We start from the raw sequence: 121,896 nt of genomic DNA on the forward strand, positions 1-121,896 counted from the left end.
TTTAATTTTGTGTTCTTAAGTGGCAGAACTGGCATCCTTCCCAAATTCGGTAGCGTTGGGAGTGTTCCCTCTCTCCACCACTGAAGAGACAAAGTGCCCTGTTGTTACTTCCTTCCTTTAAGCAGAGGTTCAGGAAGGATGGAAGGAGTGATGCAATTCTGCAAACTTCAGGCTTAATACCTGCAGGTCAGGATCACTGTTCAGGGTGATGGTGATGTGTATAAGAAATTGAACACCAGCTTTGCTAAATGATAACGTTTTTCCTGTGGCAGTTGTATTTTTCTACAGTGGTCATTAATATCTAAAGCAAATAATTATTTAGGTTTTATTTTTACTTTTCACAGGGTGAAAAAGTTTAAAGAATCTCTTTTCCTTACTAGCCCAATCTCCCACTTTCCTACTCTGAAATTGTCTGGCTCACCAGCCAACAAATTCTGCTCTCCCTCCATCCACACATAGTTCCATAAAAGACAAATTAAAATAATTAAACATTGCTTACATGAGTAAAAGGTGGCAAGATTGGACACCAACCACACAGTATGGATAACTGGGGGTCAGATTCCTCTGATAAAAGATCAAGGGCATATTCCTACAAAGCCTGAATGAAAAGTTCAAGCAAATCAAATAAAGAATTTTTCTCAGAGAGCTATTTGCATGAACATGACAAGACACTTTCAATGACAATGATACTGTGTTTGCCTCCTGGAATTAAAAAATTACTTTATATTCTACAGAATCTTGCTATAACTTCTCATTTTTCTTTGTAACCAAAGCCACCTAATTTTCAAGAGATGCTTAATAACATATGCACAGACAGATGCTTAATAACATATGCACAAATCTAGCTCTGAGAGCCCTGAAAACCCTGGTATATTTAATCCATAAGATCTCACATGGTGGACACAGACTTTATATCTTCCTGAACTGTATAGTCTTTCTTTACATTTTAGTCTTGTGCAGAAACACCTCCTCCATCATCAGGCAGCTACATTACACTTTACACTTTATGGACTAATCTTTATTCACAACCCTTTTTTGTTAGAAATCTCATTTCTTCAGGAAAGCTATCAAGTAAGGAAGTTCCTCAGCATTCTGACTGCCCCTCCCATACATGTTTTACACACTTTTAACAATGCTAACAGACCAAGGGCACTCAGTTCCAGGGAGCTGGTGTAGGGAAGCATTATCCCCTCATCCATTAGCCACCCCAAGCAGAACCAAGCCTTGGGGTTTACATTTAAGAAAAATCCCAGCCACTGAGCAGCCACTGCTAAAGCAACCTATAAATGACACGTAACCTCTTCAAAGCATGAACTGTGAATATAAAAGCCCAAAGGAATAAGTGACTTTTTAGAAAAATCATTACCCACCTAGTGATTAAGTTTTACCAGCTAGGGGTAAGTGGTGATCACTCCAAGACTGATTTATGCCACCTCAGAATCCACCTTTGGTATGTTCTGTGCTGTTAACAGCATTCATATTTTTACATTTTAAATGCCTTGGGGGACTGGGTGGTGTTCTCTGAGCTTTACATGTGATAGGACAGTGATAGAACTGGAATAGCAAATAAAGATAAGAAAAATTAGTAGAACAGCTATGCTTAGGTTTGTTTTCCACATTAAATTAGACTCATCAACAAGAAATATGACAGCAGAAATCAATCCTTATCCAACAGGAGAACTTAAGAATTCATTAATTAGGTTAGATCTAACCTGTAGAATTTAAGCAAAGAAAAGAGCATTGCAGTAAACACTGCAGGAGTATTCAAACCACAAGTCTTCACACTTTTCATCAAATCCAGCTTTATAGAATACAATTAACAAAAAATTACTTTCTTATTGGATATCTAAAAGCCCTCTAGAACTGGCAGAATGAGAACTAGGATTTATGTAAGCCTTCCTATGTTTATTAAGTTGGTGAGAAAGCGAACCCAAGAAATTTAATGCAAAGAGCCTTCAATAATTAATTTCTCATGATGACTTTATAAACACTGAATATTCAGCACCTAGAAGTCAATTTGCTGCTTCGAATGCCAGTTATTTCCAGGTTTGCCAAACTGTACAAGCTCTTTTAGTGACAGTTTATATTTCAGGGTGCAAAACCAGTCCCTTTTGTGCATGCTAATGTGCTGGTACTGACAAAAGCAATCTGGTAACACTGACTCTGAATTACACAAGTTCGACAGTGAGGAACAGCATTGACAAGAGTGGTTAAAAGGAAGTACAACTCAAATAATCATTTTCACTCGAGTTGTGAATCCCAGGGAGACAGTCCCATTACAGCACAACAAATCCAACAAAAATATGTAGGAAACAGGGACTGGGTAACCTTTTGAACTGGTTTTAACCAGCTGTCTCCCTAACGAGCATGCCTCAAGAAATGTGAAGAATTCTCATGCTTGACTTGTCACCCTATGGACAGAAAGACTTCTCTGCAATTTTCTTTTGAATTATTAAAATAGAAAACATAAACCAAAACAAGCCACAAAGTGTTAATCATCTAGTGGGAAATCTGCTGCAAATGTATGTAATACAGGCAATTAAATTTTTATGCTAAGATACATACACAAAAGTCAGATGAAACTGTTTCTATAGTTTACTCCCACAGAGGTGTCTTGCAAATCTGATGATGAAATATTTTAAGGAGAAAGGCAATATGCTCTTGGATGACCCTGCTTGGCAGGAAAGTTGGACCAGATGAGCCACTGTGGTCCCTTTCACCCTTACCCATTCTGTAATCCTCTGTAGGAAGTCCTGATTAGTTTGGTGGTGAACAGGCTTAAGGCAATATATAGAAAATATTAATTTTATATAAACATTTACATAAATACACACATGTCAAATTATGTTTTTTATCGTCCATGTGTTGGGTATATCTTAAGCTTAATAAGAGCCAAGGTTGCAGAAGACAACAGTAAATGGTTTAATTGCTTTTGCTTTATGTAAAGTTGTCCTTCTTCTTGGGCAACTTACTGCTAAAACATGCTGAACTCTACTAGTTCTGTATTGAAGAGTTGAATAAAGTTCACCTAACACTCTACTGTCAGATCTTGCTAATACAATCAAGAGGCTGTGCAAAGATTATTCAGTAATAATTCAGTTTTAGATATTCTGAACATGATGCTTTAAATCTCTGTTGAAGCAGGGAGAGTCTGGAAAGTATTCTTGACAATGCTTTGGATTAAATTTTCAGTCATTCCAGCAACCCAGGAAGACTGCATAAGAAGCAGCTGAGGACCTGTGCATACACGTGTTAATACTGCATAAAAGATATCTTGTGAAGATGTATATTGTTTTCAAACCTTGGAAAACAGAGATCTACTGTAAGATGATGTACAAAATTAAATGCAAAGTTAAAAGCTCTGCAAACTATTTACAGTGATAACAAGAAACATGCAACAATGAAGTAGTCACCTAAGTACTTTTGAAGAAACTACCAAGACCATTGCTCATGGAAACCAAAATACAATCTTTATTGACTTGAGCATCACCAAAAGAAGCATATAAAGACATAATTTTATTACTTGTTTTCCTATTGAATTAGCATATATAAATATTGAAAAATAATATCAGAAGAGTAATACACTTAACCATAGTGACCAAGGGGAACAATGTAAAAAGTATTCATTGCAAGTTCTATACCCCAGCAAGAGAATAATTGTCATCTCTGTTCAGCTTCTACTCAGAAATAAAGATTGATTAGATGAGATAAATTTTTCCACAAATAACATACTTTGTGGATTTTTCTGGATTATGATGATAGTAATCTACACAGTAAGTGGTCTCCTTTAGCAGTTAAAGCTGACTAAAAATCAGCTGCACTGACATATGTTACAAATAAGACCATTATTATTTGTCTCGGTTGAGTGTCAAGCCTAATATCGTTAAAAAAAAGACGTTTCACCTGTGATTTACAGTTTTGTTACCCAAAAGTCTAGGACCACTCTTTCTCAATGCCAGTTATGGATGCAATTTGTAGCTTGAACATATAAGACTCTGAAGTTTTGGGTTTTTTGAGTGCAGAATAAAAGTCCAAATTTAAAAGTGATTTCGGTAAAATCCTCTTCATTCACTACATTAAAGAAACAGAGGCAGTATTTCACCTAGGGCCCACAGCATCCTTAACCCAGCCCTTCCAGGAGCAAAGCACTCTGTCTCACTTCTCATGGAGAATGCTGCAGACTGTGGACTTGATCCTCTCTTCCTTTCCATCCTCTGATAGAGCTGTGTCTGCCTGAGAGCCAAAGACTTATCTTTTAAAAATATGTTTCTAAGAGCTGCAGAATGCAGTGTCAGCCAGCAGCAGTAATGCTTGGGTGAAACCTCCAAATTCCTTGTGGGGGGCTTCATTTGGGGTACACACATAGGTGTAATTAACAAGTCTCTACAGTCTTCATCTTTTGAATTATGAAACACCACAGACACCATTAGCTCTATTAACACCAGTGCACTTGCTAGCTATTTTGTATTATCCCCAAAGCTGGTAGCATTTACTATCAATAGCTGTAGGATTCATGAAGACCTGAAAAAAATAGCTGCAGTTCTGCTCAGGAGCTACAGCCCTTTACAGGTGCAAAACCTTTGTAAATCAATTTGAAGGTACCAAGGGACCATGTAATTGAAGCTAAAGGTAATAATTCCTTGGATGAAGGAGGCCAGAGGGACAACTTTGCAAAAATAAGGCAAATACTTAAGAACTGTAACTGTTGCTCTATGTTAGTTATTAGACAAATAAATCCTTTTCCTGTCAATAAAGATCTAAAATGAGCTCATTATTACCTATCAACAAATGAAGATGTTCTGTTGAGATTCAAAAGCAAAAGACCTTTCAGCTTTTATGCCCCAAAACTATTCCTGGCAGGTAAAGCAAGTGGAAGAGCATCATTGTGAGATGAACTGTGACTAAGTCTAAGAGTCATTCAGCTTCTATCACAGCATCTGCAGTCTTCAGAAAGATTTTGGCAAAAACCCTTTATCAGAGGCTCCTAAGGAAATGAAATTTTCTATTGATACCTAATGTTCAGAAATTAATGATGGCATACACAATCACTTGCCACAACACATGGAAGTTGCTGGTCTTCCAGGGCATCTGGGCTGTGACCTGACAAAAAGCAATAGGGACAGATAGGGAGTTTGCAAACAAAAGATTTGCTTTGTAAAACCACAATTACACAAGCTCACTCAAGATGGTGCACTCAGTATGAGTGATTACAGTTCAGAGCCTTTGCTGCGCTGCTAGCTGATTTTCATTTGAGTGAGAGGCTGAAATCACAGAGCAGATGAGGTTGAAAGAGACCTCTGGAGACCAAGCAGTCCAACACTCCTGCCGGCAAGGTCAGCTACAGCAGCTTGGTCTTAGCCTGTATTCAGCTGGGCTTTTATATCTCTAAGGAGATCTCCACAGTCTCTGTGGTCACTGTTTTACCTTGCTCACAGATAAAAAGTTATTTAGATTTTGAGGTGGAATCTCCTGTGATCAAGCTGGTGTCCATTGCCTTTTGTCCTGCCACTGGGCACCACTAAGAAAAGTCTGGCTCCTTCTTTTTTGCCCAACCCACATCGGGTATTTTCAGATGGAGAGATACACACAAGATCCTTTCTCCAGGCTGAAGACTGCCAGCTCTTCCAGAGGCTTTGTACAATAGATGCTCCAGTCCCTCGGTCACCTTTGTGGCCCTTCACTGGTTTCACTGCAGTTCATCCACATTCCTTTCACACTAGGTCACTCATATCTGGATCCTGCATTCCATGTGTGTCTGACCAGTGAAGAGGAGAAGGATCACCACCTCAACTTGCTGACAACACACCTCCTCTCACCAGAATATTGTTGGCCTTTTTTTCTGCAAGGGTCCACTGCTGGTTCATCCATCTTGGTGCCATCCAGGACCCTCAGATGCCACTCTCCAAAGCTGTGCTCCAGCCACAGCCCATCGTAGTGCCTGGGGCCATTCTTCCTCACATACAGGACTTTGTGTTTGCTTTTGCTGAACATCATGGTGTTCCTGACAGCCTATTTCTCCAGCCCCTTTCAGTGGCAGCCTAACCATTAGCTGCACAGAATCCTCTCTCTCTGCTCCTGATCCTTTTGCAAGTTTCCCGAGGTTATGAATGTTTCCTCCCTCAGTTTTGGGCTGCTGTCTTCCTTCCCGTCTTGTTCTTAAAGCAATCCTCCCTAGGCTGGCCAACCTGGGCAAAGATGCTCTTGCCTCACGTGGTCACACTTGAAGCCTTGCAGGGCTCAGCTGGCTGTACAGCTGGGGTGAAAGTTCTGGGGGCTGGACAAACTTTCATGGTGCCACTGCAAGAGCGCAGAGCTGAGCGCGCAGCACGCAGCCGGGCGTAGGGTCACAGCTGCCATGGGACAGGCACAGCACTCCAACAGTCAGTGCAGCAACCATAATGTTTTGGTGGTGGTGATTAAAGAAAACTAAGTCAGATCTTATAATTAAGTTTGCAGGTTTTGTTTTTCTTTTCAGTTTTATTTTCTTTAACTAGACAGAAACTAGCACAGACGATAGAGGCAATAACATCCTAAGTCATTAGAGAATCAGAGCAGGCATGGATTTCTAGGCATCACACAAGCAATATCTGTGACGGCTGGGCATAGTTTCTCAATTCAAAATAATTTTTCAATAACACCTTCAGACTCATTTGCCGGCTTGAGACACCAAACTTTCTATATACACACTTAAAACATTGACTCATTTGGCCTGTCTGAGACTAATGGTTCATTACACCAGCAGGTTCTGAGTGTACTGCATCCTCTCTGTCTTCAGAGAAAAAACCAGCAACAGCCTGAGCATGCCAAGAGGCCATTGATCTGAAGAAATACACTAAAAGATGCCTTTGATTAGCCCAATACTTTGGGGTTCCTATTTTAACCAAGCACAGATTGCAACCTGAAGAAAAAAAGTTGTGAAAACTGACATTAAAACCAGTAAGCCAAAAACCAGAGAGAAAGGAAACAAAGGGGTTCCGCAGAAAACAGCAGCTGGAAGTAAAGCAGTGCCCAAAAACAAAGGCGAGAAATAGAAGAAATGCTGGATGAACAAGAAGTACTGTACAGAACAAACAATAGAGATGTTCCAGAAAACTCAGATGAATTCCCCAGGCTAATGCAAGTACAAGGTATAAAGCAAATTATCAGATGCCAGAATTGCAAATGCAATTGTAGAGTATTTAACAGCACATTTTCTTAAAAAAAAAAAAAGAAAAAATCAAGAGAACAAATTAAAAAATATTAAAATTACACAAAATAAAAGCATAAAAACTGATTCCAAATACTTTTTCTGACTAAATAAATATTTATTTAATAAATAAAATTTGAGTCATGAAAAATGTGACATGAGATATATTTGTTTTACACTTAGGTATATTTGCAAAATGAACACATAAGGTTTTTATCTTTGCTTAAAAGCCCATTGTGCTGGTGGTTGAATCCCAGGTCCATAACCCACTGTGGTCCTGTAACAAATGATGACAGCAGTTAATATCTCAGCTCTGCTGGCACTGTCACTACTACTGGCATTATGTCCCCAAGGTCTTTATGCATACCTACAATACTTATATTCCTTTATAATCTTCAAGTACAGTTTTAGACTGCATCATCTGCCAAAATCAGGTTCTGAGGCTCCTTATAGATCTCTTCATATGAGCTCTACGTATGAATGAGCCAGTTAACTCAAAGGTAAAGTGGTATCTTTTAAGGAGATTTACTGTGAGTGGAGATGCATCGCTATTTCTCACTGTCAGCCTGAAAAGAGCTTAGTGTTGGTATCAAGGATACAAATAAAATGCAAAGTGGTTTTCATTGACAGCAAAAAGCTAAACCTGTGTGGCTCACGTTAAAAATGCAAAGCACATTTTAGAGTGCAGTGGGTACTTAAAAGAAAAAAAAGAAGAGAAATATCATTTTCCCAAGGCATGTTACACAAATTTAGTCTAGAATAATGCTACATGTCAGACACAGCCATGCTTTTGCCCCTGAATTTTAATGCTGCCTTTTCTTTCTTCTGTCTTACCCTACCAGGGGCCATTCTCTTTTGAAAACCACTTCTCTCTTACAGATTGCTTCTGCTACCTTGTCACACCCCCTCCTGCCTCCATCTGCCACTGCCTCCTCATGGGCCATCACTTCTCGCTGATTTCCGCCTGGGGAAGAGGAAAAACAAAACCCCAAAGGAGCTCTACTTTGCATCCTACCTCTAATAATGCCATAGCTCTCCAGACAGAAACAGGGATATGCGTACATCTAAAAGATTGTCTCCAAATAAAATGAGTCAAACACAGCTCAGGATCACTCTCTCTGCACAGATGAAGGAGGGTGAAAAAGCAAGATTTCCTTCTGGTTCTCCTGTAGATCCCAGATGCCATGGTGGGGAACAAAAAGGCTGCTGCAGTTTTCAATAGCCCTCTGTCAGAGCTGGCACCCTGCCAGCCTGTGCCAGACACCGGCTGCTGAGCCCACCAGGATGTGGGGCTGCAGCAGAAAGGCCCAAGGAAACGGAAAATGAAGAAAAGGCCATCAGGGCTGGAGACAAGGAGCAAGACAGACAGCAGAGAAACAGATATTCAGGGCAGTGGGTCAGGGGCAAAGTGGAGAAAGGGAAAGACAGCAAGATCTGGAAGTACTGCGATGCACTTTCTCCCAGGGCAGGCTCCCCAGCATTTCCATTCATTTCCCATACCTCACTTTTAACTCCTAAAAGGCTTGTTTTACAGCAGTCATAGTGACTTCCTTTTGGGTTGCATTTTGCTGATTAAATTCCTCAAAACTTTTGCTTCCTCCAGATCCCACTTTGCTTCTCAGTCTCTACTCTGTAGCAGCATCACAAGGGAGAAAATTTCATCTCATTCCTGGAAGTTTTCAGCGACTGAAAAAATCATACATGGAACTATGGAGGAGAGCAAAAAAAATTCCCAGCCAAACACCAACTTTGTTAGAACTGTCTTTTCTCAAAATGCAGCAAGACATCTCCTGAAGAAAACTATCCCTCACATACTCCAATTTATAGAAAAAACTGTCAGCTCACTGGACTGCTGTCCAGACAGGGCTCTGAAAATGTATTCTGAAAACACATATGTTCCCTGGAAAACACAAGAAAACTTTAAAACAAAGCAAGTTAATAATCCTAATACACTTTTATTACACCTTCTGATAAAACTTTCAGATTATTCAGACCAGAATTTATTTGCAAGTAACTAAAAAGGCATTCAAATCCAGAGCTTCAGTAGGCTATGCTCTCTCTCCCTTCTCCAAGTTTTATCCCTGCTATATATATAGCCGGTGCCCTGCTGCTGTGCATGCCCGGGAGGCTCCCAGCCTGCTCCCTGCTCCCAGAGAAGGCTGCCCTGGAGCACCGCGTACTCCCGCAGGCATTAGCATAATCTCATTTAAGGCACGGAACGCTGGGGCCATGCTCTGCACCAGGGAAGAATTTCTGGAGCAAGGCAGAGGGAGCAGCGGGCATTTTGTCACCCTGGAAAGGCAAGGCTGTCCTGCTCTGACAGCCACTGCCTGCAGCTATCTCCTCCCTTCCCTTTTAAGTTGCCATGTGCGTGTAACCACAGCGGCAAAAATGCCCTTCCTCCCGTTTCTAACCAGAACTAGAGGCAGAGGTACAGCCATGCATCCTGCTCTCTCCATCCCAGCTGCCCATCTCCAGCAGAGAGGGGGGAGCACCCTGCTGGATGGGAGCACCACGAGTAGGCAGGCTCAGTTTCCAAAGGCCTGCTTCCAAATAACCGTGCCATTTACCCACTCTCTTTGCTGAGGCAGCAGAACGTGGGACGTGCACTTCTTACAGAGGCCCGAGCTCACTTCTGGCGGACAATAAATCAAGCTGAACAAGCACCAAGACATCAAATTGTAAACTGAACCAGCTGAGCTGGGGCACCTTTTTGTGCTCCTAACAAACCTCTGTACTGGAAGCAGCCCAACAGACAGAGAAAATTAACTCTCACAACACAACATCCGAATCCAAACAACACACACAAGAAAAATATAAGAATTACAGTTCAACAATCATTCTCTATTCCCATTGCAAAATAGGTCCAGGACGGCTGCAGTAGAACAAGAGATAAATTGCAAGAGAAATATGAGGACACATGCTTCACCCTCAAGACTATTTTCTCATTAGTACATAATATTTCAATTCCATTTAAGATCCTCATTTTTATGGTACTAGATAATTTGATTAATTTGAAATTAATCTAAAATAACTTCTGCTGAAATACTCTTCAATGTAATGCTTTACCTCTTGATTAAACATTGTTCAGTAAAGAACTTGATAACGTGGCATCATTGAGCATGCTGTACTAGAAATCTGGTTAAAATAATTAAGGGTTTTTTTTATTATTTCATTTTCAGAAAACTTGAAAGGATCCCAAAGTCAAAAATTAAAATACTGCATGAGATTGTTGAGTAGGCTTGTTCTTGTCCATCAAATGCAAAATAAGACACCTGTATAGAAACCATGTTTTCCTGGCTGTGCAACCCCAGCAAACTGCTCCTTCCCATTTCCCCCAGCCTGCTCACACTCCACAAGCAAGACACAGTTTGTCCACAGGATCTTTCCTCTTCTCTTGTTCTGAATGTTATGCTTTGCTCTTTGAGGAGACACCTTTGCATCAGATCCCGGATGAATTATCTGTTTCCTGCTGGAAGGGATATGTTACATTTTTACCCCAAGACTGGGCTGGCAGTGACGGAAAGAGGAGGCTCCTGAAGTCCATCCTCAGACCCACTGCTGGAGAACAGTGCTCATCACTCACAGGCAGAAGTCAGCACAAACAAAGGGCTGTTTGTACAGCATCTCCCATCAGCCCTCCCTCCCTCCTCTCATCCCAGCTCTAGCTCTCTCTGGGTACATCTCAAAAGATACAGCTGCCAAGAAAGTGGAAGGGAGCAAACCAGAAGATTAAGGTAGGTTTTGTTCCTGCAATTATCCCTGTCTACCTGCTCCTTCTAGTTACAGATTACAGAATTAGAAATACATATGGGAACATGCAGAAGAAGATTTGGGAGAAGCTGTTATATTGCAGGCAGGAGGTACCATTCAAGACTGTTGCATGGCTGAGATCCAGATCAAAATAATTCTTTTACTATCTTGCTTTTCTTCAAGGTTGGATACTCCATATGAACATCTGAAGTCGCTAAATATACTATATTGCCTTCCAGTGCTCAATATAATATGGAGAGAGGTGTCTTCACAATGAATTGCTGTCTTAAAGAAAACTAATTGGGGTTTCGTGAGAACTCAGTTTCTGGAAAGAATCATGGTATTGATGACAATTACAAAGCAGTAATTCACGGAATTCATCCTCAGTGGAATAGCTGCTGTCCTTACAGTGCACCAACTGTTCAAGAAAAATAGATTCAACAAATTTTTTTAATGGAAAAAATTTTTCACAATATTATCATTTATGCAGTTCTTGTGTAATGATTTTTTAGTAATGCACTAATAAACCTAACTCTCAAGCACTAACACCTAAATACTAAATACTCTGCATTTTACAGGTGGTTGTGAAAGGCAAACTTGACAAATAAATAAATACTAAAATACATTTCATTTTGAATAAGTGAAACAATTTTAATATATATATGCTTTTGAAGTGCAACTTGTTAACCTGGCACATGCCACTGGACAAACTGGAAAAGAACATACACCAGAAGTGTACCCATTAATGTATTTCTTGTTTTCAACATTAGGCAACTAGAAATGCAACCTATTTAAGGGGAAAAGGAGGATATATTTAATGAAGGTTTGATATTTTTAATGGTTGATGGACCAACATAAAAATATTTCTGTTTTCCCAATCACGCAGGATTTCTAGAAGTGCCAAAATACACATTTTGTGCCATTTCTCAGTTTTCTCTCTTTCTGACACCTGAGCTCCTACTGATACTGTGTGACCTTTAAAGGACATCACTTCTCATGAACTATTACCCTGCTGTTCTTGGACAAGGAGGCTGAGACTTGGGGTTTTCTCTTCAGTCTGATTACCTCTGCATCTAGCGGATCCAAAGATTAGATGGTGCCAAATTGCCTGGCAAGATAATTCAAACACTTTCAGCTGAACAAGCAGAGACAGCACTAATTCTGACTCATCATGCATATTCCCAAACTAACCATTTTCCTTTAGGAAAAGCTCCAAATTATTTCAAAGCACTCGTATTCCCAGGTGCATTTGGTGTTAAACCTTACTTACATCATGTCAAAATAATCAAAATAATTAACTGAAAAAGAATTTTTGCAAATGCAAGGAGCTCATTTTTGGTATTTTTAGATGGCTTTACTCCTGCTAGAATTTGAAATTATAAAATCTTGATAGAGCAAGCTGGTCAGGCTTAGCATGCCTGCCATTGCTATCTTCTCAGAAGGCTTTATAAAATAAAGAACTGTAAGGGGATTCTTGCTGGCAATGAATGAGTCTCTGAGCCACATTAGTGATTGGATTTGTTCATCACATTTTCCTGACTTGTTTTATGAGAAAAGCCTATCTTCTGTGCTATGCAACAGCAGACAATGCCTTTGACACTCATTTTGAAATAAACATGCACATACTAGCTCTGTTCTTTACCCAGGCAATCCTTTGACACTCCAACATCTGTTCAACAGCACTCAGGAAAAGAAGCTGCAGCAGTTTGTCAGAGAGAGATGCTGCATCTGAAAGGTCTGCATCGATCCTGTGCAGGGAGCTGATGGAACACTGCAGCTCCCTGGCAATCTTTCATCTGCAAATGGGGCCTGTTCTCCCCCAGGAAATAAATACCTGTTTGAAGAAAGGTCTTTTGAAAAAAAGTTTCTATTTCGTTTTGATCTACAAAAAAACCCCCAACAAACCCAGAGGAAATATTTAAGCAGAAACAAAATTATAATAGTGTTTTCTGAATAATAACAATGTTTATCATTGGTAAAATGACTAACTGGTCAGAGGAGCTGTCTATCCATAGCTCTCCAGCATGCTGACTTAGCTAATACTGATTTTGGCACCCACCCACAGAAACCCTCCTGATGACACACTACAGCAATATCCTATTATTTTTATTAAATGGCAAGTAGTGAGTTACAGAATCACCTTTAAAACTGTAGGTTGTGATTTTCAAATCTAGCAATTTGACAGTGTATAGAGAATGCAACTATTTTCAGGATGAATGTGCCTATTTTTCAGGAAGTGATTTCCTACAAATTTTGAGGAGGTAGACAGCTGGCAACGGAGTCAAATGAGCATTTCAGTAGAACTCCAGGTAGGGAAAGATCACCTGAATTATTAGAAATTAAAAAAAAAGTTCATGAAAGCAAGGTATCATGAATGCCTCATCCTCAGTAGAAGAGTACAGAATAATCCAGTCATAAGAAACAAAGGCATAAACCCCCTGCTTCCTAATTTTCTCTTTCATGGAAATTTTCTTCCATTAAATACTTAAATAATTAAGCCAAACTATTTGAACAGAAGATTAAATTTTACTCCCTGACACTGGCATTTATCTAGGTATAGTATCAACAAATTTTTTCCCTTTAAGTATTAGACTTCTCTGAGCAGAACCCTCATAACTAAAGTGTTTATACTCCTACAAAATAAAACCATGAATATAATAATACAGATTCTACACTCAAGTCTAAAAAACACCAGGCAATGTTTACTTTATTTGAGTAGTAGTTTTGAGGGCTAAAACTAATAAAGACAATATGTTATTCAATACTGCACTCTGAGGTAATTAAAAATAGATCCCCAAGGCTCCATTACTAGTAGTTTATAGGAGTCTTCTACTAAGAGTTCCCATACAACTAAAAGGAATTATTCAATGAATTTTGCTTCTACAACAGAAGCCAAGAAAAACCCCAGAAGAGCTTATTCTCACTTCACTCATGTTCTTTAATATATTGGCCACTTTTTAATGTTTTATTTTGCTACTGATGTTCAAAAAAACCCCCAAGTTTAAATATAAAAGTAAATAACCAAAAAGCTTTGAGATGTTGCATTTTATCCCTAATATGTACTAAATTTCCAGATTTTCTTACATGGCATTTTACTCATTGGCTGAAGAAATGGAAGATAAGATAGCTATAGTGGCAAGAAAACTACCTGAGAAAAATGACTAAAAAATACTGTAGATTTATATATTTAAAATTTTACAGTTTGTTTTTCAAGGGTGATTTCAAGATTTTTTACAAAGTAATTCATATTATAGTCACATCTACAGCTGGCATACCTCATGTTTTTTCTCATCTAGATAATACCTCTACCATCTTAACTTTACCTTTGATAGTCTTTGATTAGATATTGTCTTATGCTTTGTTATTTTTGGGTTAGTCCATTCTAATCTTCAGTCCCACAATGAAGACCAGGGTGGCCCATAATGTCGTGTCACGGCATCAATTCCAGAGTGCCAACAAGATGAAGAACAGCAAAGTCTTCCTTAAGTCTTACACAAGAAAAATGAGTATAGAGGGAGAGTGCTGGGCAGAGCTGATCATTCTTTATTTTAATTTTCTGAGCGGAATTCCACGTTTAAATTCAATTAAGATAATAGATCCATTTTGTTTGAGCATGAGGAAAGGTAAAAAACCCACTCTCCTAATACAATTAAAAACTCAGCTGAAACATTGTTCAAAAGTCTAATTTAAAAGTGAGTCCAAGTTCAAGAATCCAAAGCTTTGTGGCATGGTCAGACTCTGCAAAGCAGCACAGAACAGCAGAGCTCACATTAAACAAAACAATGGAAAGCCTAGTGGCCAGCAGGAGAGTTTTGCAAGGGATAATTTATCCCACCTTTTAAAAAGCCAGTTAAACCACAATGACCTCCAGTAGCAAGACTCAACTAAGCAGTCTGCAGTACTAAAAAAACCCAATAAAGAAGATTCTCCCTAATGCTGTATCATACCAGAGGCCAGGACAGCAGCACGTGGCAGCGCTGCAGACACTGCTTAACACCTCAGTTTCCCATGACACAGGATTCAATCAGCAAGCAGTTTTTCCACAACTCTGATGGGGAAGGATACTATTTATTTTATGTGAGTGACTCTTGTTTTGACAGGCAAAGTGGCCAGAGAGGCAAGGACACACATCCAGACATTTCCCCCTGGTTTGGTAGCAATCGATACAATCACTTGCATCGCCAAAAAAACACAGCCAGCTCAAAGCAATTTTCTCAAGGTGAGAGGCCAAAGAAACAACCAAATAGCCAGCATCAGAAGCCTCAATTGGCAATGAAAGGATTCCCAAGGTTGTACAGAAAGTAATGAATATCAATTCTGCTGCAATATTATTTACCTCCTAGGAGAAAACACTCTCCAGCACTCAGGCTCAAATGACCGAAACTTCACAGGAAAGAAAAACGCAAGGCAGGAAGGAAATGAGGGAAAGAGCCCTGTTCTGCAGCAACACCGTGTCACATACCTGTTTCTCTTTAGCACCCTGCTGCGGGAAGCTTGGCAAACATGAAGATGCTCTGGGTGCTGCTGCTGCTGCTGAGCTCCCTGCCGGGCACCCCCGCAGTGCCTGCCCAGCGCCCTTCCTGCTACAAGCGGTCCCTCCACGAGCACAGCTGCCACAGCATCCCCGCGGGCGGGGACAGCCTCCGGCACGTCCAGGATGCTCTGCCACACCACTTCTGGGAAGGGAAGGGCTGTGAGGTGATCTGTTACTGCAACTTGAATGAATTGCTCTGCTGCCCAAAGTAAGATGATACTCATTTCATGTAAACTCGTATAGTTCTTCACAACTGCCCGTTATATTTCCATCATTTTTACTTCCATCAGTTTCCATACACGGAATAGGCTATCATTTTAAAGCAATTCCTCACTCCAGATGGTTTGAAGTGATATCAAGATATAGCCAATTTTCTGTTACTGTCAGTTTTGAGGATTTGTTTTTCAGGGGCTCACCTAGGACTTGCTTAGTATATTTTGTAAACCTCCCTCTTCTATTAACAGGGACGTCAGCATTTGAATCACCCAACTTTTGACTCCTCTGTTTGATCCAAACTAAGAATAACTATATCAAACACTTATTCTGAGCATTTTACAATGAAGAAGTTTTCAGGACCACAAAAAACCCCCTATTTGGTTCCTGTTCCATGGAAGAGAACTCTATTGCTATTCTACAGTGCATGCACATAAGTCAGTTGAACAAGTAATTCTGTGAAAATAGCTGTCAAAAGCAGAAAAAAACAAAGGAGGGGTGCAGGGGTTCACATATACTTGTATAAGGCAAGGCAAAGATTGAGCCCAGGAACACCAACACCTCCCTGGCTCCCTTGCACTGCTGACAAAGTTGAACAGTGCAGTTCTCACTGAACTTTGGTTTTTGTTGTTGTCATATAGAAAGGACACAGTTGAGTTAAATAAACACCATCAGCCCATACTGGTTTTAGGCAATAAAATGTATTAAGAGGTATTATTTAATTCAGCTTGTCAGCAACATCTTTTCTTCAGTAAATTTGGATTAGAAATATCAACAGTTCAAAACTTACTAATACTTCAGAGGCACCAAAATGTGATGGCATTATATAGGCAAGCAAAAATGATTTTTTTTTATGTGTGCTCCTCTTAACATTCATTTCTCAAGTCCCCTAAAATCCAATAAAGGCAACTTTCCAGCACTCCTGTAGGGGACCCGAGTTGAACCAAGCGGGAAAGACTTCTAAAGCTAAAAACTTCAAACTGAGAGCAGGGTTTAAGTAAGATTTTCATCTTTCACTTTCCCTAAAACAAGATATGGTGTCCTCATCCTGAAGCACACTTTGGGTCTCTAGCTTCAACCTTTGAGCAACATAAGCCTCTTCCTTTGATACAAATACAGAAGAAAATACTCCTTCCATCACCCTGAGGTACACAGGACCTGCTTTGCATCTGTGCTCTCAGGACAAACTGCACTAAAACAGCATGCGTGCACATGCCAAAGTCCTTCATTTTGATAAAATAACCTATTTGGTAAATTTATTTTCTCAAAGTTAAAATACCAGGGTGGAGTTCTGCCACCCATTCAGCCAATGGAGATTTGGCCATTGCTCCCACAGCAGGCTAGCAGAGGTAGAAATGCAGGATCTTCATCCAGACCTGCAGTTGCATTTGCATTGCTGGAAGGACATCCCACAAACACAGTAATCCCACATACATGATGATACATGCTAAAAAATATCCACAGTGGGAAATGCATGTCATAATAAAGCTCTAATAAACCAATGATCTAATTGTTTAAACATGTGATCCTATCTTTCAGGGATATTTTCTTTGGACCAAAGATATCTTTTGTGATCCCCTGCAACAGTCAGTGATTCAAGTCTGCAAGTGAAGATAACAGACATCATTCTACGACCATGTAATAATGTTTTCAAGGGTAAAATAAAACTACCACCAACAAAAAAAACTTCTTTCTAATCACAAGCCACTGCCTTAATTTACACTGTAAAAAGAATTTCCTTTCTCTACCTTTATGGAATATCAAATACCTAAGTTTTCTTTTCAAATCCGGTAGCTGACCTAACTTCCATAAAGCCATTTCCATGGTTTAACGGAATGTACAAGCTCTTAATGTATCCTAATATTGCATACTCCAGCAAAAAGCATAACTCTTCTTACTCAGCACAATATCCTTAGTCTGGACAAAGAAACTTCAAGCCTAAGCCTTCATGTTGTGAGGAACATGACTCTCAGAGGAACTTATGGCAGAGCAGCTTCCTATTCCATTACTGCCATCACACTTTCAATGCCATTTTAAGCTGAAGCCACTCAATCCCTGGCACTTCTGAAGAAAAGCTCCCATGCTCTATTTAGGCATCTTAAAATACATGCACATACAAAAGGCCTATATTTCCATATTTGAAAGTATTTCACTGGAATAAAAAAAAAAAAGTAAAAATGTACATTAACAGTACTAAAGCACACTTGGGTCTTATGTCTTACTGGTCACCTGCCTTGACTGTGCAATCTCTAAACCCTTAAATTGCTTAATCTTAGCAGTGAGCATTTAAAAATACTAGAACAACAGATTTTTTTTATTCAAGCTTTGTTTGAAATACAGTACTCCAAAGTAAGTTAAAATGCTTGGCTTTTTTAGGCTAGCCCTGTAAGGCAATAGCTACAGAAAACACAGAGATAATCATCTTAATATTTAAGAGGTATTGTGATCTATGAGATAGATACAGGGACATAAATTTTGACCATTTTTCTGTTATATGGCAATCTGTATTGGCAGGCGTTGAGAGGTGACCACATAATTTTAAGCAGAATCACCTGAACAAGCCAAGCTTACAGGCAGCAAGCCTGACTTGCTGCTTTACACCTATAAACTTTTTATCTATCAAGCCAATTCCATGGAAAGTGTGCAGTACTGAAGGAACTGTGCAGTCCTCTCTACTCAAAAAATGCACTGTTCACCCAATAATCTTACACATTGGCCCAAACTGCCACCACCAGTTTACCATGCTTCCTTCATGTGTCAGTATAAAATATCACCATGACTGTTCTTCTTCTTGTTAGTAAACAAGGGTTGGATACTGGGGGAGAGGGTGATTATACACAGCCAATAATAAATGTTTCAAGTAAATCTGTGTGTACTATTTTTGCCCTAAGGACTGTTTAACAGTTTGTGTCACCAGGCTTTTTAAGCCTTGCTTGTATAATTATTTAAGCAGAGTAATTTGGGCTTCCTGCCAGATAATCAATTCATAGTAAAATAAACCCCATAACTCTGGCAACCCAGTGAAAATATCCAAAGTCAGTGCTCTGCAAGAAAACCCAAACCTATGGTATGTGCTCATGTGTAAAGTCCTCTACAAGCTTCTAGAGCAGGTAAACTTCTGTTGTTTGTGCCATCTAGTTTCAACATGAATCACATTTCATATGCCTGGCATTCACAGCTTTATAAAACAGCTGTAGCAAAAAAAAGGTAAGGCAGATACAAGGCTGCATAGTAAAGTTGGTGGCTTGCAGTTAAATTTCTTCCAAGACTCCTGGAAAATCCACAATTCACAACTTTGCCACTTTCCACATGCAACCAGATAGGGTCACTTAAGTTACCGCTTTAAAACTGACAAATAGAAACTTGCTTTTGTTTCTTTCCCTACTCTCCTTCCTCATACAACTTCATCTGCAGGTCCTGCCAGGCCTAGGTGAGAACATTCAACCCTGTCATGCACTCAGAAAAAAACTGTATCCTTTGGTTGTCCTATCCATGACTAGGTTCCCTGCTTTTTATGCAATTTGCACTTTGAAGGTAAGAAGCTTGAATGTGTTCAAAGGACATTTAGGAAACAAACTGGCAGTCCCTGTAGTGAAATGGCCATGAAAATATATCTTCAAAGGAGCACCAATTTCAGCTGTCACTAGCTAGATATCACTGTCTTGAACTTAGGCCAGCACTGCAGAACTGTATTGTGGAAATAGATAAAGCAGTACAAGTAAAAGAAATCATACCATTGGGAAAGCAGCCAGTTTGAGGTTAGGGTTTATCATCATTCAGTTCTATGCAAGCCTCACAGGTCAAAAAAAGCCAAATGAAGCATCTTAGTTGTAGTGATGCCAGTAGAGTAGTAATTTTCAAAAAAACTCAAAAGATTAACATCAAGCAGATTAGATCACAGACATATTGCTTTCTTATTTTTCCCAAATTAAGGAAAAGCTTATAAACATGTGATAAGGTTGGGAGTTGCAATGAATGCTAACTGAACAAGCTGAAGCCACGTCTTCCTCAGCTTTAAGATGAAAACTATTTTCCCTCAGCTGTTTATTTGTCCTATGTGCACAGCTTTAAGCAGAAAGAAATAATTTTCCATACACAACACATTTAGACTGGCACAATAGTTGCAATACAAGAAGTCATTCATAATACCATCTTCAACATCAGAATTTTCTAAGACAGTCAATTAAAAGCCTAAGTATTGCTGGATATTAGTCTCCATAAGCTACCATGAGTTCTGGGTTTATTGAGAGGGGGTTATTCCTTTCAGACAGGCCTGAGCTAATCCATGCCATGAAAAAGAAGCAGTGTGCCTGTTAGAAGGGGCTGTATTGACCCCACACAGGCTCAACTCTCATTCTCCAATTAAGTTCTTAGCAGCAGTCCATGCAGACAAATGGAGAAGTCAGCAGGTAAAGGATTTCTCACTGAGTCAAAGGACTTCTCAGCACAGTAAGCTGCAGCAGTCTCTTCATCTGTACTTACAGCTTTGAAATCCAAGAGCTGCATTTTTTTCCATTTTAATACAGGAGCAGGAAAGCCTCAGTGCTCGGAAGCACGTATCTCAGCAATGACACAGTGAATAAACAAATCAGAAAATCTTCCAATTCTTGTTTCCAAAGGGAAAAAAACCAAGTGCTACTCAGCCATTTCTGCCCAGCTAAGAACAGAACTGGCACTTAAAGCCTTTTACCTTAGGAAAAAGAACCTATTGCCAAGTCTGCTACAGCTTTTTTTTTTAAAGGCATTGCATCATAAGCACTTGAGGTACACTTATAAATATATCCTTGGCACGTTTCAATTGAAAAATATTTTAATATTATTACATAGTTCATTAAAGCTTAACTATTATGTACAAGTATCATAGAATCACAGAATATGCTGAGCTGGATGGGAGCTGGCAGGATCAAGCCCAACTCATGAAAATTACAGACACACCCATTTGAGCAACAATATCAGTGATATTTATTTAAAATACTTTTGCTGAGGAAATTTGTTTCATAAGAGATGGTTTTCAAACAAATCAGCAAGGTTATGAAAAATAAAACAGACAAACTCTCTCAGGAGAAAAAGTTACAAAGAAAGCTTTTGCATATCAACAAAACCTCAGTCTTTTCATTTGCAGCCTGAGTCTCAGTCCCAACCTTTTCTGTCTAATGAATCCCACTATCCATCTTTAGATCTGGTTTGTTCTTGTCATTCTTCACTGAGTAGATGAAGTATGTTAAGGTGTCCTTTTCATTCACTGGAATTGTCCTAAAGTGGCAGCCAATTATCTATAAAGGAAGAACGCAAGGAAATTAAATAATCACTCTTACATGCAAAAACTGAAGATTCATATTTAAATGTACTACATTCAAGTTTAAAAGACTGATTAAGAAGCTTACAAAACAGGAAATTTTGCCTCTCTTCAGAGGTCTTCAGTAGTCATAAAAAGGTAAACAGGAACTATTTTACTGATAACTGTGAACTAAATGTAGCAGATTGTACCCCTAATTTCCAAAGTAAAAAGTTGAGAATTTTTTCAGGGGAAAAACCCCTCAAAGCTATTAGAACAATCATGGGACTACCATTATATTTGTTTAGTTAGAGCTTGAATATAACAGGTAATGACTACAGAGTACCAACAGTGAAAGCACAATTATGAGAGGCTACTGCTCTCCACTCAACTTGGGAGGTGGTGTCTGCATCAAATCACATACAGAAACATTTAACACAACACAAGAATTACCATAAAATTATAACTGAACATTCAGCTCTTCAAAACAAAGCTATGAAAATTCACCATGCTGTAACCACTGAAATATAACAATCTGTAAGCAGTTCTTGAATCACTTGTCATTTCAGCAGTCTTTCCCTTCATCAAAATAAACACCAGCTTTAAAAGAAAGTTGCAAAATATTGTAACTGAATCTGTTCTCTGGCTCTTTGCCAGACTGGTAGATTAAAAGGATGAAGTGAAAAACATGGGACTGCTCACTTAAGCACCACAGGATATGTGTGGGATAAATGGATAAATGTTCAGCCCAACTAAAAAATTAAGAAACTTGCTAAACTGTGCCCCAAAAGCATTCACAGAGAAGCAATTGACACAGTACTTCGAAGTGAACTTTCAGTAACAGCTAGAGCAGCATCTATGGTATGTTAGAACAGATTACAGGGAATCAAATGTACTGGGTATTAAGGAAGCTCTGTGGCTATGGCTCACAAATACCTGCAGGTCAGCCAAATCAAGCATGTGGCAGAACCTGCATGCACGCCATGCAGCACTGCAATAACCCACTGCAAGTATCCTATGAGATGTACCTAAAGCAGACCCTGTGAAACACCAGTTGTGCAGAACAAAAACTGCCTGTGCTTTTTCAATTCACAATCCCTCTAATTCAAGAGCTAACCTAGATATAAGAAAATGGAAGACTGATTTTGCATTCTCACACTTAGAGGCAGCAGGGCTATTCCTTTAGAGTTCAGCCTTGAAATCACCCATACCTTTAAGAGCCTTGTTTTTAATCCACACAGATTAAGGAGAGATGAAAACAGTGCCTGCACTTAAATACAGCTGAATCTATCACTACACAAAAGTGAAAAATCAGTAGCTACATCTTCCTGTTAAGATCGCCAGCTCTTCCACTTATTTACATCAATATGCTGTGACTGCACCTTTGCAGCACTAAAGAACTCCTTTAAAATTGCACTCATGTGAAGCAAAGATGCTAACATACAGCTGTACTGACATGCAGCTTCAGCACTTTTGGAAAGAGTAAATTCCATATAATTCAAATTTTCTGACAGCAGATTCCAGTGGTTTTAACAGAATTAATTATCAACAGAAGCATGTTTTTTTCAGGCTTCTGTACTTTACATATACAGAAACCTATGTTTGCAGTAACTAGCTTTTTAAAGCAAAGTCTGAACCTCACCAGAACTTCACTGACAGCTCTCAGTTTCTAGTTCTTTTCAGCAGGACATTTCAGGCAAAGCTGTGATTGATGCACAGACAGAATAAATACATGATTCCATGACATTCAGAGGCATGAAGATCATCTTACTGCTCCAGCTCAACACTGTGTTTACAAGCAGCATACACTCCTTTTGGAAGTTAAGAGTCCCTCCTCTGGAAAGAGCTTTTACTTTTGATTTACTTGGCTCAGGAGCTGCAGCCAATGAAGGAAGCTAGATAAGCAGCTCCCTTTTGTTCTCCTAAAATCCAGATTATATAGGCACTTTATGCAAGGATCACAGTGCATAGAAAACCACATGCCACAGCAAGATGCATTTTCTATTATGGGAAACACTCATACATACTTCAACAAGCTGTGCTTTGTTAAGTCCCGGTCTGGTCTGTAGCTTGAAGTGTCTTTTGTACCTTCGAAGTGTGTTTACTTGTAACTGATATAAATCAACCTAGAAGAAAAGAGGGGGAAGGGGAAGAAAACAATCTAATATAACTGAAAAAAATTCAGTCATTAATAGTTCGCCTCACTAAAGCATTTTGGAAACTCACAGATACACAAGTGTAAACAGTCAGCTCAGCAGATGTCATTTTGACAAAAAACAAACCTTCCAGCAGAAAGGAAAATAGCCCAGCTCAGTGTAAGAGTGTTTTGTTGTTACTGAGCAAGCCTCTACCTCCCTTTAGCTGTGGACATTATTTTCAATTCACTATTGTACTTGCATCCATTCTAGATTTTTTGTTTGCTTCCCAGTTCCAGCACAATAACACAAGCCCAATAGCAACTTTTATATAACATCTATAAAGATGCTGATCCAAAGGAGGATTAGCATCTATACTGTATATTCAGCCATCATATCATAACCCTATACTGTAATTCCAGCCATTAAATCTTATGTAGATTACATACAAGACACCATGCACCAGGAAAGACATCTGCACCATGACAGAGCACATATTAGAATCATGACAGAGTCTACAGCACAAGCATTCTTGGCTTGAGGTGAGGAAAGAAAACAACTGCTCTTGCTCTCCAAATGTATCCCTGCTACACAAGCAATATGCAGGATTTATGTGCATGGGCATAAACGTCCAAAATTCTTTCTCAATGTCATTCAACAGTTGAGAGAATAATACAAAGTCCTCTCAGGGATACAAATACACAGCCTTAATCCAGTACTCTGTCAGTTTTGAATCCTATGTACTCTGATCAGTCACTTCTCCCAGCAACAGCTTACCCTTCCCATCCTCCCTGACAACCTAAGAGAGCTTAATCAGATGACTGAGTGGGAGAGCAAGCTCAGAAAGCAGGCTGAGTGAGAAATTCTATTAGGTCAGTTGCAATTACAGAAGTATTCTCCAAATTCACTGCATTAAAGATTGATGAAGGCATTCACTTTTGCTTTAAATTCATTTAACAGCATCACTGCAGAACTCTTAGAACAGCAGTGCTACTGCACACTTGGTAACCTGGCCAGACCTGAAGTGAGGCCACCTTGCATGATAAAGGATGATATCCCTTGGTGTTTCTAAAGTTTACATAAAATTACACTTCCCAAGCCACAGTGGGAAAGCCACCCTTGCAGCACCATGCAAAGGAGGAGCAGCAGCTTTTCACTAAGCCCCAGAAGCTGCAGGATTCCTCCTGTAGGAATCATTTCCAACCAGTAAAGATGGTAACGACTGAGATGGAGCAGGAGAGCCTTACAACTCTTCAGAAGAATGATACTCTTCTCCTTAGCAAACTGGGTAATAATTGAAAATGAAGGTGGTCGAGGGCAAACAAGTATCTAAGGCATACAGGAATTACAAGGAATGAACACACTACCCTGGTCCAAACAGCCAGCTGACCCTCCTCAAAAACAGTTCCCAATTTTCTTTTTTGTAATACTACTGTTAAGGGAAAAAAAGCTTGTTTTTTTGTTCTGGAGATATCCATCAGTTGTGACATGTTTTATAATCCTGGCATAAGAAAACAAAACAGGCTTTCAGGAGAGCTGCAATTACACTGTGTCAGAGAGTTACCTGAAGTCACTCACAGCACTAGCTTCAGACAGAACTTTCCAAGAAACAATCCCAGATATTTAACAGACAGACAACACCACCCACCATCAAAGTACTTGCAATCTCCTAAAATCCTCTTAGCCAGAGCCTTCAGACTGGTGCCTTGTGCCTAAAGGCACAGATTCCTGCACAAAGTTTCCTGCTTACTTGCTGTTATCTGCAGATGCTGACCATAAGGATGCCATTAAATTAACACTTACAGAGCAATTTCTGAAGAATGTTTTAACAATCCCTCTCAGAAGGGACCACGTAGGCATAACAGCCTCTGCTCAGAATTAACACACTGTGGAGCACCTGCTAAGCAACGTTGTAGCAAAAATAACCCAGAGCATGTGTAAGAAAAAGAGAGCCTTATGTTCAAGACCGACCCATTATACTGTGAAAAAAGTTGAACGCTTTAGTTCCCTTATTTTAATGGGTCAAATTTCACTGATGTGCAGTGGAGAAAACAGGTTGAAAAGGCACTGCATTTCTCTACTCCACTCCTTCATAGCAGAGCACCCCAAATGGCTCTTCCTCCCACAGTGGGGCAGAAGCAAAGCTGCCATCATTAAACTCTCATCTTTAAAGTGACTAGGGTAATGGAGTAATTACCAAGAACCATCTGCAATACATTTAGCACAAAAGGGACAGGACAGAGAAGCATTTATATCCCAAGCACTATGTGCAATTCCCTTCAGGTTGTCAGCTCCTGCAAAACATAAGAGCTCAATAGTATGTGGCAAAGCTCTAAGGAGGAAGCTGAACACGGTAGATTTCCGAGAGAACCATCAGACACTTAAAAATAGAGATCCTTGTTCATTGTACTCTGCACCATTTAATCAGAAAACATGCCACAAAATTCAGTTAAATTCCGTTATATTAAGAACAGTGCGAATCAAGGATCTTCCCTTTCCCACATGTAAGGTAAGCTGTAAAAGAGGGAGAGTGGTGTTGGTGCAGACTCGGTGTCATTAAGAAGCTTAACACAGTAACTCGAAAAAACCCAAACAACTGTTTAGCTACCTCTGGAGTGTCGATGTCTTGCACTGGTGAGTCACCATCATCGTCGCTGCCTTTCCTCTTTCTTCTATTTCTCACACTCTGAATTAAATTTTTGTGGAAGTCACAAATGTACAGATGTCTTGCCTAGAAGAATAAAACGGCATCTTTCAATCAAACCACGGAGTGCTATCTCCCAGACTAGAATGCACGAAGACAGACAACCCTTAAGCACACTTACAGCTACATTAACTGGGTTGAGGAAGCTTTTCTACTGGCTGCTTCTGAACAGAGAGCGTGCTACGCTGCAGCTCCCTGCCAGCGGCTGGGCCCCGAGCTGGCCGCGCTGCTGCAATGGGCCCATGCAGCAGTGCCAGGCTGTGGAGCCACGCAGCACAGCCCTCCCTCCCTCCGGCCGCGCATCGCACCGCGGGGCCGGGCAGCACGCAAACAAAAAACAAGCTCTCAGCTTTCTCTGCAGGGCTGAAAGACAGCTCTCATTTCCCCAGCTATATCCTCCCCTCCTTATTTTACTTCCGCTGCCCGGCGTGGTCACGCAACACACTTATTTTTACTTTCTTTCTTTTTAACAAGTTTCCCTTTCGTGGGGATCTGCACGCTTTGGGAGATCTCGGCCCGTACTAGCCCGGAATCCCTAGGTCCGCGTGTTTTCAGGGCAAATGAGAGCACGGGGCAGCGTTAGGGACAGGCTGCACAGCCGGGCCGGGGTCTCTCGGGGCGCACGCAGCGCCGGCCCGGGCGCAGGGCGCTCTCCCCGGCCGCCCCACGTCGCAGCCCGCCTTGCCCTCCCCTCCCGCGGCACCCGGCGAGGGCGGGAGCTCTCGCGGCTCCCGGGCAACCCAGCCCGCAGGAAGGCGGCCGGCCCCCGCCCCGCCCGGCCGTGCCGAGCCGCGCAGCGCGGGGCCCGATGGCTGCCGAGCGGAAGATAAAGCGGCACGGGAGGAGACGTGCGGCGCTGCAACACGAGGCGGGGCGGCGAGCGCGGCCCTCGCCAGCAACACAGACAAACTAGCGCGCCGAGAGCCATGCAGGCTGCGCTCCGCTCCAGCCAGCAGCGGCGCTTCCCGGCCACGCTCACCCCGCTCCGGCTACAGCGGGGCACACGCAGTCAATGCCCGGGCTCTTGGGGCTAGAGGGGACCCGAGGAGCAGGGAGGAAAGGCGGGCACTGCCCCCCGCCCGGAGGGACTTTCAGCCAGCGCTCCTGCCGCGCCAGCCAAACTCGGCCGTGCTACGGAAAAGAGCTGGGAAGGGGGAACGAACACTTCGCCGCAGCCAAACAACCCTCCTTCCCCACTAAACTTGATTAAAAGTCCCCCAGCCAACTAAGACACAGATGCAGCGACCTACCGGCCGCTTTTGTCCGCCCGCCCCGCCGGCTGCCCTGGCGCGTCCTCCCCTCGCGGACTTACGCTCTTGTCCAGCTCGATCTTCACCTTCTTCTGCGAAATGCTCTTCTGGATGCGCTTGCTGAAGCTGGCGTTGCCAGCGGCGCGGCCGCATCGCTCCCCCTCCTCCCGCAGGCAGCACAGCTGCCCGGCCCCGGGGCCGCCCGCGCACCCGCCGCCCGCCGAGCCCGCGGCGGCGGCCGGACCCAGCCCCGGCGGCGCTGGCGGCGGCGGCACCTCCACGGCGGAGCCCGCATTGCTCACCACCGCCGCGGCGGCGGGGTCTGCCCCGCGCTGGGCCACCTCCTCGGGGGCGAAGCCGTTCATACCCGGCGCCACCGCCGCGGCCGGCGAGATCCCGCCCCGCACCAAACTTCCCCGGCGAGGCGCCGCGGCCCGGCGGGGGGCTCCCCGCTCCCTGCCTGCCTCCCTTCAGTGGCGGCGCCGGGGCGCAAGTCCGCCCTGAAGGACAGTCAGCCCACGCGTCGCGGGAAGGACTCTCCCCTCCAGCAGCCGCCGGCAGAGCCCCGCGACTACCGGAGCAGCGGCGGCAGAGCCCCGCGGGCCGCCCCACTTCCTCCTTCCCCCCCTGTCATGTGGAGACTCTTCAGCTGTTTCCTATGTAACAACAGCAACCTGCCGCCCCGCCCCGCCCCGCCCGCCCGCCGCGCATGCCGGCTGCCGCGCGCGGCCCCACGGGAAGCGCAGTTCCTGCCCCGGCCGGCGCGGCTGCAGCGCGGCCCCGGCATCGCCGGGTGCCAGGACACGCTGCGGCAGGCGCTGCTTTTTCCCGCGCCGCGCTCCGCTCCCTCTCCCTCCCGTCTGGAGGCTGGGCCCGCTGCAAAGCCCCGTGCGTCAACCTCTCTTTCGCCTCTCCCCGCGCCTCCCCGGCGGCTCCGCCGTGGGATGTCAAAGGGCGGCCCCGGAGGGTGTCGCGGGTCGGAGCTGCCGCCGGCACGGCTGAGCGCGTACCCGCGCTCCCAGCGACGCGGGGCCGGCGGCCTCCGCCGCCTCCTGCCGGCTCTCGGCGGAGCCTCGCTGTGCCGCAGCGGCTGCCCCTGTTCACTTGTTCTCGCTCTAGCGTTTTAGCCGCAGCCGGCACTGCTCGGGCTGCTCGTTCCGGACCGTCTGTCTCCTGCCTTCCCTCTCGGCCTCTTCCTTCCCTGCCTCGCTGCCGCCTTTCTCTCCCACTGACTGTCGGCCATGGCCGGCAGCGGCTCCCGCCGCCCGGAGAGGACGGGCGGGCTCTGTGCGGGGCTCTTGCCCCTCCGCTGCGGGAGGCAGCTCCCCGGCAGCCGCAGCGCAGCCGCCGGCTGTGCGTCTCTCGGCACAAAACAAACGGAGCTCCGGCCTTTGTTAGAGCTGATTTTACAGCACACGTAGTCAGGGCTCCGTCCTGCGTTCCTGTGGCAAAGCCCTCTGAAAACAAAGGCGGCTTACAGTGCGAGTTTCCAGTTTTGTCATTTAAAAGGACTTTTTGTTAGTAAAGGTGACTGTAACAACAGAAAAGCCTTGAGAATGCAGAATTATTTTCGCTAATGATGAACCAGGACCTTGCTGTGCACACGACTAGGTAAAATAGACACACTGAGAATAGCTGACAAAAGCAGGTATTTTTAGTTTTGAGGCTTTACAAAGCTACATAAGAGATGCATTGGCATTAAATCATTTAACAATTCAGCTGTTGACAGCAGAGTGGCAAAAGCAGCAAGCTCTGATCTACTGTCCTTTCAAGCACATTCAAAGGAGGCACAAGGAAGGGAGAGGTTTTGCTTTTTCCCTTTGAACTACCGCAAATATTCCTTTAAATCTTAGAAGCGGCATCTGAGCTGAGCGTGCTCAAAGCGCAATGATTTAATCGCTGAAATATTTGACCGTATCGCTTGCTGTGCATTTCCAACTTGAAGAAGGAGAGAAGTAGCAGGGAGGCTGGTGTATAATTCAAGGAGACACAGATCCTGCGTAAGCCAAAGTTCTGCCTGAGCCGGGAACACGATTATAGAGCAGTTTCAGTTTGTGCTGCAGATGGCTCCTTAATCTGATTGCGTAACCTGGTATTAGAGAATAAGGGTCGGTCCCACAGCCGCAGCTGAAAGAAGGATACAGTAACTGAAGCTGCACTGAGCTAAAGTCACAGTAGTTATTCACGGGGCACGTTTCAGAGATTAGCGACGGGAATTGGAGGAGAGTTGGAAAAAATACTGAGCTCTGCTTTGTTATCAGCCAAGCTGAAGACTGTATAACACCTAGGCTATTTCCACGCTCCACTGCTGAGCAATCTCAGGCAGCAAAGGTTTAACTCACTTTTTTAGTTTCTTGTGATTTCAAACTTTCGAAAACGAATAATGTTAAGATAAAAAAGAACAAAACCCCCAATAACAATCATAGCAAACGTTAAAATCTGGGAAAAGTGGGACAAGGGTGAGTTCCAGGAATTCTTCAGTGGAAATCTGAGTCATGAATAGCAATTTCTAGACTCTTGGACTATGTCTTTTGAGGTCCTTTTGTTTTTTGGTTGGTTTTTTTTTTTCAGATGGATTTGACGTTACTGTGAGCATAAAATATGTCTGTCTGCTGTTGTTTGCTTTGATGGAAAGATCACTTGTGCATTTTAAATGTTTCTGATCCTCTTTGTACAGTTTGGGAGCAGTTAAAAGCCTGATTATGTTACCCAGCCATGGTTGCCAAGTTGCTAATTTATAAGCGTAATTTCAAATAAAGTAGTATCATAGTTTCATGATTAGGTCACGATAAGAGAGTCATGGGACTTAGAAAGATGGTTCTGTTTCTGCTGTAAGCTGCTCATTTTCACACCTGTGCCCTGTGCCTCTTTGTGCCCATAAAAACATTGCTGTGGCTGCACAGCAAACTCTGTTGGGTTACAGCTAGGCTAGCAACAAGAAAAATCATGTGGATTTAATCCTGATCTGGTTTACCACTCAGTTGCAGGATGCCCCAGTAGGAGGGCACAACTGTGACTGGGGATGACCACCTCATTTGGTATGAACGTTTGCTTACAGTAACAAAGAAATTGCGTCACTTTTAATCTTGCATCACATGTGGGATGAAAAATACAAAGAGCTGCAGCTACATGGGCTTATCAGACAGTATGAAGCTTACTTACTACAAAATGGATTTGCAAACTTTCATGAAGCTTGGGCTACATGAAATAAAAAGAAAAATCATTGTGGAGTATGTTGTCTAAAATTACAAATTTTTAACATAAACTCTAGTACTGGGTACCGTAAGTATTCAGATAGAAATAAAGCATGTATGGGGACATATTTTAAATGAACAAAAAAACATGCAGCATTGCAATCATACACTGATTAAACTTCAAAAATTACATCAGTTCAAAGGAAACAGCAGCTCCAAACCAACTACCCTGTACATGACATGTCACTAGTACTCAGAGCAGAACTGAGTAGTACAGAAGGCAGCAGTAATTTTTATCCCTTGGGGGTGCCAAGAACACAGCATGGATGACTTGTAAGTGACATGCAGAAAGAGCAGGAGCTACAGCATCCCAAAAAGTCTGGATTCACAACTCCAAGGCTCTGAAGTCAGCGGGAGTCAGTGGCCCCTCCTGGCACCGAGGCAGGCCAGGCACAGGTGGGAGCCCAGCAGCTTGTTCTTCTCTGAGATGCCATATGTCCCAGCTCCTGTTAGCTTTTGATTGATGTGTTTTGTAATTTGAGAGAGAAGAATGATAATCAGATGCATCACCTTGGATATATTGCAAGTGCATTGCAAACACATTGCTGGTGATCACTCCTGGAAGAAGAATGTGGCTCTTGCAACTTTGTATGCATTTCCATGGCAAAAAGTTCAGCTGGGGAGGATGATTCCCTTCCCCAGCAGGTACCATTCACTTGAAGTGCAAGGGTACATTCGTGCACTTGTGTTCAGCACCTGAAATTATCCTGTTAGCAAAAGGAATAATAAGGAAATCTATTGGTATACATTTATCTCAGCAAATACACATTTTATTTGTTATGTATTATAACTACTTCAGTGAAAAAAGATTCCTTTAGAACACTTCAAAAATTCTGCAAATTCCACAACACACCCTGGTCATTTCAATAAAAAAGCAACCTACTTGATAAGCAAGCATTCATAGGCTGTGATAAAGAACAGAGACCAAATCTCTCCTTACCAGAAACAAGTGCTATCTTTTTCATTTTCTTTTTTTCTGATTTTTTAAATATCTTATTTTCTTTTCCCACTCCAGCACCACCTAACCTGCTACTGCCTGTTGCTCTGCTTCTAATTTATTGTCCAAATCTATTAAAGCATATATCCAAAGCATAGGAATATTGGAACTTGCCTACAGACTGTATTTTTTTTTACTTCTTTACATGTTTTAGGCTAGGATAGTTAAAGTATAATTTCAGATAATTAACAAAACCTAATCTGTATTAGTGCACGTAGACCTTATTGTATATAGTTCAAGAAGTACAGTAATAGAAAAAAGAATCATAACTTTAACCAGAATTATCTCCAGGTCTGAATCCAGCTGAAGCCAGCCTTTCTTTTATATGCATTCAGCCTTGTACAAGAAACTCAAGATGTATGAAAAAGTATCCATAACAAAGGCTTTTATTTAAAGATTTAAAGCAGTAAAGAAGGTCCAAAACTACACATTTTAAGAATAATTTAGGATTAAAACTGTTAAACCCATGTATCGTAAAAGCTTTAAAGTTTTGTAATTCACTCCCCTTAATGGTTTGTGCAAATTCTCTTTCATAGTAAGCCATTAGTTACAGGAAGCATGGGAAGATCTTCTGGTAGAAGGCATCATTCTTATGTGCAAAAATAATGTTATGTTCTTTGTTAAATGTACTTGACAAATTATTTGTTAGTGAACTTAAACAATGAAGGATGTGTTAAGAGAGGGAGCTCAAGTACAATGACCACACAGAAGCAAAGAAGCCAAGCTTTGCCTTAGGTACCTCTCAGTTTCAACACCCCTCCTCCTCCTCAGAAGCCTCCACTCAACCCAAGCGCCTCTATCTGCTTGTTTCACAGTCACTGATCTCCTGTTCATCCAGGTTGCTTTGATTAACATTTTGTTTCACATTATATGAGATTGCAGTTAGAAAGAGACTCTATTAAATCATCACTCATGCTCTTCAGAAATATAAAGCAGCTATCTGAAACATATTGTGGAAAAGTATCACCCCCAGAGGTTTTGTGTAATGCAATAAATGTTTAACTACTTGTAATTGACTAATGTAGTATATTGCTTAAGAATTATTTTTCAATCCTTTGAAACGAAATAAAAAACGTGCTCAGATTTTTTCCCCTGTAAGATAAACTGTCATATCTTTTCAGTAAATTTTGCTCATCTCTAATGCACTCTTGATACCACAAAAAGCACTGTACATACTGCACATACTGTACTCTGTGCTACAGTCTTGCATTTTGTGAGCTACTGTTTTCTTACTATAGGAGTTCAGATTTGACAATGGCTTTGACCTCTTGCTTTGTATAACACATACTACACCATCTTCAGATTTCAGGTTTTGTCAGAGGCTTTTCAGATTTTCTTCAGTTTTTGTCAGAGGATCCTAGAGTCTACAGGGCTCTGTTACACCATCATATCTTCTTCCGATACATATTCATTTTACAGAAAGGAAAATGGGAAAGTTCTGCAGCCTTAAGAGCCTCTTTGAGTGCCCTTGTCTTTGCAGTACAGTTATAACCATCTCTAGGTCTGACTTAGTTCTAGTTGAATTTAACAGCTGGTTTTAAGTGCCTCTTGGGAGCAGGTGAACACTTCTTCACCAAACCATCAGTTAGATACTTGGATTCCCTCAGTAGAAACAGTCTGACGCTAATGCAGACACTTTCACAAAAATAAAATTAATAAAATTCCACATGCTTTTGGGGTTTAAATGTTTTCCTGACCTCCTGCAGAGCTCCTTCTGGATAAAAGCTACAGATAGGGTTATATTCCAACAAACTCAACCTCCCCTGTTACTGTAAAGTTCTTTAGCAGTATAGAGTAAGGTATGCAATGGGGTGCTGTAAGGAAATGATACATTTATATCACCAGCTGCTGGAAAATCCCATGGGAACCATGACTAAAAATGAGACTGATGATTCAATCAACAATTTCAAAACTTCATGAGTGCTTTCTTTCTAGTCTCAGATCACCTATGTATCCTGTGGTCATTTCTATGAGACATATCACAGCACTAGTTGCCAGAAGTAACAGAATAAATTATTCTCCCAACAATGTCTACATTAACAATGATGCATGACCAACACTTGAGACCCATTTAAGTTTAATAAGATCCATTGAAATTAATTTAAGCTTTTCCACTATCTGGATGCAAGACAAAGACCAGTATGTTGATGAATATCATAGTGCTTATGAGGTGCTTGGTTGTTGCCAGCCAAACCTGCTCATCTCTGCTGGCTCCTTCCTCTCGCAGCCCACGACACACCACCTTGTCAGCTCCCACTATTCTCTCTCCCAGAAGACTTTAGAGCTGCAGTGACACAGGAAACAGATTCTACTGTCAAGTTCAGCCTCATTTTAAATTTCTAGCCCACATGATCACAGAAGGAAACAATTCCTTAGACTGGACAAAAGTACATACAGCATTCTGGTTTGTCAATATTTGTAAGTCACCATGGGTTGACAGGGACTTCATTCTGGCAGCAGCAAGCTCCAGCAGCTACTGTCAAACATCACTATTCAGAAGCTGGACTGTGACTACAACCTCTTTGGATCTCCTCACTGGATGTCACACCTCCAGGGCCAGATGCAGTCCAACCCTTTGTCTTACATCTTAGAAGGAGAAAAAAAGTTCTCAAACTATGCTCTCCAACTCACAAAAGACAGAACAATTTTATTGGCAATTAAATTTCATTTCTTAAGAGTAAGTTGTGTATATGTTTCAGGCAAAGTACCAATGTTTACCAACACTGGAAGAGTTTGGAGGTGGGAAGAGAAGAATAGAAAGTTTTTTTACCCATTTAAACCATATTCTTCCTGTAAATAAGGGCTATCCACATTTTAGAGCCCCTCTAAGCTGCCTAGGAAACTATCCACTATATAAAGACAAATTGCTGCTTTCTTCTCACACCTGTAAAAAGGGATTAGCAGTATAGCAAACCAAAGAAATTTTTAGATATCTTGAGGGGAAAATGTTGCATGAGTATTACTTTGAATGTAAACAAGAAAGTGAGTGGAAGCCAGGTGAATAGAAAAGCAAAAACAGGTTTTACAAAGTTAAAAGCTTGTAAATCCAATGCAAAAAAAAAAAAGTTACTGACAAATTAAGACTGAAATAGTTCAGGTAACAATTACTGTGATCAGGAATTGCTATTGTTCCTGATATTATCTGTGTTAGTACCAGAAGAGATTTGCTGTGTTTATTTCTTAACATATGACTGCTGCAGTTTCAGCCTTTGCTCTGCAGCTGTCCCAGATAGTGTCTCCTGCAGGCTGTCTTTGTTTTAAGTACTGGGTACACAGCACAAAGTCAAAACAAGCTCTGAGCTTTCAGACTAACCCAGGCTGGTGTAACTAACGCAGCTGCATTTGCCTATGAGCTGCTTAACTGGTTATGCAGGCTTTACAGTGGCCCACATAATAAAACCCTAATGTTTAAAGGGTAAATATATTTCATTTTTAGAACATACATATTATTTACGTGTTCTACAACACCAATAAAAAAAAAAACCAACCTGGGGAACTTCTAACACACTGTCTTAAATGTAATTCTTTAAGATACTGACAGAAATACCAGTTTTGTAAATGTTTAGGCAGCAGCAGTTATGTGTGTTTTTATCAAAGTACAAGAAAATAACTCCTTATAACTGGTACACTACAACAAAATAAGTTTTGTGTTGAACTTAGATAAGCAGTAGCTTAAATAGTTTTGATTTTTGCTTTTCATCCTAAAGGTCTCACCATATATCTAGTGAGAGATGCTCAAAAAAAAAAAAGCCTAAAACATTGTTGCCGTCTGTAGACTTTGTAACTCGCGTTAAAAGGGTTTTCAAAGCAGTGACCTACTTAAATATTTTTTGTGTCTTGAATTTTAATCTTTTTTTCTGAAACAAAGAAACCTGCTGATTAAAGCTAAATTTGCTTTCTTTCAACATCTTCCATTGCTATTAGTGAAGTTTGGTCTGATTAAGCAGTTTTACCTCACATTCATTATTCATCCACTGATTTTTCAGGCCCGGAAAAAGAAATTGCCTATCAGTCTAGAGTGATAGCTTTCCAAAGCAGAATTTTACTGCCATTGGGCTACATTCAGGCATATTCCATACAGGAATTTGGCTAGTAGGAGATATTCTGAGAAGTGACAGCAGACCTTCCTTATCCAACTCACTGAATTAAAACTGACAGCATCACTACATAAACACACCAGAATGCAAGTTTGGTCAGAGCTAAGGTCATGCAACTGTAGTTTGCAATCTCCTCAGCTGAACAGTATCTGCTGTAATGGATCCGCTGATGATTTAATTCAAATAAAAGGCCTTTGTTCCTTTCTTCCCTTGCTTTGTCCACACTGACACGACTATCCAGAAAAGCTCTAGAAGCAGCCCACAGAAGCCAAGAGATACAGTATGACAGAAAGCAGTATCACTCCAATCACACATTTTTGTTTTCCGTGACATACTTTTCTTTAAATCCATTTCTCAGCTCCGTAACCTGGTCTCGCCCATCTGGTCTTTTCTCTACCTTCTATCCAGCATTTCTAGCCTCATTGCTTATCTCTCCTCTCTTGCAGTTTACTGAAGATTAAGCCAAGTTAACAATAGCACCCCAAATTGTGGGGCAGATTAGAAACTCAGAAGGGCTCAAAGCCAGGGAGCTATAAAACCAAAGAGTCATTTCATGAGCAGAATTATTCACACTGAAGTAACTCCAAGTCCCGGAGTTTATGCTTCTTCCCCACAACTGTCATGCACATGTGGTTAATAAATTAACCACGCGTACCGACCAAAGTCAATACTGCATAGATCACTGCTTTAGAAGAGTAACAGTGACTGAATCCCTGGAGACACAAATTGTGTTTTTGTCTGAAAAGGAACAGCATGGAACAATGACAAATAGTGACAGCTTATTGTGGAAGAAGAGAAGTGCTTTTCTAGGCACGAGGGTGCTGGGAGGAAGGCACAGCTTTGGGAATGACAAGTTCCTAACATCAGCATTCTTCTGTGGTGGGGCTTTCAGCATTGGCACTGCTGTGGGAAGCTTCCAGTATCATGTTCAAGCATGGAAAATTCTCAATACTGCCTTCCTTGTTGGAGGACAGACAGATGTTACTTTGGTTTCTCATGTGCCCTGTGTTGTATGAGACAGCATAATGTAACACACTGTGGGTCTACCAAAGTGTACAAAAGCTTTATTTTCCAGGTAAGAAAATTTAAAGACCCTAATTTCTTTCTTAAAACATTTGATTAAATAATTTGAAAGGCAGATCTCATTTTTTCCCATAGCAATAATTACACTTTCTCACCCCACCTGCTTTTCCACAATAATTTTCTTCATATTCTTAGAGCAGATATAAAAACAGATGCAACAGTGGAAGCCTTACTGCAATTACATCACAAAATTTCCAAAGAGTGTTCCAAAGTAATTTTTTTCCATGAACGTGCTATATTCATGTTAAAAGAGTGAAAATGTTAATAAAACTTACCTGAAACCTTTTCCCCCCACCTCCCCTCCAATAACTGTCAGAGAGGTCTAGGTCAGTCTGGCACACAAGGAATGCTTTTACACCACAGATACCAATGGCTCTACTACGATTTGCTCACACCAGTACTGTAAAATTCTATCATCTTTTACAAAATTGCTTTATGAACAAGAACACACTTCACAAGTAGCTTTTATACAGAAGTGGTTTACCACAAAGTAAATGAGTGACCCATCTGGCAGCTTAACTCGTGAAATAAAATAGTGCTTTCCATGTAAAACATGAAGTAAAGGCATTTTTAAAGCTGCATGACAAAACAACTCTCTGCAAAGCAGACAGACAGACCTACATAGAACTCAGAACATTAATTTGCTACAGAGAAGCAGTGGAGTACAGCAATAACAAGCCCAAAACAGAACATGAAACATTCCCCGTGTAAATGTTTATTTTAGGAGGTAAGGAAGGCTAAGCTTTATTTGTATGTTAAACACTATCAAAAGTAATAGCCACATTAAGTGAACTGATACAAGGTTTTGAATAACTGGCTTGTGAAGGCTTTGACATCTGCAGAGGGAATGCATGATCTGTGGCTTGCTCTGTTAATTTACCTCTCATTTACCCTCTTCTGTAGCGGATTTTGGCTTTTAGGGCAGCAGTTTGGGCAAACACACAAAGCTTAAAATGAAACAGGGATAAAGGAGGTATTTACTATCACATTAGTGATCTGTTGCATGTGAACCTGTACTTGTTAGAAGGAAAAGAAGAAAAGCTTGAAGAACTGTACCTGATAAGTTCTTATACTGAGCAACTCTGAACTGGGGAGACTGAGATCAAGATATTGACCACTGTCACACCTGCAGCTACTCAATACTCGCACATAGCTTAGGGATTTTTTTTTTCTTACCGTCGAGGAAGGATAACATGATCAAAGTTCTACTGAAGGCACCACATCTTCAGTAAACAAAGTAATAACCTGCTTCTCACTACGGCCATAAACTACACCTGAAAAAACAAGAGTGTTAAAACCACTTAGATTACTAAGAATATTTACCTAAAGTTTGGATGAAAATAATCAGACAGAAGAAAACCAACGTCAGCAAAACCAGTATAATGTAGTCTGGGGTGACATCGCAGTATAAGTGACCGTATGGAAACCAGTTCTCTTCCCAAACCCAAAGGGCCAGATTTGCTGCTAGCGGTACACTTGAAAGCACTCACGCAAACCACGGGCGTGGCTTGCATTAAAACCTCAGTTCGACCGAGACTAGGTCCCAGGCTTTCCACTGCTGCAGCTTGCGCTTTACAGGGAGCACCAAGCTCGGAGAGCCGACACCTTCCCTTCCCTGCGCCGCTGCCTCTGCCCCAGCCTGAGTGGGGGAACGCAGCTCTCACAGGCAGCCCCAGGCTCTTCCAAGCCCCTCTAGCCGGGGAGAGGGGGGCAGGAGCTCTCTCTGCCCAGGCATCGCTACAAACCACACACTCTCCTTCCGTGGGGAACCCGGGGCGGGCACCACCGCAGCCCCTACCCCGCAGCGGGTCGGGCCGGGCCGCTTGGGGGACCCTCAGAAATTGGGCTAGCCTGGGCGCCGAAACCCAACTGGCAGCTCAGCTTTACAGCCAGCCGCTGCTTCCCGCCAGACCCCCACCCCACGGAGGGAAGGACGGAGGCAGAGGGCGGCGCTGCTGCCCCGGCCGCCCCAAGCCAGGCAGGCAAAGCTGAGGGGCAGAGCTGACGGAACCGCCGCTGCCGGCCCTGCTCCCTTTGTATTTTTAAACCACGCTGCATCCCCCGCGCTCCGCCCAATCAGATCGGTCGCAGCCCCCGCCGGCCAATGGCAGCGCCCCCCGCGGTTTTTTAAACCGTCCCTCTCCCCCAATCGCCGCCCAGCCCGCTCCGCCCAGCCCCGCCCCCCCGCTCTCCTCACCCCAACCGGTTCCAACGAGTATAAGCGCCAACGACCCCCTCGCGCTCGACCTAGCCCGGGAGTAGCTTGGCTGCTGACGTCAGATCGGCAGACAGCCAATCCCGTCCGGTCTCTGCGCCAGTGGGCGGAGTTTCAGGCAGTTTGAACGTGCGCGGCAGCCAATGGGTTGCGGCGGGGGGCGGGTTCTCGGGCGCCGCGGGTCGGGTTGCTGTGGCGGGCAGCGCCGCGGAAAACAAGAGGCGGTAAGAGCGCGGCCGGGCACCATTCGGCAGCAGCACCTGAGGGAGCAGCGCCCGCGCCGCCCGCTCCGCCCAGCCAGGCAAGGCCCGCGCACCAGCAGCGCACCGGGAGGGACGGAGGGAGCGCGGGGGGGAACGGACACCAGCGGCTGTCCCGGCCGCAGAGACAGCGAGGGGCTCCCACGGCGGGCGGGCGGCACGGCCGGGGCTGAGGGGAGGACTCCTGGCGGGCGGGTGGGGCCGGGAGGGCGGCGGCGGCTCCGGCCCCGGCGGGGCGGGCTGGGGCACGGGCGGCAGGGCCGGGCGGGCTGCCCGCCGCAGCCGCCGCGGGGGCGGGGAGAGGCGGCCGGCGGGGACGGGGCCGCGGGTCCGGAGGGGGCGCAGGCAGAGGGGCCGCGGCGGGGGCGGGGCCGGGCGCGCTGGGGCGGGAAGGCGCCGGCGGGCGAGAGGCGGGAACGGCCTGAGGCGCGGCCCCGCCTCACGCCGCCTCCCCACACACCTCCTCCCGCAGGGACCCGCGCCGACCTCGCCATGGGCAAAGGCGACCCCAACAAGCCGCGGGGCAAGATGTCCTCGTACGCCTACTTCGTGCAGACGTGCCGCGAGGAGCACAAGAAGAAGCACCCGGACTCGTCCGTCAACTTCGCAGAGTTCTCGCGGAAGTGCTCGGAGCGGTGGAAGGTGAGCAGGGCCGGGCCGGGCCGTGCTGAGCCCTTGGCGGGCCAGCCCCCGCCCCTGCTGCGGGCTGCTGGGAAAAGATCCCTGGGAGCAGCTGCTGCTTAGGCATTAGTGGGTCAGTAGCTGCTTTATCTCATCCAGCCTCTTCTTTCCGTGTGCCCACAGACAATGTCAAGCAAGGAAAAAGGAAAGTTTGAAGAAATGGCTAAAGGAGACAAAGCTCGTTATGACAGGGAGATGAAAAACTATGTTCCTCCCAAGGGCGAGAAGAAGGGAAAGAAAAAGGACCCCAACGCTCCAAAAAGACCCCCGTGAGTGCTTCTATGACTCTCTCCCCCCAACAGAAAAAAGTATTCTAATAGCTTGATACTTAACTTTAATCACTGTCTCTTGATGTAGATCTGCGTTCTTCCTTTTCTGTTCTGAGCACCGTCCGAAAATCAAAAACGACCATCCTGGCTTGTCTATTGGAGATACGGCAAAGAAATTAGGTGAAATGTGGTCTGAACAGTCGGCCAAAGATAAACTGCCATACGAACAGAAGGCTGCAAAACTAAAGGAGAAGTATGAAAAGGTACAGTAAAAGCAGTACAACAAAGTTAAAGTTGTGGAGCTCGCTGTAAATATGTGACTTGTGTCTTGCACCCACACCATAAGGGGCTTATAATTCTTAATGCTTTCTGTCAGCCTTTAGAAGGCATGGAAAGGTTGGCAGGGCAGGTATCTGAAACCCTTACAGTGAGCCTGGATGTGGGTTTGCATGTCTAGAGATTTTACCAGTAAGATGCCTTACTACCAGAAAACAGGTCACCTGCTTGTTAAAATAAATGTAGTCAGACTCCAAAGCACCATGGTTATAAAATTCTTAAAACTGTCTGCATTGCATGCTCTTTTGCTTAAAGATTTAAGCATGACAGTCCCAAGGTGGAAATTCTGCTTTTTTGCATGCACTGTATCTGACCTATGCAGTACAGTAGCATTGAAATACCAAAGCACTACAGATTTGTCCTCAGTGTTCTAGTGCTAGCAACTTAAAAGCATTTTTCTTGCAGGACATTGCAGCATATCGTGCCAAGAGCAAGAGTGATGCAGGAAAGAAGGGCCCAGGTAGGCCTGCAGGATCTAAGAAGAAAGCAGAACCAGAGGAGGAGGAGGAGGAAGAGGAAGAGGAGGAAGAAGAGGAAGAAGAAGATGAGGATGAAGAATAAATGAATGTCCTGCTGTAAAGATTTATGCTCGGAATCCAATATTTTGCTAAGAATGTGAACTCAAGTGCAGCTCATTGTTAGCTTCAGTATAAAAATCTGTACAGAATTGTGTATAGGTAATGTGGTTCTTTGTAGGGAGACTTCAATTTATGATGTAAGCAGTAGCCAAGGGCTGCTACAGTTCGGTTTGGAAAAACAAAAGTTGTTGAATGTTTCTGCTGTTTCTGCATATTTAATGGTTTTATTGAAATTCAGTGACTGATAGCCAGGTGTTCCTTTTTAGCTAAGTAAAACAAAGGTAGCTTAATAGCTGATCTTATATTTTGTAGTATTTTGTTGCATTGTATTACTTTTTTAACAGTTTTGTAATAAAATGTTGTACATTATTCCTTTTGTGTTCATGATGTTTCTGAGAGGCTGGGCACCCCCAGAATGCTGGAATCCTGTGTGGGAGCATGCAGTGTTCCTGGGCTCTTGCTGTTACTGCAGAACTGGCAGGTCCCTTAGGCATTGACTCCTGGAGCTTTTGCTGCCACTTAAACTCCTTTAACTGATTTCCTCTCCCACTGCCATTAGTTAAAACTGATGCTTTCCTTACAGTAGCCTTTGCCTGTGTTACCTTGTGGGTGAAAAAAATCTCTTAAGTAGTGAAGTTCTGGATAATTACTCCTGGATTATCTTCTTTCCCCAGGCTGCTGAAGCACAGGCCTTTGTTCTGCCATAGTAGCTGATAATGAGTGAATGTTTGGAACTTTCTCTTCCAGATCTCAGGGTCGCTGGCCTTGGCTATAAGACAGATGTGGTTAGAGGCATGTCTTCCCAGATGTTGCTGCTCCTTCCCTCTCCCCCTGGCTCTAGTATTACTGGCTTCTCATAAAATACACAGCTTGCAGAACAGCATGAAAAATGTTAGAATGTCTACCCCCAGTAGATTCCTGCAGAAAGAGAAGGCATTTGTAAAGAACAAGTGCTCCTGATATGTTCCTGTTTGTGGTAGTAACAGTGGCACCAGTTATACTATTTCTTGGCTCTCAGTTTTTATTTTACTTTAATATATATAAAGGCTTAACTCTAGGTACCTAACAATATTTTCAACTGGGGAATTTGAGATCCTACAGCTAAACTAAATAGCTCAAGTTTAATTTGTTGAGCTAAATACCAGGAAATAACTTTTATTAGCCCTTGAAAAGCCCAGCCCTGAAATGTGTAATGTCTAAAAAATTAAGTAATATAAAGGGCAGGCTTCCAAGGTTTTGTTTAAAATGTGTCCCTATTGTCCATTAGCTTATGAAGTAAGTTTTGTGTCCCATCATTGTACTATGTGCAAGATAAAAAGTGTTTTCAGGACTTTACTATGGTAAATGTCACTGAATAGGTCAAAGATAACAGCACTTTCTGAAACAAGAGGCTTGAGAAAAACAGTATATTCTTGTAAGCATGGAAATTAAGTAACTGTAAATGCAATTCAAATATTTTTATACTGGAGTAGGTGTTAATCTTTGAGAGCCTTAGAACCCCAGAGTTTCTTTTTCCTCCCCACCCTGCCCCTGAGATATTTAAGTGGCATCAGAAGGAGTAGCTGCTCTTTTACATGTTGGACCTGCCAGAGATAACTTGGCACAGGTGAGATCAATGGCTCAATTTTTCAGGCTCAGTTTTCCTGAAGCCACAGGCATAAACCAGAAGTGAGAGGCAGCACAGCAACATCAGTGCTCAAGAACATTTTTTGCTGTAGAATTTTCAGTTCTACAGCACCTGTATTCTTAACTCAAAAGTTCTATCTAGAGGCAATTCCCTGTTATAGTGTGTATCCAAGATCATGCTGATCTTGTTACCACATCCTGTTCAGACTTCCCTGTAGAAATGCACCATCACGTCCTCTCACTTCTAACATTCTCTCCCTGGGCAGAACAGTGATGCTTCATGGAGTCTTTCTGATAAGATTATTTAAATTTTCTGCAGTGGAGGGGTAAAGTCAGAGTACATTGACTAATTTGATTTTTTGAAATGTTTGGGTTTTTTTTTAATTCAAACAAAATATAACCCTTCAGGTGTCCTTACAAGTTGCACACCAAAAACTCTGCACCAGGCTGATCTATCAACTGAGAATGATGCTATGACTAAAGATAATTAACATTTTTTTAAAAAAACTCATATTTTGTCCTTTTTGCAAGAAGGATGTTCAATATAAAGGCAAATGGAAAAGAGTACATGAAAATTACTGCTTTCAAATTAAGCTTTAAAAAGTATGATGTGTCAGGTCAGGGAGTTCATGTAATGCCCATCTGTGAGCACTTGCTGAAAGGACTAATAAGTAATCAAAGTGTAAGGGGAATGTTCAGTAAAGATAAGGCCATAGAAGAAAAGCTAAATTAGTTTTTCACATCACTGCTCAATACGGACAAACTTATGAAATAACTCACTAGAGGTGAACTGGGAGGTCTAAAACCAAAACTAAAAGGATGCCCAAAATGGTTTGTAGGCACTGGGAAGAACAATCACATTGCACTAGATGTTCAGCATAAACACATCCCACACAGTAAAGCAGACCAAAAGTCCACCAAAATTAAGTCTGAGGTGGATAAAGAGGAAGAATGAGAGAATAACAAATGTAGGAAAGCAGTTTTTAGAAAGTTCAAGTTATTTCTAAAGCAGTAAGCCAAAAAAATCCCCGCACATCAACAGGCCAGACACAGCAACATGTGGCAAAGCAAAAGAGCATCGAGCAACATGAGAAAACAGACTAACAACTTTCAAACACATCTGTCATGTCTGAACTCCAACCAACAACCAAGCCCCACACAGCCACTTGTCCCCTCAAATGGTGGGATGGGGGAGAGAATTAGAATGGTAAAAGTAAACTCATGCCTTGAGATAGAAGTAGCTTCATAATTGAAATAAAATAATAATAAATGAATAAATTATACCAAAAAGGAAAATAACAAAAAGATTAAAAAATGCAAATGAAATGATGCAAATGAAAAACAACCAAATAATGCCCAACCAGTTTCCAAAGAGTGTCCTTCAGCCAGCTTTCACCCTAGTTTTATGCTGACTCTTATGGCACTGAATATCTGTTTGGTCAATGGTGAGGGTCACCTGTCCCAGCTGTGTCCCCTTCCAGCTCCTCGTCTACCCCCAGCCTCCTGGCTGTCAGGGCAGCATGAGAGGCTGAAAAGTCCTTGATTAAGTGTAAACACTGCTCAGTGACAATGAAATCAACATTATCCTCCCCCTAAATCCAATACACAGCACCGTACCAGCTACTGGGAAGAAAATCAACTCATCCAAAGCCTGTGCATGCACAGAACCAAGAGGGCTGCCAGACTGTCCCAGGGACAATGCATGCTCAAGATACAGTAGCAATGCCTAGAAGAAAACTTTTTAACCTTGTAGAGGGGTTTCGGGCAGTTTTCTTGACAAAAATTTTTAATGGAAGAGGCATGGTGAAGCATCTGTCTCAAATCCAAGTGTAAAAGAACTTGAAACAAAATGACAGGACAGATGGTATTCATCCAAGAGTTCTGAGGAAATTCAAGTGATGAAATGCCTGAACTTTGAACTGTACTTTATATTTTTTTCACTTAAAATTGTCTTAAGTGCTAGATGAATAGAAGGTCACAAACACAACACTAATTTTTAGAAAACATTCAGTGGCGATGCAGAGAGCTTTGGACCACGAATGTCCACATGACAAGTTGGTAGGAGCCACAGTACAGCTGAGAGTTGCTGGACAAATGGCTAAACAGATCTTGTGATTTCACAAGAGGAAATCCTGTTCCATAGAGCTGTAAATATTCTTTGAAGAAATCTGAGAACCTTAAGGTAAAAGAGATCAGGTAGGTTTGATCTACTTGAGCTTTTCTACTTCTCATAAAAGAAGTAAGTCACCATGGAAGATCTTGCATGAATAACAAGAGCTAACAGTGAAGATGTGCAAAGCCAGCCTGCAGCCTGAATGACAGAACAGTAAAACCAGCAGGTGAAAAGTGGTTTTAGTACAAATTGTATTACATGTTGATATGTGCTCCCCTATCACATGTGAAGGGGGAAAAGCAGGCCTAACATTCAAGTTTTGGGTAATATGGGGTAATATTACATTAGTCTGGAGGAGATGCTGGAGCTGTAACAGATAACTCTGTGAAGACATAATGAATGTTTGCTAGAAAAGCAAACAGCATGTTAGGCATTATCAGCTAAAAGAGTTACAAACAAAACACATATTCAGTATTGCCTTATCATTTTCCTAGAGGAATAGGTTTCCTTTTTCTTAGGTAATTGAAGAACAAAGCCTATTTACAAAGATGGTCGTATTTTTCCAAAGCTAAACCTATGCTCTGGAAAATTGTAAATATGCATGCGTGTGTGTGTGTGTCTTGATTAAAACAGCTACAGATCTGGGAACTGTACAGATTCAGTATATTTAGGCTTTAAAGCTCCTAGAATACTAATTAAGTTGCAAATGTTTGTGAAGAGAATATCAGAAAAAGAATGAAATAGGAGTTTTACCTTTGATTAGCCAATGATATACTGAACTTTTTCATAACAGTTTATCATAGGCATCTGGTCCGTAACACTGGTACTTAATCTAGTACATATTGTTCAGTGATGCATTATTTGCTGTGGTAATGATGGTTGCTGATCCCACTTCACTTGCTTTAGCATAGATTTTTCTGTTTGTTTTCTCATTTTGGCTTCTATTTCTTTACAAATCCTGAAATACCCAAGTGTTTGGCCAGCAGGCTCTGCATTTCCAAAAATTGCTGGGCCTCTTGTTTGAGCTGCAACACAACCCATCTGCTTTTCCTTGATCCTATTTGAATCCAGTGTCAAGAATCCCATAACAGAGCCCAGATGCTGAGCTCACTGCTGCATTCTCCAATGCACACAGCCCCTCAGGGATGCATTAAGTCTTCTAACTGTGGAATAACATAAGATTCAGATCTACCTGATAAAAAAGATGACTCCCTACACAAATTCCTCAAATTACGTAATTGTCACAGGCCAGCACCAATTAGTAAGTGAACCTGTACATTGCTCTGATTATCCTGACATCCTGAAACCAACTATCTCCTTTGGCCTCACTGTTGGAGAGGCTCATGTTGTTCCAGGACTGAATACGAAGTCAACCACCAGAAAAATCCTTATAGGTAGCAGATCCAGTGTTCCACCTGTAAGTTGTATGGCTATTGTCAGTATTTCCTAGCCCAAACATCTAATGGTCAAGTTTGTACCCATAAGTAATTTCTTCAGCACAGCTGGAGGGATGATTGTATGGACAAGACCACAACATTCTGAAAGGCCCTTTTTGAAAAACGAGTGGTTACTGATGTTATTGTCAGGGCTGCTACCTTGAAACCAGCTCCTGCCTGGCTGAACTCTGCACTGACCCAGCACTGACTACCCCTTCAGGAATTAAGACCTTTAACAAGCCTTCATAATTCACCTATATCTCACTGATTTGTCAGGAGAGGAGTGCACTGCAGAGCCAGCATGCCTCTTCAGAAACATTAAAACTTTTTGCATAAATCAGATGACACATGGCTAAAGTCTGCCTAAACTGAAGCAACAGTTGGAGAAATTAAATACTATTAAATAGAAATGCCATTTCTAGTCAGAAAGTGCTTGAGTTATATAATGGCAGAAGCAGAGACAAGGTCAGACAAGTATCCTTGCAGCATCCTCTCACTCTGCCCTGCACTCTTTGACCACACTGATCCTTCTGACCTCTGAGTGAGACGGGCTGCTGTGCTACCTGGACTTTTGATCTGATCTTGCATGTGCTTAATGTTTTAATGTCACATTCAGTTCTTATCCTAATTCAAAATATTTTTCAGCTTGCCCATGATAATTCTGGAACGTGGACACCATTTTTCTCATATCGACTTGGAAGATAATGGGATAATGTTACAGGGAAAAAAACCCCAGGAGTGTTTCTTATCTCCAACTGGAAATGGCCCATTCAATATCACTTTATCCTCAAAAGCTTTAGTATCAATAGTAACCAGACCCCACTCTGCTACAGGGTTACAGAAGTGTTTTCCTCGGCAACACCCCACAGCATCTTACCTTCTCTCCCAGATGGCAGGACAGACAGCTTTCCTTCCCACTGCCAGGTTGATTAGCTGTATCTCTAGAGGTTCCTTGGCATCTTCAGTGCAATCCAAAGAGCAGCATGACTAGCAGCCCTTCCAGAGCTGGGCATGCTTTTTCTCTTGGTCAGCTTTTCCCAAATCTCTGCTTCTTAGGAACTCAAAAGAATCTTCCAGAAGACTTCTGCTTTCATCCAGTTCTACTTTTCTTCCACAGTTTCTGCTGTCTGAGAAATAAAAACACAAAAACTGCATTTGTAGCTGTCTGTTGGGCAATTGGGATAGCCTTGAGGGCTCTGGCAAGGTGCTGCAGCCATCCCCCAGGCTCAGGCTGGCAAAGCTTGCATTGCCAGGCAGGGCTTGGGGTCTCCTGTGCAGAATGACACAGTGGGACAAAGTCCCTGGCTGTATAGAGGGGTGTTTTCATCAGCTTGCAGTGGGGTGTTTTCACCACCAGCCCTCAGAAATGCCAGTACCAGCCACCATGGCTCTGGCCCAGCTGTTTCCCAAAAGTGCTAATTCTGTTTTCCATGGCAGGTCTAACTCAGGGAACATGCACTCCCACACACAGATGATTCAGAAGACATTGTACCCAAAGACCTACTCCTGTCTAATCTCAGGGCTCCTAGAAAGATATTGCCCTACTTTATTTTCCTGGGGAAATCCTCCCACAAATTTCAAGGGAAAAGGCTGTATTTTGATTCCTATTTCCACCTTAGTGCCTTCACATGGTTCAGAAAGCCCATTCCAAGCTGTGCTTCTTCATCTGAAGGCTGTAGTTTAACAGCACTCTGGGCATGCTGCCTTCTTAGTTGACACACACTGCCACCAGCAGCCCTTTCCAGGGAAGTAAAATATCATCTCCATTCATTTTCCCTTTGCCAGGGATGTTCAGCCAGAAGGCTGCTATTGCCATTGCGCTCATCTCAGGCATTTGTTTGGTTTTTATTATTTTATTATTTATTATTTATTTTATTAGAGTTATGCTGCTTCTCCCACCTTTCTGGTTTTTTTTTTTGGTTTTTTTTTGGTTTTTTTTTTTTTGTTTTTTTTTTTGTGCAGGAGACATTACTCTTGCACAAGAAACATCATTTGAATGTTAGATCACTGGAGGCAGATCTGCTCTCACACTGAACAACTGCATTCATAAGGGCTGATGGACACACCCAGCCCTCAGCCCTGCTTTAGCTGCACTCCGCTTCAGAGAGGACACTGTTCCTGTCTCTAAAACAATCATGTTTCTTTGATTAGTAAGAAAAAGTAAGGCTCTAACATGCAAACAAACCTTTTTATCTTGGTGTTTCAGCAGCTCTAACTCCTCCTTACAGACTTGGATGCTTGTCACCTTCATTGACCTGTTGACTGAAAGAACATGCATTTTTTATCAGTCAGCTCAGACCCATCAGCCACCACAGATCACCACTTTGCTGGAGAGGCTCCATGCACACTGTTGATCAGCAAAGCCACAGAGCAAGGAGGTAAAAATCCCAAGGGTTGTGCAGACACCTTAGTTTTAATATCACCAGGCCCCGTGTTATGTGGTCAAGGAGAACCCTTCATTAGCTCCTCCATATAAGGAATGGTTTAGATTTTTAAGGTTTTAAAAAGCAAGGGTAACTAACCATTACCTGGGTTACTGGGATGTAAAATCCACATGAACACTTCTTCCTGCTTTTCTGGGCTCCACAGCAGCTCCTGCAGCCGAGGGTGACGTGGGGGACAGCTCACAGCAGCGCACACACCTGAGGCACCAGTGAGGGAGGCTCCCCGTGACAGGAGGGCCAAACTGCTTTCAGACTTCAGGGTCACTCACAGTTTATGCTTTAGGTTTTACTCAAAACCCAAGGGAGCCAAAATCATCTACATTTCTTTGACAGCCTATCACTTTTTCTAACTAGATTCTTTCTACGTAGAGAGTCCTTTTATATAGTGCCAGTCAAGCCACACAATTTACAGATCCAACACTGCAGGAGTTCACAGGAGGCTTGCAGGGTTGGACAGCCAGAGGACCGAATGCTGGTAACCACTTCTGATGTTCCCTGAAAGTACATATTACCCTGGAAGATAGCCACTGACACTTCTCAGATTATTCTCATCAAAGTAAGCAGGGTAAGATTTCAGAACACAGCAAGAGCTGGCATTCTCATGCCTTTCACAGGAATGAGAACAACCAGAAACAGAAACATTGCCAATTTGTTTTCCCCTATTTCTTTTCACCTATTACAGTTGATGGATCTAAGCTCACCAGCAGGGAACAAACAATAAATGCTTTTACAGAAACAAAGTTTGTGTTCAAAAGTGTAGATTCATTTTCATGTTCTTAGGATCTCCTTACTACTTTGCCTCCATAGATTCTTGCACAATTTGATGTTTTTTAAAGCAAAAGGAAAATTGTACTTTATAAACAGCAAAATCTACCAAAGCACCTTTTGTGTTTTTACAGGCAGTGGTATGTTTTGCTTTTTCTTGTGAGCAAGAAGGCTCACAGATCAAGAGTTAAGCATAAAATTTTAACATCTCTGGCATGGTATAATAGATCTTTTTCTTGATGTAGTTTTAGAGCAGTTAGTTGATAAATTTTGGCTTTAGGGACTTCAGTTTGGAGGCAAATGGTATGGAAGAAGCAGGCAGTAGTGAAGGAGACTGACTGGCAGTAGGGAAAGAGAACGCACTGATTCTAGGAACCCATCAGTGGGGACAATGTCTTTGGTACTCCTGTAGGTTCTGCTGTAGGTTATCCTGGTACCAGGATCTCTGGTAATAAAGAAAGATGTCCTCTCCTTCCTATTGGTCCCTGTTTCCATACATAAAAGGGTGTTGCCTAATGAATAGTCTGTTATATAACTCCAGGGTTTTGTCAAAAGAGCTTTTTGAAATCTGAATACTCAAAAGTGCACTGATAGATATGGCTGGGAAGCAAGAATCCCATTTGTAAAAAAAGCCCTGTAGATTTCAGCACTTGGGTTCACTCTTAGAACTTGTGTCTTTCATGCTCTGATTTAATTACATCCTCCTCTGCTAAGGAACCTTCTCAGAAAAAATAAAGTTTGATTCAAACATGTTTCTTGGTGGAAACATAAATGAACTAAGATAAGACACAGTAAAAACAATACAAACTAGACCTGGCCTTGGGTTCTATTCTCAAGTTCATTTTCTATGAGCGTATTAAATCTACCTAATTATATCAGGGCAGGTGATGTAAAAATCCAAATATGTCTATGTGGCAGTTCTCAGTGGGAATTTAAGTTTTCATTTCAATGGGAAAAAACCTGAGTCCCCACAGATGCAACAAAAAGGACCTAGATAAAACTTAAAATAAACCACATTTAATATTTGTAATTTTGTAACATTGAAGTTTCCTATATTTTGAGATATGGGGATTTCTATAAAGATAATAATCAATTTTTACTCTGTAAAAGTATAGTAAAACAAAAAATTCAAATATTTTATTTACTTCACCTAAAAAACAAGCAACCCATGAGTAAGATATACATAGGTTTCCCAGATTTTTCCCTAATAAATTTTTTAAAGATTTGTACAATTTCTACAGAAACATACAGTGTATCAAAATCTGCATAAATCAAATTTATAAAATATGTAGAAATGCATAGTGATATTATCATCAACTTACAAAGCAAGAATATGGGAATTATTTTTTTCCAAGCTGGCTATGGTAGGAAAAAGTCATTACAGCAACAGCTTCTTATGATCTCATGTTCTGTAAGGTTTCAGTCTCACATACAGACTCATATTCACACACAGCATCAGCTTTCAATGAATTGCACATAATACCCATTTAAAATGCACACCCGCACAACCTATGTGCCACCATTCTTTCTCTTATGCATAGTTGTATGATTAAATTAATCTACCCAACACACAAATGGAGTCAGTTTTCACACACACAAGGAACAAGTACCAGCACAAAACCTTATTTTCCTTTTTTTTCCCAGTTTCTCCCTCCTTTATTTTCTATTTTTCATAGCTCTGAAAGGATAGATTAGAAGTTTAAAGAAACTAGGAAAGATCCCAAACTAATAGATCAGTGCTGACAGCCCTATAAAGATCCAAGTCTGTCACCAAATATGATACATAACCCTTGTTAACATCAATGGAAGCTGCATGCAATGCTATTCTAGACTTCAGGGAAGTATTTAGTCATACTTAATTGTGTGACGTGTTATAGGGACAACAGTTATGGAATCAGTACACTGATGTCAACATTTAAATTACAAAATCTGGACAAAGGAAGTGAGGATAAGTCATTTCCTCTCCACCTCTCTATTTGTTCAGAGTCAATATTTATATTCCTAAGGGAGTTTGCATCAACTCCTTTCCAGAATATTTTTAGAAACAACTTCTTCACATTCTACTCTGTACACTGTAGCACCAAGCAGTTGGCTTTTTGTGTTTGTAATCCCTCTGGAGAAGTTGTGAATGACAGAAATAACAAGAAGATTAGTATGAACAAGTGTGATTTCAGGATTTCCATTTCTCTTTTGGAATCGAAATCTGGCATCCAAACTGGCTGACAGATGTCCTTGTGATGAATTACGCAGATGTGTTAAGTAGCTGGATGCTTTTTTCCTAATTATAAGTTTTATTCCACCTCTAACTGATTTCCATTCAAAATAACAGTATAAATGAAGTATTTGATTCTTTCCAAGTTTTACATAATTGTGCAGCCTGTTTTTTGTTGTTGCTGTTTATTTTAATTATTTTTATGTAAGGCATGGTTTAAACAAGCAAATTAGTGCTTATAAATTCTTAACTGGATTTGTGAGGGTGCTTACCTCCATCAAATTGTACCACATTAGCACTAAACTGGACAGTCTTCCTTCCACTGTACCAAGCACTCCGTCGAAGCAGAGCAGCCAAACTGGCAATAGAAATTTGTCTTCGTTAGCACACGAATTACACAGGGTGGTAGGGCTGGTCCTGACCCCTGGTGACAGCTCAGAGCAACCCACTGCAAATTTCCAACAAATGCTTTCCTTGTGAAGGAGAGAAATGAAAGAGGCACTAAATATGTTCAAATTCATCTTCCAAAAAAGCAGCATGATTGTGAGAGAAGGCCACCCTGGCTAATAACCTGTGGCAGTGCTTAGTAAGATGTAAAATTAAATAAAAATATACAACAGGTTGATAATCACCAAGTTCTATGAAAATCTGATTACTACAACCTTTTCAAGTGTGTGTAAAAAAACTGCCTTCAGACCCCTGAGTGTAATCCCAAAGAAGACGACAACGCTTTTAACTATGTTCCTATGAACCATAGCTAACAGCACATTAATTTACCAACATCTTGAAACAAAAAGATGTAAACATCTACAGAGTTTAAGGTAAAGCAGTTTTGTAAACATTAACTGCGGATGATAATGTTATTGTAATAATCACAGTTCCTCTATGTCCTTCATCCAAGCCAGGAGGCTCACAGCTGTACAAAGTTAATAACTGCAGCAGTTTTCAGGCTATTTTCAGTCCTGTACAAATGAATGCGTCAGTAGGTAGGTTTTGTCTGTCTACACACTAAGGATGTTGTTCATTTCCCATTTTTGTGTTGCTTTACTGGAGTCACACTCTGAAATGAAAACTTGATGGAGGACTTCGGAGCGATCCAAGCACTTCCCTGACGGAATGTGAGTAAATCTGTGCAGATTCTGAAAGACAAAACCACCAGGAAAACGTGTTGGGTTTTTGTGTTGGGTTTATTTTCATTTGTTTGGGTTTTTTTTTGCCAACATTTATTTACATCTGCAACATAGTGATTTACAAAACCAGGTTTCAGCATACCAAAACAGATCAGTTCTACACTCATTTTACTATTTGTTAAAAATAGCACTTTGCAGCCTTCATATTAAATCTTTGGTTCCTGTAGGTCCTCCTGAGATGCCTCCTGTTTCTCTTAGGCAACAAACTGCTAACAAAATGAGCAAAACTCTATCTAAAATGCTTCTAGCCTTTTCATCCATCCTGTAACCAAACCAGAAGATAAACTCTTGAGGATAGCTCTATAAGGACTTCACTGGGCAGCTCTTTCTCCAGTCAGCCCTCACAGAAAACAAATGCACAACACCAACATTAACACCAAAGGGGTAAAAAATCTACTAACTTGGCTTCCTGTTTGGCTGGCAGAAGAAGGAATAAGGAGTATGAGAGTTAAGTCAGGAGGCTGCCCGAGGAAGTGCAAACCTATTGAGCCAAGCATGTTCAGGCTGACTCTGGCACATTGGTCTCCTTCCAGCCACCATGCTGCCACGCTCCAGTCTCCTGCCTTTGGTCTGTGGCTCCTCTCCTGCTTGCAGACCACCTGTGCCAGAGGCAGCCCTGACTCTCTGACTGGCTGCATCCAGAGGGGAGGGGAAGGGAGCAGCAGCAAGCCCATGGTACTGAGGCGGCTCTGCAGCCCTGCCCCATGCACACACACCCCTGGCACAGGGACCCTCTCCACCACCCCACACACAGCCAAATGTGTGCGCAGCCAAATGCTGGTTCAGGTCAATACCTGGCTCCTGCTGTGTGGCCAGATACAGGGGTCATCTAGTTGGAGAGAAAAATGGATGTTCAAACGAAAGCAACAGGCAGACCACCACCAGCCCTGTTCTCGATCCCTGCTAGTGCTCAGTGCTCAAGCAGCACATGTTACACTCACCAAAGTGGCGCACTGCTTGTTTCAGAGACAGCCAACAGACCAACCAGATAAAATCTCCTTGCAGCCTTAATTTACAGAAGGCCACAACAATTTTCAGCAGTCCATGTGTCTCATTCCTTACACCTTCACCATTAGAAGAAACAGTTATACCCTCTGCACTGCACAGCAGTGTGCCCAATTCCTGGTATTTGGTTACACACCCTTGGTGGTCCTTTCATTTTCACCCTCCCTTTTTTTTCCTTCTAGAAGCCAGTCAGTGTTTTGTTCTACAGCCCAGACTGTGCTTACTGGGCTTCCCTATAACTTGTGGTAATAAGCAAACAATTACACAACCGGTGCTAGTGCAGAGGAAATGGATCTTGCATAAATGAAATTCTTAAAGAGAAGCCAAGTAACATGCTGGGACAAACTAGAATGGCTGGAGAGTTAAAAACTGCTACATATTATTTTCCTGAAATATTAAAGCTGAAGTTGACCCTTACCTTCCACTGCTTACTGATTTTTACATTTCAGGTTTAAAGAAATTTGTCTGTCTATCCAGCACAAGGAAGCTGAGCTGGATGGAAATGGCATTATGGTACCTGATATTTTCTAGCTCTAAGCAAACACCAGAAAATGTGGAGTAGCTTAAAGGATAACAATTAGATTTCACTGTACTCAACTGTGCATCTTTCAGACAAACAATAAAGAATCCAGATAACCAGCTAATGAATTGATAAATATGCAATATGCTAGCTATACCAGTTGAAGAAAAATTGACATGGAATAGTTTCTTAGATGTAGAACCAAGTTATATGTGGCTATATCCAAGGATAATGTCATCCCTGGACTATTCAGTCTCATTTTCTTAACAGACAAACAGAAATAGAAACGTAGGCATTTTTAAAGCAACACTAACAAAAGTTACGTGAATACAGAACTTAAAGATGTAATGACTAAATAGACTGTAGCAGCCCTCCCATGTACATCAGCCAACATTCCAAGTCCTTATTAAAAATGTATAGATTTTGCAACAGCACTGTAACAGCACCACACCCAGGATTCAGAACAGAGAATGTTATTGTTACTAGAGAATGGCTAACGAACAGGAAGTGAAATACTGAAGAAGACAAAGACAACATGAAAAAGCAGAGTAATCTTACATTTAAGTGTACCTTCTACGTACGCTTAAAAATATCTTGTCTTTAAACAGAGAAACACTTCATTTAGACTGCCCCAAATGAGACCTAATACTGACCCTAGCTTCTAAATGCACTCCAGCATTTAAGCTATCTTCTCACAGCATATATGAAATAAAGAGACTTTCTTGAAACAGCATGCAAGCAGAGAGGGTGATGGCACTAAAAGCTTTTATAAAGTCTGTCACTAGTAGTCGACATGCTCTTTGCTTCCTCTGAGACATGTGCTAACTCCTAATATCCCCGTGGCAACAAATGTAGCCTCACAGAGTTTTCCTTAAAGATTTTGCTACAGAAGACAGCAACTAGATTCACTAAATAAAAGGATCTTTCACTAGAGGAAGTTTCTCTAGCATGTGTGTATTTCTGAGAATGTGCCATTAAAAATTTACTTAATTCAGTTAACCCTGTTACAGATCTTTAATTTCAGATACACATAAAACAAATTTTAAAGCTGAAAAAAACCCCACTATGAAATCTAGAAATTTTCTAGATTTCTTCCATATTTTCTTCCATATATCTGTTGCATACCTTGAAGAATTGCCACTCCTTGAATTCATTCTGATTACAGTGTGTAATCATAATTTTGGATCCATCTGGTCCTTTAGTTAAGCACTGATCGTACTGCATGAGTTGATTGGCTTCATTGATTCGGAAAAGCTAACGGGAAAGAAAAAGCCATTTTCACAACAGTTGACTCAATGAGCATTCTATAAACACTGCAAATACAATGAAATTGCAACATTCAAAACATTTTCTGGTTTTATTACACCTGTCTCTTAGGACGGTTCTTTGTTTTGCATAACGCACTTTTACTATCATAATACTAAATTTCATGCTTAACTTTCCTGTAGGACTTAGAAGGCCAAGAAACTTAACCAGAAAGACAAAAATGGTAAAGGAGATTTCTATTCAGGAGACTTCTAAAAGTGTTTAATTACAGACCTTTGTATGATTTGATGGCCAAACAACCCATGATCTTTATAAAAGCCTGGTAGCAAGTCCCTGATCCTGGACAGTAATTTCATGGGAAGACACTAAAACTTTGGCATTTTACCAGTGGAGGAAATCAATCTAATTCATCCAGATACAAAAAGATTATCCTGGCTACTTCTTACAGAATAATTGCTACAGGGTTTTTTGGGTAGCATATGCCGAAAAAGTAGTTTAGGGAACCTTTTCATTAAATATCAGAATAAAAGAGATGTTTCCAGGGGCTACTAAGAGCTAATCCATATAGAATTTTTTAAAAAATAATCCTAAATGCAATTTTATGATTGCCACAAAAAAACTGCCTGGTTTAAGTTTACATGGGCTTAAATAAGGACTTTAAATTCTGAAAAATTTTCCAACCAGAAAAGAAGATATAAAGACAGAACAGCATGTCTGTGTGGTAGTGTGGGCAGGTTTGTGAAGATACGGGTCAAACACAATAAAAGCTTTGATTGCAACCCTCTAATAGCAGTTATGTTCTGTCAATTAATTTGTAAATGAAGCAGAGATAAATTTCTGCTCATTTTCTTCTCTAATGTGGTGGAAGATGAGTTCCTGCACAAAAGTGTTTTAGCTTGGACCAAAACAACTTCTTTAAATACTTGAGCCACAGTAAAGGTTTTTTTCCTGAAGGAATAATTATTAAGTAAAGGTAAGTGGTGAATCAGGAGCAATGCTAAGAGCTGAAGCAGTGATACTGTTGCTTCTTCATGTACCTATTTCCCTGAAGAATGGATTATGAATTTGCCTTCAATTTCATACCATTTATGTTTGAAATGGTATTTTCAGACTGCTGTACTTCAGCAATGTCAGTATGCTTACAGAAAACCCTAATTCCCACCTTTGTAGCTGGCACCTAGGGGACTTGACGTACAAGCTTAACAGAAAACCTGCCTGTTATCAATCCACAGCAAGCAATTCTCCTTCAGACTTGCCTCCAAGCTCCTTACCTGATTTCCTCCCATTCTGTGGCATGGCCCAAGCTCAACAAAGCCACCATTGGTGTGCCCCATGCTGTCGATGCAGTAAGAGGTTTCAAAGCCTCTAATCTGGAAAAGAGGTTTTGCACTCTAAGTTAGTCTCAAGGGAAAAATAAATACTAAGGAATTCAGAAAATTCTCACTTATCTCTCAAACCAGAAACAGGTATCTGACAGAGAGATTAGACAAACCTGTGTATGAAATTTAAGTACTGATGTTAACTGTTCTGAGAGATGGAGCTTCAGCCTGCCTGTGCTAATTTGCAGGCTCCTCATGAGTCAGAGTATGCTAATAAAGCCAGAGCTGCCAAGCTCAATTCCAAATTAATAACACCAAAATATAAGAGTACCAAGTATGTTAATTTATTCACTCTCCTATCAGAGCATGTTCCATCTCCCAGGTCTTCATAAATAAGCTCATGAGCTCAGGTAAATCACTCTCATCTTGCGGATGAAGAGAAACAGGATGCAGAGGAGTTATGCACAGCAGCAATTACCCACAGCCAGACACAGCCCACTGACCCAGCTGCTCAGATGGACCTTCTGCAGCAGCAATTACACAGAAAAAAAAAAAGAAATAAAATTGATGAGGGACAGGCACAGGCACAGGGATAAAGAACAGAAGTCCTGTCATAAAGCACGTCTCGACTGCTGATTATCTCACTCCCTTCTCAGAAGGGCCAACAAGCAGCCTTACAAAGACTTTATGATACAAATAATATTTTTTCCAGACCTATTTTCTTTGCCAGAGCCTCTCTCCTCTTTGTAATGCTATAAAAAGTCTGAAGGACTAAGCTTAGACTCTTCCAGGGAGTGCTAGGGAAGATGAACCCATACTTTCATTCTCTGGAGTGTGGAAATGCAATCAGTGTGGTGTTACAAATGGGGGGAGGGGGGACAGGACTTCTCAGATGTAGGATAACTAGTAGCCTCTGAAGAAGAGTTGAAGAAAACTTCAGAGAAGTCTCTGCACTTAGAATTTTCCTGTTGCTTCACCAGACCCACTTGCTTTTATCAGGGATGATGTCCTGCAAGGTCACCAGTATTATTTTATACTTTTCAGATGCTTTCACCTTGGTGAACAGCAATATTTAGTGTACCTTCCAAACCCTTTACGTAGATACCTGAGGAGCTCTAAGGCTCATATAGTAGCTGATGCTTCGTGCTAGCTTTTAGGTAAGAAATCAAGGTGGCATTGTTCATCTGCTCCATCAGACAAAAGGTTATTTGTACCCCCTTTCACCATGCTCTGTATCACTAATTCTAGCATTAAGAAATTAGAGGTGACACTTGCTTGGTGATAGGAGACAGCAGAGATGTGTATTTTCTAATGTGCTTTTGAAGTTGCAAAACCATGTACCATATTCATCATAGCTTGGAAAGAAGGTTGCTAAATTTGGTGGGACACAGGAGTTCTCCTCAGCTAGCAAGAAGATTTCCTTAATTACCCTCACCAGTCTGAAAAAGTGAAATAAATAGGAGAGACAGGGCAAAGATGTAAACAATTGCAGAGGCGGAAAAAAACTGAAAGCAGGCAGGAGACCTGCAGTGTGTGCTTGCCAAGGTGTGGGCTAAATGCCAGAATGAGACAGGCAGAGTTCAGTGAGGAGTCCTGCACTCACCTGCGATATGACAACTTCCTCTGCCAGCCACTTGAAAGTGCTGCATTTGCAACCACATTCTTAATTCAGTGAAGTTAGAGTTGTATACACTGATGTTGGAAACAATGGTGACAATCATATCAAATCATTACATGCAGGTAAGGGACTATCTGAGGCTGTAAATGTGTGAGTACATCCCAGTCTAGCAAACACAGGAAGAATGAACTCCACCTGGATTTCATGATCTCTTCTCTAGGCCTTCACACAAAAGATATTTTCACCTATTAATCTTCACCAATACTCCTATATGCAGGATTCAAATGCTTTCCTTTTGAGAAAACTTAAATTCTAATTATGGAAAAAAGTGCTTTGGATAGGGCTAGACATAAGTTATCCTTCAAGGATCTGTGGAACTAATTAAAGAAATCACACCTGCAAAAGTAGATATATTTTTTTCCTGGGTTACATCTTTATAGCTCTCTGGTTAGTATCACATAGCTTAGTATAGAAGTAATCAAATAGCCTGTTCACATGTCAAGTCACAATTGCTTCCTTTTGAATTCAGATTTTTAAAAAAAGCTCCTAAAATACATACGTGTACCTACCTCTCCCCAGTCCACGTTTTTGGGTGGTAAGGGGTAATATGAAGTTATATCATATGCTATTTCTTCCATAAACCACTTAAAGCTTTTGCAGTTGTGATCTTCACGGAATTTCTTCAGCTCAGATATATCTCCATAGGGCAGCGCCTTTGTCTCCGGCCGGCTGGCATAGAAGTAATCTTTGTATTCATCCCACCACACTTCTACAACCCTGACATAGTTCTGTGAGGAATAAAGACACTGCTGTGACCTCAAAGCACACACAAACAGGCCAGAAGCAACTCCTTGTTAATAACAGACATTTAAGGATTTATCCTCTTAGAAAGTGACAGCATAGTATTATTATATAGCATAATAATCTGTTACTATCAGCAGGCTATACAAGACATGTGAATATTATTTTCAAGTGATAGTTTAGGACTGAAGCCAGCAAATTAAACTGGGCTGCTCAATGAGAGTCCAAAGACTTTTTGTAAGATTAGAGATTGTTTATTTGAAAATAAAGACTTTTCAGTAATGGGTGCAACAACATGTTGCATTTATTTGCTTCTGTTAGAACTGCAATTCATGGTTTCTATTCACCCTCTACAATTTTTGATGAAGAGAATGATATGCATTGGTCCACTAACAGGGAAAAAAATTCAGTCTTAAATGAGTCAGCTACTTGGAGAAGGGGGAAGATTGGATAGCTCACTTGGTAACAAACCTCTCCCTCACATTTTTCTTATTCTCTTTGATGGCTCCTATCTCTATATAACCTGCCTCACTTTGTCCAATTCTTCTAGTGTTAATTAGCTGTGTTAAAACAGTCTTAAAAGACTTGAGTGAAGGCACAAATTATTGTGACTTTAATCCACATCCGGCATAAATTGAACAATGCTATAAAATAAAGGACATTTACTGTGAGGATAGGAGGGTGCCTGAAGAGGGGGAAAAGCTATTTCTACATCCTGCCTTGTACAGAGAAGGAACTTAATATTTAAGAACACTCAGCAGTGCTTTTTCTATTCAGTAAGCAGGCCAGCAGACTCATGTAAGGTGTTAAGATATGCAATAAATATTTTTAATCAGCTTTTAAGAAGACAGAAATTATTTTTATCACAAGGCAAACTAGCATCTTGCCTGTACTGAGCAATAGACCTATCATTTGCTATCCTGTTGCCCATTATGCTGTCTCTAAACCCACATATGTCCCCCTGGGCTCCCTTGTACTGGCCCTAGTCCTTGTTTCACCAAAATGTTAATCAACTCACATTACTAATATGTGATTTTTTTGGGGGGTGTGGGAATGTGGGGGTGTGTATGCCAGGTTAGTTTTTACTATTCAGCTAGGCTGGGACATTGCCTTAGGAACTAACTGTTAGGCTGGCTCAAGCTATACTCTATAACCCTACAGGTACTCATTGTCTAGGAAGATTGCTCTGGGATTGGAATTCACAAAGAGCTGGGTCTTTGGGGGTGGGATTTGCTGATGGCCAGAACAGAGCACAAGAGAAAGCCTAAATTGGGCAATAGAAAAACTTAACAGGAGGGTTGTCTCACTTCCTGCTGGTAGATGAAAACTGATATAAACAGTTTTTCTTGATTCAAATTCTCTCTTCAGATATAGAGCTGGCTTGTTTGTTTTCTGGAATTGATGTCTAATTTTAATCTCAGGGCTTGAATAACACTTCTAGAACCTGCAGTGTACCTGAGGAGTTGCCAAGCCTCATGACATAGGGCAGAGCATACCATCCTCCCAGGTGTCATTTACTGCCTCTTCACTAACAAATGCAGACACAAAAGCCTGAGAGATGCTAGATTCCAGAATTCACTAACTTGGCCTAGGATCATACCCATCTTTATCAAGATAAAAGGGGATTTCAAGCCCATGATCTTCATCTCCAGGAGTGTGCTATAGTTACTGGAGTTGTTCATACATACACAGTGCAGCAAAGGCTGGAGGTGGTGACATTAAGTAACAGGAAGTGCTTTTGTACCTCAAAGATAGTGGGGCAAGTCTTTAGAGCAAGAAGATGGGTTCTAGGATTCTCTACTCTTAATAACAGTGGGATTGACACAAAGATTTCTCTCCTGCGGGGATGATCATCCGAGCTTAAGATACTAAACTGCTTTGGATGAAATGTTCTCTAAACTGTTACTGGTAATTTATACACATTTATCTAAAACTGTTCTTATCTGAAATCAAAAACCACCTTCCAGGTTGCTTCAGAACTATACCTTTAATGTAGGAGAAGAGCCAACATACACAGGGGGTGGATTTCCTTGCCAGCCCTGCAGACGATAGATGTGTCCAACACGAGAACAGGGAACAAAGAGCAGCTTTCCCCCACACTGCCAAATCTACAAGGAAAACAAAGGTATTATTAGTATATATGCACAGGAATTTAAGACAGACAAATAGATAATAAATTATGGAAGAAACATCAGCTACATTTCTTACTATACTATCACATATTTACATATTTTTTGCTCCAGATGTAAGCATAAAGAAAACAGGTCTTTGAAGGGTATACCGAGTACACTTTCAACTCAGCAAGGAAGTAACTCAACAAAAGCAATTTTTAAAAAAAACTTCTTAGAAAGTTGGGCATCTCATTCCATCACTATTTCAGAACAACAGTAATGAATGAGTACCCAAAATCAGGAACTGAGTAATTTTTATTATGAACAGAATTATTGATATTTTGATTTTATTGAAGTAATTCATGTGCCGTCACTAAGATGGGTTTTGGTTAGATGTCCATTCACATTTAAGTTTTTCTTAATAAAGATTAGTAGGAGATAAGGATGTGTTAGGTAACCCATTGCTCCCATAGTAGCTGAAAATAAAAAAATAGGTAAAATATATTACCATTCTGAAATTCCCTCACTCCCACATATCTTTGGATAATCCCTTAATGGGGAAAAGAAAATATACTTAAATCAGAATTTAGTTGCTCATAGTTTGGAGAAGTTTAATTGTAGCACCAAATCGTAATCCAAGCTAACCTTGTGAATGTTTCAAATTAGTCTAAATTCCAGATTAAAAATATGACTTACCAGTTTAGGAAAGATGGGCATCATGATATTAATTTTCCTAAGTTTAATCAAAAAACCTCCTCAGGTATGCAAGGATATTAATTTTATTTGGTATCTAGGAGTGAGCAAGCAAGACTGATAAATGTTTAGTTCTTCTGAAGATTGGTTGTGATCTACATGAAACCACTTTGGAGATGTCTACATAATGAGCATTTCAATCACAGAACTACTGTAAGTAATTTCAGCCATGATTTTGATCTAAGCAAGATGGAGAATTACATGGATAAAGACCCCGTGTGTATAGCACCCTCAATAAATACCCTTTGCACATGGATTTATAGCTGAGCAAGTGCACTCAGGGCTTTCCTCTAACTCACAAAGAGCTTTCCACTTGTATTAAGAGTAAAGAACTCAGAGCAAGAGTAACTAGGGGAGCTCTGAATGTACTTTTTGTAAAATTCAGTTACAATTTCACAGATTGCTGCTAAGGATATAAGACATCTTCATTTTGGTCTGTTAATTGGGCCTGATTCCTGCTGCCTGCACTTGTGTCACTACAAATACTGAAGCTACAAGAAGCTAATGACGATCATCTTGTGTTTCCTGCAAACTGAAGAGCATGCATATGCCTAGGAGTGAAAGTAAAATCCTCCCCTGTGATTATGAATTATGCAGTTATTAGTATTTCAATTATGAAGACTTCTCTTGTGAAGAAGTTCTTGAAATGCTGAAAAGCATATGAAATAATTTTTCACTCACAAAAATGGCAGGGAGGAAGCAGATTACTTTTTGTTGCAAGTGCACATGCATAAGCTGAGGACTAGGAGGACTACTTGTTCTCTATCATTGCTTTCATTGGAAATTTTTTTCTATACTCATTATGAGAATATTCAGTTTCCTCCCATAAAATTTGCCAGTCTGGTTTTATATTTGATATTTGGGCAGTTAGGGGTGCAATCCCAAACTGTCTACAAAATCTAGATTACGCATCATTTGGGTTTCAGCAAGAAGCCAGCTGTCTGAACACATCTGTCCCAAAGTCCACAAGGAAATACTGAGGAGACACATCTCTGTCACATCTCCTCACACCAAAACCTGGGCTCCACAAGGAAGAGGTAGGTCTGTCTAAAGTACTTCCAAACAGAAGTATTTACAGAAAAAAAATTCTATTTAATTGAATTAGTTTTCAAATATTGGTGTTACCTTGTAAGAAATTTCAAAATTTTCACCACCCCAGATTTGAAGCCCTGGATCATAGAGACCCAGCTCAAAGAAGAAATCTCGTTCAATGGCAAACAATCCACCAGCCATTGCAGGGGACCTGCGAAGAGGAAGAGGAAGACAGTGTAACTCCTTCTGCCAAAAGGATACAATAGCACTCAGAGAAAGCTTTAGGGAGGAAAGCAATTCAGCTAACATGTAGTAAAGATCAGGTAAATGGCAATACACTGAAAAATCATAAAGCTTTGTCATCAGCTGGAAGCACTTTTCTGAAGTGGCATCTATATAATTTTTAGTGAGGTCACAGTTTTTTATTATGTTGTGGATTTTCTTCTACAAGTAATTTGTTTAATTGATGAATTTGATGATAGAAAATCTTGGTCTGAATTTTCCATTCAGCCAGTCAACATCCTTCTATTAAAATAAAAAACAAGATGAGAATCAGTGTGATGAGATGTTTATCTCTTAAAGTTTTTTCTAGTTTTTAAGATAATATGAAACTGCAAACAGGTTTATGTCCTGAAGAGCTGCCACATTGGAACACACTGTCTATTAAACAAGTAACAGAGTTTTTCCAGCCTTCTGATCTTCTAGCTCTTTTTGTCCTATCAGGAGACACTTTACACTATACTCGGTAAAATTTTGAAGAGGGCCTAGATAAAGTAGTACAAGGTTTCCACTTTGGTTTAGTCTTTTTGCTGTTACCCTCTTCCTTTTAATGACTTTGTAAATTCCTTCTTATATGCCATGATTCAATTCAAGTTTTAATGTGTCAAAAAGATGCCGTGGTCTGGATTATAGCTGTGCTGGTTTTGTCTGGGGTGGAGTTAATTCTCTTCCCAGTGGCTGGTATGGGCTGTGTTTTGGGTTTGTGCTGAACACAGGGCTGATAATGGGGAGATGTTTTTGTTATTGCTGAGCAGGGGTTGCACAGAGCCAGGGCCTTTTCTGCTTTTCAGTCTGCCATGCTGGGGAGGAGACTGGGGGTGCATGGGAGGCTGGGAGGAGACACAGCCAGGACAGGTGACCCAAACTGAGCACAGGGATATTCCAGACCATGTGGCATCATGCTCAACATATGAAAATTGGAGGAAGAAGGAGGAATGTTTGGAGTGATGGTGTTTGTCTTCCCAAGTCACTGTTGCATGTGATGGGGCCCTGCTCTCCTGGAGATGGCTGAGCACCTGCCTGACCATGGGAGGCAGTGAATTCATTCCTTGTTTTGCTTTGCTTGGGTGTGTGTGCTGACTCTCAGCATAATTAATTATCAGTTTAGATGCTGTCCAAGTTAGGTGATCACATGCCAAAGTACTGCTACATGTCCCTTTCTACTTGCTGCCTACAGTATTTTCCTCCAACACTGCTTTTGCATCCTGGGGTTAAGGAGCCAGAAGATACAGCAGGGGAAAGCACTTTGCATAGCACAGCACCACAGCTTTCCTGCAGTTTTGGTTTTCCTCAGCACCATAAAGACTTGGCAAGTGGAGAAGCCTCAGACACTGCAGTTTCAGGCTTGGCCTCCAAGATGCTGCCAAGTGTGTTAAAGAACACAGTAAAAGCCACATAAGCTCAGCAGTTTACTTCATAGGATACAAAGAAGTAAGTACTGTTACTGAAAGAAGGATCCAGTCCTGGGGCAATTCTCACGTTACAAAAACGTTGCTTCAATGCTTTAAGCTGTTGAGGATCTTTTTGTTTTCTTTTTAAGCTAAGCAATCCTGGCTATGGTTTCAGAAATACTTTTACTTGGTCTTACTTGCCTTGGTATTGCTGCAAGAAAAGGCACACAGCCTAGAGACAAACAGATGCAGGGCATGTCTCTTTTTAAAGGAAGCATTGTAAATCTGAAGGTATTATTAAAAATAAAGTCAACTTTTAAAACATTCTGAGAACATGTGTTCTGTGTTTCTGGGAACAGTTTAAACAATTTTAAGACCTGTTTGGATGGTAAACACAGAACACTACAGCAATGTTTGAAATAGTTCCCCCTCTAAGTGAATATTAATGTTCCAATGTGGACAGCCTCATCAGAAAATGGTATTATTTAAACTGTATACAAAACAGATCAAAGCTTCATAACTTGCTTGCATGTGTTGCCATTTTAGCAAAGAACAATCATGGGTGGGGATAGGCAACTACCAACATCAGTTCTTACAAGGTTTAAATCATATATAGAAGCAATAGAAGACACTAGATTCTGAAGATGTGAAGATTGCTTTCAAATGTAGTAACACGATTAGTTAAGTGTGAAGGGGAAAGTAATAAAAAACCAGCAGAACCACAGTCTCCCAGTATTGAAAAGCCATCCAGAAACCACAGTTTCTAAGCTAGGGTTTCTAGGCAGTTTTTGTTTTCTGGGAAGAAAACACACCCCACTACAAAGCATAATAAAAAGGCAGAAATTACATGAAAATTATTGGAGTTTTCCCACAATAAAAGGTGCTGTTTTTATCTTTCTTCCCTTTTTTTTTTTAATGTTATGTGTATTAAATTAAAATTCTTAGGAAATATCTAGCCAAGATTCTTAAACAGTATGCTTCTTTGTCAGATGTGATCCATTGTGAAGCAAGTGGCAGATATATGACAAAAGGGATTTTTTTTGATACACATGCATAATCCTCCAGCTGTATGCATGCATCAGGCCATGACAGCAGGCTACAGATTTTATGCATTACCATCTATCAGAAATACTTCCAGCATGCTCGTTATTTCAAACCAAATGGTTAAACAAGCATTGTTGTTTCCAACAGTGCTTGAAAAAAATATCACAGCTAATTTAAGTTTTCCCTGGCAACAAAGGGAAATACACAATTATACAATATTTTGCCAAACAGAACCCAGAAATTCTAATGTGCACCCCATTAACCACACAAGAGCAGGAACGAAGAGGCAACATGAGGTAGCAAAGATATTTTGAGCGAATAGTCAGTTGTGGCAAACAGGTCTGACTAAACAAAGCAGCTAGTGTGGTTAGAAACGTGAAGGTGCTCAGGCCAGAAGTACATGCAAGTTTTAGTGGATCAATATTGACTTCAGAAAAAAAAAAAAGAAATGGGTAAGTGATTTAGTGATTACCGATACGGTTCAGTTTTTGTCTTTCTGCTTTCCTTCTCTCTCTTGGTCAAGGGAACCCTCTTCCATAGCATACTCCAATCCCACGCTCCTCTAGCAAACCCATCTTCGTCACCACCCCCTTGAGGCACAATCTTAAAAGAGTTGCCATCTATGACATCTATGAGCGGCACCGTGCATGTGGTTCTGCGGGCGGCCGGGCGCGGTTACGGGCAGGGCGCGGGGCACGCGTGCGCCCGCCGAGGTTCGTGGGGAGACAGGGGGGAGGGAAAAAGGACAGGGTTTAGACAATCATTCCTTAGGATTCACAGTAGGTAAACAGCTCTCTTTACCGATAAGGCTCAGTTTTATGTTTTCGTTTGGACTTTTCCTTGTGGCTTAACGGAATTCGTTTCCATAGCAAACTCCAGTCCCAGGCCCCTCTGGCAAAACCATCTTCATCCCCACCTTGTTGTGGCTCAATGGAATAATCATTCCCATCTATGTAATCTATTAGAGGTACAGTACATGTAGTTCTGAAACATTTATAGAAGGGAAAGAAAGAGCAAAATACAATTTCAGAAGAGTAATCTGTCTAATCTGAAATTTACACCATTAATTAAGTTCATAGAGCACTGCATATAAAGTCACTTGTAAACACATTATTAAAAAAATGAAGCCTCATTAGAAGAAAAAAGAGATGGTCTTTACATTGTTTTAAGATGTTCTAAAAACAGAAAAGTTAGGTTTGAGATGCTAATATATCAATTGGTTTATCAGTACATTTTTCTTTATGTGGAATTCTTGATACCAGTCTTCTAATAAAGCACTGCTGGAGTAAACAGAGGAGCCCTCGTGGGGCCAGGGTTCTCACAGTATCGTTATTTCCTGTAATTTCTATTCATATCAGATCTTAGCTGTCAACAAGTAAGATAAACACTTAGCTTTTACTAGTGTTAACACAGATTTTCATTATACTGTCCTATTCAAATGTCCTGAAAACCCACCAAGTTCTAAGGATAAAAAAACATTACTAGTGCTCTCCTAGAAGCAGTTTTCAGTAGAACTCTTCCTGTTTGATTTGTAATACTCTCCTCATTGTGATCTATTACACACAATATTCACTAAGGCAAAGACATTATCTTGTTTTTCTCCCCACATTTTTCAAATGAGTTTCCCAGTGATCCAGGCTGGAGCACTTCCACCTTTTTAAATGAAGCTCCAAGAGATAGAAAAGGCAGGGGGGAAGAGACATGTTAACACCTTGCTGTTCTTTGAGGCATAAGCAGCAGCAGGCTGCTGGGTACCAGGGCATGGAAGGAGGCTGCCAAGCACTGTCTGCTGGCACTGTGTGCCTCAGCATCTCTGGGCATCATCCTGCAGCCTTCCCCTCTGTGGGCACTGGTGGAGGATGCCTCTAAAACCCCCTCTTCTCACCAGTCTTTGTTGTGTGAAACAGTAATACACACTCAATGGGAGTACACAAGCATTTCCATCTTCTCCCTAGCGTCCTGTCTTGGTTGAGTTACAGCCTTTAAAACACACAAACCCAAATTCTTCAAGAGAATTCTGGTAGCACGGCAGGTTAACAAATAGTTTTTAGGATTAAGGAGCTATTTTATGGGATTAAAGACTTTAATCCTGTACATGGTTTCCTACACATAGCACTGACCACACAAGCCAAGAGTGCAGTAGCACACAGCAACAACAGCTTTTCAACAGCTGGAAGGAAGGAAAGCCCTGGGCATGTCTCTCCTCTGCCACCCCTCACAGACCCCCAGCAAATGCCTGGGTCTGTGGCACAGACAGCTCGAGCCTGGCCTCGTTCTGCTGCAGACAATGCTCCTAAGCACTTCAGAGGAAACAAGTAAGACCATACATCAAGACCAAAGATGAGAAAGTCATAAACTCTTGAGATCACGGGGGCTTTAAACTCCCATTAAATCAAAACATTTATTGCTACTTTTTCTCTACCAAAAGCCACAGTTTTTTTGTTATTTTGTTCAATCATGCTCCTTATTCAGCTAGAACATTTCAATATCAGTGCCTCGGATCATCATAAAAGACAAGAGTTACATATAATCTGCACTAGACAAAATATTAAGTATGCCTGTTAAAATAAACTGCCTGGAGATTAATTTCCCTGACTATATTCCTTCCTCATTATGTATCTTTTATGCTGGGAGATAATATAATCATCACATGGAAAATATTGATGTAGTTTGATATAGATATAAAACATATCGACTGTAGTTTGAAAAATGAAGATTATTACTGTGACTTTTACTTTCTATAGGCCAGACACTGGAAGTAACAGGAGAACATTACCTGTCCTTAGATATAGGAGCTATAAGTGGTGCATACCAATTAATTCCCACCTCACAATGGGCATCAAGGTAAACCAAAACCTATGAAAGAAAAAAAAAAAAAAGTAACTTATATTTCTGGGTACAACATTGTTACTTAATTAAACTTACTTACATTGAGATACATTCATATTATAAAGAAGAAAATGAAGATTAAATGAGGAAAATGAATCTCTTCTTAAAACAATATCAATAATTTCCACATGTCTATTGAAGCCACCACAACCCTTCCCCCAGAAAAAGGAAAAAAAGACAGGCTTGTGAGTGAATTGGCTCCTACCTGTCCAAGTTTAGCCTTCTGGGCTCCAATGCTTCTAGCTTGGATCAAACCTTCTCTCCTCTCATTTCGAAATACCTTTACAAGGCCATTCCACTGCTTTATGTAGTCATCCAGCCTCTCTTGTAAGTGTGCTATCAGAAAACAAAGAAAAAGAATTGGGGAGGTTAATAATAAAGAGTTTTATTCTCTATAATATAAGCCAAAAATATCTACAGACATTTACAAGAACCTTTAATTCAACAACTCACAACCACTAAAACGGAGGAGATCAAGACCACTGACCTCATGGCACAGGTTTGTGTCTGGCACATCTGAAGAAACAGCAGCTGAAGTGGTTGGCCACCCCACAGGGAGCTGGGTGGACAACTCACACTCACTTCTACATATCACAGAGTGGCTTTCAGCTTTTCATCTGTATTCCAAGCAGCCAGAGAAGTGTCCACACTTCAGCACACAGTCTTTCCTCATCAGATGATGTCACATGTACAGCTGAAGGCACCACTTTTCAGTTAAACATTTCCCTTCACTCACTTTCACCGTCACAAAGTTTTCTGTCAGTCTATTAATAATCTCGAAACCTGAGGCAGAGTCTCACCATGTTCAAATTACTGCTCTCCTTCATCTAGACCTGTTCCCTCTTGTGGAGGTCTTACAATGGTCTTCTAATGAAATTAATGAGAATAATTGGAGGGCCAGAAGTGCATCATACTGAGGAGACAACAAACCTTTAGCCAAAGGGACTTCCGTCAGTAAAAGAATGAGTAACCACACAAGAATCAAGATGAGCTATGCTTAAATGGTGTCAGATTTGTATTTGCAGATTTGTATTTGTCTGGGCCAAACTTCTCTGGAAACCACATTCCTGCCACACTGTTTGAGAAAAGGATCCTAGTGTTGCTTAGCATTTTTGCCCAGATGATTCTGCTGAGAAAACTCATGAAGGCAGAAAGGCTGGTAATCAGGCACCTGCTGTTTGTGGCTGTGCTGACTTAGCTGCTGGTGTTTGTTAAAAATCTATTTTTGTACTCAAAGGCTCAAAAGAATTGCCTACACCTTCAGTTTCTCTCAGTGGGGAACCAAAACAAGTGAGCAAATCTACAGCTGAGGCATCCATGCACTGGTTTGTTTTGCACCAGCTCCGAGGGGCTGATTGCCACAATTCCTGTGCCCGATGCCTGGGAATGGCTGCCTGGAACAGAGGCTAGGCAAGACTTGGAGAACAAAGTGGGTATTTATTAAAGGCCTTCAATACAGACACCTTGGGCAGCCCAAGCCTCCAAGAGAGGCTACACCCAAGGTGGATGATGGTCACAAGTTTTTCAGACAGATATAAATTCCGTCCATTTGCAGATCAGGGGTTAATCCTCCAATTACAGCTTCAGGTGATGAAGTCATATTCCCCCAGTTTACTCCCCCCCAGTTCACTTCTGTTTATACTTCTTGGGGCCTGAGGCTGTAAGGTACCCTTGAATCTCAGGCCCAGAGGGATTGTTTTGTCTGACCACAAGTGAAGACAACTAAAACTTCATATGGACTTTGGAGTTATGCACTAATGCAGTACAGGATTTGAAAAATATAAAGGTGAAAATCCTAAGGCACCGTGCTGATCCAACAGGATGGGGGGGGACATGCAGAGGAGGATGCCCCTTTCAGCAGCAACATGCCAACAGGTTACTTCAGCAGAAACAGTTCCTGCAACCTGAATGAAAATGATGAAGTCTGGAGACTTCCACAACTTATGTTTCAGTATGTTTTGTATTCTTGTCAGCAATATTAAAAAAAATAGTTTGAAATAAAAGCTACATGTAGTTGAAAAGGAAATGGTGTTTCTTGGAAATGAAGCTTCCAATATTGAAAATTCAGCAATTCTACCAAAGAACAAAGAAATCACTATCTTTTGATACTCTTATTATCCTTCCTCTCCACCTTTATAAAGAAAAAGTTTTCTCAACCAAATTTAATGTATTCTCCTTTCCCACACACATGTAAAATTTCTTTTTTAAATCATTGTGCATTAGGAAAACTTCAAGGTTACACAAATGTCAAAATAGAGAAAGAACAATTTTATCACATATGCTGTATAGAAGAACATGCCATGTAATAAATAGAGATTATTTGATAGCTGTGATATAAATTTTTATAGGATAAAATCAACAGAGTTTTAAGGTCATACTGAAGTGGTAGTAAGAGAATCTTTATACCACACCATTATTTATGCTGCAAATTCCAAGTATGTGTTACAGAAGGACTGTCAGGAATGTTTTCAAGATTTAAAACCTGAAGTTATTTCCAGCTCTCCTGCCTATGCAGCCAAATGTTTTACTTATCAAATGTTCAACTATGTAAGGCTCACAGGGAGCTGTAAAAACCTGTCATATTGATTGTGTAAAGCTTTTCTACAGTACAAGTCTCAGGACTTTGCAGTCCATTATCTGAAACCGTGCCAGGGTTAGCAGCAAGTGCTGTTTCCCACAGGAAAGCTGAAATTTTCTTCCTTCCCATACAACAAAGCCTGCATGACAGTAGTGTAAAAAATCCTGATACTTTTACAGTCAAAAATATTGTTTGGCCAGCATTAAATTCTGTTCACCTAGAATGTGTATTTATGACATCTGTCAACAGCCTTACAGCAATCTGGTTTTTGTTCAAAAATGTATATTTTACCTTTCAAAATATTATAATCACCAATCTGGCCTTCCCCTGTTTGAGTTCCTCTCTAATGTCTAAGTGCATGATTAAAGCATGAATCAGTGTCTTTTAAAAACACAAGGTTTCTCCAAAGGATCTTAGGCACTGCAGATTACAAAGGGGGAGCAGAAGGAGGAAAGCAGGTTTTTTCCCCCTCAACTCATGGACAGCAGTCTGAGAACTAGAAAATGGTATCAGAGGTGCTCCCTAGAGCAGCTGCCTCCTGCCTGTGAGTACCCTGGGCTGTAATACTGCTAAGGTGGGCTCTCAGCTCCAACACAAGCACTGATTACTGCTTCACTTTCCCCATGGCAAGCACCACTACACAGGTTAACAAAAATACTGCTGCCTGCCCATGCTCATTACTTCCCCTTTGGTTATCTCAAGGGATGCTGCATCAGTTGGAAACACAGGGAACAATAAAGAACATATAAGTAAACACAAAAGCTAGACAAAGCCTTTAAACTCTACTAGCAGCACTGGTATTTTTTACCTCACAGCCACCCTTTACAGGTGCATGGGCTACAAAAGCAGTTCCAGCTGAGATATTGGCCTCTGTGCTTCAGAAAACAAGCAAGCTGAGCCCAAATACATAACAAGCGCTGGAGACCTATACACACAACTGTAATTGTAGGAAGCTTTAGAAAATACAGTTTTATGAATTCTCATTGCCCTTCCGGAACAGCTGTTTCCTTCACACAGCTGGCATTCACAGAAGAATAAACTGCTTCTATTGAGAATAGAAGAAAAACTGGGAAAAAAACCTCCATGTGTAACAGCCTGGCCTCATTGACACTGTGGTAGAAATTGCTACAACATTTCTTGGACTCTAACATGAATTAATACAGAGGTCTCCATACAAAATGGAGATAGAATCATTCAATTAGCTTGACAATCTTCTTGTTACTGCTCTCTTTGTGCTCTGACAAAGAAAAATATGCCAGAGTAGAAATCAGCACATATCTCTGCACAGTTCTCCGCAGTCAAACCCTGCTGTTTGAAGGAGAGATTAAGGAAAGAGTGTCATTCACCAAAAGTACCACTCCCAGCCGACTTTATACTAAGAATTATAATGAAAAGGACATTTCCCAAGCATTGCAACTGTTCCTCCCTGTAAGACATAACATATATAAGCTTCTGTGCAGCTGTAACTCCCTTCTGATGAAACAGGATTTCTCAAAAGGAAGGACAGGCAGGAGTTTTTAGGAGCCAGCATTTAGAAGTGTTTGCAACTGCTGTGCTCCATTTTAATTTCATGTCACTCGAGAGGGTGGCAGCTAAGAAATAAGGATGGCCACTCTGACATGAGCAAACATCCACCCAGCCCAGCACGTGTCACTCAGCAGCGGGCTCCAAGAGCAAAAGGTGGCCTGCTGGGTGGAAAGGCACACATGAAGTGCAGCCTGAAAGCAGGTGGGGAAGAAGAAAATCCTGTCTCTGCGCTGTCAGCATGACTTTTCTTCTGGCTGAAAAAGCGAAAAGCTACCAGAAGCTCTGCTGTGATTAGGAGTGTTTGTATTTTGCAGCTCTCCTAACAACTGGAGAACTCTTCAGGCAGCTTGGCACGCTTTGCAGCCCATACTAGCTCATCCTTCTCTCTAAGGAGAAAGAAGTAGAGCAAGATTCTGCTCTCTTGGCCATTTTTCATCTAAAACATAAACTGAACTAATGAAACTAAGTTAATTATATTTACCAAGTAATAGCCTAAAGCAATTTGAAGAATTATTATGGTGAACTAGTGCAATTGCAGTGAGGTGTTCAGAGTAATTCCAGTCCATGCTTGTCTTACCAGCCACCCATACCTGAGAAAACTGCACCTTGAGCTTTCTTTATTGAATTTTCTGATTTAAGAAAGTTATCTGGGAAATTGAAGTGTGAGAAATATAAAGTCAAGGGTCTGCTGGATCTTAGGTGCAGGCTAGCTGTGTCTGCTAACCATTCATTTATGAGCAGAAAGCAAAAAAGTTCTGTAGTAGGAAAAAAAATCTTTTAAAATACTGCTTTTGTTTAACAAATGTCATACATTGGAAAAATAGTACAAGTTCTATGCCAGACAAACTCAATCCATGAACTACATATACTGTGGTACAGAGTCAGCTACAAGTCATGTGAAACCCAAATATTGAGACCTATCATTAGTAAAAAATCTGGTAAGTATTCTAGACACAATCAGTGTCACAGTCCCTTTATACAGCTAAGTCAGTCCTTGAACAGCTCTGAAGGAAAGCTATGATCCCAGCTGCAAAGCTAAAACACAGCATATGTCTGCTGACTGAGTTATTAAAATTATATCCCTTAGGAGAGAAGATATTTTTGGTTTATAGCATGTGTGTATATCTAAGCCAAATTCTCAACAGCTGTTAAAGGATACAGAAGACTATAATTTAGCACTCAGTATCTTTATTTGACTAAGCCAAATGTAGTCAAGTTTATAATACAGGTAACTTGCCCTCTCCTGTGAAAATAAACAAAATGATACCTACCTATCTACAGGTATGATGCAAAAAATAACACACAAATAACACACAAAAACTATTTTTAATAGTGGCTTATGCTCAAAAAAGGCTACCTCAGCTATGTGATGAGATAATTTTTAAAATTTGTAGTGAATACACCCACAGAAAACAGCTCTGGAATTGGAAGAAGCCCAGATAATTTCATAAAAAGAAGAGTTTCAGAACAGTCACCTGTTTGTTATGCCACTACACAATTCATGTGAAAACAAAGATGAGGGTATCCTGTGCCACTGACCAAACTTGCTTTTGCTCACAGCCACAGCCATCACCAACATTGTCTGGAAGAGACTGTCATCCCACACAGTCAAAATCATATTTTTATCTGTGTGTCTCCTCTTTTTCTCTGTCAATATCTCTTCAAGAACCATGCTGCAACCAAATCTTAGCTGCTCAGAAAGAGCAGCTTTGATGCACTAGTTTAAAATTTGTTTAAAGTTGAAAAGCAGTTTGTTTTCCCCTGTCTCAATCAACTTCTATCTCTAGGAGATCACTTTCATTTCCTCTCTGTATTCAGCCTTCTATGGCATTAATGCTGACAATACCACCATGAAAGAAAAAACCCAAAACAGTGTATGCTTACATTTATAAGACAAGTACAAGTACATGCATCCTGACAATAAATCAAGATCAGAATGTAAATTACAAAGGAAGAAGAAAATCTCTGGACTTAGGTTCGTAGGACTCAAAGAAAGGCAGAAATTAAAACATATTCAAATTCTTAAAAGCTTCCTCCCCTCAGTAGGAAACAATAAGCAGCTTAATGTGATGTTTAATTAAAAAAGGATGTTAGAAATGAAAAAGATACTGAAAATTAATCTGAATAATTTCATAGCCTAGGTAGGTTTCTACCATAGTTAAAAAAAGAGACATCTGTATTCCTTTATGCAATAAAGGAAGCCTCTTACTCCTAACAGGCTTAACCCCTTTCATACTCTTCAAACTACTTGTTTTCACAAGAGCTAAGAGAGATACTAGCTATGCCAGCTTTCTTCTGCATAGTACCCAAAACTGTGGATGAGAACTCAAAGGACTGTGAAGAAGCAATCTTTTCTCCCATTAGTCAACTCAAACCATGGCAGGTAATAAATTAGAAGAAAATATTTCAAGAAAATTAAAAAAAAAAATTCCTCTTCTATAAGCACTGTGTTAATATTCCAAATGTACCTTTGTTGCTAAAATCATCAATCAGAACAATTTCTGCCAAGTATTTTCTTGGTGTTCTCTTGATCACACTGTGGACTGTCCTCATGAGCGTGGACCACCCTTCATTGTGGAAGACGATGACAACGCTGGAGGTGAGCAGGTTGTCATCATAGTGCCAGTATTTGCATCTGCAAAAAGAGTTATTTTATTAGTTTTCACACTGTCTTTTACAGAACTGCTTAACAGCACCCTTGTGCAAGTCAAATCTTCACTGACAGCTATCCTTCAGATTTAAGAGCGACAGGATACAAAAGGTAATACAGCTTAAGTGTATCACAGATACGATACAAATAATTAAAAAAAGGAAAGTAGACTGTCAAGCACAAGCTCCAGCTCTGGTCCATTTTCAGTGGGCTCTTTTCTTGAAAGATACGACACATAGGGAAAAAAATACAAGAAAAGAGAGAGATTAAAAAAACCAAACAAAAATAGTGCAGACAACTCAGGTCTCTTTTCCTGAGGGGTCAGAGATGATTTAGGAACAAGCAATGTGAGTACTTCCAATACCGTCCACAGTTTCCAATACTTCTAAATCACACTTATCAACAATGGATTTAATTTGCAATTGTAATGTCCATTTCCCCAGCTGCACCCCTAAGTGAGACTATTCACTCCCTACAGCCAGTCCAAGTATTTCCTTAACTGGAATTTTCCCTACCTGATCACTAGCTCCTTTTCCAACTATAATAATATAGTTGCCATCACCGAACATAGAGACATGGCACTTTTGATTTCAATGGGAAAAATCCTTCCTTTTTTCATCTTTCAGCAAATAAAGTCTCTACTAGAGAGATTCTGACTTTTCAAGGATAGCTATCATGTATTAAGAAATTATTAGTGACAAAAAAAAAGCTCCTAAACTTAGAGATGCACAAACCTCCCTAGTTGTAGTTCTCTTTACACAATAAAAAGCTTAAGTGCATAGAAACATTGCTGCTTTTGAAAATAATTACCTTAATCATAAGAGATCACTAGAGTTTCTGAAACTACATTAGTTAAACATGGAAAGAACTCACATAACAGATCCATGGGTATCTAAAGTTTCTCTAGTAAAGGATGCATTTCACTTCTCATTGAATCAATATGCATTTATCAACTCACAGAAAATAAAAAACATTGCTAGAAATATACCATTAATTTTGTTCCTGTGGGAGAAGAAAATTACAGAATCAAAACAGACTATAACAAAATTTTATCTAACGAGGCATTTAATTTCTTAGGTGTGCTGTAAGTGACCTCTGAAACAGCACTATCCAAAAATACGAATTGCTGACTAAAATCCCTCAGCTCAATAGTTTTTATGCCTGAAGTAGCTGCAGCTAATCATAGTTACCAATAAAAAGGTGCTAGACTGGCTGTTTAAAAGGTTCAGGCCATGGATGCCTTCCTTCCAGAGATCCCTCTCAAAGATTGCAGCTGATTACAGGTTGCAGTACTAACATTTGTAGCACAAGCATTTAAGCTGTCAACAACTTACTTAGCATCTGCAGAGATAAAATGGATACCCTCCCTAGGTGTGTTAAGCAGGCTGTGTAAAAGGAAGATTTAATACGTTTAATAACAGATTTACAACAGAACGGTGTTGCTTCACACATATATTCTCAGTATTAATTTTGGTGATATGGTTACATTAAAAGGTGGAAAACAGGGTGTTAGACTTTCAAAAAACCCAGCATACCAGCTGAATGCCATTAAGGAGCTCCATGTAAAAGGTGGCAGAACTGCACTTTTGTCTCAAAGGAGAAGGCAGGAGCTGATGCAGCTTGCACTGTGCTCCTGACCTGCGCCTGCTGCAGTTTAGCTAGGAAACTTTTTTGCTTATCGCTGAATAAAAAGAGAGGGATAGCTACAATGTTTCAGACTGCCTTTAAGGACAATACCAAAGAAAACCTTGAAAAAGAACACAAATCTTTTGGCTGCTTACTTCTTCCACTTCTGCAAAAATTTAATATAGTTTTGAAACATAAACCCAGGGGTGTAGACAGGCTTTTTGCTACATAGCCAACTTAAATCTCCTCAAATTGGGTGTTGCTAAATGTGCCATTTGCAAGCAGTGAAGCACTACATTTATATCTCTAGTAAGATCATGCTTCCAGCTTTTTCCAGGCACTTTATTTCACTTATTAGACAGTCCACAGACCGACTCATCAAGCCCATAGACTGCAGTAATTCCTGCGCAGAATCTTCTTCCTCATCTGGAATTGAGAATTAGAGGTTTGAAATAAAGTAGTTGTTTTAGATATGTGCAATTAATAAATGTTTTAATCTCTGAGGCTGTTTGTTTCAAGAAATGTGAATGTTGCTGAGGTATTTGAGTGACAAAAGCCAATAGCCTAATTTCCTTCAGATCTTCAGGGAAGGAAGCAGGCAAAGCTTTCCTCAATGGAGCCTTTCCTCAGTGGAACAGCACTGACATCCAGTGGTTGGCACACCACATACCAAGAAACGATAAATGCACTTTCCTTCTGTTTGAAGCTGGATTTTACAGTACGAGTTTCCCTGTAGATTTTAGGCACCAAAAAAGGAAAACAATATGCCTGAATTTCCAGGAATGCTCTCCATTTTTAAAAGAGAGAGTAAAGTAGATATGAATGTTTAGGCAAAAGCTTCAAGCTATTGAAAACTGGCACAAGTAGATTCAAAGTACAGAAGGGTCTGTGACAAAGAGGATTTAAATGTTTTAAACTCTAGCTTCATCCCCTGGGTGCTTCATCCCCTGCCCACATACTAGCACAATGCTCTTTCAGGTATAGCCTGCAGGCCAGCTGTAGCAATACACTGTGAACCAAATTAGTAAACAAAATCACTTTAAAAAGATATTTTGAATTCTTATTGATGGAGCTGAGAGGATGGCACATTGCAGCAGATATGCAGGAATGACAAGGCAGCATCCTTAAGCCAGGCTTGCCTCTAGACACTTCACCTTTCCTGAGTGCTGTGAAGAGTTATTTCATGGGGAAAGAGGAACAAGCATGCACAGATGTACAAAGGGCTTCCCTGGGCAGTGCTGCAGGGAAGAGCTGCTCTGTTTGTGTGCCCTTTCCTTGGGGAACTCATGGGAGAAAGGATAAGACACCTTCAGATCAGTCCACAAATAAAAAGTTTCCATTCCGCAATCAGCACTGGCACTGCTGGGGAAAAACAGGACTGACTCACCAGTGAAGCAAGATGAAACCCTTCAGAAGGCACAGCTGTGATCTAATTGAGACACGGTGAGTAATGTTTTTTCTGTCTATTAGCCTGCATACTTAGGATGTGAATTAGTTCTACTCCCTCTCCACCCCTGGAGGGAACAGCTCTGCTGGAGCCTGTGCCACGCCAAGGTCCCTCATCCCTCAGTCACAAACTGCACCAGCCATGGCAGAGAGGAGTGCTTTCACAGGAGAACCTCTGCACAAGAGCAGAGCATCTGGGCTGGAGTGCTCCTTGGCTTGAGGAAACTTCTGCTCTTACAGCTTTGTACTCCATTCACTGGCTGCTCCTAGGATGTCCTGGGGCCCCACAGTCGTGATTGTGGGTACATGGTCCAAGGCTGCCATGGCCATACAGGCTCCCTGTTAGCTACCACTGAAGATGCAGATATAGACTCAAATTTCCTCAGGCTTAAAAAAAGCCAGAAGTGGAGTCTGCTTTTCCTCGAAGAGTAATCAAACCACCAACAAAAATGCAACAGCTGAAAGAGGAGAGCACCTTGACAGCCATTTAAGGGTGAGCCCCATCAGATAGGTACTTAGAGGGCAATTTAAGATCTTGAGCCAACAGAAGTGTTTCTCCTGCCATGCTGAACCCCTGACTGTGCCAGCATATCAGCACCTAAGCTTCAGAAGAAGTAAGAGTATCATGACTCTCCATCCTGATACTATTTTCCTCGTGTCAGCTCTCTAACTTGCACCTGCATGTACCAAGGACTCATCAGTACCCTCTGGATTTTAAAGCACTGTACTTGTGTGCTAAGAGCAAAATGTACCAGCAGAGATTCCTGCAAGAGGGCAGGCAGCTGCCATCACATTCCTGTAATCACTCCAGTAGCCAAAGAAGCTCCTGAGAAGCTAATCAGCTGTTGCAAGACGAAGGACCTGAATCAGTACAAAGCTGAAGGTCTCAATTTAGTATTTATCCTGAAATCATAACCAACATTAAAAAATTGAATTTCTCTTCTCCATTAATATAGAACTGTTCACAATTTAAAATGGTATTTTAAATTTTATTTCACATTTAAAGTGGTATGAAATTCATAGTTGTATTATCACCTATTATAATTGGTTTATAGTGTATACATTTTTCTCAACTCTTCAAAAGAGTCCAGCACAAAGCAAATCCCAAAAATAAGTTAGGAGATCTGCTTTCATTTTCAGTTTCCTTTTCTAGTAAGTCCCATTCTTATCTCACAAGGAGACAGGCATCCAGCTGACAGCATGATGTTTACATATTTTTAATACTGAATTCAGGGCTCCTTGCTATTTTAAATCACCAACTTATTATGACTACTGCAGTGAACTGAATCTAACCCCTAGGAAGATGGATGGGAATTTTTTTTCACAAAACACCTTCAACTGTTTGCTCATCTGTATGGTTGACACCCCCAAGGTCATAGCTGAGACTGGCTGCTTAACACCTGCAAGTCAGAGGGATCACTGCCTAAGTCTAGAGTAGACAGGATAGACAGAAACAGATCACAGAATTTCTTTGTTAGGATACAACAAAGTAAATCTAATGCTAATACTGGATTTGCTACCTATGAAGCCTTGTGGAGCATTTTTGTGCATCAGCAACATCAAGATGAGATTATAGCAGTGGACTTACAAAGCGGGGGTTCTGGAAGAGAAGTAAACAGACAATGCAAGAAAGACAAATTGATCAGCTGAATAATTTTTTTCCCTTCAGCAGACCGCAGCAAAACCTCTATGTCACACTACCAAACAGCTTAAACCTATGCTGAAACAGCATTTGCTATTTTTAGAAAAGCTACAAGCTTTGGCCATTTCCATTCCTGAAGTAACTTGGGAGGCTATGTGACTACATTTATTATTAGTGCCCTTGGAATCAAAAGCTGTATCTACTGTACCTCTGAAAGCATCATGATCCAAATCCAGGACAAGGTTTGCATAGAAACCCAACAGTAGGGGTAACAAGAGGATGAAAGGAATAACCTTTGCAATTTTTCTAATCACTAGATTCTTGCCCATACTATCACTTACCCAACATTGAAAAACTGAAGCAATAACAACACAGTGCAGGAAAGCTGGGGTACCTAGGCGGCTAAAATAAAATCTTTTCCTTAGGGAAGGGGAAACTCCCATATAAGGAGATGGAGCAAAAGCCCTCTGCTTTCCTGTTTTGGTTTAAAGAGAAGATGGCCTCACAGCTTTTGAGGCCTTCTGCAGCCCTGTGACACATTGTGGGTACTGCAGGGAGGCTGGGCCTAATTTTGGATTTATCAAACTTTTGCAGGCTTTACCCAATGTAATAAACACCTAGAATAGAACTTGAGGCAGTGAGCTCAGTCTCACAGAAATACTGCATTTCCACCATGCCTTGCTCATCAGACATTGAACCTTGAAGCGCCTACCCATGCTCATCTGGACTGCATTATAACTTGTATCATGCATATTTATTTCAATGTTCTAGCACAGTACAGTCTGGTTAACAGGAACAAGACAGAGCATAAGAAGTGCATTTCATTTTTTAGTTTCACATTCAGGTTACAACTCACTTGACAAAATGATTCCTCCATGTGCCCCAGAATTCCTGTGCTGCAGGTTGGCACCTGGAGGGTTACACAAACAGCTGCAGGAAATCGCTCCCACTCTCCTCTGCCCTTCCACTGAAGTCAAGGTTTAACTCAGAATTTAAATATGCTCCAGGTGCTGTGCTATATATATGTTTTTGTTGAATAAGAGGTCATGTTCAGAGCTTGGTCATCTCATTTCAGATGCACACACAGAGAGCTAAGTAAATCCAGCTACAGATAACACACCTGGTGCCTCTGTCAACCTCTTTGTACTCTTTGGGTGAATTATTTCTCCCTCTAAACTTAACATTTCAAATGCTAGCAGCCAACACTAAAGAGACAAAGAATCCATTTTCTCTGTAGTCGTCATTACTGGGACCTAAAATGTTAACAGAAAATGCCGGGGTTTGCTTTAAGGCGAATGCCTGGAATTTAAATCTATCCTGACCACATGAGATGCTCTCACAATACATGCCTAATTACAATTTAAACACCATTTTTTTTCTCCCTCCAGGAGTCCTGCCCGCAGTAAGGCAGCTGATAATCTGCAGTGGAAAGCTAGCCTTCCTGATTTAGTGCGACCACTATAATTCACCTGATTCTCGACTCCAGCTCTCACTGAGGTGCACAGAAATTTATGTGCACATTATAGAACTAGTTTTCTTTGTTACAGAACAGTTCCAGCGTATTATGTGGCATTGAAATAAAAGATTTTCCCAGGGTACCTTGTGAAATTAAACTAAGTCCCTAACGTTTCGCTTCCAATGATATAGATACCAAAAGTAATTACTGAAATCCTTTTTCTTGTAACAGTATCAAATATGTAATTTGTAAAGTGCTATAATTAAGGAACTAATCACATTCCTGAAGAAAGCAGGCTCCACTCCAGAGCCTTTGTATTCAATCTTCTTAGCTACAACAAGATTGACTGGACAAGTAACTCCTTACTGTAAGAGAACACATTAAATTCATCTTATTTGCCCAGAGTAAAAAGACTGTCCATTTCTAATGAGGAGCTAAGACTCATCTGCCTTACTTCATACCAAGTAATTAGTTAAAGCTAAAGATTTTTTTTTTTACTCCAGTCTAGCACTAACAATTCAATATTTTGGACCATAAAAAGGGTCCAAGTTGGCACTATCAAACTACAATAGAAAAAATATCTTTACTAACAGCTCTGCCTTGCTATCACACAACTCTGCATGTATGTATTCTTACTAAAGTTAGAAGTCTATTTTTGGCAAGAATTTCCTCTTTTTTTATGCTAAAAATAATTGAAAAATAAAATAAGCACCCTTCAAAACTACGTGTACAATTTTAAAAAACAAGCTAATTGTTATTCTCTTTTGCTTTATAAAATGAGCTGCAATAACAGTTTTCCAAAAATACCTTTCTGTACGCACACAACGTTGTACTCAAGCAACAAACCTTTTCAGGTTTTTCAACAAAAGCTCATTGCCAGTTGTTATGTTTGAAGTCAAAGGTGACCTGTGGCAACAGATCCAATCATTCAAGTACAAATTGGTATGGCCCAGGGGCTATGCCCTGTAACATCCACAATGTCCTCATAAAGGAAAACTCAAACTGGATAATCCACAGAAGGAAAAAACACTTAAAAATATTTATTCTGCCACAATCATACTGACAGATGTGTGTGGGTGATGCAGCTGAAATTCTAGCTCACTCTGATGAGTAGACAGCAGCTATTTATTGTCATACTGAAAAAAAAAAATCCAGAAGATTAATTTGTCTCATGCCATAAACATTAATGATGTTTCCTCTCCCAGTCAAACTATTTCAGATAAATTCCTTCAACGCTTGTCAAAAGAAGCTGTCAAAAAAAACCTAGCTTAAATAAAGTCATAAGACTAAAACCTTCTGGGTCAGTAAGAATACTTTGTAAGCAAGTCTTCCATGGGTTGGATAACAGCAGCATATCAAGCCTGAGCAAAGCATGTTGAGCTCTAATCCCTTCTTTCAGCCTGCACAGTTAATTACCCTGGCATGAAATCTGATCAGCACTACAAACACCCCTGGCTTAAGGGCTCTACAGTAGTGCAAGTTTGGTAATAGGAGAAACAGGGAGTTTCACAGTGCATCACTTAAAATATAGTGTAAGATAATGCTTCTTGACTTCAAAAGTGCAATAAGCATCCAACCCAGCAAAATACACAAATGGAAATGGCAGGTGTGGACTGGAGTGTTCTACTGTGAAAGTGGACTTCAAAAAGGAAAACTTACATTGATTCTTAGTGCTTTTGAGCTAGAAGTATAAAAAGAGGATACTGCAACTAATGCATCCTAGATAAGCATTTTTCAGAAGTACTGAATACAGATTCCTTGGAACATCTTGCACTGCTTTGGTCTTGTGTAACCAGGTGCAGCTTCTGTGAGCCATACACTAAACAGCCTCTTCCCAGAGCTCTGCATCTGTGGTCATCAGCGGCTTGGTCCATCAGGCAGGTTTTTCTCCCCTTTTGATTCTTCCATGCATTATTTACATGTCTCCTTATATCTGCCATAAGAAGTTAATGATTTTGGGTGCTACAACTTTGTCAAAAAGGGCCCAGGAATGGCATCTTTGAGGATAACCTCCCCAAAACACAGGAACCATCCACTCCCACATGCAGTAAGTCAAACAGGCATGGCAGAAAACCCTCCTGGCTACACCAAGAACTCCAGAAGGCAGACTAGGGAAGGTAGAGGCATGGACTGGCTACCTAGAAGGAGTACAGAAATATTGCCTGAGCCCCCCATGAAGAGAGCATTAAAGGCAAAGCTTTGTAGAGTTGAAATTCATAAGATAGAAAGGGCAATGAGAAGAGCAATGAGTAGGCTAAAGAAAGACTAAAGAAAACATGAGTTTAACTATAAAAGAGATGAAATTCTGTGTCAAAGGACACATAAAAGACCAAGACACTCAACATCTGATTTCCTTGATTGTTTACTTGCAAGGTTTGCTGTCACACCTCCCAAGTCCCTGAGTCTAGGGGCAGCCTGCAGAAGAGAAAGAATATCCACCACAGAGGTGAGTCAGGGACCACTTGCCTGGACATATCACAGCAAATGGGATACACACAGCACAAATCCATGGGACTGGATGGATGGCACCAGAGGGCACTGAAGAAGTTTGTGATGTCATTGTGAGATCATGCTCTACCATATTTACAAGGTCCTGGTGCTTGACAGTGGCTCCTGAGGACTGACCAAAACAAATTCTTGCCCACCTTCAAGAAGCAGGATCCTGGAAGTGATGACTTTGAATTCATTAGCACCGGGTGAAACTTTTGGAACTGATTAACTTTAGTTAAGTTTAATCCATGAAGGACTGCCCTCTGCTAGAATAAATAAGAGGCAATTTACTAGAATCTAGATGCGCCAGGGATTGCTCAGCATAAGGACAAGGGGAAGCCATCAATAGAACCATACAGAAGTATTGGATGTCCAAGAAAGACTCAGCACCTGTGTATGGAAGAATCATGACGTGTATGGAAGAATCAGAGCACCTGACAGGACAGAAGACACAGGCAGGAGACACCTCCTTCTGAAAAGGGGAACTGTGAAGAAGGGAAAGACAGCATGATTAAAAACCAGCTGCTGTTAGCAGTAAGACATACATTCTTTAAATGCACAGGATGGTGTCCAAACAAGAGAAACAGAAATGAGAATTAATTCAAGCTAAGTGCATGTAAATAAAGAAGTAGAGTAAAAAAAACCTAAAAAAACCACCAAATCTCCCAAAACCCCCAAAACCCAAGTTGGAGAAATAGCTTACTGAAGTATGAAAGCTGCTATTGAAATATTTTTTTCAAACACCAGAAGTAGGATGCCTGCCAGAAAGTCTGTTGGGCTGATACATGACCAAAATGAAAAGAGACCACTTCAGAAGCAGGAAATCTAAATTAAGTATTTCCATTGAACTCTCAGCAGTGCCCAATGCCAGACACCCTTAGAATAAAAGAAAATAAAAGGCAAGTACACAGTGATACTTCTTACTAAATAGTCCTACCTTCAGATAATCTGCACGATAGCTTCTACTGGAATTTTCTGCCATGCTGCCTTATTGTCTTTCTTTAAAATAAACCCAGTATTTCCTAAACAATGCATCATGAATTAACAAACTCTTGTACTGAACTGCTGACTCCAGTCTTAAACAAACAGAGGAACACACAACAGCAATTTTTATTGAAGGGCTCTGGGGTTCTAAATAATTGCAGACCACTAAGTCTGACTTCTGTACTGATTAGAAGCTAGTAAAAAATAACATTAGTAAACCACAGACACAGTAAACACAGCTTTTGTGGAAAAAATCGAGGCCACAGAAAAATATTACTATCTTTTGAAGAAATCAAAAATTTTGTGGACATGAGTGAGGCTATTAATACAGTAACTGAATTTCCAAAGCATTTGATGAGGTTCTTTGTTTTCTTTACAGGTATAGTTCTTCATCAAACTATGGCAGATCTCTTAGGCTCATAACTGCTGAAGTCTATTAAATTCAAATTGTAAGCAAGTTTGTGACTTTAGCAGCATAAATAACTGTGCTGGGAGCTAAGCAGTCCACCGCTTCTTCCAGGTCATTGCTGAACAATAGGAAAGTTCTTGGTAGTTGCAAAATTAAAATGACTATAAACAGCTGCAGAATAATTCAAGAATGCTATCAAGGAAATGAGCCAGCAGGAGAGCTCAGTGCAAGTGGAAACGATTGTATATGGAGTGTTAGACCACTCAGTGCATAGACTCAGTGACAGATCCTAAACTCTGCATTACCACTGGGAAAAAAAAAAGTTTAAAAAATCTTGGAGTCAAATGTGGATAGGTCTGTCAGAATTTTAGCTCGGAGTTAACGAAAAGGGAAATGAAATAGCAGGAATAATAAGGATGGAACATGAAACACTTCTATAGGAACTTGATGGAGCTATCTGATATTCCCACGTCACAGGGCAGCAGAGTCACAGAGGCACATAGCAGTATCTGTATCTGGGAGAAGAGGTTAAAACAAGCACCACATTCTGCGGTCACTGACTCAGGATGTCATTAATTTCAAGACTATAAACGCATTCAAAAGACAAGTCTGTGCACAGAAAGAGGGCTCTGAAGCATGACAATCCTGTTGCAATTTTTGGCTCCAGTGCCCCAGTGCACTGGTTGCCAGGAATGACGCTTATCCATTCTTGTATGTTTTCTCAACAGCATATGTTTTTGGCCAGAGCTAAAGTTGTCAGGAGAAACAATCACTGTTCAAACCCAGAATAAAAGAATTTTTAAAAATTAAATTTTATTTTAAAATACTCTGGGCAAGTGGAGCATTATACTGCTTAAACAGCTAGATTCGTGTTATTCCTAGCAGCAATACTCCACAGTTATCTCTTGGTTTGTTTTTTTTTTTGAGAGGACACACCTTATTACCCAACAGCATTCACCCTCAAACCTAGGTCCCTTTTCATTTCTTTAGCACGGTGTATTTATCTTGGATCCGAAATAATCCAGAAAATTTATCACTCTGTTTTTACTTCTGCTTTACCTCTGGGCAGACTCCTGAATACAAAAAGCAGGGAGCAATTAAATTAATATCCTTCTTCCCAAAAGCTAACAATTATTTTATTGCAGGTCTGCTAGGAAGTAGGGATAATGTGCAAAATCCAGTATAAATGACTGCTCTAAAGGGTCTGCCACCTATCAGGATGACTGAAATAGATCCAAAAAAGGTAAAAATCCCCAAGTTTAAAGAAAACAGTTTCTTCCAGCTACTGTACAGAGGTTTAGACACGGCCTGCTAAGCCTGCTCTACTTCTTTGCTTCTAGAAATAAGGTGGAAAACAGGTATTTCTCTACTAATCCAGTGTATGTTCCCCCTGGCCCTTTTGCAGAGTGCTGAAAGACTGCAGTGAGAAGAGACATCTAAATTTTGTACACTGACTTTTACATATCTCCATACATTCTTGATTTTTTAACCAAACTTATGACTTGCTCCATGTCAACACAAGTGCTGGGCATCAACACTGAAATATATTGGTTAAAATCCATAAGCCAAGAGTGTGTGGTACTGGAAAAATGGAAATAGTCTGATGTACCTGACAAAAAACTTGAACACACCATCCAGTGTCATTCCTCCCTACGGGATACAGCAAGAATTAAGGCTTTTTACAGCAGCTGAGACTGCCCAGAATCACCCGCAAAGTTCCTCCTGAATCAATAAAGGCAGCTGGCAAATCATCCTGGCAACATGTCAGACTACAAAGTCAAATCCAAGCATAGCAGAATTGAATCTCCCTTTATTGGCATTTCTTTCCTCTTCTCCCTCCAGCAGGGACAAGCCCTGAGGCTATGTGGCTTTTAAGCTGAGAGAGACAGTTCTTGCAGCACAATTTCACTGTTGCTAGCACAGCCTGGGAAAGCATTTGGCATACTTCACTGAACAAACCTGACTGCACTGGGTAATGCTTCAAAATTCTGATGCTTGAAGAAAGAGAGGGCTGAAGGGCTCTACCTACCTATGAACCAATAATTCAGTCTTTACCAGAAAGATCTTCCTCAATTAGCAATGCCAACTTACTATTAACAGCAACAACAAAAATTACTATACTGCTCTTTGGCAGGATTCAAGTCAATGTTGAGTGGCCTTACCGGCCACAAAAGTCTTTTTAAACAGGTCAGTGGGAGGAAAATAAATGGTGCATCCAATAGGTAATCTGCTACCTTTTGCTGCATTTCTCTCTGGTATTGGGGAGAGCAGGAAAGCGAGCATGTGGGAGCCTGAAAGCACAGAGCAGTATCAGCCAATCTCACACTGCTTCCCCTCTCTTCTGCTCCCAGGAGACACACAGAAGCTATAAACCTTCCACCTGCTTAGGCAATTGCAAGCATCCCAAGCATTCAATACACAAAGTAAGGGATATAATGTTGCCTGAAAAATACCTTTTGTTCACGTTGTTTTTTTATGCTGTTTTGTTTGCTTGCTTAGAACATGAAATCATTAAATACTAAAACCTAACTGATTTGAGCTGGTGGCTTTTCTTCACAAAGGCTTATCTGCAACTGTGCTTGAAGGAAACAGTTTCTAAAATTCATCTTTTCATGGCTGTCCCTCCTCTTCCTCAAAGTATTTTATCATTTTTGGGAATATCTATTTATTAATGTCCTTCAGAACAGAAGACAAATTCTGAGATCATGTCAAAAATACTTCAGGAACCTACAGGTGTGGAACTATTTTAGAGATACCACAGGCCATCTGCTGCCCTTCACCTAAAAATGAAGTGGAAGGAGTACTTGAGTTCTGCTGCCAGAACTCGCCAGGGCAGAGCCAGTCCAGTCCCACCTGCGTGTGTCCCGTTGCCACCTCTGATTTGCTGTCCTTACAGAGCAAAGAAATGCTTCAGCAGAAGCATCAGTGTCTAAGGAATAACCTCCCAAAAAGAAAATGCTGACCTACACAGGTTACCCAGAACATCCCTTTCAGAAAAATCTCTTTAGTACGAAGGACCAACTTCTGAGCACAGCAAAGAAAAAAAGCAAAGTGGACCCCCAGGACAGCTGGCACTTCCTTGCCACCAACAGCAGACAGGCATGGTCCTCTTCTCTGGTTGCCAGGAAGTGGAAACCTTTAGTCAACTAGTCACCTGAGGAACACAGCACAAAAGAAAATGAAATGCTGGGCTCATGTGCTTCATGTGCTTTCAGGGAGTGCACACCACATAGCAAATTCAAGCAGCTGCACGTGCATGGGTATGAGTCAGACCCACAGCTGGCCAGTTCTCTCCTACCCAGCAAAAAGAAAACAACATCCATCATAAAGCCCAGAGTAGAGCCCCAGTAACCAGTCAATGAACCACCAACAGATTATTTACCACAGCTGGAAACATACAGCCCGGAGATTGGCACCCAGTCCAGGGATCAGCATAGCTCCACTGCTGGGGATGAGGGAGAAGTGAAAAGTGCAAAGTACTTAACATCATATCTAACTTCATACACTGCCCACAAAACCCCAACCAAAAAACAGACTAAAAAATACCCTGCCATTAAATCAGTTTGCTCAGAAACCCATCCCTAACTGATATTTAACAAGGAAAATTATACCAAATGCAGATTAACATGAGAGCAAAATTGCCTTCAACATATATCAAAAGTCAGATTAGACTGTGTAGACCTGTTAGTAACTCTTGAGCAAATGCTAGCAATTTTCCAGAATTTTCCCACAACAAATTAGACACCCTTTCAGCATGTAAATAAATGTTTTTTCTAAGACTGCTTTCCTCTTTAGGGCAAATGCTGTGAGAAACTGTTGGAAGACTACTCCAACCATCACTATGGCAGATCCACACTTCTGTTACTGCAGGTAAATAGGCAGTGCTTTAAAGAGAACAGTATTTCTTTCTGTTATCTATTTATGCTCCATTCTAAAGGCACCAGGGTAAATCAAAACTGAATAAACTAGCTAGCAGAGGGATGTCTAATAAAGATAATCCTTCCTTCTTGAAGATAAATCTTAAGAAGTTATGCATTAAGAAAAGATATGACAATGAAGACTGGCTAGACATGGAACATACAAATACATGCAATTTGACACTAGAACAGATGACTCCAGAGATAAATCACTACAGTTTCAGTATTCATGGAAGGAATCATTGCAACAGCATTAAGAAGAATATATGGAAACATGGCATAGTACAGCACAGGACTGGAAGAAAACAAAAGGTTTACTTACTCTTCTTGACGCAGGTCATTAACGCTCCGGTCTAGCGAGATCATATCGCTTGCCACCATATTAAACCCAAACTCCTTAATGCTAGCTTGAACAGATTCTTTGTAATCTGGCCCTAAGACATATGGCTTCGCCTCCTCTCCAGGGCCACCAACAACTCCATGAGGCTCAGGCTCTTTGGGTTCAAAATTACCAAGGACTCCAGGTCGTAACACAGGGTCTGGGTATGCAAATGTCTGAGGTTTGAATGTGAGATACTGCCTCTGGAGGATGTTTTGCTGCTTGTTATCAACACCATGCTGATTTAGTTCATTTTTGGCCTTATTTTTCCTTCGAATGGATTCCAAGTCCACTTCCACACCTTCAACATGAGGCCAAGGTACCACAGGTTTGAATTTCTCATTTCCGAGTCCATGGTCTCCTTTGTTTGGCAGGAGTCTGTTGGCTTCTTTGTCATCCTATATACACACACACAGAAACAGCAGACCATATCAATTGATGATCCTTAATTTATTTACATCAGTATTTTAATGCACTAAGAGTTGGTACTAAATGTATGTTGAACAAGTATGGAGAAGTCTGTTGAGGGGTTCAATGAACACATTCTACTAAAGCTACTGACTGCTGGAGAACATCACCAGCTGTTGTCCACACTTACCTTGGTAAGCTGGTTCTGGAAATGACCGAGTGCCCAAAGAATTCCCAAAGACCAAATACCCATGCAGGACATGTTGACCTGAATGTAGTTTGAGCTGTAGTTCAAACTGATGTGCAACGGGCACTGACAGAGCATTTTATGAAGGAGGAGGTGACATGGAGGCAGACAGTGCCACAGCCCATAGCATGGCATCCTTGGTCCCACTGTTGGACAGGGGGTGTTTCTGAGGCTGCTCTGGCTCAGACCTCTGCAGGGTCTCAGTGGTTACTAGAAACCTCAGAAGAAACCAGCTGGCTAGAAACCAGCCTCAGCTGGCAAAGAGTGCTGTAACCACACTCATCTATGGCAGCCACCAGCCACACACCATCCCTGCCCTCCACACACACCCCTGTCCCCCCAGCTCACTCCCACCAAGCTCCTCCCTCTGCTGCAACGGCTTATTTACCGCTGGGAGGTGACACTGGTGGCACTGGGGACAGCAGGCAGAAAGGAGATCAGCTGCATGGACACAGGCAGAGCTGCCTGGGGAGGCAGTGCTGGCGCTGAAGAGAACTGCCACGGCCACTGGCATCTCCTGCATCCTTGTTTAAAACAATTTTACCAAACTCCTCCCCACACCAAGAGATTTGAAGTTCTCACTGAGAAGCAGGGCTGGCATTTTGAAAACTGCTCAGCATTTTCAGTGATCAGTGAGGCTGGTGGGGTTAGAACAAGGGTGGGTGATTTTGGAACACAGAAAGGCTTTGAAGTGTCTGAGTGTGAAGTCTCCAGAGTACTACAGCACCACCCATAAAAGCACTCCAAAACACACAGTCACAACTTTTTCCAATACTACTGTCCAAGAGTATGACAGGGAAATGCTGCTGAAGGTTCAGATATCCTGCTAAAATTGTTTATTTGTAAGCAGGACAAATGTTAGATCATTCAGAAATCTGCAGAAAACAACACACATTTTAGCAATGTCTCGGAATCAAACAAAGTTTTGAGATCAGAAGGATGTCATCCATCCAAACCTGCTGAAGGCAGGTTCACAGTGAGGTGGAGTTTCTCAGAGGCTTGTCCAGTCACACCCCTCTGTCCAGTTTCTCAGGACAACCTGTTCCAGTTGCTTGACCCAGTGAAGGTTTTTTCCCTCATACTTCAGTAAAAGTTTCTCATATTGCATCTTGTTCTCTCAGTCTGCACCCCTCAGAAGATTTTATTTCCATTTGCTCTGCAACTTCACTTTTTTAGGGTGAAAAGGTGCAATTAGATTCCCCATTAGACTTTTTTTCCAGCCAAACCCAGCTTCCCTAGCAGGTCTTTGCTAGGTCCTTGCATCTGTGAACATCTCTCCTGTGTTGGGGTAGTGTGGGAGGAAAAAGCACACAGAGCTCCTAACAGCTAAGCTCTTTCTAGGGCATCCACCCATTGTGCACTCTGCCTTTACTGCAACAAGGGTACAATGCTGACTCATGTCCCTCTTCAATTAAACCACATAATACTTCCTACTACATCACACTATTTTCCTCACATCATTCCACATAAAAAAACCTTCAGAAATTAAGAAAAATTCAGTGTATAATATTTCTAGGTGAACATGGTAACAGTGGGAGTCAGACTGGCTCCAATTCAAAATAAGGAGTTTATTCGAGAAACATTCTGAGTTCTCTGTTTGTTATAGTTTAAACAGGGAGGACATACAACATGCAGAAGTGTTAGATTATTCTGTTCTTCCATCATCATTTTTTCAGGAACTCAAAAGTCAGTGTTGGAAAAGGGAAGTTTAAGGGCATGTGAAAAGGCATATTTTGCAAGAAAGTCGAAGGCGGTCATGGATCTAAATAAAGCCCTGAGAGGACTTTTGAAGAGAGCATCATCTCACACTTACCCTAGAAATCAAAAGGAAGGCTTTGCCACTAGACTGTCAGAACACTGCTGAGCTCTCAGCTCACATCTAATTCCTGCTCTGAGTGCGGAGGCAGCTATAAAAGCCAACAAAACAATCAGCATCATCAGGAAGGATGCTTAAAGGCAGCATAATTTTGACTACATAAAATTTGATGCATTCACGTATTCAGTAATATTTAGTTCTGGTCTCCACATCTCCAAAGGAGTCAGAGAAAGTGCAGAGTAGGGTAACCAAAATCAAGGAGAAGGTAGAAAGGTATCTTGGGATGAAAGACCAGAAAGGCCACTCATCTTTCATCTCCAAGACCCTGCAGTTTGGAGATACAATGGCTGAGGGGTATACAACTGAAGTTTAAAATATCATGGAAGCCACAGATAAACCCAATGGAAACTCACTGTTTACTGTGCTGGATGACATGTCCATAGGGGGTCTGTAAAAGGGTTCTGAGAAACCCTCTGAAAATTTGAATTAAACAGCTGTAGATGCTGCAAGAGTCCAAAGGGAAGGCAGCATAGAAAGCAGCCAGGTTTGCACACTGCCACGCTCACTCACCACCCTGGATCATCAGTCTCAATCAGACAGGAATTTCTTATTCCCCTGGTTTGTGTGGAATTAAATAACCGTTCATTCAACTTCCATTATCTATAAAATAGTGATGAGCTTCCACTTTGCCAATTCTTTGACTGAAGTATAACACTTCTGAAAGAAATTTGTTTGTTTTGCTGCTGTCAGAACTGACTTATCCTTTATTAGGATAACATTTAGGATAACATTAGGATCCTAACATTTATTAGGATTACATTTAGCCTCATTATAACTGCTAGGCACAATTTGCACTATAATGCATTTATCTGTAGTTCCCTTCTACACACTAAATATATCCCATATTTGCTGGCATGGAAAAATATTCCATAAAACAAGGAAATTAAATACACAGGCACACTCATTGACCCCATTCCTCCAATATCTATGCACAGAGGACAAATCAGACAGGAAGCATTTGTTGTGCATTAAGCCCTGCAAGCAGCTCAGCATGACAGCGCTGCTCACTCCTTCCTCCTTGACCCTGGTCACAATTCTAAAACACAGCAATCATATAGGGTGCTATGAAGAAAACTAACTTAATCTCAGCATTTTATGGACATTAAAAAAAATAGAAGAGGAACTAGCAGTGTTTAGGTGCATGGTCATTTCTCCACAGATAAATGAGAAAAAGGATTTTCCAAATACTGTCTGGAAAAAAAAGCAAAGTCAAACCACAATCAGATAACTACTTCAGTCCATATAAACCACATATGTACCATATAAACCACAATGCCTTAGGAGCTTCTAGGGCTTCTTCTCTCTTTTATGAATTATGACCCACTTTTAAAAGAAAAAAAAATGATGTATTAAGAATCTAAAAGAATTACATCGTTATAAAAAGGACACATAATACAGAAAAAAGCTTTTTCCACAGACCATTATTTTCTCCCATAGGGTTGGATTTCCTGCCAGCTTTCTAGATCCAGTTTGGTGCATGCTTCTTTATTTTTTAAATGTTTTTTTCACTCCTTAGGGAAATATGTATGAGTAACTGCAATGGGTGTTTCTGAAACAGTGACACGACATAAATAGTCACTATCCTACTTGCACATAAAAAAAAAGGGGGTTATTCATTGTCATTTTACTTCACAAATTGGGTGCCTTATTGCAGAAGACAGGAATGCACTTGAAGGTATAGAAAACATAAGTGTTTCCCTTCGAAAACATGCCTATAAATTATACAAAGTAAAAGGAAAGACCGTGAGAGGTCTTAATAAGGTTGATAAGGTTGCAAGATCAGTCATCTGGTGGGCGGCTGGAGTTGTAGCTGGCAATAAAACTGCCAATGTGAAAGTTGCATAATCTGCTTTTCTTCAGTAACTAGTTCAAGACTGGCAACTCCCTAAAACTCTCTATTAAATAATGTCTGAAAAAAAATGATTTTAGAAAAGTGGATTTGCTTCAGAATTCTCTTTTGAGAACTTCAGAATAAATAAAATAAGTAATGATTCCCTCAACACAGTTGTCTGACTCTCAAAGGGTTCCATCCCATAAGACTTCACACCTCCCACTCCGGCCATGGCGGCCTCCATTCGAGCAAGCAGAAATTATTCCTACTACAGCTGCTCCTGCAGACCAAAAGCACACACAAATGGAAAAACACCCAGCTTCTCAAACAAGGATAAAGACAGAACTTCTGCTGTCACTTAAAAAAACCAAAAAAACAAAGCCTTTAAAATCACTACAACTTTTTGCACAAAAAAGTCTGTTTTAAGCTCCACATGCAGCATTGCTTCTAAATCATATTTTGCTAAACCTTCCATCAAACAATTTTGTCACAAGCCGACCCTGCTGACTCAAATTGAGGCTGAAGTTGGACTGTGAGAGTTCCTACGTCAGATATGAGCAATGACATTCAAGCCATCTGGCTTGAAAGGGCCATTTGCTGTCACAGTGCCTGGGCAAAACAGCCTCCATCCTGCTATGACTCCTCTCAGTATATTTTAGAGTGATGGAATGCTACTTACATGCTCAGTAGCCCCTACAGTGACTTTTAAAACTTGTGGAAAATCAGAATAGATCATTTATGAGAACTCCAGAAACACAGAGATAAGTACAATTTGACACGAAGTTAGAGAAAACTTCTGAAGTTTAAAAATGCATGTTTGTAAAACTAACAGATTGCTTAATCCCTCCATTGCATGCTTTGTGCAACTCAAGTGAGAAACCATGCTGTTGATGGTGTTTGTCACCAGCAGTTTCAGGAAAATAGAATTCTGTGAGTTATATTTTTATGTTCACAGTCACCCTCAATTTGGACATACACTGACAATACAAAAGTCCATTACACAGTAAGTGCTACCTCTCCATGGTAGATTTCTGCCCCCTTAAATATCCTAGGGGAAACAGAACAAACTTAAACAAGATCAATTCATATCTACCATCCTGGAATAAATTTTGGTACAGAGAACTACCAGGACTTTACAGCTTTGTACCACAAACACACTGCAGGGATGGCACCTCCGAAGAGCAAGTAATCTAATCCTACAAGACAACAACCACATCTGTTATTTTTTGGAGTCTTCAGCATTAACTTGGTCAGAAGCCACTTATGAATCACAAAGTCCAAACAAATAAAAAGAAATTTGATGATATAAACAAGCAAGCATTATGCTATACACATATTTACGTATATATATAAAAATATAAAGATATATAAATGTTCTACTCACTAAAAAATACATAACACTGAAGTGTAAATGAGGTGCAAGGACCACAAGCAGCTTTGGAGAAATGAGTATTGAGCAGTACTTTTATACCGATGTGTTTTGTACTCCCACCTATATCTGAGGAATGGCAAATAAAACATTGTGGGTGGGATTTTATTTCTTCTTTTTATGAAATTTAATTAAAAGAAAAGGAGGGCAACTTCCTCCTTCACCTGTTTCCTAGATTTCACAGCATCCATGAAGCTGATTGACATGTGATACACTACTCACTGCCCTGCACCATCCTTTATCCAACTTGTTATTTTTCTTTTAGATTCCAAGTAGCTCTTGGAGAGGAAACAGTTTTGCCAGGAATAGATACCTGTAATAGAACTGCTAGTCATCAGCATTGAGAGAAATCCCTTTCCCACTCACTCCTTATGTCCTATGTGATAAGGCAGAACAGGACAATCACTAGCACATGTAACTTCTGCAGTACGGAACTTACTGAGTTTTCAGTAGATATCAACAGACCACAGCCATTAATATTGACTCAGCCCACTGAGAGAATGGTAAAGTAGCAGCACTTCTGAGCCCCCAAATTACCTGTGCTAGCCAAGGTGAAACAATTTAGTGGGGAGTAAGACCAACAAGTTTATTCTATTTTACAGCTGACATTTCTGAGATAGGAGAGCATTGCTTGTGGAAAAGTGGCATGTCCAAAAATAAGAAGGGCACATAGTAAAGGAGAGGAACTGCTTGTAGAGATGTGAATTTGGTAACAGCTCAATGTTCTACTGTAATGAACGAGTTTGACAGAATTTAGCATTCAAATTCCAATTGCATTAATCTACACGAGCCTCTGTATCATGGATTCCTATTAATAGATAAAAACAACCTCTTGTTATCTAGTAATGAGTCTAAAAATTAACAATATTCACTAACATCTAAGGCCATCTCTGCTGGTCTTTGAATCTGTGAGGTCAAGAAAGACACTGTGGAAGATAAGGCTTAGTTCATCAACTTTACTTCATTTTTCAAATGATTGCTCCAAGAGTTCCCTGGGCAAAAAGACCCAATAGCTCTTCCTGTCCTCTTGGATGTCATCTACTTTGTCACAGCACAAGCATTTATCTAGGACAGTGACTTCAGGCTAGTGCTGCATACTGCCATGCTCTGCAGCCAGCACTTCACAAGGTCATTCACAAGGCACAGGAACTGCTACTAAGCCATGGAAGCCCTCAGACAACAAATCCTATGGAAGAAGGAAGAATACTTCTTTTCAGTTGAAATAACCTGATTCCCTGGTTATTTACCTAACAGAAGGAACGTAATCAATCCTGAGTTTCACCTGTTTACTTGCAGAATATCTTGTTTAAAGACATACCCAAATTTGGATGTCAGTATGATACCCATCTAAGCATCCCATTTAAATGAAATTGTTCTGTTGTGACATTATCTCTCGCTTGCAAGGGGAGCTAACAATACTTCTGCCATCCTCTTTGGTCTTGCTGTGTATGTATCATTTAAAACTCATGCAAAGTAATGCAATCCTGTCACAATTGCTCTTTCAACTTGCACTGCTTTACCCTCTGTCCCTGCTCCTCATTCCATCTTCCAATGACACTGCTCTCCCAGAACTTACTGCTGGATATGTCTCTCTTGGAGTCTGGATCTTCTACAAGTGCAATTGTCACATTCATGTGCTTCTGGTCCAGACTGAGCAAGTTCCTTTACTATGGGAAGTTCAGATACCTTCACTGAAAGCAGACTACCCAGAGAGCTGGCCAGAGTGCTTGTGCTAGATTCAGTCTCTTACAAGGTCTGCCACTGGTCGCCCAGAACTTGCAAACTTCACTCTCTCACCTCCAGGGAGATTTAAGAGTACAAGAAATGACAGAACATGGCCTGTACCTTATCTATGTTACATGATGCCTCCTGAGGAGAGGTGCAGTACTCCTCGAATTCCTGTGCAACAAGCAGTTTCACAACTATACTCTGCCTGACTGAAAGCAAGTAAAAATAAAGACACTGAGTGCCTCAGAACAAATTACTGTAAAAAATAACAGTCCTAATGTCCTCATCTTCACTAGCACTCAGTGCTTGGGAAATATTGAACCAGCTCTTAAACCTACCAATCTCCTTCCTGATTGCTTGAGATACAACTCTTACTCAGCTTTTACACATCCCATCCTGCCATTCCTGGTCCTGTCACACTACCCCTGGTCCTGTCTGTAGTTCAACAGTCACAGTGTGCTAAAGAAGCCTTGACAGATCCATTTCACTCAAAGCCCCCACTTATGCCCAAGAACTCTGCAGAGCAATCACAGACTTATAGAATGGTTTGGGTTGAAAGAGGACCATGAAGACCACCTAGTTCCAGCCCCCTTGCCATGGACAGGGGCACTTTCCACTAGACCAGGTTGCCTGGAACTACATGCAACCTGGCCTTGAATACCTCCAGGGATGGGGTGTCCACAACTTCCCTCGACAACCTGTTCCAGTGTCTCACTGCTTTCACATGAAAGATTTTTTCCTAATATCTGATCTAAACTTACTCTCTTTGTACCTCTCAGTGCACCTCTCCATGTGGCTATGGAGAGTACCATGTAATCTGGATAGTAATTAATGAGATCTAAAATAGAAAGTCTAAGATAAATACCTGAACAAACTGATATCAAAGAAATCTGACCTTGATTTTGTAACTTAAGGCTAGTTTTGAAGCAAGCAAAACAGTCTCTTATCATTAAGATTACAATCACTTCCAAGTAAAAGAAATATTCTTAAACTAAATTGTAAATGAAGCTGCTGCATTACCTAAGGGGATGTATTTCAGTCTCTCCCATGCTCTAGAAATGAAAATGTGTTGGCACTAGCAACCTGTGCAATAAAAAGAACACAAAACTCTATCTGCAGCTGCTTGCTGCAGAATAACAGAAAAGCTGTTAGAGGACCCTTGATAAGACAGAAGTATGATCCAAAGCCTCTTAAATCCTCTCCTTACAGACAACACATGAAAGATGACAGAAAAACTTTAAACTCAGAAGATCAAGAATTTATTACAAGTTTATTACAACTAGACCAATCACCATTTTCAGTAGAAGAAAGCTGAAGCAATCACAGAAACAGAATGGCTTGGGTTGGAAGGAACCTTAAAGATTTCTCAGTTTCACCCCCCCTGCCATAGGCACATCCTACTAGACCAGATTGCTCAAAGCCCCATCCAACCTGGCCTTGATCAAGGACAGAACATAAAGAAGCATAAAAGCAATTATCTCCCCACACACTGCATCTTTTCAGGTGTGGTTTTGCTCCTTGCTAATTAAATGGCTTCTTTGTTGCATCCCAGTGCAATTTGTTTGGTCCCCAAAGAACCAGAGACCACAAGAGACCTGCCTGCACTGATCCTGGCTCTCTTCTTGATACAAACTGAGGAAAGACAAATACTGTACATCACACAAGGTAAGGCAGCTTAGGTTAAGCACTTAAGAGTGATCGAATAAACCACCAGCTGACCCAGTGACTGCAGAACTGTCTGCCACTAAGCTTCTCAAACACCCATAGCCTTCCTTCTTTCTCTGCCCAACAGATAAATACATTTCTACATACTGCAGCCTACATTGTCATTAGTATGTATTTAGCATGATAGTTCAACTACGAACTTCTGTAGAGTATCACCCACATCAATTCATTCTTAAACAGAGACTGCAGTGACTCAGAGCTCCAAGCCAAGAAAAAAGCACCTGTTAGTTATATTTACCCTCAAATACACCATATGGGTTACTACACCATCGATGAGACACCACACAATTAAAAAAACCCAACAAACTAATCTGTATGCCAGTTGACTAATTTCATGCTAAATCCAGCCATTTGACATTTTACTGTATTTTAGTTGTTCAGAATGCTGCTATGATAACAGCCAACCCCCAAGAAGAGGCTGAAGAGAAGGAGAGCACCAAGCCCTGGGGTACAGTTCTTCTGCTGCAGCACCAGGGAGAAAATATGTTCTAGGTAAGCAAAGCCCATCAGACTCTGACCCATCTTTCCAAGATAAAGTCTAGATCCTTATCTAGCCTTGAGAATAGAGACACTAAGGACCCAATCAATTTTAGTTTTCCTTCTTTTTCTGATGCCACTCTCCACATCAAGTCTCAGGAGATGTCAAGTAGCACAGGAAGGCCAACACTTATTGTCTAGAAAGTGAAACCCTTTTTTCACTTAAAAAATGTAATGAAAATAATTCTTTTTCAGCTCCTCAACCTGGAGGGTGCCTTGCTGCACAAGGGGATCAGCAAGGTGACTTGCTCCTGAAGCTGATGTGCCAGCAGCTGTAGGTATCACAGGAGGAGTAAAGCAGCAGGAAAACAAGGCATTTCTAAAAAACAAGTGCATGAAACTGGCTTCTAGGGACACAGCCAACCCCAGAACAATGTTTAAACAGATGAAGGCTATGGGAAATCTCCAAATACTCAGAATTCTGGTCAATCTAATCAATATCATCGTGGCTCATTTCTGTAAACATTTACTGCTATGTACTTAGTTCAAATGCCACCTTCTGGTGTCCTTTTCATTTCTCTCAAATTTCCAGTTTTGTTTACAATGCTATGATGAGGATGATGCCATTACTTACCCTATTTGACAAGGGCAGAAGGTGAAGGTAGGAAATTTTTCCAACTCTTTCTTCCAGGCAAAAGATAAATATCAGGAAATCTCTTTGAAAACTGGACTGCAGAAATGATGGCACAAAATGCAGGATCTTTTTATCCTCTCTCCCTCCTCCAAGTGATTAGGAGTACCACATTTGCCCAGGGCTATGTGGCTTGGAGCAATACAATCAGATTTTGAAAACAATGTTTAGTCAGAATCAGACTTAAGCTATAGCAAATTGCTTCATAATACTTTGAATAACTAATACCTTTTCAGACTATGATGCAAGAGAAAAAAGAGAAACATATCATAATTAGACAACTGTCCACAACTTTTCTTTTTTAGAGGGATTTTATGAATGCTTAACTGGAAAAATTATGAGTTTTAAGAACAAAATGGACAATTGCATCATCTCTATGCTGAGCTGACTGTAAAATGTAAAAGGGCCTCCAGATTTCAGGTCTTCATGACTCCTGGAGTATTTCTTACCCTCTTTGTTAAAGAAATGAAGAGGGTGAGGATGAAATTTTTTAACAGTCTGTGCACTGCAATAAGAGGCTAGCAAAAGAGGACATTTTTTTAGTAATGTCGACATGCAACTTTATTGATTAATAAAAATTAAAAGAAAGAATAGACTGAACACCTGAAAATAATGTTGTATTGATGTCTTAGCCATGCAGCATATGCTGATCCATGTGGTCTAACTCTTTCTACAGTATTATTCTACTGATGCCACATGTATACACCGTCAAGTGCTTGGCAAACTATTCCTGCAGTTTTTGCAACCAAATGGAAGAAAGACAAAGCAGACATGAGAAGGAAATAGTTTGCAGCAATACTGCCACAATCCAGAACACCAACACCTCTCTCACTTGGATGTTTTCTCTGGTGATTTCACTCCTGTGCTCTGTGATCCTCAGCAGCACCACCTTTTCTGCCCTGCCCAGTAGCTGGTCTCAGCCAGTACCCCACTCACAGTCAGTGCTTTGCTACAATTGCTAAGAACTTTATTCCATAGCCCTTAATAGTTCAGTAACAACAAACATCTTCTTCCCGTCCCAAAAACCTCCTTCATCCTTTTTTCCTGGGAAGCTGTGCCCTTCAAGGTGAAAAGGCTTAAAATACAGCATCACTCAAGAGCTTTAATACAAGATTTGTTCTCATCACTGCATTTCAACATTAAATGAAGCTTGTGACCTTTATAGTTGAGTCATTGTTCCTTCCACGTTCTGTTTCACTCTAGGAATATCCTTCATTTTATGCATATGTTTAAATGAGATCTTAAAAACAGAACTCATGTTTATTCATATGGACATTAGGAATTTTTAAGAATTTCTAAGATGTCCTCTGTCCAGCTTCATTTTCTTCCAAAAACCAAAAATTATTTTTCTTTTCCTGTGTAGCACTATTACACAGTGGACTAGGAAGTAGCAAGGCTTTTAATTTTACCAAGAACAAGCCCATTTTATGAATGTTCTACATAAACTGAAGAAAGAAATAGATAAAACTGTTTCTTTTGGACTGAAACAATCAAAACTTAAGTCCTTCAGTTTTAAGCTGCAGAGATAAGCAGGTAAAAACAAGCTGTGCTGGTTTTGGCTGGGGTGGAGTTAATTTTCTTCCCAGTGGTTGGTATGGGCTGTGTTTTGGATCTGTGCTGAACACAGGGCTGATAATGGGGAGATGTTTTTGTTATTGCTGAGCAGGGGTTGCACAGAGCCAGGGCCTTTTCTGCTTTTCCATTGGGGTGCGTGGGAGGCTGGGAGGGGACACAGCCAGGGCAGGTGACCCAAACTGAGCACAGGGATATTCCAGACCATGTGACATTGTGGTCAGCATGTAAAGGAGGGGGAAGAAGAAGGAAGGGGAGGAACAATTGGAACAATGGTGTTTGTCTTCCCAAGTTACTGTAATGAGGCCCTGCTCTCCTGGAGATGGCTGAACAGCTGCCTGCCCATGGGAAGCAGTGAATTCATTCCTTGTTTTCCTTTGCTTGTGTGCTCAGCTTTTGCTTTGTGTATTAAACTGTCTTTAGCTCAGCCTGTGAGTTTTCTCACTTTTACTGATCCAGTTCTCTCCCTGACCCCACTGGTGGGGGAGAGGGGGAGCAGCTGCCTGGGGCTTGGCTGCTGACTGGGCTTAAACCACAAGACAAGCATTCACTTTGAATTAAAAGAGTTACAATATATAACCCATAACTTTACTATAGATAAAATCCAACTTCTATTATTTTTCAGAAAAAAGCTCAGAAAGAAACAAGAACTACCATCAATCGTCATGTTCCAAGTGGCTGAGGCCAGCTTCTCTGACTCTCCAGGCATCAGCAATGAACACTGCACTGGTTCAAGCCTGCAGAGGAACTTCATTCTTGTTTCTCAATCATCCGGGACAGATGGATATTTGAAAATCATGCATTTCTTTTATATAACTCAGCAAGTAAATGACATTTACAATACAATAAATCCATCACTAATGGACACGCTTGATCAAGGGATGCACTTTTCTGTGCTATATCTTGTCTGCCTCAATTTTTAAAGAGAGATATGTCAATCTCTTCATATTTCTTGCTATTAAGAAGCAAACCACATGATTAGATTTTAGTTTATCTTGAAATATTGTAACCATTTTCAAGCTTTACCACACTCTACTTCTGTCTTTTCTTTAAAACTGCTTTTTAGAATTTGATCAACCCTACCATTTTGAAAGCTTCTTCAATGAAACAGCCAGCTAAAGCCAAAGACTGCATTGTATGCAAATTATACGCAGTCTAAAACCCACTTCTTCAAGTTTCATGTCCCAAAAGATTTCCAAAATTCAGAGTATTTATGTAATTACCTTGTGTACTGCTTGACTAGACAAGAGAAGGGAAATAACTTGTGATCAGTTGTGTTCTCTGCAATTTGATCTCATCTTTCCTTGGCCCTTCATTCCTGGTCTTTCCTACACAGGAGAATGTGTGTGGTGTTTGCCAATAAATTAGTTACAGTCTACTGAACCACTGAGGTAAGACAAGTTCTTATCTGCACCAAATACTTCAAAAAACCCCCAAAATCAACACAGCACATGCATTTGAAGTATAAAAAGGAAAAAAAAAAAACCTGCAGCAACACTAAACTAATAAAAAACCAATATATTGAACAGACAAATCAATCCTGGTAAATAGACTACTTTTTCTGTGGCACATACAGCTAGTGATATTGTTTGCTTTGCTGTGAGGTAAACATGATGAATATAAAAATTTATCTTACAGCCTTGCTTTAGAAGCCACATAATATGTTAGCACAGCTGGGGTATCTGCATCTTTTAGATAGCCAGCAAGAATGCTATAATGTAATCCACAAACTTCTTAAATGGGCTCCACTAAACCAGCCTGTGCTTCCAGCTTTGCACATTTCTCTGCACTTGCCATGCAGTATCTTTTATTTGGAGCATGGAAGACACTGTGGGCACCTTGAGACCATGGGGCCAATCAGAAAGGTGGCCATGCTGCACCTGAACTTCAACTAATGGACTGCCTTGATATTTCCTTTGTCAGTGCAGATGATCCATGGTGGTGGCACAATATAAACTTGAAGCTGTATGAGATTAATGATTAGTCAAAACATTACTCTCCAAGTCAACACTGGGAACTGACATTCCACTGCCTTCTCCTAACATGGCACCAAGTATTAACTTCTAGCCCTGAATATCTTCTGAGGGACTTCCTTACATCTGGCAGATCCAGAAGATACTTTTAACACAACCTTTGTGCTTCCAGCTCAGGTACACTGTGGTTGGCATTTCTGACCACACACCTGGGGAAGATGCAAGTGAACAGCATTCTCCCATCTGCACTGACTCCTCAGCAATGGGACTGTAGCATTCCACTGTTCAAATTAATGGGTGTAAAACACACACAAAGACATGAGGCTCCTTCTTGCTCAGAAAAAATGGAAGTCAGCTTTCTCAGCACAGTGCCTCTGTCTGCAGCATATTCTCACCATCCAACCAGCACAGCAACAGGCATTTCTCTAAAGCAACACAATCTTTTCAACAAATGTTCACTTCTTGTTAGCACTTTTGTTACGAAATCTGAAGTTCTGGCAATTCAGACTCTCCATGAAAATACTGAGAATGGAACATTGGCTAAAAATTGATCTCAAATGACAGTGAGCCTTTCCTCAGGGTATAATCACCCCAGTAATGCTGTTTCCATCTGGAGCGACTTCCACGAGCCCTAGGCATGTGCATTACTCGTGGTTTTCAAACAGAGCTGCTAATAACTGCATTTATGAAAACTGTGCCCTTCACTTACTGCATCTTCCATAGAAGAGACATTACAAAATCTACTTATGATCTATCCAGTTCATTAAAAGGGTGTTTAAATTGGAACACAGTTCACTGATCAAGACCTTTACGTGCTAGCCTTGCACTTCAACTTCTAACAAAGACAATTTTGTTAAAGCCTGTCAGGAAACTCAACTCAAAAGCTTTCTGCAGTCCCTGGGAAAGAGAGTCTGTTGTGTCTAGCGCAGCAAAGGCCTGTAGCTGGAAAATGAAGAGTCAGTAAGGCAGTTCATACTCTAGTCTGACTGGGGAGTGAGACAGTGCCTCCCAGGAGGAGGAACTGCAAAAGAAGAAAATTGTCAGTACTTCAATCTCCAGTATAGGAAAGAAGCTACATATATCAGGCATCAAACAGCACAGAAGGATGAACTGGCAAATGTACCAGGACAGGACAGTAAACAGTACAGAATTGTTTACTGTACATCAAAACAGAACCAGCAAAAGAAACCAAAATCCACAAGGGTGATACTCTAATCAAAACACACACACACAAATCCACTGTGCCTTGCTACTGTTCAATAAACTGCAAAATTCTTATACAGAAAATGGTAAAGGAAAAGCACTATAAAAGAGCTTCTTCTGTAAGAGACCCCACATTCCCATGGTTGTCAGCCATGCCAATATTATTGCTGCCAATAATCAGTCACCTTTTGGGATGATGTGCTTTCTTTTGAGAAGTTCTTACACACAAATGACAACAGCACAACATAAGAGGCATATGCTCTGTTTAAGACTATCATATGCAAGTTGTCCAAATCAACATTTTCTCAATACATGACTTTATCATCCTATATAGACTTGGACAAATATTTTAAGTTAAGATAGAAAAACCCAGATTGATTCACTCTTGCATGAAATAGTTCCTGTAAACGATATAAATAAAGCAAAACAGACAAACAGCGCAAAAATTCCACCACAACCTGGAAATTTTTGCTTTTCAATTCACTTCAATTAAAAAAATAACAACTTAAAAATAAAGTACTAGGCACCTTCCCATTTTTAATAATTTCAACAGAGCAAGAACGGCATAAGTCTATGCATTAGCTGTTGCTTCAGACATAGTGTTTTACCTGGATATAGCATATTTTTCTTTTGTTTCGTATAGCACTTCCAGTTCTGTAATTCCTGACAGTATGGCAACTGCAGATTTGTAAGGGATGTCAGATTTATATAAGATGTGGCAAAGGGAAAAAAAAAAAACCCAAAAAACACTTGCCCATTCTTTCTACAGAGTGAAGAGGCTCAAAGCTAACTTTCCCATTCGATTTAAAAAGCAAAGTTTGGAAGGTTTCTGAATGTCAACACTGATACATTACAGGGATGTTTATCTTCCCATCACTGCAGATATACTGCAAAACCTGAAGGGGATATTTTCCATCTCTGCTGCAATGAGAACTGTGGAACAGCAGAAATATGAATTACAAAGATGCACCTAGTTCTTGCAGACGATTTATGAAAACTGTATTTTTTAGCTGCTGCAGATGAGCTGCCTTTAAATTTTTGGTTTTACTAATTTGTTTTGGATTTAAACCTTTGTCTGATAGGTGCTGGATATTTCGGGTTGATGCTATGGAGTGGGATGGCTACATTTTTGCAGTTTGCTTCCACACCATGCATTTTTGTCCTGTCTGTGTGCCAACACGAGCACCTTGACATCCTTTGCAGGCTGAGCTAGATCAAGGACTCCCCACAGACAGCTGCATGAGCACACCAAATGGATTTGGCATCCATGAGCAGGGCAAACAGCAGCGCTGAGCTAGTTCAGAACAGGAGTGGGGCAGGGGGGAAGCTGCTGGAAGCGAGGGGTAGCTGAAAATCAGAGTGCCTGGGAGCAGCAAAACACAGAGAACACTGCTGCCTGCCCAGCTGTCCACAGCCATTGCCTGTGCACAGGCACACAGGGGGCTCAGGGCTGCCCGTCCTCAGAGCCCTCTCAGCACCCCTGAGGGACACCAGGGACAACAAGTATGGACACCAGGGACAGCAAGTACGGACACCAGGGACAACAAGTACGGACACCAAGGACAACAAGTACAGACACCAGGGACAACAAGTACGGACACCAGGGACAACAAGTACGGACACCAGGGACAGCAAGTACGGACACCAGGGACAACAAGTATGGACACCAGGGACAACAAGTACGGACACCAGGGACAACAAGTACGGACACCAGGGACAGCAAGTACGGACACCAGGGACAGCAAGTACGGACACCAGGGACAGCAAGTACGGACACCAGGGACAGCAAGTACATGCTGAGTGGCAGGACAGCAGCAGCCTGACTTGGGAGGGTTGGTTCTTCTGTGCCTTTAAAACGAGACTACACAACTCAACTACAACATTACACTGAGTCCAGAGGAGAGCCAGAGGGATGGAGCATCTCTCCTATGAAGGCAAGCTGAGACACTTGGGGTTGTTCAGCCTGGAAAAGAGAAGGCCTTGGGATAGCCTTAGAGCAGCCTTCCAGTACCTGAAGGCACCTACAGGAGACAGGCAGAGGGACTTCTTAAGAGGACAAGGGAATGGCTTCAAACTGAGGGAGGCTCAGTTTAAATTAGATATGGGGAATTAATTCTTTACTGGAAGGGTGGTGAGGCACTGGAACAAGTTGCCCAGAGAAGCTGTAGATGCCCCATCCCTGGAAGAGTTTAAGGCCAGGTTGGACAGGACTTTGAGCAAACTAGTCCTGTGGAAGGTGTCCCTTCCCATGGCAGATGATTTTTAAAGTCACTTCCAATCCAAACCATTCTATGGCCCTTGTGAACAAAACAAACACCAACAAACCTTCCTCACCAAATTATTCTTCTTAAACATTTCTCCTCTTTTGGAGGAGACTCACTTGCTATGCTGAGAAGGCAGAGGCACAAAAGGCAGCACACTTATGTCCCTAATGCATTTAGGGTCAGATACTCATGGTGTATTAAGAGCATCAGAAAAAAACCAGCAGAATTGCCCAGCTGAGTGGTTTATTGAGCCACCACACCCAGATCCTGTATCAGAAATAATCCAACTGGAAATAATCCAAGTAGGAGAAACCCACAACAGTAAAACAGATTGAGTGGTCTGGGTGAGGGGTGCTGCTCCTCTTCCCCAGGAGCTCATGAGCTCTTCCAGGGATTCCTCTGCTATTAATGGTAATGCAGGAACACCTTTTATGCTCTACACAATAAAGTATGTTTCTGTTAAGTATTCTTAGTGATACGAATCTCCCTTTCTTCTTTCAAGCCAAATCTACACACATAGGATTATTTTATCTCTTACTACAGAATTAAGGAGAGAGCTGAATGTTCTTAAATTCGTGGAGGAGAGGGAAGACATGCATAACCAGAGGTTGCCCTCCACTAGGAGAGGACACTTCTCTCTTTGCAGGAAAGCTCTGAGTCTCAATAGCATTTTCATTAAAATATATCTATAGAACTGGTGGCTTTTCACAGCATGATGATTTGAACACATATTTCTACATGTCCAAAATTACCTTTCCCTTAGAAAGTGCACCCAAATGTTAGGCAGAACTCCCTTCCATGTACTTTCTCACTCTTGTATCCAATCTTTTATGCCACTGCAGCTAGATAAGAAAGGGTATTAGGGAATGTGTCGGCCTAGTGCTGGTATGTCTTCAGTCTGCAGACAAAATAAGTTAAGGAACCAGAACATTAAAATAAACACATTAAGGTAAAGGAACATCATGGAGGTTAACAACGCACTGGGATAAAATCAGCACCAGTTATAAAACACTTGAGTTGCCAAAACGAGTATTTTTCATTTAGTTTAAAGTTTCTTTGAATACTATAGACAGTACAGTATAAAAGCATTTAAGGAACATTAAAAGAAGTGACAGAATTAATAAATACATGTAGGGCAGAAAATGGACTTGCTACAGGAAAGCTGTTGGGGTTTGATGTTAGGCTATGAATAGACCCACTAAATATACACTGCTGAAAAGTTTCCACATGTAAAGCCAAAGTGACTTACAGAATATCAGAAATCTTAACTTCCTCATCAGTAATACTCAGCTTTAAAATAAATGCCCATGCATTTTAGGAAATATATAAAAAATATGATGCTCTGCAATAAAGAAATCTCAGCTTGGAGAATAAAACAAGGAAAAAAGTCAAACAATTATTTCTGACATGCAAAAGCATTCTCATCAATGAGCATGTTAAGGCATCAGAGTGAAGGGTTTTTTTTAAGCTAATAAGATATATTTTTAAAGCATATTTTTAAAGCTAAAAATTATAATGAATTCTGCTTGCAACATTATGCCTTTGGTAACATTAAGTAGTAGTACATTATGGTTGCTAGATAAATTATAGATAAAAGTTCTGTCTGTTTCTTAGAAATTAACAGCTGTGAAGCCATTCTTGAAAAATTATGATTGCTGGAATTAGATTGCAAACAGTATTTTGACAAGTTATCAGTACAGAATAAATTCTCGCAAATATCATACGAGAAAAAACATGTTCAAAAACCTGCTCAATCTGCCCCTCCTTTACAGCAATGCTAACTGGCCAAGTCTATCAGTAAAAACTTTGCTGCTTAATGTTTAAGGCTCTTTAATTGTAGACCTGAATTGTAGAGTTTAAAATGAAAACTTAATTTTTGCATAAAACCCTTAGTATGTGACAAACCTGTAGGAAAATATATTGCCTAAACTATTATAAAGGCAAGAGGAGAAGTCTGACCATTTATCTTTCTTCCTTACTTCCATGTCACTTAATACCTTACTGCAATGCAGGAAATTCTTAAACTGTTGAACAGGGGGTCATGAGAATAAGCCTAATTAACCCCTCAAATTCCCACAAAGAATGAATGATGAAAAAAACCAGAATGAGCAGGAAGAAAAGAAATAGAGTAAAATGAGATATTGATCCTTAAGATGAAGATGAGATTGGAATAAGAACATGAAATAATCAAGATATCAGCAAGATCAATGCATCTCACTACACTAACACAGACTTGTGCTGGCTGCAGTCAATCAGTGATCACCATCAAGGCTCCTTATAAGGATCCAGCCATGCCTTTGTCACCTGATGCAAACATGCAGGATTATTTTATAAAGTGTATTTTAAAGAAGAAAACCACATCCTTGTTTCCAGTAAATATAAATGTTAAAAACTGAGCATCGACGTTTCACACACCTCACTGTGAGTCGAGCAGCCTCTCTGTTCTCAGCTTACGAGCAAAATCATAACTGGGTACCTCTGATTACCTGCAGTCCCTGTGTGCATCTCACCACACACATACACGTGAGCCAGCTTTGATTTAGAAATTATGCACCCCTGGGAAATATTACCAAAACAAATGCCTCCCAAAGAGGCACAAGGCATCTCTCAACCACAAGATCTAAGCATATGAGAATCAGAGAAAAGGGGACATAGGACAGATGAAGTGTGCTCAAGGACAACAGATTTCAAAGAATTCTAATTATTTTTAAAGTAGGCCAACCCCCAGGACATATCCATTTCATCCAGAAAAATTAATCCAGCCTGCTCCCTGCCATCCTCTTTTCCCAAGGCCCCTCAGGCATACACAAAGATTAAAAGCTACATGAACTATCCTGGCAGTCTGCTCCCTTTTATCACAACAGCTTGACAACTCCCCTGTCATCACCAGTCTTGGTAGAAGATAATAATGGGAGCAAAACTTGTTAACTCCCTGAGAGGTGACTGATGTGCCTATTCATGCAAAAGGTAAGCCTGCTCTCCAAGACAGAAACTCTGCATCTTGCAGAGATTTCTCCCTCACTGTTTCTCTACACAAAATAATGGTGATGACTTTGACACTTTGCACACCTACTCACTGCTCTGTCAATGAACACTCAAGGGTCTCATCATCCACTGCCAAACCATTCGCCCCAAGTTTGGCATCAAAGTCTTGTCCCAGACTTGATTCCAGTGTCATGGACATCTCCTCTTACTGAGGATGGTTTTCAGATGAATTGAAGGATGACATTATGCCTGGAACTGCTCAAACAGCTTCACAGCCTCACTGGCAGGTTAACATTTCTTGGCCTTTCTTAGCCCAAACTTTCCTGTAGTGTTTACATAAGTAAAAAAATAAGCAAGTATTTAAGAAAACACAATGAGGGACAGAAGACTCACCAAGGTCACACACATATGCATCCAAGGAACTAATTCAAAGTCTTACTTCAGACACACAGGGCTCAAATACCTTTACAGAGAGTACTTGAGAATACTACTTTACTAACTTGGTTAATCTTATGCTGTAGGAGTACCTTACTTGCATTGAAATATCAGAATTTGGAGCTGAAGATCTCCAAAAAGCTATCCAAAAGGAAGCAGGAGATTCTTACCACTCACCAACAAGAGCCACGGCACAGGAAACCCATGAAGCATTGTTCTGCATTTGAGGGCACTTGGCTAAGAGCTCTGTAATTAGAAGTGAGTGATACATTTCCTACGGCTACAATCTCATATTCCATCAAGAGAAGGAAACAACAAAACCCCACCTACTGCACCTTTCTGTCTCTGCTGTTTACTGAGACACTGTTCTCATGCTGTCACTACTGCAGGTCCTGGCTCTGTACAGGCAGAACAAACTGCATAGAGGGGAGGGAAATAAGGGTGGAAAACATGGAAAAGGCGAGGAAAAACCAATATATTTCATAGCTGTGGTTTAAAGCTTCTCATAGACTTTGAAATGTTAGAATAACACTGTGGGAGATGGACTAGCAGAGCCAGAGCAGGGGAAGCAGTCCAATAAAAGCAATATATTACAAGCCTTGAAGAGCTGACTTCAAGGCCTCATTTAACTGAGAGTGTAGCAAAACTTGTTTCAAGACTAAAGCATGCAGAGGACAATTAATTTCCTCTGAAGACCCATTATCTTAATGCTTTCTTTCTTGATCCTCTTTCCTCAATTGGAAAAAAGAATTTTTTAAAGATGTAGATTTGTTACTTTTTTAAGGTTTTGCTTAAAAACATTATTACAAATGAGTCATTTTCTACAGCAAATTTAGAATGGTAAATAATTCTCTGCCATAGATAGAATTCTTAATAAATAACTCAAAAGAAAGACAATGCTTCAAAATCTCAAACCCATAAAGGCAGGAACTGAGGAATAAAAAGGGATGCTATGTTTTGGCCCTTTGTTCATTTATTAAAAAAATGCTTAAAAGGAAAATGTTTTACTGCAGGTTAAAACCAAAGCAAATTTTAATCCCTAAACTGTGGCAAAAATGCTTGAATATGAAAAAGACTATGCTTGATTTCATTAAAAACTTGTATTTTTTTTCCTAAAACACAGTATTTAAAATAATACCTTTCTGCCTTATTAAAAAGATCAACTCAAGTCAGAACAGTTCTTGCTGAGCCATTTTCATTGCCAATTTCTTAAAAGACAATAAAAATAAGTACGAAACTTTGTGGGCTGAGCACCATCTGCTCATGCTGTAATTTCATTAACAATTATATTTTGAGACTGTCACCTGTAAAGCAAGTTTTCCACATGTAAACTGGTATACTGTTTTTACCTTTTACCTTCCTTCAATTCTCTCCTGCTGCTCAGAGGTTCACACATCAGTGCTGACTGCTGCTATTTGCAACTGAACGCTCACCAAGGAACTCAAAGGAAAATACATTGTAGCCTAGGAAAGCAAGAGCAATACTAAAAAATGTTACTGCATTCAAGATTAGAATGAGGGATCCAAGAAAACGACGTAAGAGAAATTTAAAATAAGTACAGGCCACCATGGAGCAGCATGCAATTAGTTTATTATAATAGAGAGAAAAAATAAAAGAGCAATTTGTTCCCTTGCAAAGAGGCATGCTTATGCAGGGAGAAACAGCCTTAATTCCTGATTAATACAATTCTTTTAAAAGCATCATCTCTTAATTACAAAAATAGTCATTATCGTTTCAGTAATAATGTCTGTATGCAGCCTGGTAAGAAAATTATTTTATTTCCATGTGGGAAATCCATGGATTTTCAGAAAATATGAATTTTGTACTATAAAATGCACCTGGAAGGAAAGCAGCAACCAATTTCAAAAACAGCTTACACTGTTTTGGGTTTTTTCAGATTTCAGAACTGCCAATTCAAATGATATTCCAATGAATGAGCAAACATTTCCAAATTATTTGACCAAGCAAGGAGAACACAACAAGGATGCTTATTTGAAAAACAAAGGTAGAATACAAGTATCAGCTTTCTCCTCCATATCTTTGTACAGCTATTAACAACAAAATACTTTTCCCACAAAAGCACATATCTTCCCCACAAGCTCCTTCACAGAGGAGGAGGCTATAATTAAACTGATAAATGCTAATCTGCCATAAAGCACAATCTTAAACCATTTAAGTTTATAGAAACCCACTGAGTTTAATTTTTAATTCTACAACCTGTATTAAATGGAAAGCCAGAAAAGCCCCAAATCCAAGCCTAAACAGTAGCACAGGCTGTGAGGACATGCATGCTGCTGGCTGCTAACTACTCCCCTTTGCTGGGGACATCTTCCTTCCTTAACACATCCCCCGAGCACTGCACTTAGTACTGGGGGGAGCCTCACTCATCAAAACTGTGCCTAACCTGTGCACTGTGAGGCAGAGGTGCACTGCTAAAGACAGATTCAAGCAAGATAAACTCACTTTGATCCACAAAAATATTAAAGAGAACTGATGGAGGAGGTGGCCTTTGACCGGCATGAGCTCTACTGGAGTTGAAGCTGACCAGAACTGTGGGGGACAATAAAATGATTTCTTTAAAATACATTGTCAAAAGGCAATGCAGAAATGACATCAGCCTGTTACAGAAGGAGCATGGTGACCGCACAATCAGGGATACTGACACGGTGGAGATGTTTAATGCTTTCTTTGCCACTATCTTCAACACTGATGATAGACTACCCTGGCTGTGAAAATGTTAAACTGCTAGTTGACCCTGAAGATCTGAAGAATCTGCTGCTCCACCTGACTCCATATAAATTTATGGGGCCTGATGGGATTTATTCAAGAATGTCATCACAAAGCCTCTCTGGGTGATTTTTGAAAGGTCTTGGGAATCTGTAGATATCCCAGTTGACTAGAAGTTGGTTAACAATGTTCCAATTTTCAAAAAGGGCAAGGAGGACCCTAGAAACACAGGCCACAGGCCTGTCAGTCTCATTTCAGTGACTGGTAAAGCTGTGGAGGCAATTCTGGGAGGTATTGAAGAACACCTGAAAGACAACACAGTCATTGGTCACTGCAAGCACAACTGCATGAGGGGAACAAAACCCTGCTTACCAAATCTGATTTCCTCTTATGACAAGGTAACCCAAGTAGTTGATCAAGGGAAGCCAGTCAATGTAATCTTTTAGGATTTTACTAAAGCTTTTGATACCATCTCTCATCATCCATCCGGACAAAACATCCATCAGCTGGATGTTTTGCATCAGCTGGAAAAGCACCAGTGGTGACAGGACCCAAGGGAATGGCCTGATGCTGTGTCAGGGAGGTTTAGGTTGGATATAGGAAAGTATTCTTCACCCAGAGGGTGGTTGTGCACTGGAACAGGCTCCCCAGAGGAGCAGTCACAGCACCAAGCCTGACAGTTCAAGAAGAGTTCGGACAACGCTCTCAGGCACATGGTGTGGCTTTCAGGGATAGTGCTGTGCAGGGCTGGGAGTTGGACCTGATCATCCTTGTGTGCCTCTTCCAACTCAGAATACTCTGTGAAGAATCACAGAGTATGTTGCTAATTCTAATGTCGCTAATTTTAAACTAATCGTCCAGAGCAGACATTTGTTTTCCATACTTACAGAGTACATCTAGTAATTAAATATAACTGTTGCCAGACTTAAAGTCCTCTCAGATTATATGGCCTAGTTACTGTAAAAAACATCCTCACAACCCCCCCCCCCAAGGTAGAAGTCAAACCTATTAAAGTAACAGCTTATCCTGCCCTATTTCCACTTGGCAGTCTCCTGTAACGCTGATTTAATATCTGACAAAAATAGGACAAAGACGCTGTCATTTTTGATTAGAGAACGTCAGCTCAATACAAGCAATTTTAACTCTGCTGAGCTTGGGTTAGGGAAGGTGAATGCTGCTTTGCCATGTGGAGAAAAATCTACATATCTGCTTCTGGATAGTGCTGTCCTCCTGATGACCCAATGAGTTTTTTGCAATAATGAAATTTACTAGCATAGAATTTCTACTGCTTCAGCTTAGCCATCCATATTCACTAGCTTTAAAACCAAAAGTTAACTATTACCTAGAATTTCATTTAAAAGAGGAATTTATTACATGTTATTTTCAATGCCCCACTATTTGGCCCCTAAGCAGCACAAATTACCACTTCTATTTCGTTTTTTTTTTTTTCTCCCAAAAACATAAATTACAGACTACCCAATCGATGGTGCTGATCCCAGTTCCTGTGGCGTTACTCACAGTTTATTCACTAGGTACTGCAACAGGTTAGCAGTTCTACCTGTGTGATCCCCAAAACAGATACAACTGCTACGTTTTTGTTACATTACCTTACCCAAGCGTGCAGAGTCACCTTTCATCCTATGCTGAGGATGCTGCCAAACATTCCCCGGATACCCTAGATCACTCTTCTCCTGCAATGGGATTCTTGAAAAGCAAATGCCAGTCTTAGTTTAAGATCTTTGATTTTTCAGCTGTTCAGTTCTTTTACATTATTCACAAATGGTAACACTTGGGGCTAAAACTGGACAAAAGGAATCTTGTCACATACATAAAAATGGTGCAAAACTGCCCTTTGAAGAGGAGTAGACATATACATAATTAACAGTCTTGACATAATGAGTTCTTTAGCTAACTTAATACAATGGTTTTTGAATGACAAGAGAGTTCAAGAAATTTTAAATATAATTTATATATGTATACTAAATTGTAGGTATCATATAGGCTCTCTTTTTTCCCCATTTCTTCACATTATTTGCTGTGTGGTCATTGATTCTGCAACATAAGTGGAAGCACTTGTCAAATTATTCCCATTTAATATGATAGGGATTGAGGTTTTTATACCCTCCCAAGGGTGATAGATTTTTACAAGCTTTTTCAAAGCAAGTTTAGATAAAAATATATATCAAGAAAAATATCATTTAATATCTGAAAACATTTTGCATATTAATGTTGCTACCAACACAAAAGATCACTGTCAGAAGTGATGGTTACTTTCTACAACAGCAATATTTTAGCTGTAGCAAGCTCATTACTTCACTGTGCACAGTCTTCAAGCCAAACTTGTTGAGCATGAAAAGTTTGCCAAGGTGTTAATTTCTGGTGAATGTCACACAAGAAGTGGTGACTTATTACAGCTCTGATTGTAGAAGGCAGCGTGGCTATATCTAGCCCTGCACCTGAATAGAGCTTTTCAAATCCAGCTGATGAATGATTGTGTTCAGCTTTCAGATAATGCCAGAGTAGCAGAACTGATGCAGTGTCCTTTGTGTTGGTGTCATCAATTACAGAAAGGCAAACCAGTTTAAAAAGTGACCTATGTATAGATAACTAAACATAACAATTGGAGAGAGATTATTTTGTCATTTAATCACTTATGTACCACCATGCATCACATTTTTACCAAGTTCAGAAAGCTCACATCCCTTTACTACTGAACACTACTGCCCCTTTTACATCCAATTTTTTATCTTATTTCAATTCCTGCCTTTCCTCCAGTAATGATATCAACTGCAAATTGCTGTGTCTCAGTTTCTGTTCTAAGCACACTTACTCCTTAAGGGAAAGTGAACAATTTCCTCTGGGATTTCCACACAAAGAATCTAATTTAAACCACAATAACAATTGAAGTTCAGTCTGCAACTTGTCATTAAGATCACAGTGACAATCAAGCCAAGGTATACAGGATATTGGCAGTCCTTAAAGTGGGGAAGAAGGGGTGTCACTAAAAAGCTCAGAAAATGTCCATTCAGCTTTTATTTCTTCTTATTTTTCTAAAGCTTTTGCCTCCACATCATAAATTCTCCACCTTCTATTGGCCATGTGGGAATTGCAATGTTTAAACTTGGCAGTCGGTGAAGGCCCACAGCCCCAGCTGCATCATCATCTGGTTTCCTGAACCAGAGGGATGTGCTGGAATTGCCACCTGACCAGGGCACTCAGCAAAGCCTCCTGTCCCTATCCAAGGGCAAGCACTCTTCCCTCACTCTGGCATGGCTGCCATGACATCTGGCAGCAAAGGGAGTTAGCTGTCCTGGCAGGGAAATGGGAGTGTAAATGTCTAAGGGTGGCAGACTGACCTCACAAGCTCCTGTTAAGCACATCTGGTACCCAAGACATGCACACTTTCAGGGGTGGAAGGAGGAAGGGGACAGTTGTGGTCCAACTACTCAAGCACACTTTGAAAAAACCCTTGTAACATGGTCCAGAAAGTCTGAGAACTACTGATAAACAAATAAGACCTAAACAAAATCCCAGTAAAATCATGTCATGTTCAGACACAAAATTAGATGCCTTTAATATACGGCAAGTCCATTGGTGGCTAAGGTGTAGTGGCTATGGAAAATGCTGAATTTACTGTAATGCTTCAGCTTCCCAGATATTAGGCCAAACAGCCTGTACTAAATTTTCAGGAAGTTCTCCTCATTACACCTGTGAACAGAACAGACTACAGAATTTATTTTATGGGTTTAGCAGGCTCATCACTACATTTCTGCCTTGTGCAAGGTCAGGCACACATTTCCAGCAAATCTTTTACTACCTTACTAACCTCCCTCTGGACCCTAGGGACACACTGGACACTCTTCCTTACTGCCCTTCATATACTGCCCTTACTGCCCTTCATTTGCCCTGACAAATGAATAGGGTCATTTGTAATTGTTCAGATTTGGAGAGATAAAGTTGACCTACAGTACATTTACTCCTTTAAATAAGCTTTCAACTTTTCAGTAACAAATCTTTCTTTACTGTTTCAGCCCATTGGTTTTGCCTGCTGTACTACCTACTCCTTGACAACAGCAGCTTTAAGGCTGTACCTCTGAGGCTGATCATCAGCAACACATCTCGCTGGAGAACAACAAATACTGTAGCTGGGATTCCTACAGCAATCTTGTTACCATGAATGGCCTCAGTGGTGCGATTGGAACATGGTGTGACTCCTGAGGTGTCCTGCACAGGGCCAGGAGCTGGAACTGATGATCCTGATGGGTTCCTTCTAACTCAGCATATTTTGTGATTCTATGATTCTCAATCATTTCCTGCTGGCTCCAGAACTGTGACCCTTGATTCAGAAGACCAGAAGGTATCAGAAAACATCCAAAAGACACAACATAGTAATCAAATCAATGATTCTACCTAATTTTTTCTGACAGCCTTGCAATCCCTACTATCAGATAGCAGGTATGCTTACTTACACAAAAGCAGACGCATACTTAAGACTCTGAGAACAGACCTTGATGTACTTTCATTGATTCAATTTGACTTAGATTGGAAACTGAAAGTTCTTAAGGATCAGAGTTAGTCTGTCTTTAGATATTTCTGATAATGCAAATGAATACTTAATCTCTCACTCCAAATCCCACAAGCACTTTCTTCTCAAATGGATTCTTGGAGGAAGTTCCAAGTGAGGTTACCCAGAGAACAGTTCTGTCCTCCCAGCTTCTGCATAAGCATCAGTGAGAGTCTTCTATTGGAAAGAAAGGCACTAGCTCCAACTATGTGTAAAACTGTCAGTACCACTTAGTTGTCATTTCCTTCCTACTTCTCCACTTTCATTTTTGTTTTCAAAACTCTCCATACATTTATCATTTTTACTTTCTGAAAGACCTCTGAAATCTTTTAAATCAGTAAAAAAAAAACCAAACAATATCTGAAAGGATATTTTTAAAGGTTCATATTTATAACACTGAAAGTTTTTCTGTATTACCTATTGTCTGCTGCTGTGGGCAGGAAAACATTGAAGGTTATAAACATAAAAAAGAACAACACAGCAAATCTTTTCATCTTTGCATATTTAATGCTTTGGTGTTGTTAAAAAGTGCCCAGGGTTACACTGCAGAGAGGAAAAGGATACTGCCTGAAGTTAGCTAAAAAAGCTAAATTCTATTTTAAGCTGGTACTGTCTGACAAGGAATTTCGTATTTGCTGGTTAGAGCTTTTAGCACAAGAAAAGGGAGGAGGGTGTTGTACGGGAAGAAGATTTATCTGTCATCTTTAGCTTAACAAACTTTTGGGAAACTGACAACAGAGCAAACACACACATTTCTACGACTGAACAAAGAGCACAGCCCTTCATTTCTGAGAAGCAGTTAAGATTAAACTCCTACTTCCCTTATGCTGAAGCTGTACCAAGGCACACACTGCTCCCAGGTGCTGCAGGGAGCACACTCCAAGATATCAGCTGCTCCTAACATTATGCAGGGTATGCAGGTCCTAACCTCTGGACATATTCCTGGGCTCTGACAGCTTCCCACTAATATGCCAGAGCACTACTAGTAGGAAACAGTCATTACTGTTTAATTCATAACCCTTACCTGAGCAGCTTCTGAGGTGGAAAGCACTCCAACCCAAAACATGAACTCAGTAATAACAATAATGTTCCACAGAAAATTATGAAGCAGCATGTGTTACTCTCATATATATCACAAAGGCAAGTAAACAGCTGATCTAGCTAATTAATCAGGTATTCTGTTTAGATTTCATCTTTGGCAGTGTTTACTTAATATAATTGTATTTGTTCTCAGCAAAGACTGAATTATTTCCTGAGATGGCTGTCACGGATATTTCCTCCTCAGGTCAACACCAGGTAATCAAGACAGAATGCTGCTTTATCAGGGGCAGGACTGTAAAAACGCTTGCAATTCCTTTACTGGTATACAAACCAGCTAAAAAAGACTTCTTAATTAGACCTACAAGTGAATGGAAGTGGATACAAGGGTTCAGCTCAAAAGTCTCAAGAGCAAAAGCCTCTAGGCTCATGAGAAAGGACAGCATGATGCATTACAGCACCCGAGTAAGTTGACACAGCACACGCACACCAGGGCTACAATACCTCAGTGGTCACCCCAGAATAAGCATCTGAGGATGGTCACTGCCCTGCACAGCAATGCAAGCACAATTTTTTACCCCCGAGATGGTCCCTTTGAATGTCTGTTCACAATCCTTTCCTGAGCAGGAAAGGTAATTTGACTGGTTTTGATGCAAAATGTCTACTGCCTGATATTTTCTTCAGAGGTATACAAATAAACTCCTGAAGATTTTTCCACACACAGAAAATCTCACATTGTGTCTAGAAGAACAGATTACAGAAACTTCACCACTTAATAAACTGTTTATCTTCAAAAAAACCACTATGGCCTATTATCTCAGTAGTAAGTGCCAAGATACAGCAAACTGTAACAGCTTCAGAAGACAGAGTATCTGCTGAAGGAGTCCAAAGTCAATTCCAGTTTTCAAAAACAAGAGTTAGGTCAACTCACTTGCAGTACACAATTATCCAAAGCAGCCCATTGAGAGGTCCAAGATCATTAGTGAACATATAATAAAAGATCCCTTTTTAAGATAATCACTGGAAAATTTTATGACTTTACCAAGATTATTTTAATCTTGGCTAATCTTACTTCAAGCAGATCTCCTTAAGTCCAGTTATGTTCCTGAGCTCTAAAACATCTGGTGAAAACGGAAGAATTACTTTGACTCCTTCTAAGACCCTGGTGTCAAAGGGTCAGATAATTTTCACCTGACTAATACAAGGCCACAGCAAGACTCATACTGCAGATTTGTCCATCTGACCTCCTGAAGCATTTCTAGAAGTTAGCTGAAGCGCTGCCTGTCTCGCATATCACCTGTGCTCCCACCATTTCGGCATGGGAGACCTGCACCACGAGCTGGGTAAATCCAGCGCCTTTTGGCTTTCCGTGCGCTGCTCTTAAATTACCTGATCTGCTGCTTTTCCTTGGCCAAACCCGCCCTTTGGTTAGGAAAGCGTCTGGAAGCCGATCCGCGGCAGCCAGGTGAGTTGGCGGGGGAACACCTGCAGCCTTTGTTGAAGCTCTGGGGGACCTTTGCGGGACTCTTACCCAGGGGACACCGGCGCGGTTATCGAGGGATGGAAAACCCCCAAAGGGAAGACGATCCCACGCGTTTCGTGTGCCCAGGGCCCCGGCGGCGGGGAGGTCCCGGGGACGGACGGGCCCCGGCGGGACGCTGCCCGCACCACCGCGTCGGGGGCGGGGGGGCTGCGGCGGCTCCGAGCCGGGCGGGGCGGCGCGGACCGGACCTCGCCCGGGTTCGGCCGCCCGGGGGCCCTCGGAACACGGCGCCCCCGGGCCCCGCCGCGGGCAGCCCCCGGGCACACCGCCGCCCGGGCAGGGACGCCAGCTCCGGGGGCCGGATGGGGCCGGCCCCGCCGCTCCGCACTCCCCTCTCGGGCCTGCAAGGCTCCGCAGGCCGCAGCCCGGGCAGCCGCCCCCCGCCCGCCCGCAGCCGCCGCCGGTCACATCCCGGGCGGCGGCCCGCCACCCGCTCCGGCGCGCCCGCCCCTAGCCGCTCACTCACCCGCGTCCGTCCCGGGAGATCCGGCTCCTCGGCGCGGGGCGACAGCGAGGACCAGAGCAGCAGCAGCCCCAAGAAGCTGCCCGCCAGCAGCACGGCGCGCAGCAGGAAGCCCAGCTTCAGCCGCATCCTCCCGCCCGCCCTCTGCCTCCCGCCGCCGAGCACGCAGCGCCCGGCCCCGCGCACCGGCCGCCTTCCGCCCCCGCGGCACCGCACGGCGCGGCCCCGCCGCCGCCCCCCGCCTCCCCCGGCCGCCGCTGCTCTCCGGCAGCCGCCCGCCTGCGGAGGCTGTCCTCCCGCCGCCGCTGCACGTACAAACTTTTTTTTTCTTTTTTCTTCCTCCCCCCTCTTTTTTCCTCCCACCCCCCGCGCCGCCCCGGTAGGCTGCGGGCTGCGCGCTGCCTCCCCGCCGGGCGCAGCGGCCGGGGTGATGCGGAGCAGGAAGTGGCCGCCGCGGGAGCCGCGCGGTTCCACGTGGCCGCCCCGCACCGGGGCGGGAGCGCCTCGCCCCGGGCCGCCGCTCGCTCCTGCCCCCGCCCCGGCTCCGCGCCGGGCGTGCGCTCCCGTGCACCTGCTCCCGCCCGGAGCGCGGGCAGCCGCGCCTGCAGCCCTCCGGGAAAGGGGGAGCAGGGGGACACCTCGAGTGGGGTTTCGTCTTTCCCGGCTGGGTGAGCAGCGCTGCTTGGGCACCGATTTGTGAAAATTCAGGTGCAAACGTTTAACTTCAGGAGTTGTTATACAGGCGTAGGGTAAGGCCCATTAATTGTTGTGTGCAGCCTAGGCAGAGTAGAACTGGAAAGTCAACAGATTTTTCTTGGGGATAGCAGATTAAGTACAAGATTACAGAGATGCTATCAGTCCCACAGCTCGTGTGTTATTTTGTTACTAATTTTCTGCACTGAAAGTTAGGCATCCTATTTCCTCCTTTGAAGGACTTGCCACACGTGCATGCACACACACAGAAACCTGGTAATGTAAG

The 121,896-nt window shown here is 41.3% G+C and overlaps 4 protein-coding genes and 1 long non-coding RNA gene across 9 annotated transcripts; 2 read left to right on the top strand and 3 right to left on the bottom strand.

The window, feature by feature from the left end:
• Window positions 1–10,859: 10,859 nt before the first annotated feature.
• Window positions 10,860–18,541, top strand: SCRG1 (stimulator of chondrogenesis 1). Of its 2 annotated transcripts, none has more exons than XM_030948186.1 (3): window positions 10,860–10,923; window positions 15,416–15,681; window positions 17,226–18,541. In XM_030948186.1, the coding sequence occupies exons 2-3, from the start codon at window positions 15,443–15,445 to the stop codon at window positions 17,278–17,280; spliced, it is 294 nt and encodes a 97-aa protein (XP_030804046.1). In that variant the 5' UTR covers window positions 10,860–10,923; window positions 15,416–15,442; the 3' UTR covers window positions 17,281–18,541. The 2 variants fall into 2 exon arrangements, with proteins under 2 accessions (XP_030804046.1, XP_030804044.1); XM_030948184.1 differs by lacking the exon at window positions 10,860–10,923 and adding an exon at window positions 13,212–13,248.
• Window positions 18,542–20,624: 2,083 nt separating this feature from the next.
• On the bottom strand, window positions 20,625–27,680 carry SAP30 (Sin3A associated protein 30). The gene is made up of 4 exons (XM_030948183.1): window positions 27,113–27,680; window positions 25,705–25,827; window positions 22,989–23,087; window positions 20,625–20,959 (listed from the first exon to the last, which is right to left on the bottom strand). Exons 1-4 carry the CDS (start codon window positions 27,413–27,415, stop codon window positions 20,837–20,839), a joined length of 648 nt encoding a protein of 215 aa, XP_030804043.1. The 5' UTR covers window positions 27,416–27,680; the 3' UTR covers window positions 20,625–20,836.
• Window positions 27,681–28,654: 974 nt separating this feature from the next.
• LOC115903428 lies at window positions 28,655–38,551 on the bottom strand. Its single transcript, XR_004060692.1, has 3 exons — window positions 37,658–38,551; window positions 33,496–33,585; window positions 28,655–31,011 (listed from the first exon to the last, which is right to left on the bottom strand). It is a non-coding gene; the product is annotated as an uncharacterized LOC115903428 (long non-coding RNA).
• Window positions 38,552–38,843: 292 nt separating this feature from the next.
• HMGB2 (high mobility group box 2) lies at window positions 38,844–41,189 on the top strand. The gene is made up of 5 exons (XM_030947909.1): window positions 38,844–38,997; window positions 39,429–39,598; window positions 39,761–39,906; window positions 39,995–40,169; window positions 40,648–41,189. The coding sequence occupies exons 2-5, from the start codon at window positions 39,449–39,451 to the stop codon at window positions 40,801–40,803; spliced, it is 627 nt and encodes a 208-aa protein (XP_030803769.1). The 5' UTR covers window positions 38,844–38,997; window positions 39,429–39,448; the 3' UTR covers window positions 40,804–41,189.
• A 9,125-nt stretch (window positions 41,190–50,314) lies between these two features.
• GALNT7 (polypeptide N-acetylgalactosaminyltransferase 7) lies at window positions 50,315–121,046 on the bottom strand. Of its 4 annotated transcripts, none has more exons than XM_030947032.1 (12): window positions 120,921–121,046; window positions 89,682–90,136; window positions 75,208–75,374; window positions 68,840–68,970; window positions 68,522–68,601; window positions 66,218–66,400; window positions 63,125–63,242; window positions 61,121–61,243; window positions 58,904–59,122; window positions 56,669–56,767; window positions 55,257–55,385; window positions 50,315–52,555 (listed from the first exon to the last, which is right to left on the bottom strand). In XM_030947032.1, exons 1-12 carry the CDS (start codon window positions 121,044–121,046, stop codon window positions 52,418–52,420), a joined length of 1,968 nt encoding a protein of 655 aa, XP_030802892.1. In that variant the 3' UTR covers window positions 50,315–52,417. The 4 variants fall into 4 exon arrangements, with proteins under 4 accessions (XP_030802892.1, XP_030802893.1, XP_030802891.1 ...); XM_030947033.1 differs by lacking the exon at window positions 66,218–66,400 and adding an exon at window positions 66,547–66,729; XM_030947031.1 differs by lacking the exon at window positions 120,921–121,046 and adding an exon at window positions 90,782–93,339.
• Between the last annotated feature and the right edge of the window lie 850 nt (window positions 121,047–121,896).

The sequence above is a fragment of the Camarhynchus parvulus genome, chromosome 4 (genome assembly GCF_901933205.1).
Source record: "Camarhynchus parvulus chromosome 4, STF_HiC, whole genome shotgun sequence".
Taxonomy (NCBI): domain Eukaryota; kingdom Metazoa; phylum Chordata; class Aves; order Passeriformes; family Thraupidae; genus Camarhynchus; species Camarhynchus parvulus.

What these genes read in the sequence shown, in the direction of transcription:
- SCRG1 (XM_030948184.1), top strand. Translation starts at nt 13,225, where the DNA reads ATGAGCATTTCAGTAGAACTCCAG. An exon ending in GCATTTCAGTAGAACTCCAG is followed by an intron (nt 13,249 to 15,415) that starts GTAGGGAAAGAT and finishes GTTTCTCTTTAG; the next exon opens with CACCCTGCTGCGGGAAGCTT. An exon ending in GAATTGCTCTGCTGCCCAAA is followed by an intron (nt 15,682 to 17,225) that starts GTAAGATGATAC and finishes CCTATCTTTCAG; the next exon opens with GGATATTTTCTTTGGACCAA.
- SAP30 (XM_030948183.1), bottom strand. Translation starts at nt 27,415, where the DNA reads ATGAACGGCTTCGCCCCCGAGGAGGTGGCCCAGCGCGGGGCAGACCCC. An exon ending in AAGACATCGACACTCCAGAG is followed by an intron (nt 23,088 to 25,704) that starts GTAGCTAAACAG and finishes CTTTTCTTCTAG; the next exon opens with GTTGATTTATATCAGTTACA. An exon ending in ACAAAGCACAGCTTGTTGAA is followed by an intron (nt 20,960 to 22,988) that starts GTATGTATGAGT and finishes CTTCCTTTATAG; the next exon opens with ATAATTGGCTGCCACTTTAG.
- HMGB2 (XM_030947909.1), top strand. Translation starts at nt 39,449, where the DNA reads ATGGGCAAAGGCGACCCCAACAAGCCGCGGGGCAAGATGTCCTCGTAC. An exon ending in AACGCTCCAAAAAGACCCCC is followed by an intron (nt 39,907 to 39,994) that starts GTGAGTGCTTCT and finishes CTCTTGATGTAG; the next exon opens with ATCTGCGTTCTTCCTTTTCT. An exon ending in TAAAGGAGAAGTATGAAAAG is followed by an intron (nt 40,170 to 40,647) that starts GTACAGTAAAAG and finishes TTTTTCTTGCAG; the next exon opens with GACATTGCAGCATATCGTGC.
- GALNT7 (XM_030947031.1), bottom strand. Translation starts at nt 90,916, where the DNA reads ATGCAGGAGATGCCAGTGGCCGTGGCAGTTCTCTTCAGCGCCAGCACT. An exon ending in ACAAAAACTGAACCGTATCG is followed by an intron (nt 63,243 to 66,217) that starts GTAATCACTAAA and finishes TCCTCTTCGCAG; the next exon opens with GTCCCCTGCAATGGCTGGTG. An exon ending in AGGAGTGGCAATTCTTCAAG is followed by an intron (nt 52,556 to 55,256) that starts GTATGCAACAGA and finishes TTTGTCTTTCAG; the next exon opens with AATCTGCACAGATTTACTCA.